Genomic DNA, 144179 nt, shown 5'->3' with positions numbered 1-144179 from the left:
GGGATCTGAATTACTACAGAGAATTCTTTCCTGGGTGCTGGCTGGTGAGTCTTGCCCACATGCTCAGGGTTTAACTGATCACCATATTTGGGGTCGGGAAGGAATTTTCCTCCAGGGCAGATTGGCAGAGGCCCTGGAGGTTTTTCGCCTTCCTCTGCAGCGTAGGGCACGGGTCACTTGCTGGAGGATTCTCTGCACCTTGAGGTCTTTAAACCACGATTTGAGGACTTCAATAACTCGGGCATAGGTTAGGGGTTTGTTACAGGAGTAGGTGGGTGAGAGAGATTCTGTGGCCTGCATTGTGCAGGAGGTCAGACTAGATGATCATAATGGTCCCTTCTGACCTTAAAGTCTATGAAAGTCACAGGATCAATGACAATCTTATCCTTACTTATCATAAAAAGACAGTTTTATAAGCCAGTTTCTGTTCCCCCCGGCATCTAATAAAACACAGCAGCATGCACCGCAAGAGTTTTTTGTATTAAAATTCTGTGCTTGAGCTTAAAAAAATGGTGTTGCCTAAGCGGTAGCCAGGCACTAGAGCAGATTTAGGAAATGCAGCCCTTCAGCCAGCTGTTGTTGGCAACAAGAAAGGCTAAGTTCAATATCCAGGGGTTCCTCTTAAAATTACAAGACAAAACCAGCTAGAGACTCCACCCAGAAACCTGGGACAACGAAATACCTCCCCTGGGCATTAGGCAATACTTCCCCACTTGTAAACACAAAGAAAACTTGTATTAAGGGGAGAGGGAACACAGCACTAATTTGCGGAAATGCAGTAATGATTCAAATGTGTGCAAACAATAAGTAAAACACTGATCGCATACCGGGGACACTGGAATGGGGGGACTAGGGACCATGAGCCCATCACTTTTTACCAACTGTAAGGGTGAGCAGCGGGGGAAAGGGGACGGACAGGAGCAAGCGGGGTCTTGGGGAAGAGACAGCGCGGGAGCAGGGCCTCTGGGAAGAGGCAGTGTGGGGGTGGGGTCCTGGGGGAATGGGTGGTGCGAGGGCGGAGGCTCGGGGAGAAGGCGTGGTGGCAAGGTGGAGGTGGGGAGGGAAGGGGCAGTGTGGGGAGGAGTCTCGGGGGGCGGGGCCACAGTTTGGGCACTAGTGGTCCCCCCACTTTTAGGCAGCTTCCGTCGCTCCTGCCCCATAGTATCTTGAGCAGTAGTCCATTGCCTCAGTTTCCCCGTGTTGTGGTGTGAAAGTCTAATGGACAAATATCCCTTCAACATGCCACTTCCCCCTTCCCTTCACTGCACCGAGTTCACGGTGCTCCCTGGCTGCTCAGAAGAGATGCCTTGTTCCTAGTCTCTCGTGTCACCTCTCCTCCAACGCTTTCCTGCCTCTCACTCAGGGATGACAACAAGGGACAGTGGGTCCCCACCCCTAATATTTCCTGCTGCTGCTCCAGCTATTCCAGCCAATTGGAGAAGTAGAATAGCAGCACTGATGGTTTGTGCGTGAGCTGTGACTGCAGACATGCCAACTCATGAATTATTCACAAGAGAGAGGATTTCTAACTAAAATGAAGCCTGACTCATGACAGAACTCTCAGACATTTGAGAGTTCTAGACCCAGATCATGAGTCAGGATTAATTTTACTTAGAAATCGCTGTGGTGTGCAGGGCTCCTGCTGTCAGACCACCCCCGGGGCTCCTATTGGCAGCCCGCCCTGGGACTGACAGGAGCCTCTCCTCATGGTGGCCACTGTCAGCCCCAGCCCTGGGGCTCCTGCTGTCTGCCCCGGGTGGCCAGGCCTTTCCTGCCAGCCTGGGAAGTGGGAGAGGGGACCCCCACTGCAGCCCCCCTAACCTGGGGAGGGTAAAGAACCCTAAGAGAAGCAGAGGTCAGGCTGGGAGGGCTGAACTATGGCCTGGAGGATTCAGGGGGGCTGAAATGAGAAGGGTGAGGGCTGATGGGTGAGGGGGCTAGATTGATGGTGGGTTCTGAGCAGGTGGGGTGAGCGCTGGGAGGGTGGTGGGGGTCAGTGGGGTAGGGGAACTGAACTGATGGGATGGTGGTGATGATGGGATCTGGGGAACTGAACTGAGGCGGGGCTGAGTTGAGGGGGGGTTGAGTGGGGACAGAACTGATGGGGGCTGTAGGAAAGGATTAATTCCAGGGCAGGAGATGGGAGAGGGTGAGCAGGGGCCAAAAATCACCTTATCCAGTTCAGACATGAGAGTGGGCAATGCTGTGACATGCACACATCCTGCGGCCAGGCAGGGGGAATTCAAAAATCAAGAGACTGACCTACAAAACACAATATAATCTTATATTAAAATCTCATGATTTGGGGGGCCAATCTCATGATTTTTGGTCTCTTGAAGCTGGCAATACTGTGACTGTGGGAGTGATCAGTGAAATACAAGCAGGTAGTTCCTTACCTCAGAGAGCAGGGAGGTTGCTGCTGAAACGCGCAGCCTACAGGACACACACCAGCAGAAGTGAGAGGCAGACTGATGACCATCCTGTGTCCCTGCTTGCATGGGGAATATCTCCAAAGGCTATGTGGCTGCACTTCACAGACAGACACACTCACGCTCTCTCTCTTCCTCTCCTCAACCCAGCAAGCAGGCGCCAGAGAAAGTAGCTGGGAGGGAGGCTGCTTCTGGCCCGGCCAGACCCCCCCAGCTGCCTGGCCAGGGCCAATACCCAGCAAGTCCATAAGCAGGGGGCATGGGCAGTGGGTATAATAGACCAGGAAAGACTCTGCCTGAGCCGCTGCTGCGGGATGCTGAACTGGAGCTGCTCTGGCCCTGGGCCTGCAGGCCCAGCCGGGGCTGCTCAGGCCAGGGTTCGGGTCAGTCAGCTGGCCGGGGCTGGCCCAGGGCTTCTCTGGTAGCAGGGCCAGGGAGGGGCTCAGGGCTCTGGTTGCAGGGGGTGGGACCTCATGCAGAAGGGGGGGGCTCGCCTCCCCAAAGGGGGGTTCACCTGCCGCCCATGGCGGGGTGTGTGTGCAATGCATGGATCCTTTTCTTTTCCAGGTGATCTGCCCCCTCGGCAACTCCTTCCTGCTGCATGGACTTGGTCAGGAAGAGGAAGCTGGCCTAGGAGGTCTGGCCTAGACTAGTCCGATGCAGTAGCCTGCAAAAGGGGGTTGGCCTGGGCCCCTACCTGGGAGCCCCTCTCCGCACCCGTAAAAAAAAGTCAAGCAAATGATCAATAACAATTTCAGATCTTTTCAGCAAAAAGTGCATCAAAGAAAAACAAGTACTCTGAAAATTGCCAAGACTTACCCTCAACTTCAGAAATAGGCTTACTTTTGGAAAAATCAGTCAGCGTGCTCTACCAGTGTGACGTTGTGCAGTCTATATGGTTTTATAAAAACTTGATAATAAGTCAATGTAATGTAACTGAGATAGTTTTAGAGAAAATACGGTAATAAGTGAATGTAAGTAACTGGGATATGCCTCATGCAAAAGGTCTCTTGTAAGGTATCATTACAAAGCTTATAATCTACTGAGTATGATCATCTGATTTGTATAAATGTACCACTCTTGTATCTAAAACTAGAAATATAAAATGTAACTCTGAGGGCCTATTGTAATTGTGTAAAGTGTGGACCATTAATGATGGTTTGGAATCTTGATGACTCCCATTGTCTGCAGATGGCTGTATTTACCTGTGAGTCTTCCTGTATATGTGTGTGCTGCCAAGTGAGTAATGAAGTCTTGCAGTGACATGTGATCATGTCACCTGAACTGGAATTCATCTTTAACCTGGTGCTTTTCCAGTGAGGGGGGGGTGGAAACCCAGAGAGACAAAGAGTTCCCGCCTTATGCAAAAGATATATAGAGGGGGGAAGAGAACAGAGAGTGGAGAGAAGCCATCATGAAGAATCCCCTAGCTACCACCTGAGCTGCAACAAGAGCTGTACCAGGGGAAAGGATTGTGCCCAGGCCTGGAAGATGTCCAGTCTGAGAAAAACTTACTGAAGCATCTCTGAGGGTGAGATTATCTGTATTTAGTTTGATTAGGCATAGATTTGCGCATTTTATTTTATTTTGCTTGGTGACTTACTTTGTTCTGTCTGTTACTACTTTGAACCACTTAAATCCTACTGTCTGTATTTAATAAAATCACTTTTTATTTAGTAATTTACTCAGAGTATGTATTAATACCTGGGGGAGCAAACAACTGTGCATATCTCTCTATCAGTGTTATAGAGGGCGAACAATTTATGAGTTTGCCCTGCATAAGCTTTATGCAGGGTAAAACGGATTTATCTGGGTTTAGACCCCATTGGGAGTTGGGCATCTGAGTGCTAAAGACAAGCACGCTACTGCGAGCTGTTTTCAGGTAAACTTGCAGCTTTGGGACAAGTGATTCAGACCCTGGGTCTGTGTCTGGCTCAGCAAGACAGGGTGCTGGAGTCCTGAGCTGGCAGGGAAAACAGAAGCAGGGGTAGTCTTTGCACATTGGGTGGCAGCTCCCAAGGGGGTTTCTGTGATCCAACCCATCACAGTCAAGCAAATGATCAATAACAATTTCAGATCTTTTCAGCAAAAAGTGCATCAAAGAAAAACAAGTACTCTGAAAATTGCCAAGACTTACCCTCAACTTCAGAAATAGGCTTACTTTTGGAAAAATCAGTCAGCGTGCTCTACCAGTATTACCGCCAAACTTTGTACCTTAGACAATGACAAAGAAGATTGTATCACAGAAGTGGCACATTCGGCATCAGATTCTTCATCAGATGAAGAAGAGATGGTACGATATGACTGGGTGATATGTACCATGAATGGAAACTGGAAGAGAACCCACCTGATAATAAAGTAAGCCCCGGGAGTAAGAGTCGACCAGAACCAAATTGTATCGCATGGCCCAAAACAACCACAGGTAAAATCTTCTCCTTAAACGAAATACAAGAGTGAGTGGAAAAGTTTGAAAAGAGAGTGGTTTGATTTATATCCCTGGGTCAAATATTGCAAAATGAAAGCTATGGCAAAGAATTCAGGATTCTGACCGCATGAAAATAGTCAGAATCACAAGATCTGTCAAGTGTTATAGGCGTTAGTCAAAAATATTGAGTCAAAAGGCAATGGTCTTTCAGTTCAGTCACAAATTACTGATGCATATTTTGCTTTAGTGCATGAGAACCTCATGAAAATCAAAGCGGTGGCCCATGTCCTGCAACTCACTGTAGTCCAGGGGTTTGCTCAAAGAGGAAAAGAAAAGAGTGAAAGCAGCAACAAGGGGACTTCCGGGAGCTCCTGACTCTAATAGCAAAATACAACGATGAGGTACGAAATACAGTTGAAAGTGGACCACACAATGCAAAATACACCCATTTGTCAATACAAAATGAAATCATTCACATGATGTCAGAAATGGTACTTGAATGCATAAGCCAAGATGTGAAAGAGGCGAATATTTTCTCTATAATAGTTGATGAAACTAAAGACATTAGCAAAGTAGAACAAGTGTCAGTTATGTTGAGACATTATTAGCATGAAATTAGTATATGAAAGATTTCTTGGTTTCCATCCTGCCAAGTCACTTAACGCAAAGTCTCCCTTTAAGTACATGAAGACCACAGTGTCACGGTGTGGTATTGATATACAGAACTGTATTGCCCAGACAATGATGGTGCTAGCATTATGAGTGGAAATGTTAATGGTGTTCAAGCTCTCTTACGGGAAGAAGTATCTCAAGCATTGTACGTTTGCTGTTTCAACCACAGGCTCAATTTAGTTATTATTGATATATGCAAAGGAAAAAAAATGCACTGAATTTTTTCACTATCCTAGAGAAACTGTACAGTTTTCGCTCTGGATCAGCTACACATGTTAAAAGTACAATCCAGAAATAAAGTCTTGGAATTGAAGAAGCTCGGTGACTCTTGATGGGCATGCCAAGTTTCTGCTTGTAATGCTGTGAAAAAGACAATTTCATCCATTCTTGTAACACTTTTTGTACTGTCTCAAGATATGCTAAACGGTGACAGGGCAGTGGGTGCATGAGGTCTTAGTTCAGTATTAGACTTTGATTTTATTGTCCTCCTTTGCATGGTCACAAAAATTCAACTTCTTAAAGTTGTATCTGATTATCTGCAAGCAGTTGAGTATGACTTGACTCAGCCAGGCTTATTTGTGGACACTAATCAGCGAATTTCTGAACATGAGAGATTCAGAAGAGGTGTTTGATGAAATATGAAGTGAAGCCATTACCATAACTTCAGAAAATGATTTGAAGTTGCCTGAAGTTTGGGGCGTTCACAGTTGTGTACAAAATTTGCCTAAAAAACTTTAGGAAAGCATTTTGACTGAAGAAGTGAAGAACATCCCCTTTTAGACAAAGGAGACTTCAGGAAACATGCCTTTTTGCTAATGCTTAATCAGATAACTGGAGGACTTTACAGATTTTCTGAAAATAAATCTATTTTTATTAGTCTCAACTGCCTCAACCCAAAGTATAAGAACTTTCTTGACTTTCTAAAATTAAAGCCACTCACAGAACACTATGTCTGCAATATAGACAGTATGGAGACCAAGATAAAACTCTTGCCAGAAATAATTGAACACTAGGAAGAACAGAAGAAATCCAAGACTGACAGTTTGCTGCAGCTGCTAATTTTTTTGGATAAATACAAACTTGCCTTCTATAAACTGCATACATTGTGTGTGATTGGTGTGAGTATTCCTCTGTCAAGTGCTGCATGTGAAAAGAACATTCATATGCTTTCCACAGGTGAAAGAACACCCGAGGAACTGCATGAAAAGTGACCGGTTAAGGGACTTGGCTGTTATGGCTATTGAAACAGAAGTTGTTTAAGTCTCTTGATCTGAAGAGAGTTGTCAACAGATAATTTGCGTCTGCTCACCACAACAGGCACAGCCAGCTTCAATAAGGTCTTCATCACCCCTTCGTTTCCCTGAACTAAATTATTCTAGCATTGCCCCTGCTCTCACTGTGCCACCACCTCAGTTGTGGTGCTACCTCTTGCTGCTGCTACCCACAATGCCTCTGATCATACTGTTGCCTCTTTGGCATCTCTCATCTCACTACTCCAGTCACACAGAGCCAAGACTGCCTGGCCCAGCATAGCTCAAGTCATACCTCTAGGACCGCTGGGTAGGAGGTACCGTGTTGCTGTGTCATTCACGGCTCAGCCTGTCCGGTCCAGTCATGCAGTTTCATGACTATTTAGCCCTGCTCTTAGGGATTACAACTCTAATTCACTGCTGCCACCTCATCTGCTTTGTCTCTCACCACAACACTGTCTTCACCCCAGGTCTAAGGCTCTGCCCTAGACCAGCTATTAGTGACTTCTACTACAGTGATCACTGGGGAGAGAGAAAAGTCTCTCCGCTGAGTCTATTCTGCCCAGTCTTTAAGCTCTAGGGAAAGGAGCATTAAGGTCACTATATATATTATAAACCTCATCCAAGAAAGAGCACTCTCGTGCTGGGTATTGTACACCCACATATTGAGACAATCTCTGTCCCAAAGATGACAATGTAAATAGAGAAGACAGACGAGGGTGGGAGGCGAAACAGAGGCAAAGTGACTTGCCCAAGTTCGGAGAGCAGGTCAGCAGCTGAGCTAGGAACAACCCAGTCCCAGTCTATTGCTCTTCCCCATTAGGCCAGACACCACCATTGCAAGACAGCATTGTGACACGGATATTTGTACATTAGACTGAGACAAAAGCACTTTCACTTGTGACTTAAACCAGTGCTCTGCTGGTGGCAGTTTGTTGCGTTAAGTCAACTTGCTACCAACAAGCCTCACCTATGAATTCCTAAACAAACTTCAGTGTGTTGCTGAAGAAATGCCAAGGTCCCAGAGCTTCCCTGCTGACAGCGGTTTTCAGAACCAGGCTGCTGCAACTAAAAATGCTTTCTTGCAAATTGAAGGAGAGACTTAAGTACCCGCGCTCTGGCCTTTTGGGCCTTCCATGGCTGTGTCTGAGTTCAGAAAACATGAATAAGTTATGACTCACCAGCTAAGAAGTTCTTTTGTCAGAAGCCCCTTTGTGCTACGCAGTCACAGTCTGCATTGTCACTGGAGTGGTAGCATCAACCCAGCCATCCTAATTCCCCTTTAGGGCTATGAGTGCTTTGTCGGTATATGTAATAGCTTCTCTCTTTCAAAAACAGACTGCTTTTATTTCAGGTTAACGCAAAGGTTAGTCTGATGATATTAATGTTTAAAAATAGATAGAGTGGGAGAAGGGAGACTTCCTAATTAGTTCAGCTTTTGTTAGTGACATTTCCTTTTCCCCTCATACCTAAATGAATTCAGCGCTTGTCAATGTATGCAATTAAAAGCCCTGGCCTCAGATCCCGCAGCCCTTGTGGGTCAGATCTTCAAATGGTGTAAACTGGGGTCGCTCCTTTGAAATTAGTATGGCACTAGGGTAAGATTCTGGGCTGTGCCTCTGAGAACTCGCAGCCCAAGGGGAGGGAGGGAAGGCTCAGGTGCCTTTACACCACCTTTGTGCCCTCCCAATCCTGGGCTGCTCTGTGGGGTGGAGAAGCCCCTGGCATGATTTAGACAGACCTGAGGGGCTTGTATATATCACAACAGCCTGCCTGGGCTGCCCTGTGTGCTGCAGCAGGGTCCCAAATCTCCAATGCTGCCTGCTACAACCCTGCCCATGACACACCCACCCTTGCACATCCCCTACATCAGGGCTTGCAAGGGGCTCCTTGGAAGCCAGCCTTATGGGTATTGTGACAGGGTAGTAGCTCACTGCTGTGGCGCCTCCTCCTGGTCGTCTCGGGGAATTAGCTCGAACCAGTAGGGCGCCCCTTCGGGTGGCGTCCCACCTGTCGTTCCACCTGCGTTGGGTGCGCGGACTTGCGTCACCCTCAATGTATGGAGTCCTCTTCCGGAGCACTGTCCTCCGACAGTGTCCCTTTTGTCCCTTCACACTCCCTTGGGGGGGGGGTAAACAACAGCCCCACACCTTCAAGTCCGATCCTCACAGTCCAGGACCTGGCGTGGTTCTGGCCGGCCGCTCCCTGCGGCCTGTGGCTGTGCGTAGGGCAGCACAGCAAACAAAGGGGGGAAAAAGGGGGGGGGACTCAGGCCCGCCCACTACTCTGAGTCCCGGTCCAGAGGCCCTCGGGCGACAGTCTTGCTGTCTTCCTTCTCCTTCCTCCTCTGACTATCCCTCTGGACCGCTTCCCCAACAGCCCTTCGCTATGCTAGGCCTCCTCCTCCCAGGCCTGCCGCCTAGCAAGCTATGGAGTAGGGCCTTCTCCCACTCTCTCAGGCTGGCCTGCACTGCGCTGTCCGTGGTGCTGGCCTCCCAGCTCTGGAGACAGACCTTCCCCTCTGAAGGCCTGGGACAGACTGACTGCTCCCGCTCTGGGCAGTCTTTTATATGGCTAAGCCGGGCCCTGATTGGCTCTCTGTAAGCCCTTCCCTGATTGGCTATGCGTCTGCGCAGGTGCCTAGGCCTGCTGCAGCCCACCCTCTCTGGGCGTGGGGCAATCGCCCCACCACAGGTATCTTCAAACAGTGCCTACACCAGTTCCTCCCTCAGCCAGAAAAGACGGTTACTCACCGTTGTAACTGTTGTTCTTCGAGATGTGTTGCTCATATCCATTCCATTAGGTGTGTGCGCGCCGCGTGCACGATCGTCGGAAGATTTTCTACCCTAGCAACACCGGCGGGTCGGCTGTGGAGCCCCCTAGAGTGGCGCCTTCATGGCGCTGAATATATACCCCAGCCGACCCGGCGCCCCCTCAGTTCCTTCTTGCCGGCTACTCCGACAGTGGGGACGGGGGGCGGGTTTGGAATGGATATGAGCAACACATCTCGAAGAACAACAGTTACAACGGTGAGTAACCGTCTTTTCTTCTTCGAGTGCTTGCTCATATCCATTCCATTAGGTGACTCCCAAGCCCAACTTAGGTGGTGGGGTCGGAGTGAGACATTGCTGTGTGCAAAACCGCAGATCCGAAAGCAGCATCGTCCCTGGACTGCTGCACTAGTGCATAGTGAGCTGCAAACGTGTGGACTGATGACCAAACCGCCGCTCTACAAATGTCCTGGATTGGAACATGTGCCAGGAAAGCAGTCGAGGAGGCTTGGGCCCTCGTGGAGTGAGCGGTGAGGTGCGGTGCTGAGACACCTGCCAGGTCATAGCAAGTCCGGATGCAAGACGTGATCCAGGAGGATAGGCGTTGTGAGGAGACCGGTGAGCCTTTCATTCGGTCGGCCACTGCAACGAAGAGTTGCGTCGTCTTTCTAAAGTGCTTTGTGCGGTCAATATAGAAGGCCAGGGCCCTTCGTACGTCCAGGGAATGCAAACGTTGATCCTGGCGAGTGGCATGTGGTTTGGGATAAAAGACCGGGAGAAATATGTCCTGGTTGATATGAAATGGAGAAACCACCTTAGGGAGAAAGGCAGGATGTGGACGAAGCTGCACTTTATCCTTATGGAAAACTGTATAAGGGGGCTCGGATGTAAGCGCCCTGAGTTCAGAAACTCGCCTTGCTGAGGTGATGGCTATGAGGAAGGCTGTCTTCCAGGATAGGTACAAAAGTGAACAGGTGGCTAGTGGTTCGAATGGAGGACCTGTGAGTTTGGAGAGAACCAGATTAAGGTCCCACGTCGGGACGGGCTGACGCTGTTGTGGGTACGTCCGGTCTAAGCCCTTGAGGAATCTAACGACCATCGGGTTAGAGAATACCGAGGACGCGAGTTCCCCCGGGTGAAAGGCTGATATAGCAGCCAGGTGAACTCTGATTGAAGATATCGCCAACCTTTGCTGTTTTAGGGAGAGGAGATATTCCAATATGAGAGGAATGGGTGCCTGCAACGGGGACGTGGCTCGTTGTTCGCACCAACAGGAGAACCGCTTCCACTTGGCCAAGTATGTGGTTCGTGTTGAGGGCTTCCTACTGCTCAGCAGAATCTGTTGGACAGAGTGCGAGCACTGCTGCTCTGCCTGGGTGAACCATGGAGCAGCCACGCTGTGAGGTGGAGTGATTGCAGGTCGGGGTGACGCAGCCGGCCGTGGTCCTGCGAGATGAGATCCGGACACAACGGAAGCGGGATCGGTGTCTGAACCGAGAGTTCCAACAGTGTGGTGTACCAATGTTGTCTCGGCCACGCTGGAGCGACCAGAATTACCTGTGCCTGGTCTCTGCGCAATTTGAGCAGTACCTTGTGGACCAGAGGAAACGGAGGGAAGGCATAAAACAGGTGGTCTTTCCAGGGAAGGAGAAACGCATCCGAGAGGGAGCCCGGAGCTCGACCTTGTAGGGAGCAGAACACGTGGCACTTCCTGTTGTCTCGGGATGCAAACAGGTCTATCTGGGGAAACTCCCACTTCTGGAAGATGGAATGTATGATGTCCGGACGGATAGACCACTCGTGCGTCTGGAAGGACCTGCTGAGTCGGTCTGCTAGAGTGTTCTGGACTCCAGGGAGGAACGATGCCGTGAGATGGATTGAGTGGGCGATGCAGAAGTCCCACAGGCGAATGGCCTCTTGGCATAGAATTGACGAACGTGCTCCTCCTTGCTTGTTGATGTAAAACATGGCCGTGGTGTTGTCGATGAGCACTAACACACAACGGCCACGTAGGAGATTGAGAAATGCCTGGCATGCCAGGCGCACCGCCATCAGTTCCCGAACATTGATGTGCAGGGCTAACTGGGGTGCAGTCCACAGTCCCTGGGTATGGTGTTCGTTGAGATGGGCGCCCCAACCCAGAGATGACGCGTCTGTGACCAGGTGCAGAGAGGGTTGTGGGGCGTGAAAAGGCATCCCCTCGCAGACCACATTGTGATCTAGCCACCAGGTGAGGGAGGTCAGGACCGAGTTCGGGACCGTGACCACCATGTTCAGGCTGTCCCGATGTGGACGGTATATTGATGACACCCAGGTTTGAAGTGGGCGAAGCCGAAGTCTGGCATGCCTGGTTACGTACGTGCAGGAAGCCATGTGACCCAGCAGGGTGAGGCACGACCTCACCGTGGTAGTTGGGAAGGCCTTGAGCCCTTGAATGAGGTGCGTGATGGTGCCAAAGCGATTGTCTGGCAGGATGGCTTGTGCACGTCTGGAGTCTAGAACTGCGCCGATGAAGTCTATTCTCTGGGTAGGTTCTAGAGTGGATTTGTCCTTGTTGAGTAGGATGCCCAACTCGTTGAATGTGTGCACTATTCTGTGGACGTGAGCTTGAACCTGCTCTTTGGTGCGACCGCGTACCAGCCAGTCGTCTAGGTACGGGAACACCTGTATCCCTTGCCGACGAAGGTACGCTGCCACGACAGCCATACATTTCGTGAACACTCTTGGGGCCGAGGATAGGCCGAAGGGAAGGACTGCAAATTGGTAGTGCACCATGTTTACCACGAATCGCAGGAAGCGTCTGTGAGGTGGGTAAATTGAGATGTGAAAGTATGCGTCTTTCATGTCGAGGGCGGCGAACCAGTCTCCAGGATCGAGGGAAGGGATAATGGCCCCCAAAGAGACCATGCGGAACTTCAACTTTACTACGAATTTGTTGAGTCCGCGCAAGTCCAAGATGGGCCGCAGACCTCCTTTGGACTTGGGGATCAGGAAGTAACGGGAATAAAATCCCCTGCCCCTTAACTCTATCGGAACCTCCTCTATGGCCCCCATGGCCAGGAGCGTAGAAACCTCCTGTATAAGAAGTTGCTCGTGAGAAGGGTCCCTGAAGAGGGACGGGGAAGGGGGGTGGGAGGGGGGGATAGAAGAAAACTGGATAGCGTATCCCCTCTCCACCGTGCGAAGGACCCAACGGTCCGAGGTTATAAGGGACCAAGCATGGTGGAAGTGGGAGAGACGATCCCGAAAGGAGGGGGCTGGATCCTGGGGGATGACTGGTGCGCCGTCCTCGATCGCACCTTCAAAAGTTTTGCCTGGGGCCTGAAGGTGGTCTAGGTGGCCCCTGGTTCTGGCCGGGTTGAGGGCCGATCCACCTTCTCCTACCACCTCGCCCTCGCCTCCGGGCCGAGTCTTGTCTCTGACGAGGCGGGGGGGGGGTAGAAGCGCTGAGGCTGCGGCCTAAATGGTCTGCGCTGAGGGCCCACAACATGCATCCCCAGGGAGCGCATGATGGTTCTCGAGTCCTTGAGGCTCTGCAGGCGAGAGTCCGTCTTGTCCGAGAACAATCCATGTCCCTCAAAGGGCAGATCTTGTAGGGTTTGCTGCAGCTCCGGAGGCAAACCCGAAACTTGAAGCCAGGAGATCCTCCGCATAGCGATACCCGAAGCCAGGGTCCTCGCAGCTGAGTCTGCTATGTCCAAGGAGGCCTGCAAGGAGGTCCGAGCCACCTTCTTACCCTCCTCTACCATGGCTCCAAACTCTTCCCTGGACTCTTGGGGAATTAACTCCTTAAACTTCCCCATAGAGTTCCAGGAGTTAAAATTGTAGCGGCTCAGTAGCGCCTGTTGGTTCGCCGCTCTAAGTTGCAGCCCTCCGGCTGAGTAAACCTTACGGCCAAACAAATCAAGCCGCTTAGCCTCTTTTGATTTAGGCGCTGCAGCCTGCTGGCCGTGGCGCTCTCGTGCGTTCACTGATGCCACCACCAGTGAACACGGTTGGGGGTGGGTATACAAGTACCCGTAGTCCTTAGACGGGACAAAGTATTTCCTTTCCACCCCTCTCGCTGTGGGTGGGATAGAAGCAGGAGTTTGCCATATCGTATCCGCATTCGTTTGAATCGTGCGGATCAGGGGTAACGCCACCCTCGATGGGGCATCCGCTCCGAGGATGTTCACGATAGGGTCCTGCACTTCCACTATCTCCTCCGCCTGCAGGTCCATATTACGGGCCATCCTACGCAGGAGATCCTGGTGAGCCCGAAGATCTATCGGAGGGGGACCTGTACATGAGGTGCCCGCCACTGCCTCATCCTGAGAGGAGGAGGAGGATGCCTCCGGTGGTACTGGATCCAAGGGGGGGTCCTGATCCCCCTGCTCTTGGGCCGGAGCATCACCTGTACTTGGGTCTATGGTGTCAGGTGGCGTGGACACGGAAGCCTCCATGCCCCCTGGCGGAGGCCGAGAGATGGTGGATTCTGGGGCCCTTCTAACCGAGTGACCCGAGCGAGAGGTCGATGGTATTGGAGCCCCTTGCTCCTGGTGGTACGCCCACGGGGTCCAAAACGACCAGTGAGATGGGCCATGAGAGTGGTCCTCTGCCATCTCCTGCCAATGCCCAAGTTCCGTTCCTCGGCTTGCCCTTGAGGGGGGTATGCCGATCTCGACAGGTCCTCCGAGGAGCGAGACACTGATCTTGACGGCCATGGCGGTGCCGAAAGAGACGAAACGATCCCCGTGGGCTGCGGTGCCGCACGGTACCGGTCCGGAGATGATCTATCTCTGCGCGGTGCCGGCGAACGGTGCCGGGACCGCGATCGGTGCCGATGACCCCGTCGGTGCCGGGAGCCGGATCTGGACCTCGACGAGGACCTGGAGTATGCCCGGTGCCGGGAGCGGCCTCTCGACGTCGAGCGTCGACCGTAGCGGTGCCGAGAACTACGTCTCGACGTTGATCGGTGCCGACGATCATAGCGGTGCCGAGACGAAGAACGGTGCCGCGATGAAGATCTTGGCCGCGAGTACGACCGGTGCCGAGGTGATATTCGGTGCCGGGACTGCGAGCGGCGTGGGGACCTGCTTCTGGACCTGGACCGGTGCCGAGGTTCCAGCCCTTGTGATGGAGGGCGCATCAAGGCAGGTTTCCCCCTTGACTGGACTGGGCGAGTCAACGGTGCCGTCGGTGCCAGTGGTTGAGGCGGTGCCGGCTCCATGAGAGCTATCAAGTCTCTCGCCGCCACGAAGGTCTCCGGAGTCGACGGGAGGCACTGTATTACCGCCGGCCTCGGTGGAGACGCTATCGGCACCGGACTCAACGGCCTCGGTGCCGGAGTCGACGGTGCTGGAGGCACCTGTTTCCGGTGCTCCACCGGCGGACGCGGCTCTACCCCCGGCACTGGGGGAGCCGGCGTCTTCGGCACGGAGGTCCCCATCTTATGGGCTTTTTTATGCCCCGGGGATAATGACCGGCGCCGAGGCACTTGCTGTGCTTGCGGTGCCGACGAGGTCCGGTGCCGGGGAGGCTTGTCCGACGCCACTCGCGTGGTCGTCATAGCCGGTGCCGCCGGGGCACTGCGCACCGAGGCGCTAGGTGCCGGGGCCTGACTTGTAGATGGAGCGTCCGGACTAAGTGCCGCCTCCATCAGGAGTTGCCGGAGCCGAAAGTCCCGCTCCTTCTTGGTCCTGGGTCTGAAGGCCTTACAGATCTTGCACTTATCTGTTTGATGGGACTCTCCCAGGCACTTCAGACAGGAGTCATGCAGGTCGCTCGTGGGCATAGGCTTAGCGCAGGAGGCGCACTGCTTGAAGCCGGGAGCGTTGGGCATGAGCCCGGCCCCGCGGCCGGGGGAGAAAGGGGGAGACGACCCCCTTAATCCCCTGAACTACTAGAACAACTAGAACAACTTTTAAAAACTATTTAACTATAAACACTAGAACTATAACTATAACTATAACTGCGAATAACTAAGTAAGCTAGGGAGAGTGGAGAACAGCTAAGCAGCGCTCCACAGTTCCAACGACCGTCAGGGGCGGTAAGAAGGAACTGAGGGGGCGCCGGGTCGGCTGGGGTATATATTCAGCGCCATGAAGGCGCCACTCTAGGGGGCTCCACAGCCGACCCGCCGGTGTTGCTAGGGTAGAAAATCTTCCGACGATCGTGCACGCGGCGCGCACACACCTAATGGAATGGATATGAGCAAGCACTCGAAGAAGAACTGTGATTTGCAGGGCCTCTTTCTGCTTGTAAAGGGCCTGGAGCAAGTGGGAAGGGGGCAGGGTAGGGAATTTCATCACTAGCTCCTGTGATAATGACAGTTCAGTGACCATAACATCACTTGATTGGGATGGGTGGTCAATACCTCTATTGTTCAAAATATCTACTGAGGTATTTACCACCATAGTGTCCCATCTAAAGTGTTAAAAAAGAAGGAACAAAAGTTCAAAACAGTCTGCTTGTCTTCCTTCCCCTGCTGGTAGGATTAAAATGAACAGTTGATAGATTTTTTTAAAATGTTTTTGAATTATGTTAAGCAATGGTTCTCAACCTTTCCAGACTCCTGTACCCCTTTCAGGAGTCTGATTTGTCTTGCGTACCCCCAAGTTTCACCTCACTTAAAAACTACTTGTTGACAAAATCAGACCTAAAAATACAAAAATGTCACCGTATGAAATTTTAGTTGGTACTGACTTTGCTAGAGCTTTTTATGTAGCCTGTTGTAAAACTAGGCCAATATCTAGGTGAGTTGATGTACCCCCTGGAAGACCTCTGCATACCACCAACGGTTGGTTGAGAACCACTGATGTAAAGAAAATCCCAAAGATAAAGCAACTGGCGAGAAAAGGATGAAGCACACATAAGCCTGATCAGCGATGCTGCCCTCCCTCACTTGGTCACCTCTCTCTCTTCCCCCCCCACCCCCACCCCATTGCTTTTGAGTGGTATTTGCAAAATACCCCCCAAAAATTGTCTTCACAAACCATCAAAAAAATAAAGGGGCAGTTGTCCACTCCAACCATTTTAACTCTTCTTTTTGACCCAAACCAACCTAAATCGTCTTGAGAGGAAATCAGTACCTCTATGCATCAGAAAGCCAGAGATCTCCACTTTGGAAACAAACAAAACCCTCACAACTAGAGACAGATGACAAGGGGAGGGCAACGTGTAGAAATAGATACAGCTTCTGCTGTCTTTACTGTACTTGTCCTAGGAACAAACAAAGCCTTTTCACTTCCCTGGCTGTCCAACCTGCAAGTACTACATTCATTTTATTTTGAAGTATTCTGAAAAGTGGCTCTCTGGACAGGATATATTTGCATTCTTTCAATGACTCCAGATCAAATTTGCTCAGTTTATAAGCCAAAAGGTGATTTCCCCCGCCTCCAAACTCTCAGGGCTCCAAACTCCACCTAGGATCTGAAAAATCTAGAGGAGTTCTTTCTGCCTTTTACCCCATCACTGGTAGCAAAGATCCTGCAATCCAGATTTTGGCTAGCATGTTTTGTTGATGATGCACAAGGCAGAGTTGAATCCAGTGTTCTCTTCAGTCCTTCTGGTCAGGAGTATTGTAAGCAAGACACAAGAGATAATTCTTCCACTCAACTCCACGCTGATTATGCCTCAATTGGAGTATTGTGTCCAGTTCTGGGCACCACATTTCAGGAAAGATGTGGACAAATTGAAGAAAGTCCGGAGAAGAGCAACAACAATGATTAAAGGTCTAGAAAACATGACCTATGAGGGAAGATTAAAAAAAAATTGGGTTTGTTTATCAGGAGAAGAGAAGACTGAGAGGGGACATGATAACAGTTTTCAAGTACATAAAAGGTTGTTTCAAGGAGGAGGGAGAAAAATTGTTCTTCTTAACCCTTGAAGATAGAACAAGAAGCAATGGGCTTAAATTGGAGCAGGGTTGTTTTAGGTTGGACATTAGGAAAAACTTCCTGTCTGCGTGGTTAAGCACTGTAATAAATTGTTAGGGAGGTTGTGGAATCTCCATCATTGGGGATTTTTAAGAGCAGGTTGGACAAACACCTGTCAGGGATGGTCTAGATAATACTTGTCTTGAGTGCAGGGGGCTAGACTAGATGAGCTCTCGAGGTCCCTTCCAGTTCTATGATTCTATGATTCTGTAGCTGTATTTACTCTCCAGTGCTAACAGTCATACGCTTTTATAGCTCCCCCAGTAAAAATAGCTTCATTTTGCAGAGCACTTTCATGCGAACAGTATTCCAGAATGTGCTTTATAAAGCTAATAAATAATGTGGTTACATGGCTGAAATAAGAAATGATGGAGCAGTGGGGAGAAATTAAGAGGGGCAGGCAAGGAAGATAAAATGTTTGTTGCTGTTCACGACTAGATGAGCTGCAGAGGAGAAAGCTTTTGCAGGAAAAGTAGGAGAGTTGAGGTGTTGGAAAGTGTGATTTTTAGACCTGTTTCTGGCTAAAGCTAGACTTTACAAAAATTTTTTAGAAGGAAAGTTCCCAAGTGCAATAGTTCTATTCTATACTGGTTTTTAATCACAACCTTATCACCATGGTATCTGAGTGCCTTCCTGCAGAGCATTAAGGGAAGAGATTGACACCTATCACGTGGTTCATCCTCTCCCCAATGGAGTGTTTTGGTAGGGGGTTTTGGGGGGAGCTTTTTTTTTTAAATGTATATGCTCCTTTGGGTTAGAAAAGGCAGGTAAAAGACATGCTCCTTGCATTTGAAAAGGAAAGTGGTGAGGTTTGTTAACTACACAGAGAAAGCCAGTGTTATGACGCATGCACTATTCCTGTTATGCGGCAATATGAAAGGAAATTCAATCCATGATGTCAGGGGGCTTGGGGCTGCTGCTTTTCATCACTGTCCAGTCAGACTCTGTGCTTGCGAGAGGGGAAGTGGGGGCAGAGCTGGGTGGATTCGGAATGTGAGTACCTGCTGGGGAGTGGCTTAGTGAGGAAAAGGGGAACTGTGATGGGAAATGCAGGGCCAAAATATCAAAGCAGCCTCGAAACCTGGGCAGAAACATTCATTCGGAGGCAATGGATCATGTGAGCAAATGCAGCTTTGTCAGCATGAACACATATTTGGAAGCAATATGTCTAATGGTCAGAGCACATGACTGGCAGTCAGGATACATGGTTTCTATTGCCAGCTTGGCCACTAACTTCCTGGGTGGCATTAGGCAAGTAATTTAACCTCCCTGTGATTCAGTTTCCCATCTGTAAAGCAGAGATAATAACAACTATCCACCTTTATAAAACAGTTTGAAATCTTCACATAAAAATAGCACAATGAGAGACTCCTTCCTAAGGCCCTCACTTAGACTAGGTGGCTGCTGCAGGAGTGTGAAGTATTATTATTAATTCCAAGGTCACTTGTGATAGTGTTTGATATTTCTGGGCTGTGCTCAGAGTGTACAAAGCATAGCATCACCCTTTCTGCAAGGAGCTTACAGTTTGAGATATGCATGTGGCCCCATTACCATACTATCTGAGCACCTCCAAATTTTCATTGTACTTAGCTTCACCACACCTCTGCGAGGTACGGCGCTGCTTTTATCCCCATTTACAGATGAGGAATTGAGGCACGGAGAGGCTAAGTGACTTACTGAAGGTCACACAGGAAGTCTAAGGCAGAGAAGGGCTTGAACCATGGTCTCCCAAGACTGAGGCAAGTGCCCTAACCAATGGACTACTCTTTCACCACTCTGGGTGGCTGTCGTCTTCCTTTTGTCATATAATCAATTTAAGCTTCTGTAACCCTTCTGCCAGTCAGAGTTGGCAGCAACCAGGACTGGGTTCAGTATCTAGGGGTTCCCTTTCAACAATACAAAACAAAACCAGCTCGAGCCCCCACAGTGATCTGGGACAATTACACACCACCCCCTGGGCACCTCTAAGAGGCAATACTTCCCCTCTCGCAAGCACAGAATCTGAGTGTAGCAAAAAAACTTTTAATAAAAAGAGGGAAGTAACTCAGCATTAATTTGGGGAAACACCGCAAAAAGGGATCAAACATAAACCATGAGCAAAAGACCCACCCAAGTAAATTGGGCAATGTCCTTTTCCCTTCAGGTTCTTAAGTCCAGCAACCCAAAAGTCCCTTTAACGTGCCCGTCCCTTCTCTGCACCCTAATCACATTCACTATCCTTGGACAGTGCAGACCCAGAGTTCAGAGGTGCACCTGCAGAGTTCATCTCCCACCCTGGGTCGGGTGGGAGAGGTAAGGAGGCACATTACTTGCTCTGCTGCTCAGGCACTCACTCGCCGCCCCGCTCTGCACGGCTCCGCTCTGGCTCTCTCCGCCAGCCGCTCTGCTGGCCACTCCTTTCTACCAGCCACCCTTCTGGCAGCGCCTCTCCACCAGCCGCCCTGCTGGCCACTCGCCGCGCCTTCCGTGCCCACCACTTAACACAGCCCTCAGTCATTTCAGCTGTTAGTGGGGGAGCCTCACTGCTGGTGCACACTGGGCAGTCTCTTGCATCAGAGACACCATCCCAAAGCAGGTCTAATACTTAAACCTAGATATCAGTGATGTCAGCTCTACAGCGTGTAACAAGACTCTCAATTGAGTCTAAATTAGCTCTTCTATTACACAGTGGAGAGAGGAAGAGTCAAATGGTGTCTGGGGCCCTTAGGCAGGGCCCACACCACCAGGTACAAGTACCAGGTACAAGCTCGCTCTCCCTAAACAGCTTATTCTTATACTTGATTAATCTACTGCAGGCCCCTCTGCAGTCTCCAGTATCAGCCTGGATGCCCCAGCTCGCTGCTGCTGCTGCTTTCTCTTAGCTCAGGAGCCTGTTTAAATTTTAATTAGACTGTATACATACACATTGATACACACAAAGCTCTTAGCTGACGTGTTGCCATGGTCTTTCTTCAGCAATATGAAAGACGCACTCTGAAGGTAATTGTTCTATCAGCAGTTCCGCTGCCACCAGCAGGTCTGCTTAAATGTCAGCCCCAAAGCGCCAGCATTTAACTACCATATTATTCACACTCCACAAGGCTGAACAAAAGCACCAGTTAATAGTCCAAAGTCATCAAAGGGAAAAATGGGCATATTTTTTTCATTCATAGGGTTTTAATGACTCAGTGACATTGCTATTCTTCTAATTTATTATCCATTTATCAAGTTGGGAGAGGAAATCCTGGAAAGTGTCTAGTGATTCCTGATTTTACCCAAGAAGGGAAAAGCAAACATGGAGGAACTGAATTGACGTTGAATTGTTGAAAGATGTAGGGAACACATATACGTTGTTACAAACATCTGTGCCACGTGCACTGGATATTTTGCACTCCACCCACCTGCTCTGGAGGCTTAGCACAGATGCTGCAATCTAACCTGCCTGAAGCCATGTGTTCTCATTAGGTGCACAAGGATTTGCGTCATTGCAATAATGATGCTGTCATGCAATACACACAAATTTTGTACTGCAATATTTTCCAATTAATAGGAACGTTAAAATCCAAGTGGTGCTGCTTGTAGGGCTTATGTGGATGAGGTGGTGTAGCACAGAGGCAAAAGGTTGAGGCAGTGCAGTCTACTGGGTAGAACACTGAACTGGGTCTCCGGAGTTCTAGGTTCTATTTCCAGCTTGGCCACTGGGTGACCCTGGGTGAGTCATTTCACCGTTATGTGCCTTAGTTTCCCAGTGTGTTAAATGGAGCCAATGATGCTGACCTCCTTTGTAAAGCACTTTGAGCCCTACTGCTAAAAAATGCTATAAGAGGGATGTATAGTTAACTGTTATTTTATTTGATGGCCACATCAGTCCTGAACACTTCCCAAGAGTGTTGAGATGCCCACATCACTCACCACCGTCATCCCAGAGCACCAATAAAACCATGCCGCGCTGCCCCACATTATAGTCGGTACATGCCACATATTGTACAGAGATTCTATTTTAGAATTATTTAAGAGAGTTTGAAAATATTTTTACTAGGACTATTTTTACATCCCTCCGTCTGAAAAGCCAGTTGTTGTTGTTATATTTCATTAACATAAGTCCAGCTGTACAAAGTTTGTTAAGGGTTAATGCATTCTACAAAGCAGAAACATAGCAACTATCCTGGCATGTAATAACACAACTTTGAAGTCGAGTCACAGTGTCCAAATATTATGCTATTCAATAATGGGAGTGGTGGGGAGTTTACTCCTTAAACCCATTACCCCACAATTACTCAAAGGGAAAAAGGGAGTGGGGCAAGTGGAAGAAAACCATGCTAGAGCGAGAGAGACTAAACATACGACAATAAATATATTTCCAACTTGTAATAGACTCAGCATATTATTTAATTAAAAAAACCCTATTAAGATCACTGCAGTTTCCCAGGGGGGGAAACTATTTAAATTGGTTAAGCAGCTTACACTTTGCAGCAGCTACTATAATCCAACAAACAAGTTCTGTCCCAGGCACTGAGATCAATTGAGAGTAATGATAGGATTAATCTTTCTTTATGATACTCCTCCCATGAAGCCAGCTTAGGGGGTCACCAAGCAATCCAGATCACATTCACAGCATTTAATTATCCTAGCAGACTGAACAATTTCACAGTCTATAGCCTATTTACTCAGAAATGTTTAAATAACTAGCCCCAGCAATACATTTACGGGGGAGGGGGTGGAGAGAGAGAAAATGAAGTATTGCATATTGTAAATCTAGAAAATTGAGTTAGCAAAATTATAAAAACAATTTGATTTTAATTATCTATGACGTTATGTAATGCTAGAATGAAAATATGCATTGTGATTTCATATATGTGGTTAAATTTAATATCTATCCTTATTCATTCTGTTTCTCAAAGATGCATGAGACACATGGGAATGAGTTTATAAAAGCTATGAAGACAAGGTAACTACTCAAGTTTGAATTAAAAACCCCATTGCTTTCCTTTTCTCTTGGTTTCATAACCTGCATTTCTTACCTCGTTATAAGGAAAGGAAAAGCCATCTATTACATAGCACAGATATCTGTGGCTCAGGTTGTCTTGGGTTGATGCTACCTGGAGAGATGTGTGCTTACCTGTGATTGGAACAGATAGTCTAGTGGACTGATCTTGGAGTCAGTAGACCTGTCTTTTCACAACTCTGCCAGTGATTCGCTGTGCCACGGAAAAGCCATCTAGCCTCGCTATACTTTACTCCCTCCCTCTGTACAATGGAGACAATGCATATCAACTTTGTCTTGCACTTTGAGGTCTATGGATGAAGGCTCCATATAAGTGCAAATTATTATTGATCATTGTCAAAAGGTGGTACTTAGAAGTGATCCACATCTTCAGTTTGCTTTGAGTTTCATAGATTCCAAGTCCAGAAGGGGCCACTGTTATAATCCAGTCTGACCTCCTATATAGCACAAGCCATAGAACTTCCCCAAAATAATTCCAAGAGTAGATCTTTTAGAAAAACATCCAGTCTTGATTTAAATCATGCCAGTGATGGAGAATCCACCATGGTGGCCCTTGGTAAGTTGTTCCAATGGTTAATTACTCTCACTGTTAAAAATGTACACCTTATTTCTAGTCTGATTTTATCTAGCTTCATCTTCCAGGCATTGGATTATGTTATAGCTTTTTCTGCTAGGTTGAAGAATCCATTATTAAATATTTGTTCCCTATTTAGATACTCAGAGACTGCGATCAAGTCACTTCTTAGCTTTGGGATGAATAGCACATAACTTTGGGATGAATTTCAAAGGGATTTTGAATAATGTGCATGAACAATAAGTCTACCCTCCGTTTTTGCTATTATCCTGTGATATAAAATTCTGATGGAGGAGAACTGGAAGAGTTTTCCTCCCAATAAATACCCAGGATGCAGGTGCCGATACAGTGTGTTGTAGATAGCTTGCACTGCATTTACCTAGCCTTTCTCCAGGCTAGCCCCCAGCCTACCTCAACACTGACCTGGAGGGACCTCCAGTAGGGGGTAGAAGATATTTTTGAAGCAATCCTGCCATTCAGTCCTGGTCGCTGAGGCTGCCAGCAAGTATTCCAGTTAAAGGTGGTGATCTTAAAATCCTGTTCATTAGCAACTGAATTGAGCTCACAATCTCAGCCACAGGCTGCCCACCAGCACACAAGCTGAGGCTACCAGACAACGTACATAGATCACCAGCCAACCAGCCAGCACTATCATGACTGCAGTGGATTTGATAGACATCTGGGGAAAATGACTGAAATGAAAAGGACATAGTTGAGGACGTCTATTCCAAGTCTCAGTCCTGTCTCTATTCAAATAGTTAGGAGGGGAAAAAATAATACTGTATAGCCATAACCTTTTATACTGGATGCTGCCTCCATGGAGGAGCTAGAGGAGAGGTTTGGGAATGGAAAATCATATTGCTTTCATTTTTGCGTCTGACTTGCTGTACCCAAACAAAAAGTGAGAACTCTGTTATTCTCCGACAATACTTTTTCAAATGGTTATAGAATCAGGGCATCAAACCTTCGATCTATATTCTGCCAGGTTTCTGGAACCTCAAAGTCAATCACATTGCTTCCTGCAGGAAGCAGATTAGTTACCAACTAATGACTCTTAATTCACTATTTGTCTTACAGCTGTATAAACTTCTGAATAATGGTATTTATCACAGCCAAGACACTCACCAACAGGATCCTAGAGAAGGACAGGCAGATGGTAAAGGCTAAAGGGATATCTTCTTTGCTGTCATTTTGGGAGTGCTCTTGAGGTGAAGTGGACGACAACATTTGAAAGTTAATATAACAGCACTAGAAACTGGACATCCACATGCCAGATACAGTCAGACTGAGCTGAGGTAAGGAAGCACTTTCTATTGATTAGAGACTAGGTCGAGAAAAGCAGGAGCTCCGTAGGTTCTAACTGTAACAAAAAAATTCGCAGTCTGAGCACTGAGGAGGTTTAGGTAGTACACTTCGCCCAGCCGTAATTGAAAAGAAAAGCAGATCAGGAATACAAATCAGATGCTCTGTCTATTCTGGGAGTAAGGGAGACATATAGCCACTGATCTATGTGGCAGGAATTTGGATGCAACTTCAGATATAAAATCAATCAAATCTAGCAGAGGCAGCCTAATTCTCCTGCTCCCACCACAACATAAGTAACTCCCTGCTTTTGTAATCAAAGGGAGCCAAATGTATCCTGGGCGTATGGAGAACAGGGCTCCTGGTTGGCGTTTACCAAAAGTTGTTTCAGCTTGATGGCTGCTCAGTAGCCTGGATGAAATGAGTTGGTGTTCTAAATCCATTGTCTAGGGGACACACCACAAAACCACCCCATCAGGCATCCTTACTGGGAGTCTCAGCATAGCTGCAAAGTGCTGTAGGATGCTGTGACGCTTCCTGGGCATACCCAGGGTTGGGAGGCACCTCACTACCACTGCCCTTATCTGTGCCTGCCAGGGGCTAGCTCCCTGATTGCACCAGGTACAGGCAACACAAGCGCTCCCTTATACAGTCTCCACTGTCCCTTTGCAAGTAAGCAATAGGCACTCTCCAACTCCCAAGACACCTGAATGTCCCCCTGGCATGTCCAGTCCCTGATCCATTGGACATTCCTTTGAGAATAGCAGATCTGTGAACAGTACATCTCAGCTTACCTGTTTCCCATCAGGTGACCGCTCCAGTCAGCTCACAGCACTGTGATTTGTTTATAGTGAAAACCATAACAAAGAACAGAGATTCAAATAGTGGCAAGTAGATAGAAGTATTGGAAACAGTTGGTTACATCTGAAACAAAATCATAATATGTCTTCTAGAGCAGGGGTCGGCAACCTTTGGCATGCGACCCATCAGAGTAATCTGCTGGCTGGCCGTGAGACATTTTGTTTATGTTGACCATCCGCAAGCACGGCCCCCTGCAGCTCCCAGTGGCTGCGGTTCGCCATTCCCAGGCAATGGGAGCTGCGGGAAGCGGCGGCCAGCACGTCTCAGCGGGGACGTGCAAGCACCCTCCCCGCCCCACACTGTGTGTTTCCTCCTGTAAATTTTGTGATCTCTTGTCAACTTCACAATCTTCCCTATCTGGTAGCTCTGTATCAAAAGAGACTTCTAGTAAGACACACAGTACACAATAGTCAACCAGGGAGGCAAACATTTCCTACCCCAGCCTGAACAAAATCTGTTTATCACCTTCTGGTGACCTGTCTTAACTTAAATACCTTAAGAACATAGCTTTAGTATAAATTCATCCTTAAATATCATCCGTACATGCATCTTGCACTGATTAGGACAGCCAGTGCATTACTGACTGTTGGTAGAGACCTCACGTCACCCTTTGGTGCACTCTTACGTAGACATCAGACCCAAGGGATTCCACTAAATCCCTATGCACTCCTTATGCCCTCTGCCTGTGGGCACCAAGGGGTCTCTGAGTCACAGACACAGAAATAAAACTCTCCTTTCATGCCTAGCAGTAATCTCTCCAGGTCTCAAGGTACCTTGGCTGAATTGCAGACAGCCTGTCTGGATTTGAACACTCCCTCTTAAGTGTTTGGAACCCAAACATTGCAGCATTGTGCTGGTGCAGGAGAGCCAGAAAATGAAACTCATTTATTTATATTGTCCAGAAATGAGTGTTTACTCTGCTTTCCTTTCAGCATTGGTACTGAAAAGTAAATCAGATTTTTAAAATTTTCTTTTACTGATCTAAGATTATTAGTAACATGGGTAAGGAAATTGGTTTTAAAATCATGCTTAAACATGACAGTGTCCCTTTAAAGTGCCACCGAATATGAAATACCTAGGTCTGTTTCACTAGTACCAGCATCTTAGTGTCATTTCACTCCTTTGAAACTAAAGGCTTTGTAGGATAAAAAAGTCAGTGCATTTCCAAAGGTTAATCTGATTTGCTGAGCCTCAGCTGAACTATTAATGATTAGCACTGTGGTTTCTATTATGGAAATGCACGGCTAGCAACCGCTATGCCAACAAATCTTTTAAACTGGAACAGCTCATGTTTACAAAGCATCCCATCTGACACCTACTTGTTCTGTTTAGACCACAGGGAAATTTAATTATTTAGGTCTCTCAGTTACTGCAAAGATATCAAATATAAAATATTAGTCTGTAATTGTAATGCAGCTGTTCAACACAGTGAGAGAGACTTCACCAGCAATGATGACTCAGACTGAGACAGCCACTGTAAACAGACATGCAGTAATCATGATGTTGCCTTCACTTTTGGGTTGTTAGAGGATTTTGTTCACTACAAAACAAAATTCAACTCGAACATTGATCAACTCCCAGGGAGTTCTACTGAACACATAATAGGTTTCTTCAGGAACTAGCAGGATAGTCTCAATGACCTAAACCCATTCCAGCTTTAAGAGACAAAATAGGCCACAGTGTCCCAACCCTTACTCAAAAGTCATAGAATATCAGAGTTGGAAGGGACCTCAGGAGGTCATCTAGTCCAAACCCCTGCTCAAAGCAGGACCAATCCCCAGATAGATTTTTGCCCCAAATGGCCCCCTCAAGGATTGAGCTCACGACCCTGGGTTTAGCAGGCCAATGCTCAAACCACTGAGCTACCGCTCCCCCAAAAGTCATTGTTTTAGGTCTTCCCTCTTCTCCACAACCCAGAGGACAATTATCTCAACTATCTCAGAATTAGATACTGAGTGAGTCATAGGAGTGACTAAAGCAGGGGCTGCTAAAGCACGCAATGGAAAGGGCCAAATTCTATTTTAATTATGTTCCATGGGCTGCAGTAGAAATTTAGGACTCCGTATCCCCCTCGATCCATAGTACAACTCCCACTGATGTCAAGGGGGGGATTTGCATAAAGATCCAGGGTAGAATCTGGCTTTTACATAGTTACTGAACTTTTAGTTATTACTTATTCCCGTATATGTTCAGTATCCTTGTGACTCTCTGATGCTGTCAGCAGACTGAGGAAGAAATCAAGACATTGGTTTAAATCTGGAAGGTTTTCGATGAAGCCATTAAGGCTATTTGTTATGCAGCACTAACGGCTCAGCACTGCACAAGCAAAATAAAGCACAGGCAGCCTTAGCTCCAAAAGAGCTTAGAGTGGAAAAAGTAGGCTGGGCAAGATAGGACACACTGGAAAACAGAAGAGGAAAAATAGGAAGGCGCTTTTTTTTTTTTTTGGTTATTACGATTAATAGAAGTTCCAGTCTCTGCTATTCAGTCCTCAGTGTGTGACCAGGACATAGGCGATCTAGCCCAGTGGTTGGAGCAGGAGTACGTAGCCAGGAATTGGAGCTGAGGGTCAGGACTGGGTTACCTGGAATGAGGCAAGGCAGGGGTAAGGCTGGAGCTAAGGCAGGAGCAGGGCTAGGAACAAGTAGACACAGGAGCTATCACAATGGTGGGTGAACGCTTTGAGGAACCACTGAATTGCTGCAGAGCTTAAGAAAAGGTCTGGTGACCAGTGTTCCCTCTCATTTTTTATGTCCATGTGCGGAATAAATTTTTTTATGTGCACCAATATGGAAGTGATGTGTGACACGTCACTTCATATTGGAGCACATAACAAAATTCATGTGGTGGGGGTGGTGCTGAGGGATTCAGGGTGCAGGACAGGGTTCAGGGCTGGGGGATAGGAATGAGGGCTCTGCCTGGGGGTGCAGGTTCTGGGGTGGGGCCAGGGATGAGGGGTTCAGGGTGCAGGGGGGGGCAGGGACCTCAGAGCTGGGGCAGTGGGTTGGGGCCAGTGATGAGAGGTTTGGGCTGCAGGCTGCCCAGGGGCTGCGGTGGGGACAAAGGACTCCCCCCAGCCCTCTCTTGCTGCAGCAGCTCAGGGCCAGGGGAGAGGTGCCTCTCCCTGGCTGAGGCAGCTTTGGTGGGGCTGGGCTGAGGGAGGGGCTCTTCTCTCCCAGTCACAGCAGGTCCGTGCTGGGGCGCCTCTCTCCCAGTCGTGGCAGGTCCATGCTGGGGGAGAGGCATCTCTCCCTGCCACAGCCCTGAGCAGGGCTTAATAGGCAGCTGCATGGCCACGCAGCTTAAAGGGAACTTAGCTGCTTACTCTTCCAGCCAATCAGGCAGTGTAGCCAATCAAGCAGACTACTACAGGCCAGCTATGCTCATTAGGTAGCCCAGAGACTGGCTCTGGTGCAGGCCCTGCTTCCAGACTGTCTTTGCTGCAGGCCGATTCCTGACACTTAGTCTCTCAAGAACATCAGCAAGATTGTCAGATAGTGTCAATTTTAGAAGCACATTTTGTGATGTGGGTACTTGTCCTTTGGGTGCTGAGCTGAGATTATCAAACTCGTTTCACATAGTCCACCAAACAGTAGCAAATTTTTGTCACCATTGACCTGAGCTGGATTTGAACTGGTGAGCTAGAGTTAAAAGGCTCTACATACCATTACCAGTCCAAAAGCCATGCGATCCCCTACTGATGGAGCAATGTATTTCTAAACAGTAAGAGCCTGATGAATAATCCAAGCTTCCAGCATTGCTATCCCCTGTGAAAATTACATAGGTGATGGGAATTTAGCAAAAAAAGTCATGTAAACCAAGCAAAAAGATCAATAGTTGGGGAAACCTGGGGATTCTTGAAAGTTAGGGTGAGTGCTGCCAACTGGAAGTGGCCCTCAAGGCAGAATTTATCTTTTTATGGCTGAAGTATTGTAATTTGGTTTAAAAAATAAATAAAAGCATGCACACCTCTTCTGGGAGAGGGGATAAAGGGAAAAAACTGTAGTTGCGCCCCTTTATCCAGCTAACTGAAGGCTTGATCCTGCAAACATTTACACTTACTAACCGGTGTAAGTAGTCCCACGTGAGGTGTTATCTCAGGGCCAATCCTGTAGTCAGCTGCATAGCATGAAGCCCTCTGCATCATTAAAGACTCTACTTCAAGGGTTCACTTGCTTGTTAAAAGTGAGAGCAAAAATCTTTACCCCTAACCCAGAATTTAAATTAATGGAGATATCCTATCTCCTAGAACTGGAAGGGACCTTGAAAGGTCATCGAGTCCAGCCCCCTGCCTTCACTAGCAGGACCAAGTACTGATTTTGCCCCAGATCCCCAAGTGGCCCCCTCAAGGATTGAACTCACAACCCTGGGTTTAGCAGGCCAATGCTCAAACCACTGAGCTATCCCTCCCCCCCGGAAATGGAAAAGGTGGGGATTTCCATTTCTTAGGGTCCCTCATGTAGTCTATCATAGGTTTCTGTATTTATTTATTGGTATTAGTGAGATGGGCTTTATGATAGTCAGTGTTGATGTAAATTAAATACTCGCTTTATTCCCTCCCACTGTCCGCACAAAAACAAACAGGTGCTGTCTACTGTGCAAGTTGCCACATCCCCACAAGCTCCCAAACTAACAGGAGGTTGCATATTGAATGAAATACTTACATGAAAACTTCCAACATTCACCTGCCATCAAAGCCTTCTGTTTAGCCAAAGGCATTTTTACCAGCAACAGAATGGCAAACTGAATAGGATTTTTCTTCTCTTGTTTGACTGGTTCACTTTGTCTCTAAAGTTCTAAGACGTCTGCTTGTGTTATTAACAAAACAAACACTAAAGCCCACCGGAAACATGAGTGTGGGTGTCTGTGCTCTTTTAAACCAATAGTAGCAAGAAGCTGGGTAGATCATTAGAGAGCCATTTATGCACCGCATTTGGGAGAAGCCACCCTTCAGCTTTTGCAAGATTCTGATCCTGAATTTGTCTTGATGCCCATTTATGGCAGACAGGGAATCAAATCTCACACAGGAGTGGGATTAGGTCTTTTGCTTTCTCAAAGAATCCTTTCTTAACAGCAGGAATAGTTTATTTACAGGCTTTTCAAAAGGTATTGATTGCATTATCTGAGAACCTCAAACATTAATTAGGTACCTTATTCTGTATGGCTCAGCCACAAGAAAGCAACATTCCTCTAGTAACAGAGTATAGGGTGTTTTAACCCTTTGTTCTCTCCCCACAGTGCTCCATGTTCTATGAAAGGGTAAAGTGCTATTAAGTAAGTCAGGGTGGGTTGGATGTCACTCAAAAAGGACAGAGGTAAGGTTGTGGAGTTGGGCTAGTGTGTATTGTAACTCTGTTTCCCAGTACAGGGGTTTAAGTTTGTGTTACCTCAACTGTATTATTTCCTGTTTTTCAGAAGTCTAAGTGTCAGTGAACTTGACATTCTGGAAAAACACAAGTTAGCACTAGGCAACCTTAAGTCTGCATTAATGAAATTTTTTGGGCAATGAATTATACTATGCCATCTCACCCATCTGCTAGGATTGCTATACAAAGGTTCTCACTGTAACATTTAATATTGCTGCCAAATGGGTGGAAATAAGAGGAAAGATTTGGTGAGTGCTGACCAATCAAGAAAGGGGTAAATACACGTAAACTGAGAAAAGCTGGGTGTTTGTACTTCAAGAGTGACTCCAGATAACTTACCCCTGTAACACAGTAAGAAGAGTGATTTAAGTGTAGAAACAAGAAATTGTGAGAAGGTGAAGAGACAAGATTGGTGTAATGCATTGGTGTCCCTGATCCAGCCTGCAATTCAGTGTAAACTGCCTACAGAAGAACATTACTATGGTTTTGCCATTGAGTAAAGTGACTATGAAATAGCGGTTATATTTCCTCAAGACAGTAACAGAAAAGTAATCTAAAGCAGTAGCACTGAAGCACTCAACGTCAAGAAAAGGGATTTTAAAATAATGAGGAAATTTGTTAGAATCAGCCTCAGGGAAAATAATTTAGGAAATTAAAAGCCCAGAGTAACAGAATGAAGGCTGCTTACTTTTAATATCCTGTTAATTACAGAAGAAGAGTGTTAAAATGATTAGAGATAGGAAAAAACCTAGTATGGCAAGGTAACCAAGCTTACTCAGTTCAAAACAAATACTAATGTAGCCAAAACGACAATGATTGAACAGAACAAACTTTGTATGCAGTGTTGTTGTAGCCATGCTGGTCAGTATATTAATGACCAAATGGGTGAAGTAATATCTTTTACTGGACCAACTTCTGTTGGTGAGAGAGACAAGATTTCGAGCTTTCTTACCGGAAGAGCTCTGTGCAAGCTCGAAAACTTGTCTCTCTCACTAGCAGAAGCTGGTCCAATAAAACATTATCTCACCTCACCTTGTCTCTCAGAACAAACTTTGGCAGGAATATTAAGAGGTTAAGAAATGTGAATAGGCAAAGATAATGCAACTTGATTTTGTATATTGTCTCCATTAGATCTGCCACCCAAAAGACTTTCTTTGTGAGACCAACAGAAGACTAGCTATAGGTCACAGACTTGGTCTAGACAAGAAAAATGACCTATTGTTGTCAGCAGCAGGTGCAGCTGAATCAATGGTGAACCTGGTCAAGCTGCAAACAGACAAAAAACTGTGCTCAACTCTATTTTAGAAACAGAGGTTAATCTTTGTGTATGCTCCCAGCTAAACCAGTTGTCTTGGTTACAGGACTAGCTGCACCTCTGTCCCCTTTCTGGTCTCTAAGTGCACCCCGCAGCTTTTTCGCCTTGTGCCTTCATCTCTCTGAGGGTGGAATTCCATAATTTACCTGATCCTAGATGAAGCCCTGGGCTACAGCATCCTGTGGATCAACCATGCTTACCAAGCAGGTCTGAATGAGTTTGAGCACCAATGGTTCTTCCTTTTGAAAACCCGTGACCAGTGGAGAATAGAATGACCAGACCTTTTAAAATCAAATTACTGTTTACTTTAACAGTAGGAACAAAGCAGTAAGCGGGACCCTAAATTCCCCGAACAACCCTCCCCTGGAGAAAAAGTATTCCTTTTTAAGCCTGCCCCTGTTCTTTTGATCTCCTGTGTTCCTGGGGATTTTTCCTGCCCTGATGTTGTCTCTTAACAACTCAAGTATTTATTGGGAAGCGGCTTATCTTGAGCCATTCTTTTTCTTTCTTCCTTGTTTTCGTCTACAGCCCCCTGTAAACTAAACCAACCTATTCATACAGTAAACATCCCACTAACCAGGTCAACATACAGTAGTCATAAATTGTTACAGAGCAGCTCCAAATGGATCACATCAGTGGTCAGCTGCAAACACACGCGTTCTCAGCAATATGTGGACTGGTGGGAAGAAGACAGAAGAGAAGTCAATCCAAGACAAGCAGAGGGAGAAGGCAGAATATAAGTCTGCCAGATAGGCTGAAGTGAGTTTATGGAGGGGGATCTTGAAAGTAGAAGGCATGAATGAATGGGGAGCCAGTGGACTTGTATGATGGAGGTGATTTATTTTTATGATAGATTCAGGATATTAAGCTTTTCATCTATCCTCTGAAACACTCCTGAGAATACAAAGGGTATACTGCATGCTCTTCCACTCACCTATTCCTCTGCTACCCCTCAGAGGTACATGCAGGATGTAGGGTAGGAGAGGCTGAAGAGAGCACACAATGACTGCTGGGAGGAAGGAGTTAGCAATCCTAGACTGAAAGTGCTACTGAAAGCTAAGAGCAATGAAGGGCTCTTCCTCCCTCTCCTGCACTGCTCTTCAGACATAGCTGGCCTGTCAGCTCACTCCATTATGAGTCCCTCCCCAACCTTCAACTTTCAATTCCTAAGTCTCTGGGTCCCCCCACTTCTCCCTTCCCTCTGAACAGTACTCAGAGCTATGAACCCTCTGTGTGCCCACTATGTGGTCCTCCATCTTTGTGAGGGTAACTCTGGCATAGATGTGTTTTAGTCTGTAAGCTCCTTAGGGTAGGGCCCAGGATAGAGACTGTGTTCTGCATAGTGCTGTGCACATTGCTTCTGGTCAACAACTAAAGAGCAGGTGGACTTCTAAGGGCTGGGAACTACATGTTAAACATTAATTTAAATTTTAAAAAATCCTTTTGATTATAGGCTTACTTCTAAGGCACTACCCCATCTGTTTGTAGGATTACACTATCGGGTCCGCTGGCATGGACTAAAGTGACTTCTTTAGGCTATTCTAAGCTGTACCAGCTGCCAACAGATCTAGGGCACAAAATAGCCTACCCATGCGCCGTTTTTTAGGCGCACCACCTACACCAGCAGTCACAAGTCAGGGTGATGTAGAAGCCACTATGGTGACCCTTTGATAACCTAGAGAACTATCCCTATACCGGGGAGATTGTCTAGGGAGAAGGCTGTTGGGTTTAGGGCTGCTTTGTGCTCATAGAACAGTGTAAAGCAGATGAGAGCATAGCCTGTGCTGGGGCCCAGTGGACATAGTACTATACAGAAGAAAGAAACAGTCCCTGTTTTATTCTAAACAGGTCGAGCCTACACTAATATTTCCACCATTGCTAGCACCCAAGGAGTTGCACCTGTGCTAGCCAAATAATGTCACAATCACTACAAATTCTCAAGTGCAGAGACTGAAGTTTACCAAAAATTCAGAAGACACTAGAAATTCAGAGAGAAAATCATTAAAGCTTTTGAAAACCAGTAAGAATTAAACCAATGATCTATGAAGCCAGATCTCCCTGGTTCACTTCATGTACACTAAACTTTTAAGAAGACAACAGATGGACCCATTTGACAGCTACTCAAACTGAAATTCAGATTGTGCACTCTTTCCACTTATGGCATTTGTGTTGACCCACACATAACATTCATTCAAGTATTATGCAGAATGGAGACTACAGCTTGGATCTCATCATGTCAGTATCAGAGTCTCAGACAGTAAAAGACTAAAACAAATCCAGCCCTATTGAGCACTTACCCAGCCTTCTTTATTGACCTTTCAATAGTTCAAGGTTCAGTCAGGGTCTTCCGCTCATTAAACTATCTCATTATTAGTGGCAACATACAAAAAATGCTATTTTAGACTAGTTGGTTAGTATAACAGGTACAGACCCAAGGAAGGAAAATAACCTTTGTCAAAACTTTTGTCAAACAAAAACATCTTTAACTGCCTGCAACATTGGAATTTATTGCAAAAACAAAATCTATTCTAAGATTGGTTATATAGAAGCTAGTGGGTAAGCAATGGTCTAGAATAAGAACTCTCAGTGTTAAATATTTTCAAAATAGAAGCCAAAATTTTCAGTTACATTATCATGGTTCTAGTATTTGTTTTGATTAAATGGGTTGGACTGAAGAAGAAATCTGACTGATGAAATGTGAAAAACCAATAGATTATGGAACCATCACCATCAAGTTTGGAAGCATTTATCCACTTCAGAGCTGCATGCCTGGCTCATTTTGGAAACCCTCAAAACAATTTTAGGGTTAGAAGAAAAAGATTGTACAAAAAGTGGAATAATGGAAATCAGTTTGATGCATTAACAAAATGAAATGCATACCCCCAAACAATTATCCATTGTTCAGGACAATCTCCATTTTATAACCAAAAAGCGGTATTACACTGCTGAGAATGCAGTTTTTCAGGCCACCACTTGTACAGTGGCTAAGACATCTACCTGACAACCGCATGAAACCACTGCAACCATTGGGGTGTCAATTACATTCATTTTTACCTTGGATTGGTTATTTATAATGGGAGTAAAGGCCAGTACAAGACACCGGAATCAAACAACAGTAGCCTAACTCAACAATTCAAATCAAAACAACTTTAAATATTTCAAGACCGTTAGATGTTTCTAATCCTGGAGAATGAATGCACATGAAAGCAGACTTATAATAATTCAAAGTAGGGAATTTCTATGTATAGTGTCTTCCGACTTTCTGAAGGCAAACAAATCCCTATGCCTAACAAAATATTTATGCCCTTCATCCTGGGCAAAATCAAGTCCAAAACCATATTAGCAGATAACGTAACGGACGAGTCGTGCACCACGGACTTCCCGCACTCTCTGGCAATGCCGGAGGATGTTCAGAATGCTGTGAAAGCGCTTATCCACCTTCAGTTGTGTGAACTCTTTTATATCAGCCTCCACGATAAAAAATTCACCTGGAAAACAAACATACCACATTGAGATGGAAACAAATATTTTATAGGATTAATTTAACATTTCAAAATGTAACACCCCAATCTTTTTCCACCATCACTTCACCTTGGTGATGAAATATACATTCAGGCAGCTCCCAAGTGGTGCACTGGCATCATACTTTGTCATAAGAGTTCTGTTCCTGACCATTTTCTAAAATTAAATGCTGGAGGTAAACATGATTTTCTGTCACTGAAACTGTACAGCTGCTGCTGTTTGAAATGATTTGTCAAACACTGAACTAGAGATGCACAATGCTATAGATCTTAAAAAATCTGTGGCTACAATTAAGACCATATTGTAAACTATGCAGACATTTTGCTTCATTTTAGTCCTATACTGAACTTAATAGAACAGAAGGGTGTATTTTATAAGGTTCACATGACAGCCCAACCTCTTCCATATAGCCATTGTATTCTAGCCATTGACTTTCCCCAACTGCAGACCCAGATCTGTTTTGTGGTTCAAGCTCACTTCTGTCTTAAATCAGTTTTTTTTACAGATTGAGGCCAGAATTTATATAATGTTACTTTAGTCATAAAAGCTATTTATAGTCACATATTCAAATTCAGTTTATACATCAAATTCTAAATTAAAACTGCAGTATCCAGCAAGACAGTTTATTTCTTTAGCACAACATGAAGATGAAGAATATCTGTTGCTATACCTGTTTGCACTGGAAGCTTTTTATGGGGAAATTGAAATGTGAAACTATCCAGCCAGACCACAAATCCTTTATCCTAAATAATACTTCTAGATATTGCTGGATAAAGAAGTCCACCAGGCAGTGCAAATACAAATAGGATTATGTGGCCTAATCAGAAGAGTTTACAGTCTAAGGCCCCAATTCTGCAACTACAACTACATGGGTGCTGAATGTATTTGCCAGATTGGGCTAAATTTATGTCATGGTGCAACAAAGGAGTAAGACAGGTCAAGGGTTAAAGCAAAGAGATTACATGGTTACTCAGCAAAATCTACTGCACAGCATGTTGGGACTGAAGGTCTATTGTTTGATTAGGTATTTTTAAAAAACAAAATAACCAAACAATACATGTGTCTGAGTCACTGCTGATAGGCACTGCAGCAAACATTCGATCCTTGTCCATTTCTGGACGCCCAGATACTGTATCTGCAGTGACTAGTAGGGCCTGTTTTCATTTAAGGTTATCCAGTGAATGATGCTCGGTCTCCTCAGAAGCAGACTTCACTACTGCCATCTATACCTTTGTCACCTCCAGATAGATTATTGAGGACTCTGGAGATTCTGCTGGTAAAGACTTGAGGGGCTGCTAGGACGACGTGTGACACTTCCCATAAGTACCCACAGCTGTGATGCACCTCACTACCACCTGCCTTTAGCAGAAAAAAGCCCTTTTCTGTGACTGCCAGGAGGTCAGCTCCTCAACTTCACTGGCTACCCAGACAACACAAGCACTCCCCTCTAGGCCTCGCAGGCCCTGCTGTCACTCTACAGGTTAGTGATTGGCACATTCCAACCACCAAGCCCTCTGAGCATCTCCCTGGAGCATCCAGCCCCTGGTTTCTCGACACAGATTTGCTGCTTCCAAAGACCCTAGTTTACCAGTTACACCTCAGATCACCACCTCACTTAACCCACAGAACTTAGATAGGTTTATAGTGAAATCAGGTATAAGTAGAGAACAGAACAAGAAGCAATGGGCCTAAACTGCAGCAAGGGAGTTTTAGGTTAGACATTAGGAAAAAAAACTTCCTAACTGTAAGGATATATGAGCACTGGAACAAATTATCTAGGGAGGCTGCAGAATCTCCATCATTGCAGATTTTGACAAACACCTGTCAGGAATGATCTAGATAATACTTAGCCCTTTCTCAGTGCAGGGGACTGGACTAGATGACCTATCAAGATCCCTTCTAGTCCTACATTTTTATGATTCTAATAGCAAGCAGAAGTATTGGAAACAACCATTTGTTTACATATAAAATAAAATCATAACATGCATTCTAAAGCCCAGACTTTATTAACTAAATCAGTGATACTCAGACCTCACTGGTACAGGAGCCAAATCAGCAATCAACGTTACCCAAAAGAGCCATTTATTGATACACACATATATATTTTTATTTATTTATCATTCTCAAAGCAAATAAAGTAATAACTTAGTGCAAGTTGGTAACTTAAATGGTTAACAACATAGTAAAAGCATCCTGACTGGTTAATAACTTAGATTGGTTAATAATTAACAGACATGTTGTCAGCTTGTCTCCTAGGTGAACAATTCAGTATGTTTCTTTCCCCCCAAGATATACTAGTCCCACCCTTTGTCTTTACTCATAAACTGGACACAACTGTTGTTTGTTTCATCTTGTAGATTTCTTTTCTTGTAGCTTTCACAATCTCTTATTTTGCCTGTGCCTCGGTATGCAGATAGGCATACAGTGAGAGTCATATAATACACAATACTCAAATGACCAGACAAAGAGATAGGTGTCTGTTACCTCCTGCCTGAAAGGAACATTTTCAAGGTATGTCACCTCCTGGTGATCTGCCTTAACTCCAAGAGCTTAAGAACATAATATTAAGGAGTTATGTATCTATACTAAAAATTATCTGTACATACACTTTACAACAATTATGACAACTTCTGACTACGGGCTCTCAGTAGGGACTTTACATGGCACCCTTCAGTAAATTATTATGCATATATCCGACGCAGGGGATCCCTGTAAAACTCTATGCATCCACCGTGCCCTCAGCCCATTGACACCCAGGGGTCCCTTGGTCACATCATGATAACTTGGTTCTATGCTGGCTGCCTATTCTCATAGACTCATGGACTTTAAGATCAGAAGGAACCATCGTGGTCATAGAATGTCAGGGTTGGAAGGGACCTCAGGAGGTCATCTAGTGAATTATTCTAGTCCAATCCCCTGCTCAAAGCAGGACTAATCCCCAGACAGATTTTTGTCCCAGATCCCTAAATGGTCCCCTCAAGGATTGAACTCACAACCCTGGGTTTAGGTCTGACTTCCTGCACATTGCAGCACACAGAATCTGACCCTCCCACTCCTGTAATAGAGCCTAACCTCTGACTGAGTTACTTAAGTCCTCAAATCATGGTTTAAAGACTTCAAGTTACAAAGAATTCACCATTTACACTAGTTTAAACTTGCAAGTGACCCAGGCCCCGGGTCTCTGCCAATCTGACCTGGGAGGAAATTCCTTCCCGACCCCAAATATGGCGATCCGTTAGACCCCGATCATATGGGCAAGACCCAGCAGGCAGATACCTGGGAAAGAATTCTCTGTGGTAATTCAGAGCACTCCCCATCTACTATCCTATTTCTGGCCACTGGGGATTTTTGTTACTGGCAGTCACTGATGGGCCTCATCCCATTGTAGGCAGTCCCATCATACCATCCCCTCCACAAACTTATCAAGCTCAGTCTTGAAGCCAGTTAGGTTTCTGTCCCCATTGTTTCTCCAGCCTAGAAGGCTGTTCCAGAACTTCACTCCTCTGATAATTAGAAACCTTCGCCTAATTTTGAGCCTAAACTTGTTAATGGCCAATTTATATCTATTTGTTATTGTGTCCACATTGGCAATTAACTCCTCTCCCTCCCTGGTATTTATCCCTCTGATGTATTTATAGAGGGCAATCGTACCTCCCCTCAGCCTTCTTTTGATTAGGCAAAACAAACCAAGCTCTTGGAATCTCCTCTCATAAGGAGGGTGTAATATATGCTGATTACAAATTGAGAGTCCTTAATGGTCTGGGACCCAGTTATTTGAGAAATCCCCTTTCTACCCATGTCCCATTGAGGAAGGTAAGATTTGCTGGTCTTCTGCTGTGGATAGTGCCTGAGGGTGCCAACAGAGCATTGTCAGATGAGTTGACCTAAGTCCAAGTATGGTGACTGTGCACAGAATATTAACCATCTTGGCATATCTGCAATTTATTAGTTTAGACACTCACCATCTGAGACTGCTTTATAGCATGTCCAAGAGTCTCAAAAGTGACTAGAGATTTTGAATGCTTCAATTTTGGAGCACCCAAACTGAAAATTCTTAGAAGGGCCTAATTATCAGAACCAATGAGCATCTACCTTCTGAAAATAAGGCCCCTTTAAGGTGTTTCAAGTTGGACCACCAAAAAATGAAGGCACCCAAAAATCACTAGTCACTTAAGAAAACCTTTCCCCTTTTCTTGTACATTTCTGCTACAACATCCAGATGCTCTGATAAAAAACGGGTTACTAATCTTTCATAACTGTTGTTCTTTGAGAGGTGTTGCTCGTGTCCGTTCCATGTTAGGTGTGTGCACACCGTGCGCACCGCTGCTGGATATTTTTCTCTCAGTGGTATCCGTAGGACCGGCTCTAACACCCCCTGGAGCCATACACGTATGCACTGGTATAAGGGGTCCTGCCAGCTCTGCACCCTCTTGGTTCCTTCTTGCCGATAACTCCGATAGAGGAATAGGAGGGAGGGTCATGGAATGAGCAGGAGCAACACATCTCAAAGAACAACAGTTACAAAAAATTAGTAACCGTTTTTTCTTCTTCGAGTGCTTGCTCATGTCCATTCCATGCTAGGTGACTCACAAGCAGCACCATCGAAGGCAGGCTTAGAATTAATGGACGTGCTGACTGCAACACCGCTCTTCTGAAACTGGCATTGTCATGGGCTTGCTGGGTGATGGCGTAGTGGGATGCAAAGGTATGAACCAATGACCAGGTTGTGGCTCTGCAGATGTCCTGGATTGGTATTTGCACGAGGAACGCTGCTGATGAAGCCTGAGCTCTCGTGGAATGAGCAGTCACAATGGCTGGAAGCAGAATCTTTGCCTGCTCGTAGCAAGCCCAGATACATGCGGTTATCCAGAACAAGATTCTTTAGGATGACACCGGCAGCCCTTTCATCCTTTCCGCCACTGCCACAAAAAGTTGAGTAGACTTGTTGAAAGAGTGTAGTCCTTTCGATATAGAAGGCCAGGGCCCACCTAACATCCAACGTATGGAGCTGATGTTCCTCAGCGGTCTTGTGAGGTTTTGGAAAGAATACAGGCAGAAAAATGTCCTGGTTTTGGGGGAATTACACCACCACCTTTGATAGGAAGGTCGGATGAGGGCGCAGCTGGACCTGGTCCTTCAAGAACACCATATAAGGGGGTTCTGATGTCAGGACTTTGATCTCAGAGACCCTTCTGGCTGACGTGATCGCCAAGCAACTGTTACAGGCAGTAAGAAGGAACTGAGAGGGTGTGGAGCTGGCGGCACCCCTCATACCGCTGAGCCAGTACTACAGATACCACTAAGGGAAAAATCTCTGGCAACTGTGCACGTGGCATGCACATACCTAGCATACAATGGATATGAGCAAGCACTCGAAGAAGAATGAAAGTTTTATAAATACATGCATCAATTAAAAAAATAATACCTTTAGTATCCTTGGTTTCTTCTTCCAGGAATCTGTGGTAGAGATTTCTGACAGCAGAGCTCATAGATTTCATTGGCTGATGTAAGATCTTATATTTGCTAACCACTGCTTTATTCAAATCTTGAACAACTCCATTAATTTGATCGTATGTTAAACGACCCCGCATGTACCTGAAAAAAATAATTAAAAACTGGTAACAAGGAAATCACAGACTCGGAGAGCCAAAAGTCTATTTCCCTTTCTTTCTCTCCAATGAGCCCTAATTCCTAAAAGTCACACCCAATTAATAATTTCCTCATGCATTTATAAATACAAAAGCAGACAGTAGTTCATTTTGATAAATTTCTTTGATCCCTTTAATAGCTATGTTGAAAAAACACTTAGCATAACCTGAAAGAGAAAGTCTAAACAAGATGAAAAAATTGTTACATTAAGGAGTGAAAAATATCCAGCGCTTAAAGACTGCCAGAAACATTTTAAAAATAAAATGAAAAGATTGTGATTATTGCACATCCAGCTCTTGCAACTACAGAAGCAAAATCAACCACAGCTTCTTAAGAACAAGGCAAGCAATAATTAAACTAGAATATTTCATTTACTTTAAAAGATAATGGTTTGCAATTTGGAGAACAAAGAGTCTCTTCCTCTAATCTTCTAGGGTTAGTTACTTTACTTGTACTTGTAAGTCATGGTTGTTTTTAATCATGCTGGCTACCTAGCTTTAAAGTTGGATATAGAGTTCTCCCTTCCCAGATTTTAAAATATTTTGTTAAACTGCTATCAACATGATCAGATTTGTTGACAACAGGCTAGAGATATAGGTATCACAGGAAGACAGAAACAAAATAATATTGAGATATTAGAACAATTAATTGCTTGCAACCAGGGGCTATTCAGTATTCATAAAGTCATACATCCAGGGAGAGGAAATAAACAGCTCTGATACAAATTGGGAGACATTTATATAAAAAACAGCGAATTCAAGACAGATTGGGGCTGACTGACAGCCAACTTAATAAAAGGTAAACTTGAAAACCATTGCAATAAAAGCCAATGCTAAACTCAGGAAAAATATATATATAGAATGTATGTGGGTGATTTTTCAGCTGTTATTGCATATTTTGAAATGATGTGTGTTCTGAAACTGCCCTGCCATAACTTTTTCATAAGGCTATTTTGGAAAACTGTCGTTCACTCTCCTTCAGGTCTGAATTACAGTTATAAATAAATCAATTGTGAAAATAAAGCACAAGCCCAGAAAAATGCTGGCCATCAATGTAACTTACCACTCAAACATTAAAAACTGTCATATTTACCTGCTGTTTTGCAAGTTCAGAAAAATAAAGCTACTATTTAACAGCAACACTCATCTCTGCCCTCTTTGTAATTAAAAATTAATTCTCCAAAACTTTGCAAATTGATTCAGCCCCATTCAACTAGACCTAAACTGTGCAATAAAGGCCCAGTCCTGTTACTATTCAATTCAACGAAAGGAGGATTGAGCCCTTAACTTTTCTGCTATTAGGTATGTGGTTCCACTATGCCATCCATCAGCTGGAGTGGAAATCATTTCAAAACTCATATCTCAAAGATAACTCCTTCTCAAGCAACCTACAAACACTATTTTAACCCATTAACCATAAAAACAAAAGAGTGCAATTCCATTTCCAGTCAGTCAACAGAGCCCAAACACTAAGTATTGTGTCCCGCTTGTTTTACATTTTAAAAGCTGGTAACACATTATTCCACATTCACTATCCTTTGTAGTGGACAGCATGATATATGCTATATTTCACTAAATAAGTATGATCCACCATAAACCATTCACAAGTTGTAAAATGCTGAGTAATCAATCTCACAAGTTGAAATGTCATAACACAACTATGCAATACCTGTATTCTCGCTCCCAACCCTCCCAAACACTATTTCGACTACTGTATATATGTTCCCTGCCAATAGATTCATGGACACCGAATACAAAAGTATCCCAACCCGAAGTTATAATTTTCACTAATGGCGGATGTAAATCTATGTTTATAATTTAAAATGCTTGACGTCAACATACTATTAAGATGCTAACGGATGATTCAAAGCTAGTACCAAAAGAAAGGTTCTAAAATTGTTACTGAAATAGCAAAGTTTTGCATATCCGTGCACAGGACCAAGTGAAACTTGTTCTTAGCATCTTGATTGCCTTATGGTCCAGACAGACATTAAAGAAAAGAAGTGAGATTCTGAACTATGCATCTTAGAGGCACAACACAGAACTTACAACCCAGAGGTAGAGGTTCAGGTGGCTTTAAACCAATCTTACACCCTACTGGTTTGGGGCTATCCAGAGCAGCTATGGAGAATCCCCCAACATCATTTAGCGCAGTGGTTCTCAAAATTTTGCATTGGTGACCCCTTTCACACAGCAAGCTTCTGAGTGTGACACCCCTCATATAAATTAAAAACACATTTTTTATATTTAACTCTATTATAAATGTTGGAGGAAAAGCAGGGCTTGGGGATGGAGGCTGATGGCTCGCAACCTCCCATGTAATAACCTCATGACCCCTTGAGGGGTCATGACCCCCAGTTTGAGAACCCCTGATTTAGAGTGTCTAAGTTATGGCAGCCTCCCCAGGATCTCTACAGTACTATCTGCTGTGATCCTAACCCCAACACAGCCTTCCAACCCTCAGTTGCACCCTCAGAGCCTGTCCTTGCAAAAAGAGTCTCCAGAGAACAGCGTGTGGCTGTCTGCTTCAATTTCTGAACCAAGGAATTCTCCCCAGGCCAGGTCTGCAGCTTTTAGAGTTTCTTTATGCTGCTCTGGCCCCTTTACCCTGTGTAAAAGGGGCTGAAGTGGGAGTGAGATTCTCATCCAGTTTTCCAGGCAGATGAAGAGTACTGAATGAGCATGTTCTTTTCATCTGCATTATGTGAGCTGTCAAGCAGAACTACCAGTAGGTAACATCCAAGGCCCTGAAAGCAAAAAGCCTGGAGGAAAAAAAAATTAGGGAAATATAGAATGAGTCCCCACCCTTCTGTTTTAGGCAGTTGAAACATTGACTAGCTTACTATTTTAAACACTTTAATAGCCAAGATTTTTGGCTGCAGAACACTCTAGACTAATCAGAAGGTAGTAAGGCATGCACAGCTAAATAAAAAATGAGATGGGAAGCAACAGACATGCTGTTTTAGCATAGCCACCATTAACTCCATTTCATTAATTATGATGTCCTTATGAGTCATATTTCCTACCACAATGTTTCCCACCCAGAGAACCCTGAAACTTGACTGGATTTAACTTTTAATTCTGTTTAGTACCAGTTTTAGGAGGATGTAGAAAAATATGTATTTGTGAGAAGTGTCTGAGTTACAATCTAGTTTTGAAGAGTTTTATTACTATTAGTGCATTAGCACAGTGAAAACTGTAGCAGATTAAATATGAAACAAATGCTGGAAAAGAAGCTGTACTCCATCAATTTAATCTGGCTACAGAAATTAAATCTTTAGAAGATTAAAAAAGTAGAACATTCTTAAATAGAGCAAGGCAAATCAATCAGCATTTTGAAATTAATGACACAAAAGTGTGAAACAGTATTACCATATATCACACCTTAAAAGTAAGTGACAGCCAACATTAAAGTCAACAGAAAACAAGTTAGAATTATTCTGTTAATGGGATTGATCTATATTAGGTGCCAGGTTTCCAGAATCAGGACAGATATTCTAATTCCAAATTACCTTGTCCCTAAATTATTTGTAGCCAGTTATGTATCAATCAATGGCATTGTGTTTATAGAAAAACAAAAACCAGAAGCAAATCACAAGCCTATGGTGATGAGATAATATGCGAATAAATAAGGAAATACGTAAGTAAAGATAAATTGTGCTCTATAAAAACTACACACAGATTGTATAACTAAAACTACCTATTTTACATGCATACAATTATTTTTCATTGAAAAAACATACCACAACACTTTGAACTATATATACATACACACCACTGAAACGCAACCACATTTGGTGTGGAGGTGTGCAAATAACAGATAGCACAGAGCAGTTGTGGGAGGATTATGTACTCTATATTTAGATGGACTTTTTCTGTTATGTGATTGTAAACAATACCTTGCTTATATTCATTGACTGTATCTTTATTACTATACATCCTATTTGCTTTTTTCTTTACCTGTGAGGGAGAATTTCTCAAGTTACAAGAATAACTCTGTGGTGTTTTTCTCTGCCTGATCCTCCCAACTGTAGGTAGGAACAAGCTATCCCCTAATCCTCTCATGTTCCCATCTGACCCTTGCTAAAATCCAGACACAGCAGGAACCTAAATGAATCAAGGTAACCATTATATTTTTAAAATCAGATTAATTGAAATTCTTCCATTGACTTTAATAAAGTTAAACCTCAGATCTATTAGAAGCCAACAAAAGTGGTTATGTATACAGTATTACATTATACCTAATTAGTTCCCTTTTAACTTCAGGCAAGCATCAGGCTTAAACGTCTCATTTAAAAACAAAAAAGCCATTTATTTATTACAACTGCATTTTTCCTTTAATCCACAATTTATCAAGAACAGAAAAAAAAAAAAAAAAAAAAACCCCACAACACTACTTTCCTCAAAGAAAAGCAATGAATCTACCATTTATATCAGAGGAACAAATTCTTCCAACAGCCAGTCATCAAAAACAAAGTTTGAGAGCGGACAATATTTTTTCTTTGGTTACCAAGCTCTGAAAATGGGGACTTATAATGTATACCAAGAACCTAAAAATGTCACAAACCCTAAGAAGCTTAAGAAAGAAGTCAAAGAACCACTTAAATCTGTCTTGAATTTAAAGTATATTGAGACATTTTACTTTCACTGAAAAAGTGTCCTGACCTAGTGTTGAAGTCTATTCCAGAAGTTTTAACGTTACACGTACATTTCTCATTGAAAGAAGACATTCTAAATGATCCAGATACTTTTAAATCTATGCCCAAATACATCCCATATCTTCGATATCTGCTGTTCTAAAAATATCAAGGTGGTGCAGATTATACTATGACAATTAGCACCCTAAAAATATCTCCTGCATAACAATGCATAACAGGGCTGGAAAAGCAGCCGGATCTTGTCAGCTGATCATTCCCACAGCCTGGGGGAGTTCTCAGCTGTCACAGAACCAGCAATCCTCTACTTGCATAATCTCTGGGGACCATTCCAGTTGGTGTATATTAGAGCAGATACTAAGCTACTCTATCATACAACGGAACTGGGGCAGATGGGCTCAGAGAATCAGGGGCCTCTAACTAGCCCTCTGATTGCTAGCCTCTAGGAACACTTAGGGCTGGTCTTCACTACCCGCCCGGATCGGCGGTAGAAAATCGATCTCTCGGGGATCGATTTATTGCGTCTCGTCGGGACGTGAAAATCGATCCCCGAATTGATGCGCGTACTCCACCAGCCCAGGTAGGAGTAAGCGCCGTCGACGGGAGAGCCGTGGCGGTCCATTTGCCGCCGTCCTCAGAGCGGGGTAAGTCAGATCAGATACGTCGAATTCAGCTACGCTATTCACATAGCTGAATTTGCGTATCTTAAATCGACCCCCCCTGCCCGCCTTAGTGTAGATGTAGCCTCAGTTTGCGGCAACTGTAGATGTAAACCTACCTTGCACTACCCAAACTGTAGGGCTATGTCCACACTGGCCCTCAGTTTGGGCGATGAGGATACGAATAGCAATGCGAACAGTGCTGCACTATAACTCCCCTATGTGGATGCTGTGGGAGCAAACTAAAGGGTTTCTAGTTCGCATTAATGTAGACCAGTTTGACAAGAACTATGTTAACATGAACTAGGAACTTTTAGTTTGCACCTGCAGTGTCCACACAGCGGAGCTACAGCGCAGCACTTTAATGCTCACTATTTATTCACATCCCCATAGTCTGAACTGCAAGGCAGCATAGACGAGCCTGAAGTGTCTGTATGGGCCCTGCTAATGTGCATCGAAAGTTGGCCAGTGTGGTTTGATCTACCTTGCTTTGAAATGGAAGTAGATCAATGCACACTGGGGAACTTTTAGCATGCAGCAGCAAGGCAAACACAGACACGTAGAACACGGCACGCTAATGCAAGGTAGATTTTCACCCCAGCTTGCTCCAAACTAAGTGTTTGTGTAAATATGCCACATCCCCTCACTTCTGTGCTGAGGGTATCTCAGTGCAAGAAAGCATTCGGGCTTTAATTTATTTATTAGAATATATTTCTAAACCTATGTTAGGATATACAGTGTCCCAAAACCAATTCACAGAATTTCACTGTAACAATTTGAGAGTTCAGTTTAAATGGCATTCTGGCTAAGGTGTCTGTCACATGTTTTTTTTAATAATGATGGTTTTCTTCTGAGAGGCCTAAATTGAAAGCAGTCAGACAGCTTTAGAGGAAAGCAATATACAGACATATATTCGTTTTACATTAATTGCAATATAAAGGTTGAAATTTTAACTGCAGAAGAATCATAAACCTGAAGTCTGCCCCCTGTATGTACAACTGGATCTTTCATTCCATGATCCCCCAACATGCAGAATTTTGCAGGTTTATTTAAGGCTGTATAGGAAATATGCAATTTCAACACAACAGTACAAACATTCTATTTAGTTATGTTGTCTTGCTGGAGAAGTGGTACAGTAAAAGGTCAGCTTCTTTCCATTACAGTGAAACTTGTACCAAGGCCCGTCTACAACAGGCAATCCTCTGAGTGGTTGCTTCAAACAGGTTTCACAGTATTTTATTATTTACTTCCCATGTTGTGTGATCTTGTAATGAACACACAGAGAAGAAGAGCAAAGGCTGGTTAAGCCTCCCTTACATTTGAATATCCTGGTGGGTGTGTGTGTGTGTGTGTGTGCGCGCGCACATATACCTATATATATACTTATGCTAAATTCTGAGCCTACATCCACATTGAGCACCCGAATAAGTGGCCTAATTTCAAATGTACTGAGCACTCACAGTGCCCTGACCTCAGCATGTAACCCTTGAAACATCCTACGTTCCTCTAAGACAAAGAGAAGACTATAGGGCTTCAGGGCAGTGTAGAGTGATAGCAAGTATGCTGATGTCAGCAAGATTCAATAAATATTTTGTTTTCCCACAAAATGTATTTTATAAGTATGGCAGCAGTCATACTAAACTCTATGACAGCTGGACAACTCTACAGAGCTGGCCTCTTGGGAGTCCTGGTGCTCGTAAACCTCTGGCACAGTTAAAAATTCCTTATTCAAGGGGTTGGTGTTTTATATATGTCATGTGGTCATTCCTGGCCACTACACAACAGTCAGAAACATGTCCTCTCACTGATAAATGAATGGTTTGGTTTAGCTATAATAGATATTGACAATGGGTTATACTGCATTAAAGTCATGCCTCTTCTCTGTCCAGTTCCTGCCCCGAAAGTATTCTTCATAGCAGGGGTCGGCAACGTTTGGCACACGGCTCGCCAGGGTAAGCACCCTAGCGGGCTGGGCCAGTTTATTTACCTGCTGATGCGGCAGGTTCGGCCGATCGCGGCCCCCACTGGCCGCGGTTCGCCGTCCCGGGCCAATGGGGGCAGCGGGAAGCCACGGCCAGCACATCCCTCGCCCGCGCCACTTCCCGACGCCCCCATTGGCCCGGGACGGGGAACCGCGGCGAGTGGGGGCCGCGATCGGCCGAACCTGCCGCGTCAGCAGGTAAATAAACTGGCCCGGCCCGCCAGGGTGCTTACCCTGGTGAGCCGCGTGCCAAACGTTGCTGACCCCTGCTTTATAGAGAGGTCACTGTATATTTTTATCTGGAAATGAAACACATACCTACATTTAAGTGGCTCATCCTAACACATCTGCCACCAATAAACACATATCCACATATCCACCCCTCTGAGCTAAGGCCAAGCATAATATATTTCAGACCAAGAGCTTAATAGTCTGAGAAAGTTACAATGATCAAATACACATTTGAAATGAAAATACTATCTCAGCCATAACTACTGCATCATTACCATAACACCATCATATTCTTTCCAGATCACTAATTTTCTATAGAGATGATGGAAACTTTATCCCAAGTGAAAGATGTGGTAGGACTTTGAACCCTGAATCACTATGATATCTACTACTATTTAACAGAGAAGTTATTCATTAAAATTCTATAAAGCTGCAGTATCAGATTAGCTTCTATAAATTTCTTACCACGACCACATGGGCAGACTTATCTGCTTAAATTCATCTGAGACATTTAATTTGGACTATTACCCTTTGAAGTACCATTTGAGCGCAATAGGGCTGGACACAGGAAAGCCTGATATGCACGTTGATATTGCAAAGTGTTAAGACAAACTAGGACCCTCCAATTCAAAGGTGACTATGTGTTTTTAAAGTCACATGGGAAGTGGAGTGCTCATTGTATATAGGTCTCATCTGAGATTTCAGTCCAAATCATTAGGTACCAAGTAAAATAGTGAGTTTGGTGGTTTCCCCAGCTTCACATTACAAAACCATCAAACAGAGAAGAATGTTTTTGTATTAATAGGAACTGTTCACAGTGACCCAAATCACCTCCCCATGAACTGTCACACATCCGTTGTGCTATATAAATAGGCTAGGAAGGTTTAGATTTGTATTGGTAAATATCAGTAAACATCGATTTCACCATACACACACAAACTGACCTAAAAATATTTCCAAAGAAAGAAAAATGCTGCTTCAGAACTTACTACAGTTTGATTTAAAGATATTTACTTTATATATTTTGACATGATGTTGAAAATCTGTTTTAATTGTTATAAGCTTTAAGTTTTTGAATCTGTGTCTAGTCATTAAATAATTATCTGCCCCCTCCATAATTTTTCACAACTTTGAAAATTCAAATCAACACACACAAAAATTTAAAAATTCTTAAAACCCATAATTTTGCACAAGTGAAAATTTTAATTGATAAAAATAGAAAAAAAGTTTAAAAACAAACATTGATATTTTCCATCAAACTGATGATAAAAATTGAATACTACCAAGCCTATCAATAAAATATTTCTATTAATATTATCAAACATTTGTATTGGACTATAAATGCATACAGTATTTTAGAAATATACATAAACACTCTCTGCCCTGACCAATGGCGAACAGAACTGCATTTATTCAGCTCCATCTTCAAAACACTTTATAATCATTTTCACCTAATTAATCTTCACCCTGCCCCAATTAGGTGCAGATTTATTAACCCCATTTTATAACCTCAAAGGTTAGTGGTGAGCTGCCAAGGAAAAATATTGGGTCTGTGCTTTTTTTTTTTTTTTAAATAATGTCTAGAAAAAGACCTTTCTTAATAATGTAGCACCCCCACTTCTTCAATTTAGGGTTGAAACAACTCACAACCCATAAATCTGAGGCTCCCCAAAAATCTTGCAGCAAAGGACAGGAACACCAGACTTAACATACCCGAAATTTAAACATAAGAACAAATTAATAAGCTTTCTGGCTTTCTTTATGCATCAGTGTAGTGGGAGGGAAAAAGGCACAAACATAGTATTTTCCCCTCTCTGCAGACTCATTACCTTTAGATCTTTTGCCCTAGGCCACCAAAAGTGTGTGTGTGAGAGAGATGGGCTTGTAATTCAGGAGGTTCTGATTCCCAGTCCTATGCTCAGCCCACATGTCTAGTAACCAGGTATTTCATTACCAAGACCAAAAACCAGAAACAAAAGAACAATGCATCTTAAGCAGAAGCTACATGGGTAATCAAGAGTAATATTTGAAGATTAGGAAAAACAGCAGCCAGTTCTCAGAACACCAGAGGGTGCTACTGCACAGACAGGTTTCAAAGTAGCAGCCGTGTTAGTCTGTATCCGCAAAAAGAACAGGAGTACTTGTGGCACCTTAGCCCACGAAAGCTTATGCTCTAATAAATTTGTTAGTCTCTAAGGTGCCACAAGTACTCCTGTTCTTATTGCACAGACAGTTAATGGGGGGAAATCTCAGCAATAACACTGCATGAATAGCCTTTCTTGCACTTAACAGAAGAACAATGGTTCCAAGTTCAGGACACTAGGTCTTTTGGATGCAGATGAGTGGAAAAAGCCTTCCACAGACTGTTCAGTATGTGGATGGGCTACATTCCAGAGTTCAGATGTGAAAATAACCCTGCAGCTCCCCAGCAGTATCCCTCCATGACAGTAAAGCACCATGCAAAGTTGTGTTATTTTGAAAAATGCTTTAGCAAAATCATGTGGCTTCAGGGAAGCTTTGCAGTCACTGGAACTGAGCCTCATGACCAAAACCAATTTTAATTTGCCAAAGGATTAATAGTGACAGTCAGGTAAAAAAAAAAAAAAATCGTACTACTACAGAAAAGCTTCTATATGCGTATTAAAACACGTTATCATAACTGAATGTTCATCAAATTAATTTCTCTATCTGGAGGGTTTTTTTATTTCTTTCCTCTGGGACAACAAAACCCAAATAGTCAGTTTCCCTTTTATTTTATAATAAATTACCATTAGAAAAAGGATGGAAAATCAGAAAAACTGTTTCACAAAAAATTTCAGAGTTGTTTCTGTTTTGCATGGTTTGAAATGGACCCTTTTCTGCCAAACTGTCATGGAGCTTTTAAATTGAAATTTTTCATTTTCTTAATCATTATTTAAAAATTATTTGCCAAAAACCTTTGGTGCTACTTATATCAGCGCCATAGAACCACTTTAGCAGATGGTTCTTAAAAAATAACTGTACAGAACCCTACCTGACACAGAGGAATCCAGGAACTGCAGTGATGCTTATATTAAGCACAATCAATGGTGCCAAGTCCTCAGCATTGGACTTGGTCAGCTCAGATGGATCTGGAGACCTCAATGCCACTTTGACTGATCTGACCCTCAGCACTTGTCTTGGTTGAATTGGCAGATCCAGGAACGTTCATCTGTTCATGTTGCTCACAAAACCAAGTTGGTTCTCCAGAGATGACAGTGCTGGATCCTTGCTACCAAATTCAGATGGATCCAGGGACCTCTGTACAGCACAAGGTGGACACAGAATCACTTTGGCCAAGCGGTTCTCCAGAGTCCTTGGTGCTAGGGCCTCAATATTGGACTCCCATTAACCCAAATGGATCTGGTTGCTAGGACCACTTTGGCCAGTTGTTCTCTGGAGTCAAGAAGTGCCTTTCTGGCGCAAACTTATCAACCAGGACAGATGCAGGGACTTCATTGCCACCTATGCCAAGCAGAATCTGAATTTACAGTGCTAGAGTCACTTGACTAGGTCTAAAGAGCTTCCCTGGAGAGCAGGGGTGTGAAATGACCTTTCTGCTTTCACAGCATCAAATTATTCCTATGCTGTATGGGCATCTCTCTTGTCTCTGTCAATCAGCTTCTCTGAAGACAATCTAGCGATAAAACAAAAATATCCTCCAATGGACTGAAGGAAAAATGACCATGTAAGAGTTGAGGATACCTAGTGTGATCTACACTCACTGCACCATTGATGCCTAGAAGGAACTGAAAGGCGTTTGGGGCTACTCCCCATTTTATGCCTTTGGCACGATCTGTAAAGGATAAATAAGGAGGAGTGAGTGGCCCCAATTGATGCTGCTCACCAGAAGATTTTGAAAGCTCATAATGCAAGCTCCTTGAAACCACAAGTAGGAGTATGCAGAAGACACTCAAATGTGAACTGAGTTTTCTTACTGAAACCGTGGTTTTTAAGAAACAAAGGGCTTGTCTAGTCAAACAATTAGTGTACAGCAAGCTGGGTTGTAAATCTACAGTGCATTATCATGCCACATACTTGCTGTCCAAGTGGACTCTGCTACTGTGCACTAACAGTTCCCTTGTGCTCACTGACCTACTCCTGTTTCAAAGCAGAGCGGGTCAAAGCACACTAAGAAACTTTTAGTGCACGGTAGCAGGTTCACATGGACAGCTAATACATAGCATGCTAATACACTGTAGATTTACATCCCAGCTTGCAGTGCACTAACTGCTTGACTAAACAAGCCCAAAGAGTTTCTATACTGAATTTAAACACAATTTTGATACAATTTTAGATTAAAAGTGTGATGGAATATTTCACAAAAACAGAATTTTTTATGAAATAGTGTTGACATTACTGTAAGTCTAATTTTTGGAAAAAAGCCTTTTTTAAGCAAAAAAAGAAACTATGTGAAAAGTTTTGACCAATTCTACTTACTAATCAATATCATTTATGATTCTCAAATACTGCAGCATTGTGCTGATTGGGGTAAACACCATTTCCGCTGAAATCTTAAACATTTCATAAAATATTCCTGTCAGCCATTGGTTTTGTAAAAGTTAATTTTTCCAAAACCTAAATTTGGCTCCCATTTGTACCTGACATCATCTAGGAAAACTTTTGCTTACTTACGCAGGAACACCTTCAAATTCCTGTGCCGTTATTAAAGGGGCTTCTTTAATAAATTTTGGCTCTTTTGCGGGTTTCTTTACACATTCAGGTTCTGCAACTTTACTTTGTTCTTCAGACTTCCCAATTAGTCCCACAGTGCTGTAAAATGAATGAAAATTGAATATAAAAATAGCTGATAATCAGTAGTTATGAACATACCAACAAGTTACAAGATCTCTACTCACACAAATCTACAATTCCTTTTCTCCCACTGATTGACAAAAGTACCGCATTTGCAATAATATGTACTTTAATTGACTGTTCATTATACCTCTTCATTTTTCAGTTAGAGAGAGGCTGGTACCAGGCTCAGTTACAAGTTCAACATACCACTGTATTCCACAGAACGTGAGAGGCTTTATTTTTCATCATTTGCTTGTGGCTTGAGCCAGGTTTGCTTGAGCCAGGTTATGCACTTATTGGTCTCGTCATCAGACCCCTATGAAACACAGGTTCAAAACTTGGTAAGACTGACTCACCCGTTTATCCTGTGATGCAAATAAACTGAACCTCATGCAGCCTGCTGCGTAGTTCTCCTAGATGGGATCGGAAAAGCCACAGTCTTTTCTACTCTGAGTGAACTTTACCAAACCCATGGTACTTTTTAAAAAATCTGCCCCACCAAGCTCCTCAGATCAGTATCCTTAGGTAAAATCTGTTTCCCTTCTCCCCAGTGTTGTACTGTATGCCAGTCACTTGGATGCCTCTGTTCTACATATTCTGGGCAGCAATATGAAGAGAAGGATGTATTTCACTGATTTGTGTATTGTTTGCTAAGTGCTATGGTATTCTGTGGGGATGAAAATTGCCATGTAAATGTAAAAAAAAAATCATTAAAATGAAGTTGAAGTGTTACATAATGAAAGACTGACTTGCCATTTTTGTCCCAGGGGCTAACAGTATGAGACAGTGGGCAAGCCACAGCACTCTATAATTATGTCATGATGGTAACATAGGAGTGTAATATCAGTGCAGCTGATGATCTGGGTTTGATGTCTCATTTAAAAGAAGGCATCTCCACCAGTACAGTGCCCCACCACGAAGATAACCTGCTGGAGTATTAGTTCAGATTGTCTGAGGAGGATTAGTGTCACCTGCTGAATTAGCAATTAAACGCTCAAAAACTTTGTTTAGACAGAGTTAAGTTTGCCTAGTTCTGCCTTTTGCCCTTCCAGAATGTAGACAGTGGCTAAACTTAAACCTCTGGAAACCAGGAAACACAAAGTTAAGGCAACACAATCTTAATTCTGCCTCAGAATGGAGCTGGCAATAGCCACTGGGAATGGTTCAATAAGGATGGTGCAAAGGTTAGGTTACCAAGTGAACTGATGGATTCGCCACCTCTTGAGGTCTTCAAATCAAGACTGGATGCTTTTCTGGACTATATGCTTTAACCAAACACAGGCTCAATACAGGAGTAATTGGATGAAATTCTATGGACCATGTTATACCAAAGGTCAGACAGATGATCTAATGGTGCCTTCTGGCCTTAAAATCTATAACAACTTAATAAGTAGACATGATGGACTAAAAGAATATGCCATTGTTTGCACTGTATTCATCAGATTTGAACTGCAACATTTATCTGCATGGACTCCAGCTTCATTGGGTGTAACTTTATTGAGTGGTGGAATGATTGGCTGGAGCAGCTTTGCAGAGCTGTGACCATGATATGATGAGATATGCATGTGCAACTTGTGGAATCAAGTATGCCCCATTTCAGTGCTGGATTTTGTAGGTTGTGTCAGTAGAAGTGCACAAGACTATGTTCTTGTCATGGGGATTGTCAGCAGTATGGTGGCATACATGATAGTGGTCTTTGAAGCTTAGTGAGAGGTAAGTGAAGGCAATGTCTCAGATGGAATCCACTGGGCAAGGCTGAAGGGGTAGAAACATTTAAAAAGTCTGGGGTAGTTTGTGTGGAGCAGGTTCAGGGATTGTACGTAGGTAGCTCCTGTTCACTACATCTGACCTAACCCTGAGTTTTGCCTGAGCAAAGAGAAGATGTTAGACTTTGCCCTACAGTGCTCATATGTGGACCCCTGCGCGGATACAAAATTTGCATCCGCATCCGATCCGCTATCCGCAAACATGGTACGTTGATATCCGCAGATTTGCTGGGCACTACTCATATGCTCTGTCCCCAAAATGTTCTGTAGCATCTGTTAGGGTAGAGTGCTAGTATTTGTGCTACTAGTGTGTTGGGGCATCTCTTAAAAAGGACAGAGTTAAGGTTGCATTGCGGGGGTGATGTGCACCTTAAACTCTTCATTTCCTGGTTTTCAGAGGTTTAAATTTAGCCACTCTCCATGTTCTGAAAGGGCATGAGGCAGTAACTGGGCAACCTTAACTCTGCGGTAACAAAGTTTTAGGTATTTTATTTCCTTGTTTAAAAAAAATTTATCATCAGCATCCCCATGTACCACAGCACAGCTCTTCCCCACCACTGCCTTTGGCTCCTTAGTAATGATTAATCTTGCAACAGAATGTGAACACCTCCACTGTTCCTGTATCATCCTGTCTCCCGTGTCTATGACTGCCCCTCACAGCCCTGTTCTCCCTTTTCAGACTTCCTCTCCATGGAGAGACAGATGTCAGCATAGGACCCAAGGCTGAGGAATTGGAGAGAGGATGCAGGAACAGTGATAAAACCTAAATCAAGTCAGTGCAGACATTTTTAGAAGGGAGGGTCTCTGACCCCTTCCTTACAGCTCCACTTTTCCTTGCACTGCGACAACAATTCCATACATTCCCCACTCCCAACTGCTCAGACTTCCCCACCACTGTTTGGACACTGTTCCACCTCTTGCAACATTCCCTCCATCATGCCCTTTGCTTTGACCACCCCCACAACTCTGCTGCTCTGAGCACTGCACAAATAAAAGTATGTGGTAAGAAGCATTAGCACTCTAGATCTAACAGGAATGCTACTAATATATAGAACTTGACTGAGTCCCAAAGATTTGCAGTTAATATCTAGTACTAGGAGCAGAGATATACAGATTTTTACACTGCCAGTGTCACCAGGAAATCTGCCTATGCGAGTAATACGTACCACTTTGGGATTGCTTTGGGCAGATGGGGAGGAATATTTTCACGGAGGTGCTGTGCTTCATTATAGTCCCTCTTAATAGACTCCTGCATCTCCTGAAATGAAGAATATTGGACTCTTTCAGTAGTTTGAAGTTACCGAAAATGGTGCAATGGAAATGTTTCCATTTACTACCTAGATGATGCGAGAATGACCCTTAATGAATATGTCTTAATGTGATTAATGAACTTTGCTATTTCTCCACTATAGACCCTCACTCCTAACTCCCCAGAAGCAATCAGTGAAGCCTAAAAATTCAACTGCTTTTCAGTCTAAATAACTTGAGCCAGAGAAGCTAAGAGTGATCCAACTACAGAGGGGAAAAAAACTAAAAAGAAGGTGGCCACTGTAATGAATAAAACTCTGCTTGCCACTAACAAGAGGGAGAAGACAGGAAGAATAAAGCTGGCTGCAATTAAGAATCAAGGAAGGAGCTCCAAGGACTTCTCATTAGCATGCAAAGGAAGCGAAACTTCTGAGGTGGGGGCACCAATGAGGTCACACCCCAAGACTGACAGCTCTGAACATTTAGAATCAATTCTGCTTGTTTGTCATAATTTCATTGTTGTTCCTGACTTTTTATTACTAAGGACAGTTTTATGCAAACAGGAGCTTTGTCTCTGGAGCTTTGTCTCTTCCTGCTTTTTATCCCTCAACCTGAAGTTATAATTTTGTGTGACATGATTATTTCCACAGCAACTAATTGCTTTTAGAGAATCATATTCCTACCAACACTGCCAGCAACTCTCTTGTAAATAAGATTTCAGTTTAAATAACTTGATTGACATGACAGGATACCTAAGGGTTGCCAGACGTACTAATGAGGCATAGGGAAGAATGATAGGAAGGTAAAGAAGTTTTACACAATGGATCTATTTTACATTACTATCTGGTGCTGATTTGGTGTCAGGTTGCCATTGTCTCTTCACATCCTAAAGAATTTTCCTCACGTGATTTCACCATTTCCTTGTAATTCTCCTGTAATTATGTTTGACTGTCACCGAAATTTAAGAAAAACAGAATGTGACAGTATTTTCGTAATAGAACTATACTCATTAGAGGAGATATGTAATAAGAGCAATACATTAAAAAGGTCACAGGAGTAATCACATACAAGTGAATACTCATGTATGAATTGTAGGACACAAAGTGTATACAAATCATTTCATTGTCAGAGCCCAGATAACAGTGCTAGAAAATAGTTGTAAAATGAAAGAATATTCTGGGCAATGACATACAAATGAGCACACAACTTGCCCCGTTGGCTTCAGAAATCCTGGCTTCAGAAACAGTTTGAGCAGATAAGATGGACAATCATGGAGACACATTTCAGCTCAGGTGCAGATTTCTTCTGCAGGAGAATAAGACTACATGGGGCTAGCTATGCCAGGAAGAAAGAAGAGTCCATTTCATAGGCAATATTTCCAATCTGATGAGGGGAAAAAGGCCTGATCCAAAGCCCACTGGCTCAGTCCCAAAATGCAAAAACAATGATCAATATTTTGTTGTTCCAATGAATGCATTATACTTCTCTGCTCAACTCACTTACTATAACATTCTCATAACTCAAAGACATACCACCTAACGACCTAGAAAGGAACCATTCCGGACAGGTCTAAGAGATTCCTTTAAAGCTTCTCATTTTTATATTAGAATGCTACAAGCAGAACAAAATAAGATTACCTTGAGCGAATTCTTTAGTTTTTCTTGATGCTCAACTTCTATTTCCATTTTATTCAGGAGACCATTGAGGAGAAACATCTCATGCCCTATTTTACAGAGCACAGATTTCAAGGATGGCTCCTGACCTGTCAGACAGAGAGAGAGAGAGCGCGCACGAGTGCAAAATTAAAAAAACAACAACCCACAAGTGCCTGGTTCATACATCTCCCGTCTCTACCAACGTTTTTCTAAATTCCTTCCCTACTCCCTGAAACTCCACATCATAGTTCCCAACCTTCTGGCAAAGAATGGCACTGTTCTCTTTGAACAGGGGTTATTATTCTGTGGCCTAAAGTGCTCGGTGCCATCCCAGCAAGGGGGATGAGAGCTGGAAATAGAATGAGTTCGATCTCAGCAAAACAGTAAAAAGCACTGCAAATCAACCACAGAGGTTGTTTGTAATTCTGAAATGTTCGTAAATCTAAAAAACCCCAAAACATTGTAGTTGTTCTTTCAAAAGTTTACAACTGAACAGTGACTAAATACAACTTTGAAACTTTACTACGCAGAAAAAAAAAATGCTGCTTTTAACCATCTTAATTTAAATGAAACAAGCACAGAAACAGTTTCCTTACCTTGTCAAATCTTTTTTTATTCGTTTTTTAGTAGTTTACATTTAACACAGTACAATACTGTATTTGTTTTTGTCCCTACTGCTGCCTGATTGTGTACTTCCGGTTCCAAATGAGGTTTGTGGTTGACCAGTCCATTCGTAATTCTGGTGTTCGTAACTCTGAGGTTCTACAGTACTATTTTTTCCACAGGACCCCTGCCTCATTCAGCACTCAGGAAGAACCCACTCTGGGGACCAATCCAGATTGTGTAGTACAAGAATCTTGTCCCTAGTCTCCTTGCCCAGTCAGTTCTCCTGACTCCTCATCCAATCTGCCTCTCCGCTTTCCACTACTGACTCCAAGTCCAAGTCTCCCTAATCAAGATCCTCATCCATTCTCAGTCTCTTTTCCACACCCTCTCCCTAGCTCTTTATCCCCCAGTCTCCTTCCTCTATGGCTCATTGGTCCAATCTCTTTGCCCGGACAGTTGCAGTTCTCCTGCCACATCTCAGCTCCTTGACAGATCTATCTCCCATCCACTCCAATACTGCTTCTTAGTCCCAGTCTCCTTGTCCATCCAGTCCCAGTCTCCCCCAGCTCTTCATACCATCACAGTGTTTCTCCCCCAACCAGCTGGCTCCCAGTTCCCCATCCCTATCGTCTACTCTTCATCTCTGAACTCAGTGAATGTACTGTCTACAACCACTGCCTTGAATTCCTCTCCTCCAACTCCATGCACAACCCTCTTGCCTCTGATGTCTCCACTCTACTGAAACTGCTTTCACTACAGTTTCTAATGATCACTTCATGGCCACATTTCACCTCATCTCTAACATCTAGGATGGTGGAAAAACTAGTTTGACAGAGAGATGTCAGATTTCTATCCAGATATCTGTACTATTTAAGGATGCTGGGGGATTTTGCTTTCTGTAACCATATGCAGTATTAAAATTTTAAATTTTAAAAAACCCCACAGCACTAGAACTGCCCCTTTTGTTTGACACAGAAGCCAAGGACTTATCATGCGCAGACAATAACCTACTCTTTTATGCCTACAGGTGATCTCCTGGGGGTTAGGGTAGATCCATTTTAGGTGGGGTAGTATGGGAAAGCTTACTGTGCCACTGGCCATGCTGTATCTGTTCTGTGGAGAAATCATCAGTCTAAAAGGCTGTCAGACTAGAACCATTCACTTCCCCAGGTTCTGTTTGGTATCCCCTCTAGTTCCCTGTTATTGCTCCTTTGATCCCACACTTTTGTCCCTGCCTTTTTCTGGTTGTCCTCCATGTCTATTAAGCTCCTCTCCTCAGAGAGCCCCAGCTCCTTCAAGTAGGCAAAGTAGACTGGCATGTTACACAAACACTGAATTCTTAGTTGGTTTCCTCAGATTTACACAGTACATTTCCAAAAGAGGACACAGCTATAGCAAGAAGATCAGCATCAACAAAAATTATCCCACAGTTGTACATAAGTAATAGTAAAATAGCATCTTGAGATGAGCATTTAGATCTTTAATACTTGATGGAAAATCCTTTACTAAATATAATCCACATACCCAGATACACTCCCCTGAAAATAAAAACACCTACTGAGCTCTCTTACCCATGTTTCTTAACTGAAGAGTCTTTTTGATAGTTGAAATCTTTGTGTTGATGTGAGAGCATAAATCTTCCAAATCTGAAGAGGCCATATTCCCACTACTGCTCTACAAACAGAAAAAAAACATGGGTACATTTAAGATATCCAACTTACAAGTACAAGCTTTTTTGCTGGACTTTGTGCTGTGTATGGCCCCAAGTGCAACCAGATAACCCCTGTATGCATGACGACAATGGACAGCAATCGACTCTCAAATGACAAAAAGGATATACTTGACCAGTGGACGGAACATTTCAGTTCGCTTTCTAATCACCCTTCCAATATTTCTGAGGAAGCAATTAATGGTCTTCCAGAACATCGACTAAAAGAACTTGCACTAGCCCCTACCTTATATGAGACCATAACAGCAATCAAGCAGATGTCACAAGGAAAAACACCTGGAATGGATGGCATTCCAGCAGAGATCTATAAGCAGAGTAGCTACCATACTACAAGGCACCTCACATTGCTCTTCTGCATTATCTGGGAGCAAAAAGGTCAGTACCAGAAGGATGCCAGCATTGTCTACCTCTATAGTTGTACTTCTCAACCTCTTTACCATTGTAGGCCACATATGCAACTCTTTCTGTGTTGTATGGACCTCATCCACACAATATATATACTACCTGTATGGCCCTGAGGATGTCACATGGGCCACAGCTATGCGCTGATTGGACCACAAGTGGCCCGTGGGCTGAGAACCACTGCTCTATAAAGATAAGATGCTAGGACAACCTGTGATAATCACCGCAACATTTCCCAACTCTCTGTTGCTGGGAAAATTCTTGCACAGGTCATTTTGAATAGACTTAACACCTATCTTGTGGAAACCATCCTCCCAGAGTCTCAATATGGATTTCAGTCTGGAAAGAGCACTATAGACATGATCTTCACAGCCCCTCGGCTTCAGGAAAAATGCTGGAAGCAGAATTGTGGTCTTTATATGGTGTTCATTGACTAAGATCAAGCTTTTGACTCTAAGTTTTGAGAGAGACTGTAAACTTCTGTTCATCTTTGGATATCTTGCAAAGTTTATTTCTGTCAAATGGTGAGATATTAAACCCCTTCTCACTCCCTAATGACACCAAACAAGGTTGCATGCTGGTTCCACATCCTTTCCAGCCTTTTTTTCTCATTATACCTATGGATGTATTTTATGACATTGACAATTATTTATCCAGTTCAACACTGATGGGAAGCTGTCCAATCTGCAATGCTTCCGTGCTCACATGACAACAGCATATTTACTAATTAAGGAGCTTTTATTTGCTGATGCCTGTGCGTTGGTTGCTCACTAGATTGATGACATGCAAGTTATAACTGATCACTTTGCTTGTGCAATCAATCATTTTAGTTTCACAATCAGCCGAAAGAAAACTGAATTACTGTACCAACCTGTGCCAGGGGGATGCTCAGTCCTACCTTATTATTAAGATCAACAAAGTTCCTCTCAAGTTCATGGAGAAGTTTTGCTACCAAGGGAATATGCTGTCACAGAATGTCACAATTGATTATGAGATTACCTATCACATTGTAACCATGCCTTTGTGGGTCACAACGGAGAATACCAAATTCCAGACAAACTGCTGAGAAATAGAGCAGATACACCCCAAAACTGGTGGTTATTCTCCCATAAGATATACCAAACCAGCAACAAAAGTAAACTTCTGTTTCACCACACTGACTAACAAGAAGTCAGAAAAGCAGTTTCCTTAGATATTCCAGTCCTTGTATCACCACCAAAAACACAAGACTTAAAGATGAGTGGTTCTTTAAAATCAATTTCATCAAATAAAAGGTTCTTCTGATCCCAAAGGACCAGCCACACACCCAGGTCAATATATAACTCAAATCTTATGCAATAATCATGCTGTTGCCAATCCTTTAGTATCTAAGAAATAAAGAAAGAAATATAGAAAGAAAGAAAGAAAGAAGAGTTAAAATTGGTTAAAGGAATCAAATACATACAATAATTACAAAGTTCTTGGTTCGGGCTTGTAGCAGTGATGGAATAAACTGCTAGCTTAAGTCAAGTCTCTGGTTGCATCCAAATCATTGGAATGTTCTCAGTCCCTTGGTTAGAATGTTCCCATTAGGGTAAGTTCATAGTCCATAGGTTTGAGCAGGAAAGAGGAAACATTGAGATGTTTCCAGGGCCTTTTATAGCTTCTGCTATGTGGAGGGAAATCCATTGTTTCAAACAAAGCCCTCAGCACAGCTAGTGGAAAATTACAGGTAGCAAGATGGTGTTTGGAGTCACATGGGTAAGTCACATGTCCATGCATGATTTTGCTTAGTCACAGCAGGAAAGTCCATTAAGTGTAGATAGGCGTCTCCCATGGTCCATTGTGAGTTAAGTGTTCCTTGATGAGCCACTTAATTTGATTAGTTCCTTCAAGATGTGCAGGCTAAATACCTTGTGGGTGTTACTCCAGGAGCAAACATATTTGAAATACAGGTATAGAGCCAGTGCTCATAACTTCAAATACAAAAATGATACAAATAGCATAATCATATTGAGCAAATCATAACCTTTCCATAGACATCTTACTTGACATAATTTGTACAAGATTTGTTGCAATTATATAACAGTGGTAGCAACAATGATCTACATGGTCATATTTAATCAATCAGACACATATCCAAGGCCAGCTCCACATCTGGAATGCTGCAACACCACCAAATGAATGACAGGGGTATCAAAATAAGCACAAAGCTAAATTTATATTATTCTTCCAACACTTCTATATGGTTGAGAGATGTGGACAACATATCACAGGTTCATATATGCTGTCTTTGGTCTGTTTGCAGAGTCAAATGGTGGGACAAGATTTCCAATACCAAAATCCTTAGTTGTTGTTGGATGTCTAGCATTCAAAGCAAGCTCATAAAAGTTCAGCTGTGTTGGTCCAGGCATCTTGTTCACATGGTCAATTCGAGCCTATCCAAGGCCAAATTTATGGTCAGCTAAAGCAAGGCACCCATTTCCATGGTGGCCAGTGCAAACAATATAGAGACACACTGAAGTCAAATTTGAAAGCATGTCAGGTTGACCCCAGCAACTGGGAAGCAACAGACCATGACAGGGCAAGGTGGCAGAAGATGTGTCATGTTGCCACTAATTGCTTTGAAGCAAGGCACATTAACACTATGTGAAAAAAATGTGTACAGCACAAAACAAGTGTGCTACAGACAGCAACTGTCATGGACAGTCTTGTCTGTCCCACATATAACCATGTTTCCAGTTCTCACATTGGTCTGACTTCACATATACATGTTCCCCACTGGCACGTGCTGAATCCTCATGTTAACATCAACATGAACTCCATCATCATAAGTACTAGTTATGCAAATAGAATTTAAAATGCACACTGCTTAGACAAAAATGAAGGGGAATTTCACCTAGCTTTTCCTGAAGAAGCAGACATAGTAAATGCTATTTAGTTGAGCAAACTGAAAGCAGGGCAGGGAGCATACTGAGGTAGGTGGTAAACTAGAGAAATCTATGTGCTTGAACTCTACAGATAAAATATTAGTATTGGTCCTTAGATTTATGGGACTGTATTGGCTCCCTCTGGCGGTTAACTAGAACTGAAAACTACGGGTTTTGTTGTGGTTGTTTTTATAACCCACACACTAGTGCATAGGTTGGCGAAATACGCATGATACTTGGCAGAGCTGTATAGCTACTCATGTTATGCACACACATTTAAGAAGTCTTTCACACACTGCCACAGAATTGGTAAAATGTCACACTCGTATAAGAGACAGCTTATTTAGGAAAATTCAGACGGGAAAATCTTAGACCCTAGATTCCCAGTCAAAAAAATTAAAGCGGAGTTAAACTTGTAAATATGTATAAGGGAAAAAAAACTTTAATAAAATCCTTTGGGGTTTAAGAAACACAAATGCTTGAGAACCAGGATTAATTGTGTGAGGTGGGTTCCTAAAGCATAATGGATAGTATGCACACGTTGGAACTCTGCAGTTTTTAAAATGTACATATCAACCACCTTTAATAATTACATAATTCCCCTACTTACCCTACAAGTAGTCAAAGGAACTACTCCTCCTCAAGGATGACAACACACATACACAAATTTGGAGTTTCTAGGCTAAACTATTTTGTATATTACAAGTCAAAAAATAATTTCTCCAAACATGTTCAGGTTTTTAAACCCACATCTCTCAAACGTATTGCCCAATTTATGTCAGACTTTCCCAGGCGGGAGGGGGGAAAATCTATCCTGCCATAACATCAAACGTGAAATTACAGGTAGATTGGCTATGACTAAGCCAAAGAAACAAAGGGAATTGGTGAAAGTGGCAGGAAATCTATAGTGTAGACATGGCCTTTGGATTTACTGACTCTCAGTCTTATGGTCAGTCTATTCAAACAGTGATCTATTCTGACACCACAACACCCTATTTAAAAGGGAGGAAGCAGCTGTCAGAGCATTTACAATGAGGGGCCCTGAGCTTTGGAATTCACATCTCCCCTTGATCCAAAGCACCCCAATTCTGTCAATCTTCAGGGCACACCACTATGCTCACCGTCTCCTTCAGGCTTTTAGGTAGGGAGTGGTGTGCTTAAGACTGGGAAAACTGGTATTGGAGTTGGGTGCTTTTTTTCCCCCTCTTCTGGAGTTGGAGAACATCCTGGGATATATTTTCATTTGTCTTAGTATTTGCACTTTTAATTTATGGCAAAGCACCTAGAGTCATGGCTAGGCAATTTTTTAGTAAATATATTCTATAGATCTAAATAAATAAAAGTACATAGACTGCTGAAAGGATTAAAACTCTGCAAATATATTCAGAACAGAATTAGGAGAGAGACCAACTGATTTATTACAAATATACAGACACTATGCAAATATACAATACACCTCTACCCCGTTATAACGCGACCAGATATAACATGAATTCAGATATAACACAGTAAAGCAGTGCCCCAGAGGGACGGGGCTGCGCACTCCGGTGGATCAAAGCAAGTTCGATATAACGTGGTTTCACCTATAACACGGTAAGATTTTTTGGCTCCCCAGGACAGCGTTATATCGAGGTAGAGGTGTACTTACTCCTATGCAACTAAATCTCTCCCCATGAGTATCTGGAGTGAACTGCTAATTACACCTAATTATTCCTATTGGACTTGTTTCCTGTTTTCTTACGAAACCTTTTACTGTATATTCATTCCTGCCGACACTGAATATTCAATCATTCCTAGAATATGTATTCTTAATGAATGCTGATTTATTCTGCCTCAAACCCTATATGCTCTTCTGAGCCTTTCAAATGCCACATGTCAAAAGGGCCAACTTTTCACACACTAAAGTAATAAGTTGTGTTTGTGAATTAAGATTAGGGTCAAATCACATCATATTTATTCAGGCTAAACTTCCGCTGAAGGCACACTGGGGTCCTAAATAAAAATTACATTTGGGATTGATCCAAGGTTGATTTTCCACACCTAGACTTACTAGGACAATGATCCTAATATGATTCAGAATGCACCTGGCTGCTCTGTCAATGTCCCACACTTTCTCCCAGTTCTAGCAGTGCTGAGCCCTTGGACATCACACTGTGCCAACAGTCATATTTATTAAAAAAAAAAAGTTGTAATTTTAATGTCTACTGTAGTCAAGACAGTTAGGGCTATATCCTATGTTCCCATCCTACCCCAGAGCTCCCAGTTTTAGATTAGTTGAGTAACTCTTAAGTGGACCTTCATACTTAAATAGCTAAATACTTTCCTAAATTAGTACATTTCCTTTGCCAATATACCACTTGTAGGAAAGTAGCATGACTATTTTGGGGTACAGATTTAAGTTTTTGATCTATCTGATGTAAAACTGAACCAAAGCTCATTATAATCTGCCCGTTTGACTCAAACTCTAGTTAGGATATAAAGAAAGTTTTTTCTTAACATCCAGGGTCCATTAAACTTTTTCTTATATGACATTTTAAAGAACTTGAATTACAATAATAATTTTAACACAGATCATTCAGAACAAGAGAAAAACAATGAGTGTTGTAATACAATCTAAAATATAGTTGTACACAAAGAAAATCAGGTTAAATATTCTCTGTTAACAGCTGCCTGGTGCAGCAGGAGATGTATAAAACCAGAACACCACTCCCTAAAGCTTGTTGATAATAATCTTAACATTCTTCCCAGCACCCAGATGCTATTTCCATTACCACTTTGTAATGGGAACAGCCACTGGAGGGAGAGAGCCAAAGGAAAATAAGAGTGAAAGCACAGACCTGAATATAAACAGTTATTAACTCAACACCACTTAGAATTTATGTAATACTTGACACGTTCAAAATACTTTACCAACATTAATTCATCATCACAAACCTCCTGTGAACTAGGCAATATCCGCATTTTTCAGAGAAGCAAGGATGCCCAAAATAACCAAGGTCCAGATTTTGGATCTGCACCAGTGGAATCTTGCGCCCATGCTGAGCTGCACTGACTTCACTGGGGCTCTCTCACATGTAAACAGGTGCAGAATCATGGCCCAGCTCCGTAACAATGCTTGCATTACAACTCAGGAATTGCCAACTCCCAACTCTATGGCTATTTCTTAGCAGGAATGTACACATCTAAAAACAAACGCAGCAATACAAAACAGAACTTGTGCAACATGGTGATTCAGTTTCCTACAGGAAACTCCATTTTCTGACTTGTGAGCATCGTTCTCAACCTTAACATTACATTTGCTTAAATTTTTGTATTTGAATTTAAATTTTCCATGCCCTACAAAAAAAATACAAAACTATTAAAAGGACACCGTCCATACGGAAGTGTAAACTTCAAAACATGAATTTAAAGTGGTTTGAGGTGCCACACCAAACCTTGAGTCTCTGCCAGTTTTTGTAGTTTTAAAACCACATTTTCCTAATACTACCATGGTTTTTTTCCTTTGTGGCTGTGTGAGTGGCCCACACAAACAACAGGGGGAAATCGGCAGATATCTACAAAGTAAAGCTGATTTTGCACAAAGTGCTTTTGAACCTATGAAGTAAAAAAGTGAAAATAGTATTTTTTCCCTCTAGCTTCTTTCACAGGCTCATAGAAATAAAGGGCTGGAAGAGACTTCAAGTGGACTAGATTGGACATCTAGTCCAATCCTCTGTGCAGAGGAGGCAGAATTAAGCAGACCTAGACCATCTCTGACAGATGTTTGTCTTTCAGTTTATAGCAATCATAGGCCAGGTCTAAACTACAAACTTTGGTTCACACAAGTTATGTTGGCATACAGCTACCGAAGTTTGTTTATGCTCATGCGTACATGGCTACTTGTATCGGCACTGTGCATACTCTTGAGGAGTACTTGAGTCAATGCAAAGTATGGTGCACAACGGGTAAGTATCTCAGTGTGCCACATGCTGCCATCCAGTGTGATGCCTTTTGGAAAATGTTTGCAATGTGTTGTGGGATAGAAATGATTCACTTAAAGATCTACAGAGAAGCTAGGAGTCAAGTTCCAAGCATGCACCTTTCTCCATCCCATAATCCCATCCATATACCATAATATTTATGCCTTTTTCAAAAATTCCACAAACCCATGTGGCATTTTTTAGCATCTGCCATCTCTGACAGAAGCATGGAGCCTGCAGAGCTTTACATTATTCTCATGACCATCGAAAATACAGAACGCACAATTCTCCTGTACATGCAGACATGCAGGAAACACCGTAACAATGGGGGACACAATGTTGTCTTTGAGGACAGTTTACTGAAAATAATTCAAGGCTGTTGTTGGTGTCCATAGAGCTACAGCAGACTGCAAAGCACTGTTTCTGATCCTGAGAAACAAACACTGACTGGTGGGATTGCATAGTAACGCAGCTTTGCGACAACGAGCAGTGGCTGTAGAACTTTCAGCTGCAGAATGAGAGCTGCACTGACAGTGGAGAAGCAATTGACACACTCTGGAAGCTTGCAACACCAGTTTGCTCACCGTCAGTGTAATATCATTTTAGAGCTGAAAATACAGCAGGGGGCCATTAATCATTTCCTGCTATGGCAGGACTGTGATCCTTGGCAGCATGCAGGACATAGTGGATGGATTTGCAGAAATGGGGTTCCTGAACTGCAGTGGGGCACATCCCTATTTTGGCACCAGGCCACCTTGCCCCAGGGTACATCAACAAAGGACTACTTTTCTATGGTCGTACAAACGTTGGTGGATCACCTGGGACACGTTGTTGACCTCAGTGTGGGCTAGTCACAGTTATCTTTAAGATAACAAAAATTGTTCAAAGCAACAGAGGGTCCTGTGGCACCTTTAAAACTAACAGAAGTATTGGAGCATAAGCATAAGCGTCTGATGAAGTGGGCATTCACCCATGAAAGCTTATGCTCCAATACTTCTGTTAGTCTTAAAGGTGCCACAGGACCCTCTGTTGCTTTTTACAGATCCAGACTAACACGGCTACCCCTCTGATACTTGACAAAAACTGTTCAGAAAGCTGCAAGCACAATGTTTTTTCCCCACTGGCAGATTATCACTAGTGATATGGAAATTCACCCAGTAATTCTGAGGGACCCAACCTAACCCTTGCTCTCCTGGCTCATAGAACCATACGCCAGCCACCTTAACACACCAAGGAAAGATTCAGCTACCTGCTCAGCAGGTGCAGAATGACTGTTGAATGTGCTTTGGGTAAACGGAAAAGATTTGGATCTCAGTGAGAAAAATATCCCAATTGCTGTAGCTGCCTGTTGTGAATGCATAACGTGTGTGAGGCAAAGGGGGAAAAAAGCTTCCCCCAGAGTAGAGGTGGAGCAGCTGTCTGCTGACTGTGAACAGCCAGACACAAGGGCCATTAAAAGAGCTCAGTATGGAATTACGTGATTGACAGAAGCTTTGAAAGAGCAATGGAATGGTCAGGCACAGTCGTGTTCTGTGCTGGACTGTTCTCTGGGCCTAGAGCTTTGGGTGCTGCTAGGAATTGTTTAGCATTTGCGGAATTTATAAAATGCAACTGTGTGTGTTCCTGAACCTATGAGTTATGTGGTGCTTTCTGTGCATTTACAAGTACTGTGTCAGCACTGCTATGCCTTCTGCAATATCCATTGTGAACTAAACAGTTTTATTCTCCGAAAACAGATGTGTACTGAATGGCAAAAATAGTGCAAAAGAAATGTGCAGAAAACAAGAGACAATGCAATACAAATGTGTAACAAATTAACAGAATGAGACTATGAAATAGGAGAGGCAGCAAACATTTCTGTCCATTTCAGTGCAAAAAATGTAATCCATTGCGGCTATGCATACACCCTCCGTAGTTCTCATAGGTGAGTGTATGAGAAGCTGTGATTTTCCTTGTTGTCCCACAGTGTGAACTGATGGGGTAGTGATGCACCCCATGATGCCATATGGGAGGGGGGGAGGGAGGTGGTGCATGGGTAGGGAGCAGTAACATGGAGTTCTCCAAAGAGTGGGGAGTCTGGGATGTTTGGACCTATAGATCAGCTAGGGTCTGCAACATTTGTGTTTGCTGCCTGAGAAAATCCATTATGTCCTGGTGCATCATCTCCTTTTTCTGTGCCTTCCTCCTGTCTGTTCTTTTCTTCTCCATGTCTGCCATTTTGGCACTCTAGGCCCTTTGTTCATGGTCTGATGCAGCACTTGCTTGCAGGCTCTCACTGAACATGTCCTCCCTACTCCTCTTCTTTCTCCTCCTCATCAGGGTCAGGTATTCTGCAGGTGTAGAGGGAGCACCCCTCAAGGCTGCAATAGTAGCAGCTGCTGATAAAAACCAGACAGATGTATCACTGGATTTAGTCACAATGGAAAGGGAAGTTTCAAAACTCCCTTATCTAATTCCCACAAAAACTCTTAATAAGACATACTGACTCCATTCAGCTTTGGAGCACTTCTGCACAGCAGTGCTCTCCAGCCCCAGCTATAGTGAGTATGGCTGGCCAGGGGCAAGGAATTTCAGTTGCATGAAACAATAAAAGTTTGGTCCCTTTTCCATGGGCACTAGTATAGGGCAATGACACTGAATACTGGTACCATTTTCCACAGGCTGTGGTATTTTTAGCTGATATGTCATTCCCGAGGGTAACAAAGGTACACATAACATAGCTGCTACTGGGGTCCCAAACCCACCCAGAGCCATATGCTGCTAGCCTGTTTACTGCAATGGTGCCAGGTGAACTCATTGCAGAGTGGCATGGGAAAGCATCCTACCACAAAGGAAGAAATAAGACAGCCTTCGCTAGAAACCTTAGAGTATGAACTGCAGAGCAACACCATGAAAGTTGCATCGAGATAGCCCAGGAGGATTCAAGAGACATCTCTATGTTCATAAACAAACTGCTCTGAACCCCTGTCCCCTGCTTAATCCAACAGGGGAATGAAAAGCAGATGCCATTTGTTGGCATCTACCTCTGTTTTTGTTGTACCACTACCTCCTCTTGTAGGAGTAATACTGTGACAAGTCCATACCTGTGTCTGGTTAAATTTGGGATAGGATGGGCACCATCTTTAAATTTAAACACTGTAAGGAAAAATGCATGCATACACTTACCCATGGTCCCTTCCCCTCCAACGGGGTTATCCATGCTTGGCTAGGGAAACTCGGTAGACTGTGGCAAAGTCTCAAACAGATCCCGACTTGAACTCCCTGCCACATCTTGCCCCCTCATCCTCTTCCTCCTTGCTGTTCACAGCAGCGAGTCTGTTGTCTTATCCATGGTGGTCTGCAGTGTGCTGGTTGGGTCTCCACCAAGTATGACATGCAAGTCACTGTAAAAGTGGCAAGTCTGTGGCTCAGCCCCAGCTCGATTTTGCACTCACTGCCTTTGTGGTATGCCTGGCATAGTTCCTTTACTTTCATGCTGCAATGCTGCTGATACCTGTCATATCCTTTTCCTGCATTTCCTGTGCAATCTGTTAGTAGATATCCACGTTTCTACGCTGATCCATACCTGTGATTGCACAGCTTCTTCTCCCCACAGGGCCATGAGATCCAATACTTCTTGCCTGCTCCAGCCAGGAGTGTCTCTAGTACATGGCATCGTTGCACATAACAAGAGAGCACTGCTAGGTGTGCTTGCCAAGCTGGGCAATCAGGAAAAGGCATTTCAAAAATGTGTGGTGGGGTGTCTTTCGGTCTCTGGGACCACTGGGCAGTAGAGTTCACAATTGTGACCAGAGAGGTCACTGTCGCAGGGAATGGGGCATTGTAGGACAGGCACTGGAGGACCGTTCAAGTCGACACAGGTCATACAGTGTCTACACACTTGTACTACGTCAACCTCAGTAGGCTGACTTCAGCTCTATGCCGCTTGGGGAGGTGGTTTTACTGCATCGCCGTAACAGGTCACTTATGTTAGGTAGAGACAAATTTAAGTATATAGACATGTACAAATAGGTTGACACAAGGCAATTTATATTGACTTAACTTTGCAGCATATACCAGGCCTAAGGCTTTGATCCGGCAAGAACTTATACATGTGAGGAAGCCTCACCAGGTTCAGTGGGACTATTCAGATGCATAGTGTTTGGAGGACCAGGGCTTTAGATGTTACTTTTAACAGCAGTGGGGGGGGGGGCAGGGGAGTCACATTTGCGTCTGAAATATAAATTGATGGGTGCTTTAAGCATAAAGGAACTTGCAAGCTTTACCAGCTTTACTAGAGGACTTTAGATGCTCTTTGAACCTCACCTATTGGGGTTGTATAGTTTACAAGTTCCCCTGGGTTTTGCTGGTAGAACTTGGAGGCCTAACAATTTCCTCTTACATCAATTAGCAGCTCTGCAGGAACACAAAAATTTCAATACAGAATCTGTTTCTACATTAAAATCCCTCTACTAATATTTCCTACATTGAAAACCTCCGTTATAGATATCAGCTCAGACTCTGATCCTACAAACAGACATGCAGGCAGACTCCTCAATGGTGCTTCTTCACATATGTAAAGTTAAATATGTGCATGTTTGTGAGATCATGGCCTCAGATATTAATTTATGCCCAATCCTGTAATTAGTGGAGTTCTCTGTGGATCTAATGACAAGAGACTTCCCCACACCTGTGGATCTGACTGCTGAATGAGATCTAAGAACCCAAACCTGAAATGCCATCAGCGAGCACAGAAATAAACGGCACTGCAGGAAGGTCGATGTCATGAGCAAAATTTTAAAGGGAAAGTCATCACTGCCACAGCTTCCAGCCTGAGGGAGACGGGGGGACGACACTGTTCCCACACCAGTTTTCAGCCCTCACGTGGAAGAAAGGAAGCAGCATGAAGGAGGAGGAAACAGTTTGAGGATGCTTAGTGCAGCAGAGCTCAGCACTTCCCACTCCTCACCCAGCTGATTGGACTTGGGGTGAGGGGAGCTACAGAGGACCAGAGGTTGGGGGCATACACAGGCTCAGTGGTGGAGCCTTGTGGAAGAGATATAAGGGGTGTTTGGGGGCGGTCCGGCGGAGGAAGGAGGAGGATATTTTGGAGCTGGACAAAACTCAGCAGCTAGGGGGCCAGTAGGCTAGGGGATTAGTGATACTATAATGGTCAGTGCCCCCCCCCCCAAAAAAAAAACCCAAAACTTTACTAACAGGGCTTCACACTAACAGTTCATCTCTGATTAACTCAAAAACTGCCGGAAGGCTTTTGCTCAAACTTTCACAGCTCCAAACGAAAAAAAAATAAATTCCTCAGGTTGATACCCATTATGGATAACTTCATCCTCAAAAGAGACTGTTTTCCAGAAAGCTATGGACATACAGAAATAGAGGAATAAAACAATAGTCCTGGTGAAGTATTTCTTCACACAACACACCATCAACCTGTGGAACTCCTTACCAGAGGATGTTGTGAAGGCCAAGACACTAACAGGGTTCAAAAAAAACAAGGAGTCCGGTGGCACCTTAAAGACTAACAGATTTATTTGGGCATAAGCTTTCGTAGATAAAAAACCTCACTTCTTCAGATGCATAGAGACTTAAGGTGCCACCGGACTCCTTGTTTTTTTGTGTGGATACAGACTGACACGGCTACCCCCTGATACTTGACAGGATTCAAAAAGAACTAGATAAATTCATGGAGAATAGGTCAATCAATGGCTATTAGCCAAGATGGGCAGAGATGGTGTCCCAAGCCTGTTTGCCAGAAGCTGAGAATGGGCGACGGGGAAAGGATCACTTTTACCTGTTCTGTTCATTCCCTTTGAAGCACCTGGCATTGACCACTGTTGGAAGACAGGATACAGGGCTAGATGGACCATTGCTCTGACCCAGTATGGCCACTCTTATGTGTAACTTCAGTTACAACACATACTGCCAAGCTCCTACTATAATATACATCATATGGGTATATGGTATTCCACATACATAAGACATGGCTCCTGACAAGCATATTACCATCTTATATCTGTCTGATGTGCAAGTTACAACTCAGTGAGTGAGCAGAAGGCAGAAGGGATTAAACCAGAGGGGCCACAAGTGCAGCTTGAATGGCAGGGAAAGCAACAAGGGAGACAGGGGGAGGACAGTGTAAAACTGTGAGCACCCCCTTCTCCCTCTTTACATTACACCTTCTCCAACCCCTTGGCATGTGATGTACACCAATGTCGACACCTGTGCGTGACATAACCCTTCTGAACCGGGTCCTATATCGCAGCTGCTGCTAGCCAGGCCCACCCCCTCCTCCTCACCCTGTCCAGAGCTGGCTTACGAGACAGGCTGGCACAGAGCCCATGGGAAGGACCTTCCCTGGGTCGGCAGGAAGGTCCACAATGTGCAGCAGGGCAAGGAGGGGGGGGGGCGAGGGGGTGCCTGGCAGAGGGGAGGGAGCCGTTGGGTCCCTTCCCTAGGCAGGTGGGGAGTAGAGATAGGCGCCTCCACCCAGAGCCGTGCCCCTAGGGACCCCTCTTCCCCCACCAGGCCCCTCTCGCCCCTCACCAAGGCCGCCCCCAGCCATACCGGGGACCACCCTTGTTCCCTGCCTGCTCACCAGGCCCCTCTCAGCGCCCCAAGCCTCCCCTCAGACTCACCGCGGGAGGCTGGTGCCCGTATGAACCGGGGGCAGTGCGCGCGCTGTAGCCATTCAAACCACCCGCGCTCGGCAGCGGCAACTAACGCGAGAAGTCAAGAGACCCCCCCCCCCCCCCCCCCCCCGGTCCTTTCGGGAGCGGCTTCACGGGCATGCGCGGGAAATCTAAGCATGCGCACTACTAGCCGCAGTGAAGCTAGTTGCCGCCCCGCACTGGTAGCAGTCCCGGCCCTACCTGAGACTGCTGCTCTGGGAGCGGGAGCAATGAGTCTGGGGACTTGAGTTAGGGGGAAGCGGGTCGGTACCCAGTGGGGGGTAAGGGCAGGCGGAGCCCTTTAGGGGACAGAAATCCCCCGAGCTGGATTGTAGGCGGCGGGGGAAGAGCAGGAAGGGTCCCCGGATCTGGGTTGTGGGGTCGAGGGGTAGGAAGTGGAAGGGTCCCTGGTGGGCCAGGAGAAGGAAGAGGAAGGATCTCCAGATTGGGGGCAGGAGGGATCCCAGGGGCTGGGCTGGGTTGGGTTGCGGGGGGGGGAGGAACATGAAGGGACCCTGGTGCTGGGTTTGGGGGTGGGGGAGGTGCAAGAGGTGTTCATGGAGCTGGGTTTTGGGGAGCAACAGGAAGGGTTCCCAGAGCTGGATTGGGGGGGGTGGAAGAGCAAGGGCCCTGAGGCTGGGCTTAGAGGAGGAAGGGCTGTGAAGAGAGCAGAGGGGCTTCAAGGGCTGGATCCATATGCAAATGAGTGGTTTCTCTCAGACTTCCTAATCAACCTCCTCCCAAAGTCCCAGCACTGGCCCTGTTGGCCATACATCACTTCAGGACGGGGAAGCTGGATGGAAGGGTTCTTTGCAAAGGTGGGGCCTTTTTCCAGTTCCTTGTCTGAGCACACATTTAGGCAAAGTACCTCTGGGTGGTATCTGGCGTCTGCTGAATTCTTAGACACCTCAGAGCAGTAGGCATCATGTTCAGTTCGCTGTGACCTGCAGTGGTCCTATGTGATGCCAGTCAATTAGTTTAAACCAGACTTTTCAGAAGTAGTCACTAATTGTGTCTGTTATTTTCTGGGCATCCAATGTGAGACAGAAGCCTGATTTACAGGAGTAAATTCACAGTAGCAACTAAAATTCACAGGAGCTGAGCATTCACAGTAGCAACTAAAATCACTGAAGGGTATTCTTTGAGCATATAAAATGCTACAAAATCTGTGTATTCTGAGAAAATCCGGTTCTACATGTTTCGAAGAGGGTACCCAAAATAAATGGATACTTTAAAAACTTAATTCCATTGTGCCTGAGCTCCCTATCTGTAAAAGGTGGATAATAGCACTCCCTCACTTTAATAAATTTATTTTCTGATGTTTGTGAAGCATTCAGGCCCAGATCCTCAAAGGTTTATAGGCACCTAACTCCCACTGATCTCATGGCTTTAGATAGTACAGCCATGAACATCATAAATCAGCCCATGAAAAAATGAATTATTCTGTCTTCAGAGTAGGGTTTGAATACTGTGCAGTATAAATAAGGCCTAGGGGAAACATTGCATGATAATAAAATAGTGACTAACGGTTCATTCAGGAAGCACAAGCCATTCTATGCTTGGAATGAGGTGGGTGACCTGTGGGGGGAAAAATAGCACAGTGCCATGCAATAAAAGATGGCATCATACTGCTGGTACCCAAAGAGGGTGAATTAAGCTTGCAGGTTCAGAAAACAGCAGCCAATTAAGGACCCCATTTTTATTTATTTTAAACAATTTTGTTTTTAAAGCCAGTCCCTGACTCTGGAGGCAGCCTGATCCATGATTTTCAAATGCCTCAGCAATGCAGCTTGGTGCCACCTAAAATTCCCCTTATGTTGGGGGACACATGCCAACAAACACCCTCAGTGTATGTAGGCTAGTCCCTCTTCCTCATAGCCATGATCTGTGGGGAGTGCCCTCCCAACCACCCCCTCTGTGGGGGGATGGGGAGTCCCTCTCAGCCCCCCTCAATGGGGCAATCCCCTTGGGGTTGCCCCCATCACAGCTGGGGCGGGGGAGGGGAGGCACTACTTGTGCTCAGGGTCCCAGGCCTGGTGGGGATAAAATCCCTCTCGCTGTCTGTGAGGGGTTCCCGCAAACTCCTTCTGCCACTAAGGCCCTGCCCTCTTATCTATCTCTTGCACTCCCAGGTGGTCTCACTTCCCCCTTAAGGAGCCTTTCCGGATTGGCCCATGTCTCTCTGACACTGCCCCATTCAGCTAGTTTATTCCTCGGATTGGCTCCTGAGGCCTGGCCCTATCCTGTTCCCTCCGCTGTAGTCCCTTTGCAACTTGGTCACAGCCCAGCCTGGGGAGCTCCCATTGGCTTCTGGCACAGCCATTCAGGCTGCACTCACCACTCATCACCCATCCCCTAGAGAGAGCATTGCGGAGCTCCTCCGCCCTTTGTCAGTGTGCGCCAGACCAGCCTTGATTTCCCTCTTGACCCGTCTGATTGCACCCATGTTCTGTCCAGACTCCAGTCTAGGACCACCCTCTCGGCCTGAGCCAGTCTAGCATCCTCCCGCCCGCTGCCAGGGACCCTAGTGACCTTCACTCCTCCTGACCCTGTTATTCATTAGTTGTCCCCCATTTTCAGTTGGTTCCCGGGTCCAGTGGTCCCTCCCTCAAGGCTGAGGGAGAGGCCTTTAGATGTGGGTGGGCTTGCACCCACCCACCTCCCAGGATTTCCAATAAGGCCAGGGACCCGAGCGCCGAGCCTAGGCAATGCCCCCTGGCTAGCACTCCCCTCCTCCTAGCAAGGCCCCCAGCCCTGGGTTGAACCTAGCATTCCCTTCCCACTGCTATCAGGAACCCCAATCCTCTCAGTCAGACACACCTGTGCACACTACTCCCTCCTCCCCCAGCCAGGCACGTCTGTACCGCCAGCCAGATACACCACCATTCATACCCACACATTACATCTATCGGGGCCAGACACAGCTGCAGCCCCCCACACACACTCCAGCCAAGCACACCTGCAGCCCCTGCACACACTACGTGTATCCCGCCTCTCTTACCTTCACACTACCCCCCCATCACAGCCTATTATCCTCTCCCCCTAGCCTGTCATATATATACACACACAGCCTGTCACATCCACACGCACCCCAGCCAGTCACAAACACTGCTTTGCAAGGCACTAGTAGGCTTCTTTCACTGAGCAGAGCATAAGACAGGACTCTTTCATTGCCCTAGCCCAGGTACATTTGGAAAGGAAATGTTTTCTCTCATTGAGGATGGCCTGGCTTACATCTTTCTCATAAATAATTTTTAAGATGGAATGAAATACAGTAATGAGTGGCATTTCTTAATTGATTAAAATATATTCCAGAAGGGTTTTTTGTTTTGGCATTAAGAGAAGACAAAGCACACAATACCCAAATGCTTAAATAAAAAAAACAAGAACCATTCCTAACACACACATCTACAGAGGAATAAACTTAAGTCAGCAGTTCCTCTTTCCATCTCTTGAGAAAAAGATAACAGACTAAAAGCTCACATTCAGCCCATACTCCTTTTTAAGATAGCTTTAGAGAAACACACACTATTCTATTCCTATAGCAAATGTTTGCCTGTCTCAAGAGGATTTCTGCTGTTTCTTTTCTAACAGTCTGTATCAGCCAGACTAATCCCTCACCCTGGTTTAAAAAGAAAAGAAACACAAGGAACGGAATAATTTCAAGGTTGACATTTAAAGCTGTTAAGAGGGATTTTTGTTGCTCTATGTGACCCAAAAGGTGATCACATTCAGCAGACCTTCAAAAAAACAAAACAACAAAAAATCCTAATGACTCAAAAAGAGTACTATACAGCATTGTTTGCCATAATGTAATAGGTTCTTGAAATTGTTCAGTCACCCAGAGAAGCGTGAAGAAAACGTGTAATCTAACAGTAAGAAATCCTCTGTGCAGCCACTTCCATTAGGCCACCACTTTAAATGAGAACTCTAACAAATCCCCAAACCTCATATTTCCAGTGGGACCAATCCTGCAGCCTTCATGTAAATAGTCCCACTGACTTCAAAATTAATTGTAAGAGAGACAAATATAAAAACATCAGTACAGATAACATTTTAGAACTTGGTATCAAAATGGGAAAAATTAAGTGCCTTGCCTCAGAAATTCTTGATTTTAAATTAAAAGAACCAGAGATTGGCCAAAGTGATAAACTTCTAATTCAGACTTCCCCAGAGTTTGGAGATACTCAGATCTGAGGGGTCGATTCATCCCATTGGTAGACAAAAGAGACAGCTGCAAACCTCAGATCTGGATTTTAAATTTGCCCAAAGTTCAGGGGTGTCTTGGTCTGAGGATATGATTCATGCTCGTCTTTAAAGCAAACTGAATTACAGCAGTTACAAATTGGAGAGAAAAAAACATGTCAGCAACAGTGAAATGTACCCTTGAATAATAATGCTTATAAACAGGAATATTCAAACCTTCTGTTTACAGATTTCTTTTGCTGCTTGAACATTTGTCATGGGACTGATTTCTTGTTGGAAATATTGAAGAGAGTCTAGAATGCACCATGGCTGCATTATCAGTTTAATTGATTAAAAACAATGTCTTCTATGAGTTTCAGGTTACAAATAGGTCTGACAAATGCAAAACTTGCAAGAAGTAGGGTTTCTTTTTGGAGTCTATCACACCATCTGCTGTCGTTTTAGGGAATGTCACACATGTGAGTGTGAAACAGCCCTAAAGAAAGTTAAGGTACATGAAATCAGGTTGTTACCAAGGGACACTGCACACTGAAGCTGTCATTTCACAGGATACACTTAAAACCTTTCCAAATCTTAACAGTGTTCTTTCTGCTCAAGTAAATAAAATACAGTATTTAACAAAGGGGTAATACATTGTCCATTTGGGGCATCTATACAAATCCGTTTTATCACGAAGAAGCAGATGAAAAATTATCTTTCCATCGTCTTATCAAGCAAATACCCCTGAGTACAGGGGTTGGTAGCCATTGTCTTCCCTCTTGCATGTGAGCACACAGACACTCAGCATTCCAAAGAACTGAAAAGGAAAAAAGGGATCTTTAGCTTTACTATTTCTTTTGGAGGTTGAATTTATCGTATGTTTTATCTATGCTTGAATTAAATTTAACCTCTCTGTGGCAGGGACGTTGCCTTCTACATATTTGTAAAGTGCATTGTAACAGCGCTCTAAACAACATAATACTGAGAAAATAAATGTATCGATTTTCTAAAGGTGTCTTTAAAGGTTACTTTTAAATAGTGATATGGACTCTGGGTTTTCTCCCACTGTTTTTCCCATAAATTTATTTCAGAAACATTAATTCCTAGGCAGCATCTGCTATGAATAAGGCTGTGCTGGGTTTAGAATATAGATCTGTAATATGTTTAAGCATATACAGGTATGCAATAAAAGACAAAAACATACTATGCTACAACAATTAGAAGAGAGCAGAAATGGTGATTGATGGAAGAACTGACTACAGTCAATTACAAAGAAATAATAGTGATGAGAAGATAAAATTTATTGGACTGTGGAGTAATCAGAAGGAAGTGGTGGAAGCCCCTTCACTGAAGTAATTTAACACTACACTAGAAAAAATGCTAAAAAATATACTCTAGATGCCAATCTTGCCCTGACAGTGAACTAGGAAAAGGAAACTTTTGACTTTATCACCAAATCAGGCCCTCCTCCTACATTCAGATCTGCATCAGTGGACCCTAGCTCCCACATTAATGCAAGTGTAGGACTTGGGCATTAAATAGTAACAACAGTTACTTTGATACAACTCTTTTATAGCATGTATATAATTTAAGGGAACATTTTGCCATTGGCTTTGACATGTCCTCCCAGTCAATGGGGAAGAGGATAGGAATCTCTGGAAAAATGATAAAAGGGACAATGATAAAGGAGAAATTATTAGATTAAAACTCAGGGACCAAAACTTCTTAAGTATGGAAAGTTTAATGCCCGGGTTTTAAAAAATCTAATTTTTACTCTATGCAATTTGATTCTTTTTTTCCATTTCCCTCAGTTTGAATGATAAAAACAAGCTAGTCAGTTTCATGCTTGCTTGTATTTAATTTGCAGTCAATTTCATTCTCGGGTTCCCACACAAAGGACTATTTATTTGTTTTTTTAAAAACAAAACCTTAGCTTTTTAAAAAAAAATTCCATGGAGACATTGGGTCTTAAGTTTGGAAAATCATGTATTTTAAAAAGCTACATCTGGGCCATAGCATCCATTTTAAAAATGTAAAAAAAAAAAAAAAAAAAAAAAAAAAGCATCTCTTAGCAAATGACTAATACAATTCAGCCTTTCACTCAGTCCCATCAAATCTTTTTCTAGTTTTGGGCAGGATCGTCCCATCCCCGAATGCAGGCAGAAAAGAGAAAACTGGTGCAAAACTGAGACACGAAGTTAGAAGTAGGGATACAGCAGCTCCTTGGCATGCTCCCTCTTCCTCTCCCTCAGCCTGTCAAAGCCCCTCCATTCAAAGACCACGCAGCGGGAATGCAGTGGATTTGGTTAGTGTGTTCTTGCAGCCTCCTCTCTGACCCAAACAATTTCCAAGCAGAAATCCCTGGGAAAATTGCTGTAGAAACAGTCTTATCCCTCCCCACTTCTCCACCCAGCTTTTGCTCCCCTGGAAATGGTTGTCATGCAAAGCCATGGAAAGAGCAGCAAATTGCAGCAAAGTTACGTAAGGGATTGGGCGGGTAGGAAAATGGCACTGTTTTCTGTGGGGGAAGAAATGTACGTCGTTACAATTAAATACCTTTATGATGGCAAATCCTAGGATCACAAGCATAGCATAGCTCAATACAGCCTGTAGCCCATTTTCCACTTTCTCCGCACAGCCCTGTAGAGATGTAGAAAAGGAAGATTTAGATGCCATTTGATTAGCCAATTAAACTGAGAACAAACCAACAAATCCAATACAATGGGGCAGGTTTTGCACACAATCTCACAGGGGCAGGACCAGGGCCGCTTCCGCTGCTTCATTCTTCGGCGGCAATTCAGCGGTGGGTCCTTCCCTCCGAGAGGGACTGAGGGACCCGCCGCTGAACTGCCACCGAAGACCCAGACGTGCCGCCCCTTTCCGTTGGCCACCCCAGGCTCCTGCTTGCTGCACTGGTGCCTGGAGCCGGCTCTGGGCAGGACCTTGTGCTGCTCTGCTATGTGGTCAATGGCAGCAACCTTGGCCTTGAAACAAGCTACTGCTCTTGCACTGCTCAGGAGATGCACTCGACAATCTAATAACTCTGCCATCTATAGTTTCTATGAGTCTTATATGGCTCCGTTCAGTTACTGTATAAAGGAAGTAGCCACATACAGAGGCAGGCGGCTTGTGGTGGTGTCCACAAGGTAAAATGAGGGTTTGTGGGGTCCCATAGTGGGGAAGATGGGTGCAATTTTTTTCTAAATTAAACCCTATGAATACTGAATGAATGTCATAATTTATTCCAGAATTTGATGTAAAATCTAGGGTTGGTAGCATAATCCTTCTCCCGAGCTGAAGGATCGATTCGTTAGTGAGGTAGCAGGGTCATCTACCAAATCCCCAGCACTCTTCCCACAGCAGCTGGGTTTTCCTCGGTTGTCTCCTATCCAGTACTGACCAGGCATAGATTATGAAAATATTATTACTCATATTCTGATGGTGCCTAAGGGCCAACCAAGAATGAGGCCCCATTGTGCTAGACACAGTAAAAACATAATGAGAGACAGTCCCTGCCCCATAAAGCTTACAATCTAAACAGTCAAGACAGACAAAGATTAGGGGAAAGGGATATAACATACAGAGTGAACATAAGGACAGCCATACTGGGTCAGACCAATAGTCCATCTAGCTCAGTATCCTGTCTTCCAATAGTGGCCACTGCCAGGATGCTTCAGAGGGAATGAACAGAACAGGGCAATTCTGAGTGATCCACCCCGTCATCCAGTCCTAGCTTCTGGCAAGTTACCTTGGAGATGAAAATGTGAGAACAATGTGATGGCTACAAATGTCGCCTTCTGTGATTTTTAGTGCTTTTAATATTTAAATCCTTTCAGTGGGGTTATGTAAGGCCAAGTCTACACTACAAGCTTTTGTTGACACAAGTTATGTCAGCATACAGCTGCCCCAGTTAGTATACTGCTTGTGCGCATGCATACTTGGTTCCTTGTGCTGGCGCTGTGCAAAGTCACCAGGAGTGCTTGTACAGATGCATAGTGCAATGCACCATGGACAGGTATCCCAGTGTGCAACCCACCACTATCCAGTCTTTTAGGAAGTGTTGGCATTGCACAGTGGGGCAGAAATGAGTTGTGCAGGAAAGAGTGGGAGCAAGGGGTCAGCTTCCCAGCATGGAACCGTCTCCGTCCCACAAAAGTCATCTATATCCCATAATTTTCAGGCCTTTTTTAAAAATCCCATGAACCCTCATGGCCTTCCTCACTCTCCGCACAGCTCTGGACTATTGTCATAAGTGTTGCAAGCACAGGATGCATGATCATCCGGTATTTGCAGAGCTACAAGAAGAACTGAATCAGCGGTTTTGTCAAGGTCAGTTTGCTGTGAGACATAGCAAAAACCAATTCAAGGTGGTTGGTGGCATTCACTGAGCAGCTGCAGACAGGGAAGCACCGCTGCTGGGCCTGACAAATGAGCACTGACTGGTGGGATCAGATCATAATGCAGGCTTGGGGTGATGAACAGGGTCTGCAGAACTTTCGGATGCACAAGACCACATTCCTGCATCTGTGTGCCAAGCTCACTTCAGCCCTCCAGCACAAAGACACCAGACACTGACAGTGGAGAAGCAGAGAAATGGAGTGGAGATCGCACTGTGGAAACTTGCAACACCAGATTGCTACCAGTCAGTGGGAAATAATTTTGTAGTTGGAAAATCCACTGTGGGGGGCCATTGTAGTGCAAGTGTGCAGGACCATTCATCATTTCCTGCTACTCAGGACTGTGACTCTAGGCAATGTTCAGAACACAGTAGATGGATTTGCAGCAATGGGGTTCCCAAAGCTGTGGTGGAGCAATAGACGGCATGCATATCCCTATTTTGGCGCCAGCCCACCTTGCCTTGGAGTACATCAACAGAAAGGGCTACTTTTCTATGGTTATGCAAGCGTTGTTGGCTCACCAGGGATGTTTCACCAACATCACTGCTGGCTGGTCAGGGAAGGTGTATGACGCTTGCATCTTTAAGAGCTCAGGACTGTTCAGGAACTTTCCTTCCTGACCAGCAGATTACCATTGGCAATGTTGAAATGCCAATAGTAATCCTAAGGGACCCAGCCTACCCCTTGCTTCCCTGGCTCAAGACGACATACTTCAGCCTCCTTGACAGCACCAAGGAAAGATTCAACTACTGGCTCAGCAGGTGCAGAATGACTGCTGAATGTGCTTTTGGTAGACTGAAGGGACACTGGGATACTGGTTTGTTCGCAAGGTTGGATCTCAGTGAAAAAACATCCCAATGGTAACAGCTGACTGCTGGGTCCTGCATAATATCTGTGAAACAAAGGGGGGAAAGTTGCTGCCGGGATGGAGGTGGAGCAGCTGTCTGTTGGGTTTGAACAGCCAGACACAAGGGCTGTTAGAAGCAGGGCCGGCTCCAGGCACCAGCTTCTCAAGCAGGTGCTTGGGGCGGCCAGTCGGGAGAGGGGCGGCAGGTCCAGGTATTCGGCGGACGGTCCCTCACTCCGGCTCGGAGTGAAGGACCTCCTGCCGAATTGCCGCCGCAGATCGCGATCGCGGCCACGGCTTTTTTTTTTTTTTTTTTGGTTTTGGCTGCTTGGGGCGGCCAAAACCCTGGAGCCGGCCCTGGTTAGAAGAGCTTAACATGGAGCTATACGGCCCAGGGAGGTTTTGAAAGAGCACTTTAAAAGTAAGCCACAGTAGGTCGTTGTGATGTGCTGTGCTCTATCTGGCCCTGCTGTTTTGGGGCCAGTCAGGAATTGTGTGACGCTTGGTGTATATCTATGAATATAACACTGTCAATGCAGCTATTAATTTTGCGGTGCTTGCTGTCCATTTATGATATTACACTGTGTTTGTCACTGGTTCGATGAGTTGTGTCAACCTGTACAATAACACATAAGTGGGTGCTTTCAATACCACTGGGCACTCTGCAGCATTTAAAAACAAGTTGCACAAGCACCTGTCAGAGACAGTCTAGTTATACTTGGTTCTGCCACAGAGCAATAGGCTGGACTTGATGACTTCTTGAGGTCCCTTCCAGCCCTACATTTCTATGATTTTGTGGTATGCTGTGACTTAATAAAGATGAATTACTTTCCAAAGAATAGAATTTTTTGAGAAACAAAACCAGGCCAAAGAAAAATCTGTGCGATTTAAACACAAACACATTAAAAACTTAATAAATTAATGGAACAGAACTTTAACAAGGGGAAAGAACATTCACGTCCATTTTAGCTACATATACAGGAACCGTGGCTTTCACAGATCAGCATATGTGAAGCTGTGGTTGTCCCAACTGTCCCCTGGGGCAGAGTGACAGGAGAGGGATGCAGCCCCTGATGCCACGTGGAATGCTGAGGAGGTGTACGGAGGTGTGTAATGGAGTTTTCGACAGACTACAAAGGGAGGTGAGCCCATGACTGTTGACCCTGTAGATTCACAAGAGTCTGAAGTATCTGTGTTTGCTGCTGGAGAAGCCCCGTTATGTCCTCATGCATTTCTCACTCCTTTTCCTGATGGTGCTCCTGGGCCTTTCTACTGTCGGCTCTTTCCTTCTCCATACAGTGTGCAACATTCATCCTCTAGGCCCCCTGCTCACAGTTCGAGGCAGCACTGGCTTGCAGGATCTCACTGAATATGTCATCCTGAGTCCTCTTCTTTGCCCTCCTTATCTTGCTCAGGCGTTGCACAGGTGTGGAAGGGGAACCCTTCAAGGCTGCAATGGCAGCAGCTACAGACAAAACACACAGAGGTGCCATTGTCAGTATAGTCACAATGGAAAGCAAAAGTTAAGATTCAAAACTCCCTTATAAATAATAATAATAAAAACTTGCTTCCTTCAAGTTTTAAACAATACAGGCTTATTGACACTTCTGCTTTGGCGTGCTTGTGCATGACACCACTCAGAGCTCGAGCCATGGTGAGAACGGCCCAGCAGGGTAAGGGAAATGAGGAAGGAATCGCTTGGTTGCATGAAAATGAATATAGGGCAATGGCTCTGAATACTGGCACCATTTTCCACAGGAAGTGGTGATTTTAACTGATATCTCACTCCTGAGGGTGACAAGAGCACAGCTGCTGCTGCTGTTGTCCCAAAGCCACCCAGATCCGTATGCTGCTAGCCTGTGTACTGCTGACAGACATGGGAAAGTGTCCTACTGCAGAGGAAGAAATAAGGCTGTCAGCCCTTGAATCCTTCAGGAGAAGACTGCATAATATCTCCATGTAAGTTTCATCGAGATCTCTCTGGAAGATTCAAGGGACATCCCTGTGTACATAAACAAACTGTGCCACAAGCCCTGCCTGCCTAACTCTAGAGGGGAATGAAAAGCAGATAACAATGCTACCTCTGTGTTGTGCCAGTGTGTACCCCCAACACACTATTGAAATAATCGTTGTACAAGGTAAGACTGTTGAGAGCATGTGGTGAGAGAAACTTTGCTTTGAATTTAACATAGTTTGTTAAGTTAGGCATGAGTTGCATTTTATCTTTATTTCTCTTGTAACCATTTCTAGCTTTTTTATCTCATGACTTGTATTCACGTAAAATCTCTCTCTTTGTGGTTAATAAACTTGTTTTATGTAATGCAGTGTATTTGAACTGAAGTGTTTGGGAAACTCCATTTGGGATAACAGGATTTGTGCATATAAAATGCCCGGACTTTATATGAGCTTGTATTGTCCAGGAGAGGACTGGGCAGTACAAGACGGTCATTTCTGGGGGAAAGTCTGGACTAGGAGTGTGCTGGGGTCACCCTGCAGTATAACTCAAGCAGATAAAAGCCCGAGTGTGGCCGTCAGGTTGCAAGTGCACACAGACATAGCTGGGAGTGATTTACATACTAGAGGCTGTTTGTGAGCAGTCCAGCAGTGGAGGCAATAACAGCAAAGGCACCCCAAGTTAGAGGGCCGGGGTGACACAGCTACTCACTAGTCTAGATTGTACCCTGGGTATGTCACATTGTGCTGCTACCTCTTCTAGTACGAGTAAATTAATTAAAGTCAACAGCTGTGTCCTGTTAAGTTGGGGGCACCATCATTACATCATTATAATGGAAACTACAATTACACACTTACCCGAGGTTCCATTCCCCGCACTGGGCTCGCCCATGCTCAACTGCCGGACTGAGTGGACTGCAGTGGAGCCTCAAACAGGTCCTGGCTCACGGCATAGCTGGACACCCTCACTCACAAATCCCCCATCCTCCTCATCCTCGCTGTTCATGGCCGGGGTCAGTGGTTGGGCTCCTCGGAGGTATCCACAGTGGTCTGCGGGGGAGGGGGTGTCTCCACCAGCTCTTTGTAAAAGCAGCAGGTCTGTGGTTCAGCCCCAAATCGACTGTATGCCTCCATGGCCTTCTGATATGCCTGATGCAGTTCCTTCGCTGTCACACAGCACTGCTGCTAGCCCCTGTCGTGCTCCTTTTCCTGCATCCCCTGTGCAATCTGCTCATGGATGTCCACGTTTCTATGGCTGGTCCATAGCTGTGTTACACAGCCTCTTCTCCCCGCAGGCCCAGGAGATCCAATATCTCCCGTCTATTCCAAGTCAGGAGCATGTAGCTACCGTGGTCAGCAGCACAGTTACACACAACAATGGAGAGCTGCTAGATGTGCTTACCAAGCTGGACAATCAGGAAAAAGGCATTTCAAAATTTGCGGGGCTTTAAAGGAGGAAGGGCCTTCTGGTCTCTGTGACCCCTAGGCAGTGGAGTTCACAACTTTGCCCAGAGTGGTCAGTGCTCTACATTGTGGACAGCCATTGGAGACTGTTAGGGTCAACATAGGTGCTGCTTCAACCGCAGTACATCGTCCATGGCTCAACACTGCTCAGGGAGGCGTGTTAGTGATTTGCTGTTACAAGGCGCTTACATCAGAGGGAGACAAATTTAAGTGTAGAGACATACCCAGCTAGGTCAATGCAAGGCAATGCAACCTAACTTCGTAGTGCAGAGCAGGCCTAAGGAGGGGATTAGCTAGATGGAAAGACAAAGGAAGGGAGAGGGCAGAACAGGTTGGAGCAAAGAGCCAATCAGCACAGGAAAAAGAATGTTTAGAGTAAAAACTATAGAAAATAGTCTGGTGAGATCCTCAGTGTCTGTGAGTCTCTGTTTGGACTGCTTTTTGCAGCTGCTCTGTCAGCTTCAGCCTCTGGCTGGCTCAGAGGAATCTAATGATATCACAGCCCATGGTGGCACTTTCCAGTTTCAGGGTCATTTATCCTCACCTTTGTATTGAGATCCTGTGGCTCATTCAGATGTCCTGTGCAGTTCTTAATGTCTTGTTTGCAGCAGCTCAGAGGAACACTGTTATTGCCAGTGGTATTAAACCACTGGGTGGCTGTCCAGTCGGTATAGTTAGTTACTCCACAACATCGAAGCTGTGAAACAACAAGTAACTAAATTAATGCAAACAGAGTTAAGTTGTACCATTCTTAGGAATGTCATGCAGGTAAGTCTCTGCAAGATGCTGACTAATAAAAAAGTTACAGTATTCTAAAGTAATCTATCAAAACACCGCAGTCACACTGTTGTAAGGTGTAGTGACTTAGACCACTACAGTAGTGGGGTTTGTTTGTTTTTGTTTTTTAAACCCTCCAGTCCCATTGAAATCCGAATTCAGAGCTCTCAGCCCTGCACAGGATTTGGCAAATACAGCACTTTTCTTCTTGAGATACTGTACGCAGTCTAAAAATAATGGAAGGAGGAAAAGGGAAGTTGCTTCATCAGCACGTGAACTACAGATAGAGCAAAAACAAGATCAGAAATACATCCTTTTCTTTTGTTAGTAATGTTATTTGTGTGGCTACAATCACAATGGAGGACGGATTTATACAAAAAAATTCAGTACGTCAAGAAACTACATAAGAACATAAGAATGGCCATACGGGTCAGACCAAAGGTCCATCCAGCCCAGTATCCTGTCTACCGACAGTGGCCAATGCCAGGAGCCCCAGAGGGAGTGAACCTAACAGGTAATGATCAAGTGATCTCTCTCCTGCCATCCATCTCCACCCTCTGACAAACAGGCTAGGGACACCATTCCTTACTCATCCTGGCTAATAGCCATTAATGGAATTAACCTCCATGAATTAATCTAGTTCTCTTTTAAACCCTCTTATAGTCCTAGTCTTCACAACCTCCTCAGGCAAGGAGTTCCACAGGTTGATGTGCGCTATGTGAAGAAGAACTTCCTTTTATTTGTTTTAAACCTGCTGCCCCTTAATTTCATTTGGCGGTCCCTAATTCTTATATTATGGGAACCAGTAAATAACTTTTCCTTATTCATTTTCTCCACACCACTCATGATTTTATATATCTCTATCATATCCTCCCTTAGTCTCCTCTTTTCCAAGCTGAAAAGTCCTAGTTTCTTTAATCTCTCCTCATATGGGACCCGTTCCAAACCCCTAATCATTTTAGTTGCCGTTCTCTGAACCTTTTCTAATGCCAGTATATCTTTTTTGAGATAAGGAGACCACATCTGTACGCAGTATTCAAGATGTGGGCGTACCATGGATTTATATAAGGGCAATAAGATATTCTCCATCTTATTCTCTATTCCTTTTTGAATGATTCCGAACATCCTGTTTGCTTTTTTGACTGCCGCTGCACACTGCGTGGACATCTTCAGAGAACTATCCACGATGACTCCAAGATCTCTTTCTTGATTAGTTGTAGCTAAATTAGCCCCTATCATATTGTATGTGTAGTTGGGGTTATTTTTTTCCAATGTGTATTACTTTACATTTATCCACATTAAATTTCATTTGCCATTTTGTTGCCCAATCACTTAGTTTTGTGAGATCTTTTTGAAGTTCTTCACAGTCTGCTTTGGTCTTAACTATCTTGAGCAGTTTAGTATCGTCTGCGAACTTTGCCACCTCACTGTTTACCCCTTTCTCCAGATCATTTATGAATAAGTTGAAGAGGATTGGTCCTAGGACTGACCCTTGGGGAACACCACTAGTTACCCCTCTCCATTCTGAAAATTTACCATTTATTCCTACCCTTTGTTCCCTGTCTTTTAACCAGTTCTCAAGCCATGAAAGGATCTTCCCTCTTATCCCATGACAACTTAATTTATGTAAGAGCCTTTGGTGAGGGACCTTGTCAAAGGCTTTCTGGAAATCTAAGTACACTATGTCCACTGGATCCCCCTTGTCCACATGTTTGTTGACCCCTTCAAAGAATTCTAATAGATTAGTAAGACATGATTTCCCTTTACAGAAACCATGTTGACTTTTGCCCAACAATTTATGTTCTTCTATGTGTCTGACAATTTTATTCTTTACTATTGTTTCAACTAATTTGCCTGGTACTGACATTAGACTTACCAGTCTGTAATTGCCAGGATCACCTCTAGAGCCCTTTTTAAATATTGGCGTTACATTAGCTATCTTCCAGTCACTGGGTACAGAAGCTGATTTAAAGGACAGGTTACAAACCATAGTTAATAGTTCCGCAATTTCACCTTTGAGTTCTTTCAGAACTCTTGGGTGAATGCCATCTGGTCCCGGTGACTTGTTACTGTTAAGTTTATCAATTAATTCCAAAACCTCCTCTAGTGATACTTCAATCTGTAACAGTTCCTCAGATTTGTCACCTACAAAGAACGGCTCAGATTTGGGAATCTCCCTATCAGCCTCAGCCATAAAGACTGAAGCAAAGAATTCATTTAGTTTCTCCACAATGACTTTATCGTCTTTAAGTGCTCCTTTTGTATCTTGATTGTCCAGGGGCCCCACTGGTTGTTTAGCAGGCTTCCTGCTTCTGATGTACTTAAAAACATTTTGTTATTACCTTTTGAGTTTTTGGCTAGCTGTTCTTCAAACTCCTTTTTGGCTTTTCTTATTAGATTTTTACACTTAATTTGGCAGTGTTTATGCTCCTTTCTATTTACTTCACTAGGATTTGACTTCCACTTTTTAAAAGATGCCTTTTTTTCCCCTCACTGCTTCTTTTACATGGTAGTTAAGTCATGGTGGCTCATTTTTAGTTCTTCTACTGTGTTTTTTAATTTGGGCTATACATTTAAGTTGGGCCTCTATTATGTTGTCTTTGAAAAGTGTCCCGGCAGCGTGCAGGGATTTCACTCTAGTCACTGTACCTTTTAATTTCTGTTTAACTAATCTTCTCATTTTTGCATAGTTCCCCTTTCTGAAATTAAATGCCACAGTGTTGGGCTGCTGAGGTGTTCTTCCCACCAAAGAAATGTTAAATGTTATTATATTATGGCCACTATTTCCAAGCGGTCTTGTTACAGTTACCTCTTGTACCAGATCCTGCGCTCCACTCAGGACTAAATCAAGAAATGCCTCTCCCCTTGTGGGTTCCTGTACCAGTTGCTCCAAGAAGCAGTCATTTAAAGTATCGAGAAATTTTGTCTCTGCATTTCGTCCTGAGGTGACATGTAGCCAGTCAATATGGGGATAATTGAAATCCACCACTATTACTGAGTTCTTTATTTTGATAGCCTCTCTAATCTTCCTTAGCATTTCGTCACTATCACCGTCCTGGTCAGGTGGTCGATAATAGATCCCTACTGTTATATTCTTATTAGACCATGGAATTACTATCCATAGAGATTCTATGGAACATGTGCATTCATTGAAGATTTTTACTTCATTTGATTCTACTTTTTCTTTCACATATAGTGCCACCTCTTCCTCCCCTCCTCCCCCGGCATGACCTGTTCTGTCCTTCGATATATTTTGTACCCCAGTGATTGTGTCTCATTCATTGTCCTCACTCCACCAGGTTTCTGTGATGCCTATTATATCAATATTCTCCTTTAACATGAGGCACTCTAGTTCACCCATCTTATTATTTAGACTTCTAGCATTTGTGTACAAGCACTTTAAAAACCTGTCACTGTTTATTTGTCTGTCCTTTTCTGATGTGTCAGATTCTTTTTTATGTGAATGTTTCTCGTCTGATCTGGCCCATACTTTATCCTCTTCCATCTCTCCTCCTCACTAAAACCTAGAGAATCTCTATCAATAGACTCTCCTCTAAGAGAAATCTCTGTCCGATCCACATACTCCTCTCCTCTCCTACCAGTAGATAAAACAGACTAAATTTCCACAGTACAATAAAAATTCTTAATATTTATTCATTATGAAAGTTCAGATACTATGGTGATACGTAGCAGCATAGGACCTAAGGCAAAATAAATTCCTGTGGATGACCATTTAAGCACACTCATTTAGGGCCTGATCTATAGCCCATTTAAGTCAGTAGGAGCCTTTCTTAAGTCCATTAACTTAAATGGACTTTGGATCAGGGCCCTGTGGTCCAAACCTGCAAGGAGCTGAGTACTCTCAATTGCCACTGAAGTGAATAAGAACTGACAGTGCTGAGCATTTTGCAGAACCGGTTTTAGAAAGCAGCAAACTGATTTTCCCCCTAAGGACTGCACGCATGGTTTAATGTCAACTGGATATTTTTAAATAATTCTCAGCAGCAGATCAGAAGGTTTCCTACCTGTTCTTGCAAGTAATCCACAACACCAGACTCCGGACTTTTCCCGTCATATTTCTGGAAGACTGTATGCATTGTGCCTTGCACATCTGTTTTTACCTGAAATGAGAATACACAGTGCATATTCTGTATAAGGATAGCAGCTCAGAAGCTTCTAAAATGGAAACTTTAGAAGATACCTAGACCCAGCAAAATTGAGTGCAATGAAAAGTGAAATAATGCTTTTGGTAAAATACTGTTGCCACTTAACCCTGCTGGCATTGTTGGACATAAATAATTCTCCTATTGACTTTAAGAACCCTCTTCTGTGAACATTCATGACAGCGCAAGCTGATCAGAAGGTTGCTCTGATACCTACTAAGCTAAGTACTACCTGTCTCCATCTTCTTCCAGAAAAATCCACACATTATTTAGGATTTTGTTCTACACAGCACATGTGTGGGTACAACCCTATTCTGCACTCACACTCCACCCTTGTATCCCGAAGAATTGAGAATAAAGGATCAGATGTGAGAAGATGGGTGGGAGAAAAGGAATTCACAGGAGATTGTGACGTTCTGCTCAGGACACTTAGAGCTGTAAGCCACTGTGTTACCTCTCTGCCTCATGAAGAGTGAGCTTTATTGGAATTTAAACTGTGTCAGCTCCCTGCCACACCAGTCTGTTTACCTCAGCAGCAAATTCCTCAAGACTCTTCCAGTCTAAACCTTGCTTTGCAGGTAACAATGAGTGAACCCCAGTTCCTGAGTTCCCCCACAGACATCTCTTCTGCAGTGTCTAGTCCCTGTCACTGTGACACTCACAGAAATTAAGTTTGCTGCCTCCAAAGAGACAGGGTACACACCAGCCTGTTAGTTTAATTGAGGACTCACACTTACTTCACTACAATAGCACTGAGATGGTTTACAGTAAAACTAAGAATCAGTTTATTAGGAAGATAAAAAGAGAGAGGTATGATTACAAACAAAACAAAACACAACACACTTTCTAGTATCTAAAACTTAATTTTAGCAAGTTACAATCTTTGGCTAGCAGCTTTCTTACTTACATCAAGTTACCAGCATCTCTAGCCCTCCAGGCTAGGAGATCCAACTTCCACAGGATCAGAGGGTGCTTAAGTGACGGATAAATAAAATCTCTTTTTGCTCCCATTATATTACCCAAAGTCCATTGTCTCTGCCTCAAGAGCCGGGAGGGCTTCCTGAGATGCAGACCCTGACAACCGGTGAGTTCACGAAGCTCCTTCCGCCATTGCTTGTTAGTTTTTTTGCTTTGTTTACCTTATATATAAATGTACTTTCATTGTCCTCTGCCTGTAATCAAGCTACTCAGGCAGGGGAATCCACATTCCTTTGTCTAGGACAGGCTCAATGTATGCCTCCCAAACACATTTTAAGAATATATTTCAAGCACACATACATAATTCTTTACACATCATGCATACATATATCACATAATGATATTCATGAGCAGTGTGTCACCAGCTTTTATATGATACCTTACTCAATATACTTTTATAGTACAAAAAATTGGATACAATCAGTTGATTCAACTGCTTTTTCTTTGGGGTCCAGAACCCCATTTCTCACTCTGAAGTGTCTGGACCCTGATTGTCCCAGAGAGCCCTTCTTTTTCTTCAGTATTAGAATAGATGTACTAATTTTTTGCTTACCTTTTCTCTGTAAATGAATCCCATAACAAAAGCTGTCACTTCTGCAATAAAGATAATCAGGATAATGACCAGGAACTGAAATCAGAAGAAAGATACGGTAAGAAGAATGGCCAGAGTGTTTGGATCAACATGCAAATTTAGTGCTAAACAAGTCAGGCAAAGTGTGTTGTTATTATCCAGTGTGGTCTCTCCAAACAGAAAGAGCTCCAGAAATTTCTGTGAAACAGCAGCAGAATATAACACCTGAACGGTTTAATAATCAGGGCTCCATGGGATCTCAAAGGCTTATTTCAAAGAATAAGTGCACCACAAAAAGTCTATTTACACTAGGAACATGTATCAGCCATCGGTTACTGTGAAAGGATGCATCAATTTCACAGTGGCCAGTAAGAAGTTAACTAGTGCCTCACATCTCTAGTAGCCCCACCCTGCCGGACAGTGTGTCAAGCCCAGGGAGGAATAAAAGGAAGGAGCCCAATGCAGCTGGGAGAGGGAGCTCTAGGAGAGAGATGGTCCGGAGCCCCCATCCCTTCCCCCCCGTGGAAAGTCCCTGATAAGAACCATGCAGAGGGAGAACTGTGAGAAAAGCTACAAGAGCAGAGAGAGGCAGAGTTGCTGAAATGTTGTGTCATGCACAACACAAGGGGGTCCTCAAGGACAGTGACAGTGCCGTTGGCTCTTCCTGGAGTTGAAAACAGTTTGGTCAACAGGGTAGACAGAACTAAACTGTCTTCAGCACCCATTTGAAAAAGCATGCGCCACCCATGGTGGGACGATTCTGGTCTCTGACCACCCAAGACTTTGGAAAGAGGAGTCTGGCATACTTTCTGCAAAGGATTCATTCCTGGTTATACTATGCAAGACCAGGAGGGGCCTGTGGTTAACATCTGTTGACAACACAGGTCACTCTCCTCCTGCAGATGTTGCCAAATTGTTCTTGATTTTCAAAACCAAGGACCAAATCCTCAGCTGGCGAAAACTGGTATAGTTCCATTGAAATCAATGGAGCTGTGATTATTTGCACCAGCTGGGGAGCTGGTCCTGACTGTGCAAAGCTCCTTTTGGACAGAAGAGCAGTAAAGTTAATTGAAAATGGCTGATTGGCAGTTACCTTTCCAGTTACCAGGTACAAGACAGAGCTGTCTGAGAAAACACAGCAGCTGTATTGCTGCTGTTTATTTTGTACCATAGAACAGCAGATCTGACTGATAAAGTGTGGGTCAGGAAACTACCTTTTTGTTATTTACAGGCAGCGGTAGCTTGATGCAAAGAGCCATTTGCAATGGCCTGAGGAGGAGCAAGACAACAGACCAGGGTAGGATGGCTTGTCTACCCGTAGCTACTGACAGGTTCACCTTCCTCTCAATCAACAAGAATTGGTCACTGCCAGAGGTGAGACACAGGATCGGACCAATGGTTCATTACATCCAATGTGCCAAATCCTCTGGTGCTAGTATATAAGACTTGTCAGTTTTGCAAGAACACTGTACTTGTTACTGAGGAACTGAAAACTAAGTAACCATTACTATTTCCTCTGTAAATGTACAGGCAGTTCTGTGTACCTTTCAAGCTAATCCTACATCACAGCTCATTTTCCCTAACCTTACTGAGAGAACTGCCCATGTTCTTAAACTGACACAGTTTTCTTTTCATTAATACAGGAAAAGCTTTTCAATAAAGAAACCACGGGGCAAAAAAGAAACTTGGCACTTCTTGATGATCAGATCCTCTGCCTTGTGACATGACTGCTGGAATGGTCCAGTGATCAGGGCACTGAGGGGTCGCAAGACATACATCATATGTTTGGCTCTGCTAATGATTTGCTGTGTCACTTTGGGAAAGTCACTTCACTGCTCTGGGTTTCCATCTCCCCTTTGCAAAATGGGGACAACAATACGTACACACCTTTGCAAAGTGCTTTGGGATCTACTGAAGAAAAGTGGTAAGTACCATTACTAGTGCACCCTACACAACATCATGAGCAGAGTGGCAGGCCAGTGGAAAGATTGTGAACTAAAGCAATCCATTTTACCACAACGGTTAGTCATAAGATGAGGCTCAATTTGTTCCTACTCCTGGAATGAGGCATGGAATTGAAGGTGGAGAGACCACCTTCACGAAACAGGTTACCTCTAGGCCCTACCTATAGCCAAGAACCAAGGCCACCATGAAAGTTTGTGTGCTGACCCAGTTTTGAAAGCTAATAACAGAGTTGCCTATCAGACCCAAGTCTTCAAGACAGTCCCAAATTCTGTGGGTCTGTCCCATATCTTCCATACCAAGTTTATTGAGTGCTTAATGAGCCTGAGATTTGTTATATTAGACAGAATATCAATCCTTTGTCATGCATTAATGTTGCAAGATGATACAGACGTTTTACTGCGCTGTGATGTCACAGAGATTGGGCTACCCAGCTGGGTTAGAGGCCTATACCTTAGAATTTGAATACTCAAAGCTCATGCAAACCAGAGGTTCAGATCCTAGTAGGGTTCTTTCAACCCTTCATTTCTTCTGAAATAGAACCATATTCCACAAAATTTACTCTGAGGATCTCTCTGATGATTCGTTTAAAAAAAACCACAAGGTCTTCCTCTGTGCTCTGTGGACGAGGATGCCATTGCACTTTTTACAAGAACAGGGGTTTGCTCTGTTTGCCTTTGGCCAAAATTAACCAATTCCTCATCCCTGATATTGTGCATCCCTGATATTCCTCTATCCCAGAAGGGTCTTTAGTGATGCAGCAGGTATTTACAACTTCAGATTGGTCCTTAGCTTCAGAAATTTGCACTAGATTTGTGGAAACTGTTTACACAGAAACTCCAAACCACCTAAAACATGCTTGGTTCCAGGTTTTATTACAAGCTCAAAACAAAGTCTACACTAAAAAGGTTTGCTGATATAGTTATCCCAACAAACTATTACTACCCTACCCTACCCAAAGACAGCATTTGCCAGTATAGCTCATATCAGTTCTTCAGTCAAAATAAGTGATACTGGCAAACAGACTCCTGCTGGTATAACAATATCTATGCTAAGATTTTTGCTGATGTAAAAATGTCACTAAAAATGACACCCCTGACCAATATCATAAACCAGCATAAGTTTTAAGTGTAGACCTGGCCAAAAATTAGGTTCTTTAAAGCCGCTTTGCTGAAGCAGAGCTAATGGACTGACACCAAATATTTGTGAAATAAAAGAGCTATATTCTACGCAGCACTGCTCCGGGCACCCCCGACTTATCATGTTCCAAGTTTTCTTTCTGTGCCTGAAAAGTGGCTGTCAATCTATTTAGGTTTTACACAGTCCCGTCATTGTAGTACCAATCTAAGGCTGCTTGATGAAGGGCTGCGTCATCTGCAGTAGAACCAATGCATTGCAGTGGAGCTTGACTCTGCCCAGCACCTCATCTAGCCAGCTTTAGAGATATAGTATGAAACGGATTATGGCGGAATGTGCAATACTTACAAGTCCCAGCCCAACACGTGACTCCCGGATAGTGGCACAGCAGCCGATCAGCCCAATGATAAACATCACTACAGCAACACAAATGATGATCACTGCTGGCAGCATGGTGTACTTGTCCTGCACGAAGCTGTCATAATTCTTGTAGGTGTTAATAACATATCCCCCAACGTAGCCAAGACCAGCTGCTGCAGCCTGAAATGCAAAAATAAAATACCCAGGGGTTATTTGTTAAATGTCTTCCTGGGATCATAAATGGAGAAAATATTGGCCTTTTCATTGCAGTCACTATGCGATGAAAAGACCTGGAAAAACACAGGGGTCTGAAAGAAGCAACTAAACCAAAGTCTCAAACATAGATTAAATTCAGTTCTGGCGTCAGCGGATGCAACAACTAGTATCATTATATATGGAGCCGTACCTGCTTATATCAGTGCTGAATTTGCCCTAGAGATATTAGATTTAATTTTCAGGAGGATCGTTGAAGAGTAGCACAATAAACAATTACAAAAAGTCCTATGTATCTTTCATAGGGACTCACCTATTTCAATTGTCTGTATTATGAAAAAAACCCTAATTTATAATAATAAATAATAACTTCTTACCTCAGCTGAGCTCTCTGGAACCCACAAAATCAGTTGGGATGTGTAGATGTGCTAAATCTTGGAAATATGTAAGAATTTCTAAAAGTTTTTGTTTATTAACTATGTTTGTGGTCTTGCTGTGATGGAGTGGGGGATTTTCTTATTTTCTTAATGGTTTGCATGAAGAGTGTGGGTGACTCTATTTTCCTGTGTATTGCTGGTTTAACGAGGTGGTGGAAGAGGGTGTTTGTTGTTGCAGAGGGCCAGGTGTGACATCGCCTAGCAGGCTGGACCCTGGACAATGGCCTGGACACGGTGACCCAGAGGCTGCCACGTTTTGGCAACCAACCCAGTGGGAGGACAAAGGAACTGAGGAGAGAGGGCCCTGGTGATCTGAAAGGCAGCCGCAGCCATAGGTGCTGGAACTAGGAGGGCTGGGAGTGTTGCAGCACCCCCTGGTTTGCAGTGGTTTCCATCATATACAGGGTTTACAGTTTGGTCCAATGTCTCTCAGCACCCCCACTATACAAATTGTTCCAGCACCCCTGGCCACAACCAGTTCTGACCAGTGGGGCAGAAAGGATGGAAGAGAGAGGGCCCAAGTGATCTGTTAAGTCCAGGAAAGAGGACAAAGGTCAGAAGAGGGGTTTAGGTGGGGAAGTGATAAAGGGTGGTTGGCTGGAAGGAGGGGGCTTCTGGACTGGGGACAAAGAGCAGCCAGAGCCCATCAGGACTGGGGTCAGGACCAGTTGGGCTGTACTGAGACTTGCCAGGCTCGAGGGACCTGAGAACTTTCTGTGCTGAGTTCGGACCTTCAACAAACCCTTCTGTCTTATGCTGGTTGAGAGTCACTGCAGTTTAGAGATCGGGCTTGCCTTGTTCCCTCTGGGTGTGGAGGCCCCAGGAGTCCGGAGCACATGGACTCCCTGAGGAGGCTCATAGTGAGAGACACGCGTGCTGAAGGCTCAGAGAGGTGCAGTTCCAGGAGATGCTGGAGCACAGGGCTTAACCCCAAAGAGAGTGTGACCCCCAAGAAGGGCTGTCACACTGAAGGGGGTTCCTCCCAAGGTGAGGCGAGGCGAGGGAGCCTGGGGCCTGTGAGTCCATGACACCTGTGTCATAGCATTTTCATGGTTTAGCATTATTGTTCGGTTGTATCAGAGTTCAAGGCATTCCAGAGGTTTAGCTATCATATTAAGTAAAGAAAAAACCAACAACACTACATAGACACACAGAACAATTTTAAGATAATTAACAAGCACCTCAAGGAGCCTCAGGTCTAGATTCAATGAAAAACATGACAAAGAGGACACCTCTCATTCTCAAGCTGGTTTCTTGTATTTTTATCTATGAAAAAGCACCTTGAGAATTGCATGTGTCATCTTTGTCATGTGTTTGCTTTAATCTAGCCCTTAAGCTCCCCGAGGCACTTATTATTTACTTGATAATTGCTATGCCGACCTAGGACCCAGTCAGGCAGGGTGTTGCACTTTCTCCGCTTCCATTGATTTTAATAGATCAATCCTCTGTATGTATATGTATAATGCTATAGGCGTATGATCCATTAATGTCAATGGGGGTTGCGGGTGCTCAGCACCACCAAGAATTGTTCAGCACCTCACATGATGGGGTCCTACATCGACATGGTGACTTTCAGGTAAATAGTTGATGCCTGGAGGAGCTTAAGGGCTAGAATAAATAAAAAAGATGAGGTTTCCTCATTCTTAACCACAGCTGACTCCAATGATCATGGGGATATTTCTCCATGGCTTGTTGCATCAAGATTCTTGCCTAGTTCAGTGAATCCTTTATAAGCTTAAAGAGCCCTCGTGTTGTGTCTCTGGTCCCATCTGAAACAGCTCTTCTACTGTGCTAAAGTTTATCAATGGTGTTAGTGATCTTAAATCTATGTAGTGCTTCCCTCATCACAGATTATTCCAAAGCCCTTCCCAGAAGCTGGGCCTGTTCATGACCGTGCTGAGTGCCCACAACTTCGACTGGACACGATGCTGCCCACGTAAAAGTCAATGAGCATTTTACCATTGATCTCAATGGGAACAGGACTGGGCCCACGGAGTTCAATGGGAGTGGATCGTGCTCAGCGCCTTGTACAAAGTACTCATCACCTCACAGAACTGGGCCTTTTGGCTTAATGCTGCTCTCACTGAAGTCCCAGCCAGAGCTTTGCTACTAATTTCACTAGGAGCAACCCTGGGTCTGTAGTGAGCTTATAGTCAACCTAAACCCAGGGATCACTCACCTCCCAGTCAAAGGCAGCCTCAGCTGGGGTGATATATAAGTTTAACAGAGCACCAGCAGCTCAGCTCAGCTGTTACCAGGCCCTTCCTACTCTTGATGACAGACATTCATTTTAATTGCACTCAGAGGAATTCACTTTTAAAGGAGACAATCACAATCGCTGGGATGCTGTTGTCTAAGAAACAAGAACCTGGTTCCTTCCACACCCTCACCAATATTCCACTTTGCTGTGGGAGAGTTCTGAAAGCCTGTGGGGTGTTTACTGCCACTATGGAGTTGTGCATTATTTTTAAAGATGATTTTCTTCGGGAATTGCTCTATTATTTATCCTGTAGGAGCTTCACAGATCATTTCATTCTTTTTCTGAAAAGGGACAAGCCAATGCTCACACAAGTTTTCAAACATCTGAAGAAATCCTGCTGGAGAGTAATCCCCCGCTAGGAAATTTGCACCAGTTAAAGTCAATATAAGAACCATTCATCAGAAGAGCTCAGCTGTCTTTAAAAGCCATCATCACCCTCACTCACAAACATGAACAACGGACTCTCAGCCCAGAGAAATATGGTATTTGCCATTCAGGAGGAAGCAGATTAGTGCATCTGTCCACATACAATTGTGTTTGTAAAGAGTAAATGAAATAAATGTATGTGATTTTATTACTGATGAAAGATATCAGATTATCAGCCTTGGAGATTGAACTCCTTTAACCAAAGGGTTGCAACAGCATGGGCATAACACAAAAGCTTCCCCGCAGTGTCCTGTCAATGTCTCAGAATTGATGTGGAGAGACCATCTCTCCGGTTAAGGTGAGAGTTCATTCTCCATGCCTCCGTTCAATCATTGGCCTCCCTGCTGAGACTACTAATACGGTGCCAATGATTTCTGTGTTGCTGGCACCTATGCACTGGACACTGGATCAAAGCCACCATGTTCATATCACATAGGCCGCACTTGGATTTGACGGTGCAACCTAGAGGTGCAAGACTATCCCATGGTCCATTAGGTTTGCCAGTTTAAAGTAATTTAAAGTAATGTCCTTGATACTAAACCATGTTGATAGTTTCCACCATGTGTTAACCTCCTTTCCCCAAGTCTGCTGCATGTCCCTCCTTTATTTTCAAGTGCAAGGTGCATCACTCATTTTAGACCTAAAGCAACTTTCGTCCCACACAACTCTGGTGTTATAGCTCATTGCTCATACCTATACATTACTGGGCTCAGATAAATTGAGTCATTAAACTGGGGTTAAACTAAACCTTATGAGTATTAAAGACATTGCTCCCATGCCCTTCCAAGACCCCTGCTCCATTGGGGCTGAATTCTGGCAGTCCCTTCTAATAGTATGATGGTGAAGGAACTGGGAGAGGAACCACAGATTCACTGCTGTTTCACCTCCATCCTGGTTCCTCCAGAATCCTATGAGTTGAGATCTGCAGCCCCTCCATGCACTAAGCCACAAGGCAGTATTTGAGGATCCAGGGTCAACGGAGGATGTCTGCAATTCTAGCACATGCCTCCAGCTCTATTTGTGGCAATTACCTATTCTCCGTTCTTGGAATAATTGGTCCCGGCATGAGAAACTTGCACAGGAAGCCATGAAGGGAACTGTGCAGATTCACTTGGGCTAATACAAAATATAGGATGAGCAGAGCACTCATTTTGTAGAGAGGAAGTGAAGAGAGTCAGAATTTGATGGCTGGTGTTTTCCTTTGAATCTTTAGCATACATTTTTTAGGACTAATATTTTCTGGGACTATCAGGTAACACCCAAGGTCCAAAAAGCCAGTGCTACACATTTATGGCTTTGCGGGGTAAGCAGTGAAGGCTTGGTCCAAAATCCACTGACATCAATGTAAATACTCTCATTAACTTCAAGGGCTTTTGGATCAGGCCCTAAACACTGGCAGTATATCTGGCCAAGATTGAATATAAAACTTGTTGTATATTAGACAGTTGTTTTTAAAAAAATCCAATTTCAGGTGTATTTAAATGTTCCTAGTCAGGGAGACAGAAAAACTTCATTCTCTGATTGTTATACTAGAACTAGTATAACATTGGAGAAGCGTGTCAAAAGCTCACTGTGCAGGAAAGTTAAAGGCCGCCCGGGCAGTAGGTCATCCAAGTGAAATAATTCCTTTAAGAATATCCAGCATTGTGTGTTCTTGAACATGTCAGATTTAGTAAAGTTTCTGCTTTTCTAATTCACTTTTAGGTAAGTGAAGGATGCAAAGAAAATTGAAGATTCAGAAACTGAAAAACCTTCAGGGAAACTGTACTTTTCCACTGTCTTCATTATAAGTTTTGCAGCAATAGATATGACAAACTACAACCACATTGGTAACAGCAACATACTGAGACACTGCTTAAGTGATGGAGACCACCCTCGCTAGGGTGAGTTAGGGCAAAAAGGCCTGGGGTATTTTTTGGGGAGGAAGGGGAGGAGGGAAGTGGCACATGGAAGATTTTAATTCATCCTCTGCCTAATTTCTCTTTAAAAAAATACAAAACCACAACAACTGTGTGTGAATTTGGTGTTTGCTGTTTTATAGTTCTTGTACAATATTATAATCCAGAATTTAAATATTATACCTATTTCATTCTGAACTGCCTCAATCAATAGGCAGGAGTCAGGCGAGAAGGTGCAGCACTTTTTGTTAACTACACAATCACTTATCTCAGTCTGACTCTAAACATGGAGGTTGGGATTTTCAAATGCGCTCAGAATTGGCCTCTCTCTGCTCCCATGGGAGTCATGGTGAAATTCCCATCCACTTCCACAGGAGCAAAACTAGGCCAGGGCAGAGCACTCTCGAAAATCTTCTCACACACCCGACCCCAGTTCATGCAGGGCATAGTCAGAGGCATAACACAGGTATTGGCATAGTTTCTCCCACACTGGTAACTTGGTACCTCTCCTTTTGAATGTAGCACATTTACTTGCTGTATATTTCTATTGGTCAGAAGTAACTCATAACAGGCTGAAGGTGCAACGCTATGAGAAATTGTGCTCTGCAGCGTACTGTAATTAAATCTGGGTGTGCCTGCAAAGCAACAGGATGCTGGCTTCTGAGTTGTCTGGGAACTGGTAAAAGAGGTTTGTTTGCTCTCTAAAACTCCTTGAGATTGTGTATTTAAGTATTTCTGGGAAAGTCCAAGGAGGTATGTTGTGATTTATCAGTATATGTCAACTGAAAAAAGGTGCTTAGTTAATAGTCCTAAAGAGGGAAATCTTCTAGAAACAACAGGTACAGTCTGGCCAGTGGGAGTGGTACTTGAGATTTTTGTTCCACCCAAGGAGCTCAGCACCTAAAAATGAATCCTATTGTGAGTAGCACTGAGTAAACCACTATTCAAATCACATACTGGAACTTCTATGTCTTGCTTCTGGTCATGCTGGAAATACAGGGAGCTGGGTTGTTCTCATGGAATTTCTGCAATTCTGCTTCCAGGCAAAAATGGGAAGTGTAGTGACACTTGAAAATGAAAGAATGGGTAAATACATGGTTTTGAAGTCATTAAGTGAATATTCTGGAGCCCCAGAGAAAAGGGTGACAAGGTTGAAAGCAAAGTTAAACCACAATGGTCCAAATTCCAAGTATAGCAGCTTCATCTGTCCACACTGTGGTGCAGTTACACCAGCAACTGGCCACTGATGGCTGAACTCCCCAGTCTAGACAAGACTTAGGAATGAAGTGAGACTGGATGTAGCTGGTAAAAGAGAACTTCTCACTGAGCAAACATGATTATTTTGTTACTTCATTTTGTTGTTGTTCTGATCTACGTAAAGCCATTGTAGCTATATGAAGAGGCATTACTGGCTGACTGGATTTTGGAAGACATGACAACCTCACACTCCCCCAATCCCCCCCAAAAAACTCCCTAGTCTGATTTTTATTCCCTTGATTGCCTGCTAGGGCTCCCCAATTAAACAAAGAATCATAGAACCATAGAATCATAAGGAATCGCAAGGGTCATCTAGTCTAGCCTCCTGCCAAGATGCAGGATTTGTTGTGTCTCCCTAGGCAGTCTCTTTCATTGTCCTACTGTTCTTACAGTTTTTCCTGAGATTTAATCTCAATCTTTTATGCTGCAGTTAGAACCCATTGCCTTTTGTCCTGCCCTCTCTGGCAAGAGAGAACTACTTTTCTCCATCTTTCTTATGGCAGACTTTCAACTATCTGAAGACCGCCATCATGTCCCCCCTTATTCGCCTCTTTTCCAAACTAAACATACCCATACGGCTTGCATTCCATCCCTTTGATCATTTCTGTCACTCACCTCTGGATCCTTTCAAGTTTCTCTACATCCTTTCTATACATTGGTGACCAAAACTGGACACAGTACTCCAGCTGAGGTCTAACCAGTGCCGAGATAAAACGGTACTATCATCTCCTGTGACTTGCATGCTATGCCTCTGTTAATGCAACCCAAAATTGCATTTGCTTGTTTTGCAATAATGTTGCATTGCTGACTCATGTTGAGGTTGTGATCCACCACAACTCCCAGGTCCTTCTCATCTGTGCTGCCGCCACACCAGTTATCCCCCAATTTGTATTTGTACATTTGTTTTTTCTTCCCTAAGTGTAATGCCTTACTTTTGTCTTTGTTGAATTTCATTTTGTTGTCTGTAGCCCAGTTCTCCAATTTATCGAGATCCCTTTGAATTTTAGCTCTATCCTCCAAAATGTTTGCAAACCCTCCCCAGCTTCCTGTCATCTGAAAATTTGATCAGTATGCTCTCTACTCCTACCTCCAGGTCACTAATAAAGATGTTAAATAAAACTGGACCCAGAACAGATCTCTGTGGAACCCCACCTGAGACCTCCCTCCAACCCACATCATTCCATAAATAGTTAAGTCTTTGTTTGTGGTTGTTTAACCAATTATGTATCCACTGAATGGTAGTTCCACCGAGTTCTCCAGCTTACTTATCAGAATGTCATGTCGGACTGTGTCAGAAGCCATGCTGATGTCCAAGTATATTATGTCCATCACATTCCCCCTATCCACCAAATCAGTTACCCTGTCAAAGGAGGAAATCAAGCTGGTTTGACATGATTTGTTCTTGGTAAATCCATGCTGGCTGCTAGTGATCACTCCTTCATCCTTCAGGTATTTGCAAACTGAATGTTTTATACATTGCTCAAGTAGCTTCCCAGGTATCAAAGTCAGGCTGACTGGTCTATAGTTCCCCGGCTCCTCCGTTCCCCCGTTTTTAAAGATGGGCACTATATTAGCCCTTCTCTAGTATTCCAGGACCTCTCTTGTCATTCATGAGCTTGGAAATATTGTTGCCAGTGGCTCTAAAATTTCTTCAGCTAATTCCTTCATACTTCTTTCAAACCTGAAGAGCACATCCCTGAATGACCATTCCCACAAAAGAAGCTAAAGAGATGGAAGAATGAAATCTCTATGTCAGAAGACTTCTTTCACAGCTGATCTGAGAGACAACAAAGCTGTGATTATTGCTGCTTCCCCAGTCATAATGGCTTGGATTGTTCACACAGCTAAAGCCAGAAGGATTTGTTTTTCTTACCCCATGCCTGCATTAGTCTGATTGAAAGGAGAGATTGTAAATTATTTGAGAACCAAAAAACGCTACTTGGAGTGAAGAACATGGAGCTAAGAGAGGGTGAAGCAATGGTAACCTAATCTTCCTAAATGGATCATCAGTGAGGCAGAGTGCAATCTGATTAATTGGGGCTGATACTCCAGTGCCCTACACCTGGTGTAGTCAGACAGTCATTTGCACTAATGTAAAGTGGGGGTAAAACACTGCCATTCTGATATGGCATAAATGACCACAAAAGGTGCAGGACAATGATGAATTGGAACCATTATCTGCTCCCTCCAAAACAGTATGACCAGAGTCCCTCTCTAACCCCATAATACACACAGTAGAATCATAGAATACCAGCGTTGGAAGAGACCTCAGGAGGTCATCTAGTCAACCCCCTGCCTTCTTGGCAACAAGGGCACACTGTTGGCTCATATCCAGCGTCCCATCCACTGTAATCCCTAGGTCCTTTTCCGCAGAACTGCCACTTAGCCAGTTAGTCCCCAGCCAGTAGCGGTGCATGGGATTCTTCCGTCCTAAGTGCAGGACTCTGCACTTGTCCTTGTTGAATCTCATCAGATTTCTTATGGCCCAATCCTCCAATTTGTCTAAGTCACTCTGGACCCTATCCCTACCCTCCAGCATATCTACCTCTCCCCCAAGCTTAGTATCAGCCACGAACTTGCTGAGGGTGCAATCCATCCCATCATCCAGATCATTAATGAAGATTTTGAACAAAACCAGCCCCAGGACCGACCCTTGGGGCAGTCTGCTTGATACCAGCTGCCAACTAGACATCGAGCCATTGATCACTACCTGTTGAGCCTGATGATCTAGCCAGCTTTCTATCCACCTTATAGTCCATTCATGCAACATACTTTTTAAACTTGCTGGCAAGAATACTGTGGGAGACTGTATCAAAAGCTTTGCTAAAGTCAAGATATATCACATCCACCGCTTTCCCCATATCCACAGAGCCAGTTATCTCATCATAGAAGGCAATCGGGCTGGTCAGGCATGACTTGCCCTTGGTGAATCCATGTTGACTGTTCCTCATCACCTTCCTCTGAATCCTTGAGGACCTGCTCCATGATTTTTCAAGGGACTGAGGTGAGGCTGACCGGTCTGTAGTTTCCTGGATTCTCCTTCTTCCCCTTTTTAAAGATGGGCACTATATTTGCCTTTTTACAGTTGTCCGGGACCTCCCCCGATCGCCGTGAGTTTTCAAAGATAATGGCCTATGGCTCTGCAATCATATCAGCCAACTCCCTCAGCACCATTGGATGCATTAGATCCAGACCCATGAACTTGTGCATGTCCAGCTTTTCTAAATAGTACTGAACCTGTTCTTTCACCACTGAGGGCTGTTCACCTCCTCCCCAATCTGGGAGCTGACCTTGTCTGTGAAGACCGAGACAAAAAAAGCATTGATTACTTCAGCTTTTTCCACATCTTCTGTCACTAGGTTGCCTCCCCCATTTAGTAAGGGTCCTACACTTCCCCTGACTTTCTTCTTGTCGCTAACATACCTGTAGAAACCCTTCTTGTTACCCTTCACATCCCTCGCTAGTTGCAACTCCAATTGTGCTTTCGCCTTCCTGATTACACCCCTGCATGCTAGAGCAATATTTGTATACTTCTCCCTAGTCGTCTGTCCAAGTTTCCACTTCTTGTAAGTTTCCTTTTTGTGTTTAAGCTCCCTGAAGAGTTCTCTGTTAAGCCAAGCTGGTTGCCTGCCATATTTGCTATTCTTTCTGCACATCAGGATGGTTTGTTCCTGTACCCTCAATAAGACTTCGTTAAAGTACAGCCAGCTCTCCTGGACTCCTTTCCACCTTATATTAGCCTCCCAGGGGATCCTGCCCATCAGTTCCCTGAGGGAGTCAAAGTCTGCTTTTCTGAAGTCCAGGGTCCGTATTCTGCTGCTCTCTTTTCTTCCTTGTGACAGGATCCTGAACTCAATCATCTCATGGTCACTGCTGCCCAGGCTGCCACCCACTTCTACTTCCCCTACCAGTTCTTCCCTGTTTGTGAGCAGCAGGTCAAGAGGAGCACGGCCCCTAGTTAGTTCCTCCAGCACTTGTACCAGGAAGTTGTCCCCAACACTCTCCAAAAACTTCCTGGATTGTCTGTGCACTGCTGTATCGCTCTCCCAGCAGATGTCAGGGTGATGGAAGTCCCACATGAGAACCAGGGCCTGTGATCTGGAAACTTCTGTTAGTTGTCTGAAGAAAGCCTCGTCTACCTCATCCTCCTGGTCTGGTGGTCTATAGCAGACACCCACTACAACAACACCCTTGTTGCTCTCGCCTCTAAACTTAACCCAAAGACTCTCAACAGGCTTTTCTCCAGTTTCATACTGGGGCTCCGAGCAATCACATTTTCAATGACTCTTACATACAGTGCAACTCCTCCACCTTTTCTCCCCTGCCTGTTCTATGACTGGCATCAATAAATCTGTTGACAAGCAGTGGATTGGAGACAGCCCAATAGTGCCAAAGAGGTATTTTACTATTACCAGACTTTGACGGGTTGGACCCCCCTTCTGGGGTGCCACCTGATATACTGGCATTTCACTGAGCCTCTCTTGCTCAACCAGCCAGGTTTCCCTCTCTCTGCTTTGCTGAATTAGGCTCTCCGGCCTCTTGCAGCACACACACACACACAAGCACACACACACACACACAGGTAGGGCCACACCCCACTGCAATCACAGAAGGAAATCAGCTCTGTGTGAGAGGACTCCCCCAGGCACTCACATGCATGCCCCTTTTGGGAGATAAACCCAAAATAATACTGTCTTGCCCTATATAGAAAAATCTGCTCAGCGGAAGCTCATAAAAATCCACCCTTTTACTCAATGTGAAGAGAGATGTGCACAACTTCTTGCCCCTCCTCCCCCGTTAGAAATTACATAAACTGGGTTTTATTATAAACAAGAAATAACTACAAAAGGTGAATTTTAAGTAGTTAAAGAGATAGCAAACAGAACAAAGTAGATTACCTTAGTAAATAAACAAAAGCCACGGACTGAGTTTAACACACTAGATAGGTAAAAATACAAATTAACAAATTCTCACCCTGAGTGATAAACAGACTGGCAGATTCTTAAGGCACAAGTTGCCTTGGCTTTCCCAGGTTTTCTTACACAGGCTAATGATCTTAGCCTGGGACCATCATTTCTCACAGTTTGTTCCTCAGGTGTTTTCAGGTGTGTTGTTGTATGGAGAGTGAGGACTCCTCATGTTGTCATTGTCCCTCTTATCTCTTTCCCCCCCAACTTGCTGGAAAGCTCTTTTTGCTGTGACCTGGGTCAAACAGTTCCCATTGTATAGAGCTATCTCTGAGAGGTTTCTATTGCACACTGTTCCTGGCGTAATCCTTATGCTTGTGTGCATTTCTTCAATCAGCCAATAACATTGTTTGGCCTCATCCAACATAGCATATTTGAAATACAGAGACACGGTCAATATTACCAGCTTCAGATGCAAAAATGATATGTGCATACAAATTGGATAAACACATTCAGTAAATTATAACCTTTCCAATGATATCTTACAAGACCATATTGCATAAAGTATATCTTAGTTATACCATATTCATATCATAACCATATTTCCATAAAGAATATGGAGTGTAACGTCACACAGACTTCTTGGTTATTGGCAGTTTCATGCAACATTTTCCTCCATAAAGAATTTGTTTTCCTTTTTGTTACCTCTCCGTGACCCACAGCGGAAGGCAGGATGCATTGGTCTTCCTGGTTCTGTTTGTGCGCTGTTGTACTGTCAATACACACATGCTCCAGCTGCAGTTTTGTTGTTCCTTAGACTGTTTCCCACCAGATTTTTGATTGCACTCCCAGGACTTGATTCACAGAACTTCAGTGATGGCCTAGTTCTGCTCCCATTGCAGTCAAAGGGAGCGGTACCGCGGGAGTCAATGGAACTGAGCTAGTCCAACATTCTGTACTTTTGAAAAATCTCACTCTGATTCTCTGCCTGCCTTAACATCTTTTTACTCGTGTTTAAAAATCCATCCATTTTTTCCTGTGCCGTCTTGAGCTTCTTCCTCAAGCACTTCCTTTGCAGTCTATGGCTGCCTGAAGTACTGATTCTGTTGTGTCACAATGCCTTCCGGTTTCTTAATTTTCGGCTGCCAATTCCTTCTTAGCAGCATCACTTTTTGGGCATTGTTTTCACCCATGCATATTCCCCTGGAGTCTGCAGGCATATCTTCATAAACCTCTCTGTTTTCCTCTTCCACAGTATGCCATTCCTGATAAGCTCCCCCCACAACAGGTAGCTTTGTGTGAGTCAGTGTTACCCTCTCCAATAGCTATTGCAGGACCATTTGGCGTTCTCACATCTTGGCTGTACATCCCCCTTGTACATAGCAGATTGCTTTCCCTTTTCCTGTCTTGAATTTGAATTCTGCCATCTGGGATGGGCATGGTGCCATAAAGTGCTTGTCCTTGACACATCTAGGGCATTCCTTCCCAAATGCTGAACTCGGCATTCTCCAGGGTGGGGTGTGACCCACTGTACTCCATGCAAGTGATCTGAGTTCTGACCTGCTGGAAGTACAAGCTTGTGTGCCTTCAGTGTGCCAATCAAATAGACATGCAGGATTACTGCCATTTAGAGCAGAGCAGTTTTAACTCCCCGCCATGGCTTTGGACCCCCTTGGATAGACAGGTGATGCATAGCTGCAGGGTGGACGCAGCAGCTAATGACAGCGCAACCTTCAAGGCAAGGGGAGCTTCAGAGAGCAGCATGGGGAAGGCCATCCCAGGGGTTTGCCCAGGAGGCACATGGCTTTGTTCTGCTTTCTCTGCAGCTCCTTAGCCTGCAAACCTTGTGAATCCTATCAGAAGCACATGCTCCAGCTTTTTTTCAGTCAACTTTCCTACGGTTTTTCCACAAGATGGGATCATCAGGGCCTAAGAATCGAATTTAGTTTCCCCACAACTATCAGTATGCGGGAGGGGACACCCACGGGAGCGGGGGAAGAAATTAGGGTGTGTAGAATGAGTGATATTAAGCTCAGACATTTAGCAATGGTTGGTTTGGGGTTATAGGGTCCTAATCAGCACTCCTGACTTTGCACTGGCAGTTTCAGTGGAGATTTACCTTTGACGTCATGCAAATAACCAACCAAGATCAAACACTGCCGAAACCTTCATTAAACCTCAGTCCCCTCATTTAAAATGTACAGTAGGAAGGTAACTGAAAAAAAAAATCTTATTGAGCCTATTTGTACAAAAGCATGAAGGACTCTTCAGACCTTCAAAGCACATTTCTCAATTTATCAGTCATTCTGTGCAAACAAGGCACAGGTTTCAATTGGCCTGGGAAATATGCCCTTCCGCAACTGACCAGGTGCAGTAGGTGGCTGTTTTTCTTTTCCCTTGCCTGCCTCAAAAGCAACAAGTCATGGCCAAAGGGTTGTGGGAAATCCAGGTTGATTTTCAGGAACAAACCCAGGTGTTTTCATTATTTTGTAACTTCTGTGTCAGATATTTACATCACTGGAAACCTGTTTTGAGACTAGAAACACTAGGCTCTAAATTCACTAAAAGCCATTAACTATTTTCAAAGGTTAAAAGTGAGGCTGCGAGAGCTTCAGAGGTCTTGTTACACCTCTTAGGAGACAATGAACTACAGGACTGGCCCTAACACTGACGGGCTAGCCCCGGCAAGGATGGCTTGTTGGTCTAGGGGTCTGATTCTTGATTAGGGTGTGAGAGCGTGGATTCACATCCCAGGGGGTTAACAGGAAAAAAATCTCTGCCAAACACACTTATGGGTAGAAGCAACCTATCTATCTTAGGTAGAGCAAACACAGAGCATCTGAGTGCTGTAAATGACTGCATTTATAAAGTGACTGTACTTCAGTTAGGGCCTGGTCCAAAGCCCATTGACTCAATGGGAGCCTTTCCATTGACGTCAAAGATCTCTGGATCAGGATTTTGGTGGCTGGTTGGACAAAGAGTGTTCTGCAGGAACACGCTGGAGAGAACTAAGGATATCAAGCTGCCTCAGTAACACCATCAACACAACCCCTCCTTATCTGATTATATCATAAGGGCAGTTTGCTAGTTGTGAAATCAGTAGCTATATAATAAACATTACATGCCCCACCATTCGGTCCTGCTACACGTGCTTCCCTGAAAGTCAGTTATGTTCTGCTTCTTGTTTATTTCCAATTCTAAATTTCCCACAAAGCAAAGCACAAACTTTGGTGTACACGTTTGGGTCAAGGAGCTCAAGGCACTTTACAAAGGTATCCTCAACTTCATTTTATTGATAAAGGAAATAAAGCACAGAGGAGCCTGGAGCAAACTATGCAAAAGTGCCCACAAATTTTTGGGAGCTTCCATTTCTTGGATGGCCAGCTTGAGGTATCTGGGGTCTCATTTTCATAGAATATCAGGGTTGGAAGGGACCTCAGGAGGTCATCTAGTCCAATCCCCTGCTCAAAGCAGGACCAATCCCCAGACAGACTTTTGCCCCAGATCCCTAAATGGCCCCTGCAAGGATTGAACTCACAACCCTGGGTTTAGTAATGCGCAAACCACTGAGCTATCCCTAAACTCCTACATCAATTTTTACTTCAGGTGGAGCTGCAGATACTCACCATTTCAGAAATAAGGCCCCCAGGTGTCTCAAGTCTGACATCCAAACAAAGCTAGTGGCACTCAAATTCAGTAGCCACCCTGAGTTTAAGTGGCTTGCTGAGAGCCATATAGTGATTCTATGGCAGAACTGGCAATAAAATCCAGGTTTTTAGACTTCTAGTCCAATGCCCTTCACACTAGAGTGAACTATCCACCAGACCACTGCCCCACTAGCTTTAGCAGCCTCCTGGCTAAGCCACAGAGCAAACCCTGGAGTTCTATATTCAAATTATGTATAAAATGGAGTACAATCAACCGCACTTGTGCGGTTAAAGATTGCACCCTTAGTTAAAGATGGCCACCCCAAGTCAAGATTTTAAGATGTTTCACAGGAACAGTTTGCATATCCCTACAGAATATTTACCCAACCTCGCCTGGTCCTAAAGTACACAAAAACGTTTTGTTCTCAGGCAGACATGAATGAAAGGAATATTGTTACTGCACAAGGAAAAAAAAAACCCTTATCACTGTTTTATTCATAGTTTTTTTAGATAAAGGTCTCACGTGTTTCATGTACTAACCCTGAAAAGGTTAATGGGGTATTTAATGGAGACAACTCTATTAGCAAGTGTTGAAATCAGGACAGCAAAGAATCAACATCACTCCCACTGTCACAAGGAGCTTGTCACATTTCCATCCACAGTTTGCTCCAAATTTTCTTCTTACTCTTTTGATCTACTGGTATGTATAAGGACAGGAGAAGGGCAAACAAAGTACCTATCTTTAAAAAGAGGAACAAAGAGGACACAAGGAATTATAGACCAATCAGCCTAACTTCAATACCTGGAAAGATACAGGAATAAAATATAAACAATCAATTTGTAAGCACCTAAGGGATAACAGGATTATAAGGAATAGTCATGATGGATTTGTCAAGAACAAATCATGCCAAGTCAACCTAATTTCCTTCTTTGAGAGTGTTACTGGCCTAGTAGATAGACGGGAAGCAACAGATGTGATATATCTTAATTTTAGAAAGGCTTTTGACATAGGCTTACATGCCATTCTCATAAACCAAATAGGGAAATGTGGTCTCGATGAAATTACTATAAGGTGGGTGCACAAGACCGTACTCAAGGAGTAGTTATCAGTGGTTCACTGTCCAACCAGGAGTGCATATCTACTGGGGTCCTGCAGGAGTCAGTCCTGGGTCCGATACCATTCAATATTTTCATTAATGACTTGGATAATGGAGTGGAGAGTATGCTTATACAATTTCCACATGACATCAGACTGGGAGGGGCTTCAATAATTTTAAATGATTTTGACAACTTGGAGAACTGGTTTGAAATAAATATGATGAAACTGAATAAAGACAAGCGCAAAGGAAGGAAAAATCAAATGCACACCTATAAAATGAGGAATAATTAGCTAGGTGGTAATACTGCTGAAAAAGATCTGGGGGGTTATAGTAGATCACAAATTGAATGAATCAACAATGTGATGCAGTTGCGAAAAAGGCTAATTTCAATCAGGGGTATATTAACAGAACTGTTGTATGTAAGACACAGGAGGTAATTGTCCTGCTCTACTCAGCACTGGTGAGGTCTTAGCTGGAGTACTGTGTACAATTCTGGGCACCACACTTTAAGAGAAATGTGGATAAATTGGAGAGAGATCAGAGAAGAGCAACAAAAATGAGAAAACATTTGGAAAACCTGACTTATAGGGAAAGGTACCAAAAAAACCCCGAAAACCTGGACATGTTTAGTCTTGAGAAAAGAAGACTGAGGGGGGGCTTGATAACAGTCTTCCACTATATTAAGGGCTGTTATAAAGAGGACAGTAATCAATTGTTTTCCATTTCCCCTGAAGATAGGACAAGAAGTAATGGGCTTAATCTACAGCAAGGGAGATTTAGGTAAGATATTAGGAAAAACTTTCTAGCTATAAGAGTAGTTAAGCACTGGAATAGGCTTCCAAGGGAAGTTGTGGAATCCCCATCTTTGAAGGTTTTTAAAAATGTGTTAGAGAAACAACTGTTAGGGATAGTCTTGGTCCTGCCTGAGCACAGGGCACTGGACTGGATGACTTCTTGAGGTCTCTTCAGTTTCTATAATTCTATGTTTAAGAACTGCATCCCTTATTAAGCAAGCAGTATTTCCTCTGCTGTTGACTTCAACGGGAGTAAGGCAGGACTTGTAATTGGTTAGCATTATTTCTATGAGACCAAGTGTACTTTTTGTATCGTAACATTTAGTACTATTTTACACATCTATTGTGCTTTTTAGCCAAGGATCTCAAAAAGGCAAGAAAATCACTCATCCCCATTCTTAGAGATGAAGAAAGAGAGGCAGGAAGAAATAAGGATTTTCTTAAAGACAGACTCTAAATCAGCCAGGGCTAAGCTGGGAACAGAACCCATGTCTCCTGATATCTTGACCCATCCCCCAGACCACACAGTCTCACTTAACAAAAGCAAATTCAATTGCCATTGTCAAAAGTCTCCTGCATGGTCCTTACTGTTCACTCAATTTTTAATCTGAAGCTTTTCTGGAGGATTTTTTTCAGAATCTCTCTGGTGTCTCGGAGTGAGGCGTTAGAGTAAGCTTTAGTTGAGCCTGCATTGCTCACACATCCAAACCTCTTCTGGATTTTGGTGGATGTTTTGGGGTATACAAAGAATGCAAGGTCAGACCCTAAAGAGACGCAGGACACAAATCCTCTTAGCAAAAATAGCTCAGCTCCTCCATGCGGAAATATATTGAATTTATCAAGTGTAAAACGCAAAGCACTTTCTCAGCTCTGGTTTGAAATTCAGTAATGTCAAGATGCCAGAAGGGTTGTGAGGCATTTTAACATTTCCCAGAACTAGTCATGTGGGAAGGGAAGCTGTTCACAAATGAAGCTCCCCCATCCTACCATTACTAAAAACTATCTGTGACTCAGTATATGCTCTCATAGCCTTTCACAGGGCACTGACCAGCCTGCCAGCAAACATCTTAGAGTAGGCTACGAGTGAAAAACAAACAGCCTGCCACTTCCTAAAGTCTTGGAACTACAAAGAGCAAAGAGCAATGGAGTAAGCCAGAATTGAGCAGATAAAACTATTCTGGGACCTCCTGTGCACTCCAAATGCCTGAAAAGTGACTGTGAAAATGACACTCTTACTGACCTGCAAGATTTGCTCTGGAAATTGAGCTGTGTTCTTTCTGCCTCTTGAAATGAAATGAAATGAAATGGAATTAATGGAGATATCCCATCTCCGAGAACTGGAAGGAACCTTGAAAGGTCATTGAGTCCAGCCCCCTGCCTTCACTAGCAGGACCAAGTACTGATTTTGCCCCAGATCCTCAAGTGGCCCCCTCAAGGATTGAACTCATAACCCTGGGTTTAGCAGGCCAATGCTCAAACCACTGAGCTATCCCTCCCCCACATTTTGCAGCACCACTAATAATAAGGAGCCAAATTCTGGCCCAGGAATTCTGCAGTTGGGTTTTAGTGAACAGCTTTGGTGATGAATGAGGCAGAACAGAGCCCACTTTGCTCTCCCATTGGCTCCTCGGTGCTGAGAAGAGCGAAAACATGTTTTTGCCATTAAAGAGGGCAGCTCTGACTCAAACTCCCAGGGCAGCTCCACACAAAGAGCCGACCCATTCAAAATCTACCCCGCAGGATAGATCTACCCACCTTCAAAGTCAAACAGGCTAAAGTGTCCACACAAAACGCAGCACACAAAGGTGGAACTTTTGCAGTCAGACGTCTGACTCTACTAGTACTTTAATCAGCCTTAAGAAGAACCAACTTTTTGGAAGTTTTTCTTATTATCCCAAATAATTAGAAGGGACTCGTCAAGCAAATTAGGCTTTGCCTCTGCCCTCACCCCTAGGGAGCCCCAGAGGATTAGGACTCTTTCATCACACCCGCTCTCCATGTTTGGGAGAAGGGCTGGAGCTACATGGACTTAGGGGCAGGAGAAGCTATGCCAACCTCTACCCATACTCCCAGGAAGGGCCAGAGGAGGAAGGAACCTACCAACTCTTCCCACTACTTTCTCTTGGCTTGTGAACTCTTTGGGGCAAGTAAGGGCTCTAAGGGTACAGGTGTGACTGCAGCACGTGAAGTCATATCCAATCTAGCTTTATTCTAGGTAGCAGGACTACCAACAGTAGTGAAGCCACAGCAGCACTGTCTGTACACGCCCATAGGGACCCTGGGTATGCACTCGGGGAGGCTAGCCTACACTGAAACCCGTGCTGCCATAGCTTCACTGCTGTTGGCACCCCAACTAGCGCAGGTACGTCTATAAGTGCTTCAATCACACACCCCAACCACACCGTAGACATAATGCTAAGCGCATGCGTATTCAGAGCAATAGTGCCTCAATCTTGTTCGGGGCCTTCAGAGGATACAGGAATATAAAGAAAACTGTGATCTTCTTTGCAACTGCTTTAAAGTAGTGTAAAATGTCCTCTGGATACAAAATATTGATTTCTTAAAATTAGGGCTGTCAAGCGATTAAAGCATGCTGTTAAACAATAATAGAATATCATTTATTTAAATATTTTTGGATGTTTTCCACATTTTCAAATATATTGATTTTAATTACAACACAGAATACAATGCTCACTTTATATTTATTTTTATGATAAATATTTGCACTGTAAAAAGAAAAGAAATAGTATTTTTCGATTCATTTAATATAAGTACCGTAGTGCAATCTCTTTACCATGAAAGTTGAACTTACAAATGTAGAATTACCCAGTCTCCCTTGTCCCCTAAATCTAGAGGTGCTTCCCATAGCATGGTGGTGGGGAGACTGTCAGGAGTAATTAATCCCAAAGCCAGAGTGAAAAACTGCATTCAAAAATGAAACAATGTAAAACTTTAGAGCCTACAAGTCCACTCAGTCCTACTTCTTGCTCAGCCAATCGCTCAGACAAACAAGTTTGTTTATATTTGCAGGAAATAATGCTGCCTGCTTCTCCTTTACAATGTCATGTGAAAATGAGAACAGGTGTTCGCATGGCAATGTTGTAGCTGGCACTGCAAGATATTTACGTGCCAGATGTGCTAAAGATTCATATGTCCCTTCATGCTTCAACCACCATTCCAGAGGACATGCATCCATGCTGATGATGGGTTCTGCTCGATAACTATCCAAATTAGTGCAGATGGAAGCATGTTCATTTTCATCATCTGAGTCAGATGCTGCCAGCAGAAGGTTGATTTTCTTTTTTGGTGATTTGTGTTCTGTAGTTTCCACATTGGAATGTTGCTCCACACCCCGTCCTGATCAAATTTTGGAAGGCAATTCAGATTCTTAAATCTTGGGTTGAGTGCTGTAGCTATCTTTAGAAATCTCACATTGGTAGCTTCTTTGTGTTCTGTCAAATCTTCAGTGAAAGCGTTCTTAAAACAAACCACATGCTGGGCTAGGTTCCCTCTAAGCTGTCCAAGCCCGCCGGAGCTGCTGGCAAGAGGAGCCCCTCCCTCGCCCCCCCCCCCCTCAGCCCCACTGGAGCTGCCGCAGCCAGGGAGAGGCACCTCTTCCCCGGCCCGGAGCTGCTGTGGCGAGAGAGGGCTGGGGGGTATCCTCTCTCCCAACCACAGCCCCGGGGCAGCCTGCACCCAAACCCCTCATCCCCAGCCCCACTCTAGAGCCCACACCCCCCTTGCTCCCCAACCCTTTGCCCCAGCCCTGAGCCCCCTCCCGCACCCCAAACCTCTCATCCCTGGCCCAACCCCAGAGCCCGCAGCACCCCACACCCCAATCCTCTTCCTGAGCCCCCTCCCGCACCCCGAACCCCTCATCCTCAGCTCCACCCCAGAGCCCGCACCCCCAGCCAGAGCCCTCATCCCCCCACACCCCAATCTTCTGCCCCAGCCCTGTGTCCTCTCCCAGACTCTGAACCTCTCAGCTCCACCCCCACCACATGAATTTTGTTATGTGCACCAATATGAAGGTGATGTATCACACATCATCTCCATATTGGTGCACATAACAAAATTCATTCTGCACATGGATGTAAAAAATTAGAGGGAACACTGATGCTGGGTCATCATCCGAGATGGCTATAACATGAAATATATGGCAGAATGCGGGAAAAACACAGAGCAGGAGACATACAATTCTCTCCCAAGGAGTTCAGTCACAAATTTAATTAACAAATTATTTTTTTAACGAGTGTCATCAGCATGGATGCATGTCCTCTGGAATGGTGGCCAAAGCATGAAGGGGCATACGAATGTTTAGCATATCTGGCACGTAAATATCTTGCAGTGCCAGCTACAAAAGTGTCTTGCAAACACTGGTTCTCACTTTCAGGTGACATTGTAAACAAGAAGCAGGCAGCACTATCACCTGTAAATGTAAACAAACTTGCTTCTCTTAGCAATTGGCTGAACAAGAAGTAGGACTGAGTAGACTTGTAGGCTCTAAAGTTTAAAATTGTTTTGTTTTTTGAATGCAGTTATGTAACAAAAAAAAATCTACATTTGTAAGTTGCGCTTTCACAATAAATAGATTGCACTATAGTACTTGTATGAGGTGAACTGAAAAATACTATTTCTTTTATCATTTTTACAGTGCAAAGATTTGTAATAAAAATACAAAGTGAGTACTGTACACTTTGTATTCTGTGTTGTAATTGAACTCAATATATTTGAAAATGTAGAAAAACATCCAAAATATTTAATAAATTTCAATTGGTATTCTATTGTTTAACAGTGTGATTAAAACTGCAATTAATTGCGATTAATTTTTTTGAGTTAACTGCGATTAATCGAAAGCCCTACTTAAAATCCACCTCTCTGCCATGGAGCAAAAATGACCAATATTTTTCAGGGCCAACAAAATAATTCAAAATCCCTTGCAGCAGCACTTAAACACTGTCCACAAAGTTATATTGATATAATTGCATATGCTGGTGTAGAAACAAGGAAATAAATGTAAAGAGCTATTGTCATTATGACCAAGTTGGTTAGGACACTAGAAATGGATTATTTCCTTCTTGGGAAAGACATACTTTAATACCAACACAGGTTATTGTAATCAACTCCATTTTAGCCTGAACAGTCAAAGTTATAAACAAGTGAAAATAGCATCTTATAAGGGAAAGTGTTGTGCAACCTTAATAACAGGCTATGCTAGCAGCCTAATGAATAATGCAAACACGGGGACAGTGATATTAGCTGTCCAAAGCAAAGTGTAGCTTGTAACTCACAAGTAGAGTGCACCACTTCCAGAAAACACCTCAGTGTTCATACCCTCAACCAAAGTTTCTTCCCTGCTGTGAAAAGTCCCATTACAGTCAATGGATCAAATTCAGCCCTGAGTAATGTCACTGAAGTGTGAGTTGCACTCACTGCCCCCAGGGCTGAAAATGAGTTTACGTGAGAGTGAGTATAGGCTACAAGATCAGATTGAAATTATGTTCAGGGACCAGGTTGTCTGTAATGTAATATCTCTTCTTAAAGAAACAAAGCAAAGCCCTCCACTCAACTCAATCGCATTTCTCTGTCCGTTTCCCTGTATATAATAGGATGACCAACTGCGATTTTCAAAAGTTAATTCCAAATTTTCAGGGAATATTCTATGAAACAATATTGATTTTGGTGAAAAAAAGTCAGAAAACCAGAAAAGCCTGATTTCCACGAAAACCAGGCCCATAGAGTGTTCATTTGGTGCTGTGGGCTACTTCACTGCTCATGAAGTTCTGTGTGTTATCCAACATTTCTACTGCAAAGAAAGGCAGGGCGGAGGGAAGAGAACTTGTCAGAGTGGGAAGTCAAGGGGCCCAGCTGTTTTGTGGGGACAGGCTGGAGTGAGGCCTGGCTGTGGGGATAGGTGGGGAAGGGAGGCGGTCCAAGAAGGAGCTTGAGGATCAAGTGTGACCCTCTAGGAATAAAACTGAGAATAATTTGACCCCCATGTGCTGGTGATGTGTTAAATAAAGTGACTAATTAAGAGATGAGCAAAATTTTTCATTGAAAACTTTTCTGGGGGGAAAATACAAATTGAGTGACAACAAAACATTTTGCAAATTCATGTCAGTTTCACCAAATTGTTTGTGTGGAACCCGCCCTCCCCCCACCCCAAATCCTGAGAAAGCTAATATTTTGTTTTGACATTTTTGAAACAAAACGTTTCAATGTTTCAAGTCAAAAACAACATTTTGTTTTAAAATTTCCTTCAGTTTTATACATTAAAAAAGAAAACTTACAAACTTTTAAAAATGCTCAAAATCTAAACAAAACATTTAATTTTTGGTCAAACAAAATGTTTTGCTCAACTGAAATCAAAATTCTTTTTTTTTACTTTTTGGTTTACTGAAAATTTTGAAAAAAAATTCATTTCAGGTCAACCCAAAATGAATTTGTTTTTTGATTTTACAGACCACCAGTAAACTGAAAAATCAGTTCTTCGCACAGCTGTACTCCTAATAATCTATTACTGGAAGGTCAGACGTAGTCATAACAATAATTTGCCTTGCCCTCCTACAGCAGTTTTCATGAGAAGATCTCAAAGTGTTTTAAAGACAGTGAAGCTCACCAGACCCCATGTGAGGTAGATCAACATTATCATTTCTGTTCACAAATGTGCATCTGAAGCAGAGAGAATTAAGATTAACATTTTAAAATTTGGAACTATGTTCACAGGTGTTGGAACTAGAGGTGCTGGGGGTGCTGCTGCACCCCCTGGATTGCAGTCGTTTCCATCCTATACAGGGTTTACAATTTGGTTCAACAGCTCTCAGCACCCGCACTATACAAATTGTCCCAGCACCCCTGATTATGTTGGCTACTAACGTAAGACATTTCAGTCTATGGTTAGGCCCTTAAATAAGTGACCTGCTTTTCAGAGGTGCTGAGCACACACAACTCCCAATAAACTCCCCCTTCACAGTAGCAATACCTGTATGTGTTTTGACACCAGCATCTCCTGCAGGGGAGTCACTTAATGCTGTATTTTTGGCAGGTAAGTAAAAGAGAAACTGATCTGTAATCTCTTTATTTGTAATAGTCACATGCAGACAGGCATTACGATAATGATCTGCGATCTCATACAGGGCTTACTGCATTTATTAAAACAGCATTTCAGTTCACGTCTAAGCAATAATTCCTACCAAGGCATTGTACCTGCAGCCTCTGTTATGTAGGCGTAAGGTGAATTATTTCCCACAATCATTTTCAAGCTGGGAAAGATGTGCAGTTTTTCAGTGCTTGGGCAAGAGAGGTATTGCTTACAGGTGAATTGAAATGCTGTTTATAAATCTCAGTAAATCCTGTAGGAGTTCTTAGATGATTATCAGAGATACATGTAAAGACCAAACTACCACAAATTAACATATTCTAAAAGATGAAAAATCAGTTCCTCCTTCACCTATCTGCCAAAACCTGAATTCAAGGTTCTGCATTTCCCCTGCAGGAGCTGAACTGACTAACATATAATGGTAATCGTTAACAAGCTATCATGTTAACCAAGTTATCCCACCCTCTTATCCAAATAAAACAAGTTGTCATGTTCTAAGGCTGTGCCTAGGAATGGAGGGCTTCTCTGCGGCACTGTAAGCTCACATGCTAGAAACCTGGAAGGAAACCCTAAGAATAGCCAAAACTAGACTGAAGTTTATGCTTCTGGTGGTTATCTGAGTTCCAATAAAGACAAACACCAGTGAAGGAGTAAATTTGAGCTATGTATAGTGTGTAGTTCCTTTCAAAGCAGGGATAATTTCCATCTGCTTACAATGAAGTACTGCAGCATTTCCCTATGCTTCAAACAGGAAACAGCACACAGCAGTCATCAGTAACTGCATAGCACAGGGATCGGCAACCTTTCAGAAGTGGTGTGCCGAATCTTCATTTTTTCACTCTAATTTAAGGTTTCGCGTGCCAGTAATACATTTTAATGTTTTTAGAAGGTCTCTTTCTATAAGTCTATAATATATAACTAAACTATTGTTGTATGTAAAGTAAATAGGTTTTTAAAATGTTTAAGAAGCTTCATTTAAAATTAAATTAAAATGCAGAGCCCCCTGGACTGGTGGCCAGGACCCACGCAGTGTGAGTGCCACTGAAAATCAGCGCGTGTGCCGCCTTTGGCACGCGTGCCATAGGTTGCCTACCCCTGGCATAGCAAATCAGTAAATGTTAACACTTCAAAGGTGCCTACTTTATGCACTGTATAAAAACAGGACTGTAAAACTAGACACCGGGTTTCGTGGCTCTTGATCTCCTTTCTTTCAAGTGCTGAACTGCTTGTTGGATCAGTAAACAATTGATATTTCAAGAGTGTCAGTCTCATTTGCACACATCATGCTTAACTCTGCCCTTTCTCTGATATCTGCACACCAATCCCACTGCCAGGGCCGGCCCACAACATTTTGGCACCTGAGGCGGGGAACTCAAATGATGCCCCCATGTCCCCTCGCTTGGGCCTAAACTTTGAAAGGTCTCAATTCTGCCTTCTTCCTGTTCTACTCCTCTCATGGTACTGCTCTGCAACCTACCCCAATAAAGGAGAACTGTGACGAAGTGGGACTGTTCTTAATGTTTCCTCTGAAAACTATGTGGGTGCCTCAGTTTCCCCTATGCATTTCTTAAGTCTCCAGTGTGCATAAATGGCCGACACTCTGTATCCTGGCAACAAATGGCCAGGGCCCTTTTCCCCTGCAAGGGAATATCTAAATGTAAACAAAGAGATCAGGTGACCTCCTGGCCCGGGAAAGAGACAAAGGCCAGAAAGGAGGGGCTGGAGGAGGTTTCAGTTGGGAGCTGGCTGGGGACGGGAAGTGAGTGCAGACGGGGTTGTCTGGCTCGCTGGGCCCCAGAATGGACCCGGCTGAGGGGTCCCATTCTCTGTACCTACAAGCTCTGTTTTAGACCGTGTTCCTGTCATCTAATAAACCTCTGTTTTACTGGTTGGCTAAGAGTCACGTATGACTGTGAAGTGGGGGTGCGTGCAGGACCCTCTGGCTTCCCCAGGACCCCGCCTAGGCGGACTCGCTGTGGGAAGCACATGGAGGGGCAGAGGATGCTGAATGCTCCAAGGTCAGACCGAGGAAGGTGAAGCCGTGAGCTTCTTGCCCTGAAGACAGTCTGCTCCGAGGGAGAGGAGGCTTCCCAAAGTCCTGACTGTCTTTGTGGGGAGCAGTTCCAGAGCATCACCCGGGGACTCCGTGACAAGAACTAACAACTTAAAATGCCTTGTTCAAAAATGTTAAGTAACACTTAACTTTCAAACACCTGAACAGCAAATGTAACTTTTCTTGTCTGCATAGTAAACACCGGCATTTTTATCTGTTTGAATAATCAAAGTGGTGGTTTCCGTACCTTCTTGGTTGCAAAGATCTGAACTGCTTCCTGAAGGTCCACAGTCTGGGCCAGCTCATGCTCTATTGAGATGGTTGCAAGGCCAACCAGCCTCTCCTGTGTCATTGTGGAGCGTAGATGTGTTTTTATTAACTTCAGCTTGGAGAAGCTGCGTTCTCCATTGGCAACTGTTACAGGAAATGTTAGAAGTATGCGCAGAGCAACAAAAGCATTTGGAAAGAGGGTGGTTATCTTACTTGTGCACATATATTCCAGAACAACCTTTGGAGTTGAGCCTGCTGAAATGTATCTTGAAAGGGCTTCCAGTTCATCACCTAAATCACTCGCATCAATATCGCGTATGTCATCATGTGTCAATACTGTCTCTAGTGCCCTGCATTGCTGGTGTAGGTCTTCTTCAAGTATAGTGAGGAGTTTTGGAATATCATACAACATCCCAAATATACTGCTGTGTTCCTTGAGCTGCATGAAACGTTCCTCAACTGACGATATTGCACAATCTAGCACCTGGTTAAAGAATTCAACTTTGAATTGTTGTTTGGGGTCTCTTATGGGATTATCTCATGCCTCGTAATCAAAATGTCTTCTTCGGTGACTCTTGTATTCTTGAATGGGTGGGAAGATAGCTTCAGTGTGAAGTTCCTCTGCCAACTTCTGTCCACTCTTCAGAACGTTTTGAAATCCTTCATCTGAACAGTAAGACTGTACGTATGACTTTGCTTTGTCCAGTTGTTCCATTGCTCCAGATATATCAAGGTCAACACCTTGGAGTCTCTTGCTTACAACATTTATTTCAAACAGTATGTCATGCCACAACACTAAGCCACACAGAAATTTGAAGTTATGTATGTTTCTGGTGATTCCATTTCCCTCTGCCACTGTTCTCCCACAAACAGTTCCTGTCATAGCATTATCCTACATAATGGCAACTGTGACATCATCTATCTTCCCAGTTTGGTGTCTGAGAGGCTTTATCGCCTCCACTCGACTTTCCCATCATGTGGCACTCAGTGGTTTCAGTGTAAGAGAGGATGTTCCCAGATGTTGCTTCAAATTTTGCCATCGATAAGTTGATGCAGAGAAAAATACATAGATACTTTGAATTGCTTTAAAAAATTCAGTAGCCTCACTAGAAGCTGATGCTGCATCACTGACCACCAAGTTCAATGAATGAGAACTGCATGGGACAAAAAAAGCACGAGGGTTTAACTCTCAGATCCGTGTCTGCACTCCTCTGTTCTTTCCTTTCATGTTGGCACCATTATCGTAGCCCTGACCTCTCATGTCAGCTGCCGCAATTCCCGTATCTTCCAGCTTTTTAAGAAGTACATTTGTCATAGCAGCTCCTGTAGTATCATCAATGTCAATAAATTCTAGAAAATGCTCTCTGACAGTCACCATGGCAGGGACATTTTCACTAGTGAAACTCTGTTGTTGTTACAAAACGCACCATTAAACTCATTTGTTCCGTATGGCTGATGTCAGGTGTGCAGTCCAGAATAACAGAGTAATATCTTGCTGACTTCAGATCTGCCACAATCTTCTGTTTGACTTTTGTTGCCAGTAACTGTATGATCTAATTTTGAATTGTTTTTCCAAGGTAGTGGTGTGTGTACATTTCTTGGGTGGTGACTCTTTTTAGATGCTCTTGGAATACAGCATCAAACTCAGCCATCAGCTCCACAATTTTAAGGAAGTTTTCATTGTTTGGCACATACAGCTGATCTGAAGTGCCACGCAGTGCTATGTTTTGGGTAGCAAGCATTCTCACAATGGCAATGAGCCTTTTCAGAACATTTTGCAATCTTCTCTTGATGCTGATCATCTATGGTGGCCTTTAACCTTAGTCTCATCTCAAGCTCTTTCCACCTATGGAATGCTCTCTGGTGATTTGCTGCCTTCTCATGGCATGCCAGATTTCTAGCCAGATTTTTCCAGTCCTTTGTTCCTGTAGAACCCAATGTGGCTGGAACATTAGACTGAAAGAGTTTGCAACAAAAACAGTATGCAGCATTCTGGGTTTTTGAGTACATAAGCCATGGCCTCTCCACTTTGTCACCATTGGGGATTTCAGGCAGTAATGTGTTGGATGGAAACTTCTATTTTCATTGTCTTTGGGGAACATGAAGTTTTTCACTTGCTGTCGCCCATGCAGTACAAGGAAGTCCCTCAGGCTACTGCTCAAGTGGGTCCACAGTCCTGGATCATCTAGACTTAAGGAACTAAACTCAGCAGAAGCTTTTTCTTGCGCCTCCACCACACTCTTCTCTGATCTACACTTTTCTTCAGGAATGTGCATGGTTACATCCATCTGAGATGGAGATATGGATGCTGCAGTAGCTGCCAGGTCACCTGCACTCTGACTAACTGGAAGATCAGGCATCTCCTCACCACTCACATCCTCACTGGGGCTGGAAGGCTCACCGTGAACATTTGTGTCTATGTATCTCAGGAGAGCTCCTTCCTGCTTAGACAGAAAAGATTCCTTTGCTTGCTTGCTTTTCTGAATGTTGCCCCAGCACGGCGTTTTCTTCTTTCACTCACGACTGCTGTTCTGTGCCAGCTTTAGTTGCTCTCAACACTCAATTGAAGGGGACAAATAAGCAGGCTGATAGCAGGGCCTGAGTGAGGGAAGATATCAGCGTCTTAAGGGCCTAACTGGCTCCTACTACTTCAGTTGACTGCCTGTTCTCCTCAAGTGGGTTCAGGGAAGCAGCAGGAAACAGGAAGCTCCCTGAGAAGCTGGTGTTAATCAGTCCAGGCTTCTGGGGATGCTAGAGAGGTACATAAGATGCTCCTCCTCCTCTCTTCCCTGCAGCTCCTGCTGCTTTCTGTTATTCCCTCTCACCTTTTCTCCTGCCTGCCTGTTATGTCTCTTGTGCCCTCCTTCCTCCAGCACAGCACTCCACCATCTCTGTGCATCTAGAGCAGAGAGAATACATATGCACCAGCAGTAGACACAATTTTCTGCACTCTGGGTCCTAGTGGCACCCCCCCACAGTCTGGCACCTGAGGCGGCTGCCTCAGTTTGCCTCACGGTAAGGCCAGCCTTGCCCACTGCTGACAATGCAGAAATATCTGTAGAAGAATCCAAGAGGAAGAAAAGTGCTTCACATTAGAAATGCTGATGACTTGAAGTCAGCCAATGGGAGTTTCATGCATGCCTCTGGGGGACACACTTTGGCCTGTGAAATCCAAGCTTTGGTTTCCAGTGATGATCTCACAATGAAGGTATGAATGTTAAGAACTCAACAAGGGGAATTCTCCATCTCGTCTGTCCTCCCCTAATGTACATTCATCAACAGATTATTTCATTTTAACAAGGGGAGTTGAGTTCCTTCTGGTTTTGCCACATTTCAAGCCCTGAGCACAGCTCACCACAAAGGGGTTTATTTCTGGAAAGCTCACTTCTGCAAATGAAGTGATCTATCCGGTTCATTTCTTTCAGTCTATTGCTGAATTACTCAAACTTTCCCACTTGGCAGGGAAGTCCCAAAATACTAACTGGAATCTTTATTGCCATTAAAATTATATTACTACAGTCAAACTCACATGAGTTTTATCCCTAAAAATAGCAGAGAATCATGGCTGAAAGCTGTAGCTTCAATGTGGGATCTGAAAAGGGGGTGGAGGGGCAGTTACCTGTCACAAATTTTACACCAAGGTCTTCTTGACTCACATGCATACAACTTGAACCATTTCTCTCCACCAACCTGTTATTTTCCTACTAATACTTTCAAAAAGATGTCATGTACTGTTTGTAAGGCAAACATTGGCAGCTGTACTCTGGCTATTCAAATATCTTTGTACATGATGAGAAAATTATAAGCCTGAAAATTCTTATAGAACATGAGGGCTGAAGTGCCCCTGGAACTGATATACCCATAGAGGAGTCATTAGACCAACTGTATAACAAATCCAGCTATACTTTTACTTCTTAGTTTTTAACAGCACTTTTACCTTCAGAAACACTAAAGACAAACTACTATATGGTTCTAAAAGTAAACATAATTTTTTACTCACACACTTAGCAGATATATAACTAAATCATACTACTCTATGAAACCACTTCAGCAAGGAATTTGTACACAAGTACAGCATATTTAACCACACTCTGGTTAACCATAAGTTTCTTTAACTGGTTGGCTGAAAGTCCTGGTTAACCAAAACGTGGTCATGTCCCCTAACACAGTGTGCACGATTCATTGCTCCCTCATTCAGCCAACCCCCCATTTAGTCAAATGGTTTTGATGTTGCAACCTGAGCAGTTCATTTACATGTGTCCATTAACCATTTAGGAGCTGCAAGACTAAGGAAGCTGCCAATGCACTGTTTCTACTTGAGCATGTTCACACACTTCAGAAACGTAAACACTTAATTGGATTCTCTTAATATCATGCATTTGTCTGGGGTTCAGGAACTAAATGTTCTCCATACAAAGTCAAAAAAAAAAAAAAAAACCACCTGGTAATATGCCTGGGATGTAACATTTGGATCTAGATCTGAACTGTGTGTCCAGATGTGGGCTTTTGGTTCAGGTCTGCCTGTCTCCAGAAAATAACCATTCAATTAATTTCATTCATATGAAATGATCAAGTGTGCTACACTCAAACTTCTAAGTTTCATATTGAAACTAATTTAAGAAAGCCCAAAATCAATGTATACAGCTATGTGTCAGCTATGGTGCTCAGCAGAGTCCAAAAATAAATGCTGAAAGAACAGTGAAACTTGCATTTTTACATGAAAGTGCTTCCAGCACTAACTCATCTGAATTGCTTCATTGCTGGAGAAGAAATGAAGTGCAGCAGCCAAAACCACAAAGTAGCATATGAAGATTTTTGTCTGCTTTTCCTAGGTTGTAGAGTATGCTGCAGGGGCTCGCCAGCCATTTCATTCCATTCACCATTTCATAAGAATGAAATCCTCTCGTGGACCTGCTTTCCCTTCCATCATCCCATTCTGTTTATTGCTTGACTCTCAGACCCCCAGAAAGGAGTTCATCAACCAGAGTTTGAGAACTGTGTATACTTTGGGTCTAATTCTCCTAGTAATCTCCATTAACTTTTAGTGTTATATGGTCTATGGCACAGCAAATCAGTTCTCATTCCAGCCAGCAGAGAAGAGCGAAATGAAATGGCCAGCGTGTATGGATACCAATATCACTGCAGTAATCATGGATAAAATGATGTATGCAATGTTATAATAGCCCCACCGTTTAAATGTTTCTTCTTTAAAACTAATCAGTCAAAATCTTTCTTTGAGTTTAGAATGAATTAAAACTCAGTTATATTGATCTGAATTTCATAAATGAGCACAGGGTTTTGTTTTCTATTAAAAACAATTTTACAAATTCCCATGAATCAAAAGTTCATTTTAAAGAAAAACTTTGTGATAACATTTAAAGCAAGAGATTAATAAATGTGTTAACTACAGTTCAGATAAAGTCATGAACAACAAACATAATTTTTCAAAGACTGAAACTCATTACTTACCTGAAGATTTTAAGAGAATAAGAAACGTTGTGCCCAGTTCTGATCTCCCTTACACTGAAATAAATAGAGTGTAGCTAACACTAATGGAGTTCACCATAGTGCAACAAGCTTTAATTGGAGAAAGCCCTATCTATAGTCAACATCCCAGGGAGGAAAGTCTGCTTCCCACCTGGCAGTTCACCTCCAGCCTCTAATATCACAGAATATTCAGCTGGAGCTACGCTGCTTTATACCAGATGGATATGTGCCCCCCTAACTCTCTGGTGTCCTCACTTTGTCTGTCATAAAATTTCACTTCATTACCTACAACTCTGATATGGAATCTCTAGCTTACTACCCTGGGGTGACCAGTTCTGGGCAGAGGCAGAAATCATCTGCCTTTAGTTAGCATTTTTCATTGTCTTTACATAGCCTCTTACGCTTGGTTTCACTAATAAAACTACTTTTAAAAGTTTAGTTGGAAAAAAAAAACAGTTATGTGTACAAAATTACATTAGTAGGTTTGCTTCCTTGCTGTGAGAAAAAAATAGATCAATGGAGTTAAATGTGTATTTCCATACCAAATCCCCCTTCAGTTCCTCTTTAAGGCACATCTGCTTTGTACTGCCGATCACTCATTGCTCTCCCCTCTTTCCTTAATTTGCCCAGTAAAAACGGACAGTTGATCATATTAGTGTTCACACTCTCAAGGGAGTAATAAGAAGTAATAATTCATAACAATTAACGTTGTTTCTAGAGCAACTAGCATACTAAGTTCTTTACAGTAAAAGAAGTACAGATACTGACCCCAATCCTACAGTTCGGACTCAGACAAATCTCCCCATCAGCTTCAGTAGGGAGTTTTGCCTGAGTAAGAACTGCAGGATCAGCCCCAGAATATCTGAAAACATCTGCAGTTAAATCAGTCCCGTGAAAAGAGAAAGAGGTGAGAGGACTGTTACAGGAAGCTAGTAGTGGCCGCAGCCAAAGGACGGCCAGGGAAAGTTAGCAAACTAAAGGTTCTTCTATCAAATTACCCAAAAGATGAGGCTGAGCAGCAGCAGCACTGTCTTGGAGGTGATCACGCCACAGTCCATGTTTCCTGCTGGCCTGGCAGTCGAGCTTTGTGTAGAAAGATCTGGTGGCTTCTGCTGCCTATTCAGCCGAGTCTGTGTGTGGCAGATTTCTGTGCGCTTCCCTCCCACGCCTCTCAGCTTCTTGTCTGAGCCAGGCCTGCTCAGCTATCACATGATTTGCAACTCGCTGGACCGGTCACATGCTCCTTAGTGTACAGAGCAAAACAACATCTTACTGTAGTGTTCTCTTTATTACTGTATGTAGTCTGTCTGTCTAAAAGAGATTACCGTAAACTCGCTAAACTAGCTCTGCAACTACAACTAAGTAGCTTACCATATAAACACTAAAAGCAGTGCCACCACAACATAACCCTTGCCAGCATTACCACACTTGCAGGGGTGGATCAAGACCCGGGGTCGGCAACGTTTGGCACACGGCTCGCCAGGGTAAGCACCCTAGCAGGCCGGGACAGTTTATTTACCTGCTGATGCAACAGGTCCGGCCGATCGTGGCCCCCACTGGCCACGGTTCGCCGTCCCGGGCCAATGGGGGCGGCGGGAAGCCGCGGCCAGCACATCCCTCGCCCACGCCGCTTCTCGCCGCCCCCATTGGCCCGGGATGGCGAACTGTGGCGAGTGGGGGCCGCGATTGGCCAAACCTGCCGCGTCAGCAGGTAAATAAACTGGCCCGGCCCGCTAGGGTGCTTACCCTGGCGAGCCGCGTGCCAAACGTTGCCGACCCCTGATCAAGACTAAACAAGGCTCAAATGTAACAGAACTTTTAAGGCCACCCAGAAAGCTTCGCCCTCTGAGCCAAGTCTCCGCTTACATACAGCCAGCCATATGGATTCTTGTCCTTCACCCACTCTTGAGTCTGTGATCTTCCTGAGTGAGGCTCAGGTGGAACTGGACCTCTTACCTCCTAAAGGGGCCAGTCACCCTGTCACAGGTAATAACCCTTTAAATAGTTTGTGATTCCTGTAGTGATGCGCACTGCATTAGATGTTTTACAAGTTGCCAGAAACCAGTCAGAGTAGCAGTATCTATGAAGTAGGGCTTGCATGTTTGTTTATAGCAGCCACAGTTCTTTGGGATCCAGATATATTTGGGAGCAATATTACCTCTTTTAGCCTTTTCCCTCTGTGCATCCCTCCTTCATCCTATGTGTTTATTTCTCACACCTTTGTTAGGGGTTTCTCTCTCTCTCTCTCTCTCTCTCTCTCTCTCTCTCTCAGTTCTTGCCTAATTTATCCATCTCCTTCATTTTCTCTTTCCATCTTTTTCCCTCACCTTCTCTCTCTCCTTATTTTATAGCACTTCTTTCTTTTCCATCCATTCCACTCCGATCTCTCAATCAAAGTCTTGAGAGGGTCAAAAACCTCTTTCCATATAGAATCACAGAAACATAGGGCTGGAAGAGACTTCAAGAGACCATCAAGTTCAGCCTTCTGAGCTGAGGCAGGACCACGTAAACCTAGATCATATCTGATAGGTGTTTGTCCACCCGGTTCTTAAAAACCTCTAGAAGCCTATTCCAGAATTTAACTACCTTTATAGTTAGAAAGTTTTTCCTAACACCTAACCTAAATCTCCCTTGCTGCAGATTAAGCCCATTACTTCTTGTTCTACCTTCTGTGGGCATGGAGGACACTTGAGCACAATCCTCTTTTTAAGGGCCCTTAAACATATTTGGAGGTTGTTATAAGATTTCCCCTTTGCCCCCAGTCTCCTTTTCTTAAGACTAAATATGCTCAGTTTTTTTTAACCTTTCTTCAAAAGGTCAGATTTTCTAAACCTTTTATCATTTTTGTTGCTGTCCCCTGGACTTTCTCCAATTTAATCACATCTTTCCTAAAGTGTGATGCCCAGAACTGGACACCGTACTCCAGCTGAGGCTTCACCAATGCCACGTAGAGCAGGACAATCACCTCCCATGTCTGATATACTCCTGTTAATACACCCCAGAATGACAATGACTGCTTAGGAAGGAGTACTGTAGAAAGGGATCTGGGGGTCATAGTGGACCACAAGCTAAATATGAGTCAACAGTGTGATGCTGCTGCAAAAAAAGGGAATATCATTCTGGAATGTATTAGCAGGAGTGTTGTAAGCAAAACACGAGAAGTAATTCTTCTGCTCTACTCCATGTTGATTACGCCTCATCTGGAGTATTCTGTCCAGTTCTGGGCACTGCATTTCAGGAAATATGTGGACAAATTGGAGAGAGTCCAGAGAAGAGCGACAAAAATTATTAAAGGCCTAGAAAACATGACCCATGAAGGAAAATCGAAAAAATTGGGTTTGTTTAGTCTGGAAAAGAGAAGACTGAGAGGGGACATGATAACAGTTTTCAAGTATGTAAAAGATTGTTACAAGGAGGAGGAAGAAAAATTGTTTTTCTTAACCTCTGAGGATCGGTCAAGAAGCAATGGGCTTAAACTGCAACAAGGGCGGTCTGGGTTGGACATTAGGAAAAACTTCATAACTGTCAGGATGGTTAAGCACTGGAATAAATTGCCTAGGGAGGTTGTGGAGTCTCCATCACTGGAGATTTTTTAAGAGCAGCTTAGACAAACACCTGTCAGGGATTGTCTAGATAATACTTAGTCCTGCCATGAGTGCAGGGGACTGGACTGGATGACCTCTCCAGGTCCCTTCCAGTTCGATGATTCTATGATTAGCCTTTTTCACAACTGCATCACATTGTGAATTCGTTTTCAATTTGTGATCCATTGTAACCCCCATATCCTTTTCAGCAGTACTACCACCTAGCCAGTTATTCACTTCATTTTACAATTATTGAATTTCATCGTCTTGATTTTTCTCCAATTTTTCAAAGTCATTTTGAATTCTAAGCCTGTCCTCCAAATTGCTTTCAAGCCCTTCCTGCTTGATGTCATCCACAAATTTTATAAGCATATTCTCCAAATCATTAATGAAAATATTGAAGGGTATCAGACCCAAGACTGACTCCTGCGAGACCCCACTAGATACACCCACCCTCCCAGTTGGACAGTGAACCATTGATAACCAGGGCCAGCTCTGGCTTTTTGGCCTCCCCAAGCAAAAAAAAAAAAAAAAAAACGGGGCAGCCAGAACAGCAAAGGGGGAAAAAAAAACCTGCGGCGCGGCCGGAGTGTGGGTGCAGGGGGACCGGCTGGGAGGGGGGGAAGGGGAAGGGAGTGGGCGGGAGAGAGGGGGGGGGCGGCCAGGGCTACAGCAGGGGCGCTGCCACGCGGCCCCTCCCGCTGCGCCGCCTCCTGCCGCCTGCCATGAGGGCTCCACTCCGGTCGGCGGGGAGGGAAGGAAGAGGACTGCCCTGCAGGGCGCTCTGGTTCTCCATGCCGCCCCCCCTACAGGGCGGCCGGAGCGGAACAAGAACAAAACAACAACAACAACAAAAGCGGCCGTGCCGCCCTAGGATTGGGCAGAATGCTGCCTCGAACAGTCTGCCGCCCCAAGCACCAGCTTGCTCAGCTGGTGCCTGGAGCCGGCCCTGTTGATAACTACTCTTTGAGTATGGTCTATGCACCAGTTGTGCACCTTATAATAATTTTATTTAGCCCACATTTCTCTAGTTTGCTTATGAGAATGTCATGTGGGACTGTGTGAAAAGGCTTATTGAAATCAAGATATAGCACATCTACTGCCTCCCTCCTATCCTCTAGGCTAGTAACCCTGCCAAAGAAGGAAATTAGGTTAGTTTTGCGTGATTTGTTCTTGACAAATCCATGTTGGCTCTTCCTCATAATAACCCTATTATCCTCTAAGTGCTTGCAAACTGATTGTTTAATAATTAGTTTCAATATATTTCCAGGTATTGAAGTTGTATGAATGGTCTATAATTCCCCTGGTCCTCTTTGTTCTTTTTAAAGATAGGCACTATGCTTGCCCTATTCTAGTCCTCTGGGACCTCACCCCATCCTCCATGAGTTCTCTAAGATAATTGCTAACGGTTCTGAGATTGCTTCAGCTAGTTCCTTAACTACCCTAGGATTAATTTTATCCAGGATCAGAGTGAACAAATCAGAGCCGTAGCTACTTTCAATCAAAGAAGCCCTCTTCTGCAGCCAGCACCGTGTGCCAGTCTAAGAAGCCCCCTTCCATGACAAAAGACTTGGATGTCCCCAGCCAGGACTGTTCCAATTTAAGATTGCCCCCCTTGTCATATCAGTTGACTTCAACATTGCTTTGATTGAGAGGATATATTTCACCATATCCTGCTCTTTCTGTTAGGACATTTTCATTGCACTCCATTGTGGTGGATCCTCCATCTTAAATCAAGATTGGATCTTTTTCTAAAAGATATGGTCTAGTTCAAACAGAAATTATTTAAATGGCCTGTGTTATGCAGGCAGTCAGAGTAGTGGTCCCTTCTGGCTTTATAATCCGTTAATTATGAATCACTGATCTTCACTGTAACTAGGTGTAATTACCTCATCATGCTGATTATCCAATGTCCACCCAGTAACTTTTTGTGTATAGTTGCAGACATCTCCAAGGCGTCAGGAAGCTGGACTTCAATGGTGTGAACTGCGATGGAGAATCAGTCATATCCAGTTGTGACGGATTTGGCATTGCTCTGTAATAAATGTATAAATACTGTATGTTGACCTGGCTACTGATATGTTTACTATAGAAATATATTGGTTTAGTTCAATGGGGGGTTGTCAGGAAAAACAAGTAGGAAGGGAAAGAGTGGCTCAAGATTAACCACTTCTCAACAAACACATGAGACTTAAGAGACAATGTCAAGACAGGAAAAGGCCTGCGAGCACAGGAGATCACAAGAACTCTATCAGGTTTATGACATGCACTCTCTCAAGAGAGGAGACTAGTTACTGGACAGATCCAGGCTGAGACACAGGGACCTACTGTGACATCTGAAGAAGTTAGGCCTGCCTAGGTTACCATCAGGAGATGCTAAGACTTTAAGTAAGATAGACATTGTGTGCAGACTGTTTGTTGTTTTAAAATCCTTTTTTTCTAAATTTTTGTTCCTACTATTAAAATTAACAATGCTTGGGTTTAAGAAAGCCATCTGGTCACTCTATTCATCACTGGTCACTGATTCAAGAAAGGAAGAACCACAGATGCTCAAACTCACATGGATCTGCTGGGCTACACGGTTGATACACAGAGTACTGTAGCCTAGAGTCTGGTCTAAGAGTGGGAGAATTGCAGAATTCCACCCAAGATAGGTAAAGGCATGATGCCTGACACCCGTGAGGGTGCACTCAGAGAAACCAGAAAAGGGCAGAGATACATCTAGCCCTGCAATCACGACACCAGTCACCATGACATTGGATGTAATACACACTCTATGGATTGGGCACCTCTTCTCTATCTGGCTTTTAAAGTAACTTCTGAAGAAATGAAGCCTGGATATTTTACTTAGAACTGGATGTTGTCCATAACGAAATCTGACCATAATAATGTGACATGTGCCTCTGGGTACCTAGCACGCCTATCCCAGGCTCCCTTGGGGCACGCAGATCCCTCCACTTGACTGCTTTCTCATGCTAGGCAAATCAGCTTTTGCAGGAGAATTAAAGAGACATGAATAACCCTAGAAAGGAGGTCAGGAATAAGGCTGATTCCAGAAAAGAAACTCTTTGCTGCAAATAGGGGTAAACCCAAGCAACCAAACTCAGACCTGGGTACCAATATTTCCAAAGTTCATTGTTGTTCAGATTCTGAGTCTTGGCTCAGGCTGTCGCTGTCTGGAATCCATAGCTACTGAAGTGATTATTATTAATAATTTATATAGTCATGATTACTTTAATAGTAAGAAAAACCATTGCAACAATTTCACTTTTCCCTGAAATGCAGCAGGTTGAAATATTGGAAAAGAAAGGAAATAATAGAGCTGTTCGGGAACCAGAATTTCTCTTTCATGGAAAATTCCATGATTTTGAAAAGAAAAAAAAAAAAGGTATACCAAACAGGAAAAAAAAAGTCAATTTTTGAAAATTCCTAAGACATTTTTTTGAAAAAAAAATTCATTTTAGGTCCATTAAAATGTTTAAATTTTGATTTTTTTTGTTTTATTTGTGTTTTATTTTATATAAAATTTTAATTTACATTATTTTTATTTTATTTTATTTTATAAAATATGTAAATATAAAATAAAAGAGAAAATACATTTCTAAAAGACATTTAATCAAAATTGACATGTTCCTGTGGAACATTTCAGTTTCAATTAATCACTGTTTTCCAAAGGAAAAACATTCCGGTTGAAAATTTTCCACCAGGTCAACACATGAACACAGGCCAAAACACAAGTTACAATTATATAACACTGTAACCTAAAGGTGGTTTTACAAGGTGAAGCTCCTATTTAAATAGGTTGCCAAGTGTCCACTTCAAAAAGGGTCAAAAAGAGACCCAGACAGCTCCAGTCAGCACAACTGACTGGGCCATTAAGTTGGTGCGGGGCTGGTAGGCTCCCTACCCGGCTCTGTGCAGCTCCTGGGAAGCAGCCAGCAGCTCCCTCTGGGTCCTAGGCATAGGGGCGTCCACGGGGGCTCCGCACGCTGCCCCCACCCCAAGTGCCGGCTCTGCAGCTCCCATTGGCCAGGAATCACGGCCAATGGCAGCTGCAGGGGTAGCGCCTGCAGTGGGGGCAGTGGCAGTGCGCAGAGCCCCTTGGCTGCCCATATACCTAGGAGTGGGAGGGACATGTTGCCGCTTCCCAGTAGCTGTCTCAGGTAAGCATCACCTGGAGCCTACACCCCTCACTCCCTCCCGTACCTCTGCTCCAGCCCTAAACCTCCTCCTGCACTCCAAACCCTGGCCCTATCCCAGAGCCCGCACCCCTAACCGGAGCCCTCACCACCCCCACACCCTGCACTCCAAACCTCTCGGCCCCAGCCCAGAGCCCCCTCCTGCACCCCAAACTCCTCATCCCCGGCGCCACCCCAGAGTCCACACCCCTGCCCCAGCCCAAAACCCCCTCCCACACTCCAAACCCCTTGGCCCCCTCCTGTAACCCAAATCCCTCATCCCCATCCCCACCCCTGAGCCTGCACCCCCCAGCCAGAGCCCAAGCCCCCTCCCGCACTCTGAACCACTGATTTCTGACCCCACCTGAGAGTCTGCACCCCCAGCCAGAGCCCTCACCCCCACCCCAACCCCCTGCACCAGCCTGGTGAAAATGAGAAAGTGAGGGGGGGGAGCGAGCGACGGAGGGAGGGGGGATGGAGTGAGTGGGGGGCAGGGGCTCAGAGAAGGGATGGGACAGGGCAAAGGTGTTCCGTTTTCTGCTATTAGAAAGTTGGCAACCCTATATTTAAATCCGATCAGGTGATATTCAAGTCATTCATATAAAGGTCTATGGCTGAAATAGCAACTAGTCACAGCACCCCTGCACCGTTTACATGGAGTGCTAGGACTACTGAATTGATTCTTAACGTTAATCCCAAGGCCTACCTTCTTTCCAGCCCTCCTTTACTGTTGACTGGATTTAGAATGGCCGGAGACAAGTCGAGAGATTCGTCTCCCTACCCACCTCTATCATCAGGGTTTAAGATTGCCCCAAATAAAAACTAACAACGAAGTGCAGGAGTAAAACTCAGGTACGATTATTAAACTAACAACAGTTCAACAAGGTAAGTAAACCGGGTATACTATAAAGAACTCCCAACACAGATAAGTAAAGCAAACAGGTAAAGGTGATATTATAAGTACACTGACTGTGACCAAAAGGGTTTACTCCCGCCCCAACACGGGTCCCAGGTATGGGGTATGGAGAACTTAAAAGGTCTCTACCATCTCTTGCAGCTTGTCTGGAGCCTCCTGACCTCATGGTGTGAATCGGGTCCGGAACTGACCAGATGACTCGGCAGGGTGAGAAGTGGACCTCAGATGACAGGTAGGTGGTAACTCTGTGGTTTTATTTCCTTCCTCCCTGCAGCGTCGTGGGTGCAAGTAAGATCCAGATGAGAGGGTGGCAGCTAGCAGCTCACCCTGGTGTGCAAGTATGTTAAACCCTCCCACAACCCTAAGGTGTGATGCTCTGGCATACACACCTGAGTACAGCACTCTGCCACTCAGATGGGCAGCCCTCTCTCAGACTTGCTAGCCCTTATATGCCCTGCGGTTACTGGGCAGATTGCATGTCACATGGTTGCCTGGTTTCCTGCCTTTTGGCAAAAAGGGCAGGAAACTATCCCTAAGGAGGGGGAAGATGGGCAGCCAGGATGGATTCCCAGTTGTTGTTGTTAGGAATTCAAGATGACGTGTGGGTATTAACAACTAGAACAGAAATACAAAAATTCTTCCCCTGAAGCCTCACTTCAGTACCAGGCAAATTGGTTGAAACTATCATAAAGAACAAAATTGTCAGACACATAGATGAACATAAATTGTTGGGAAATAGTCAACATGGTTTTTGTAAAGGGAAATCATGCCTCACCAATCTACTAGAATTCTTTGAGGGGGGTCGACAAGCATGCAGACAAAGGAGATACAGTGGATGTAGTGAATTTAGATTTTCAGAAAGCCTTTGACAAGGTCCCTCACCAAAGGCTCTTAAGCAAAATAAGCAGTCATGGGATAAGAGAGAAGGTTCTCTCATGGATTGGTAACTGGTTAAAAGATAGGAAACAAAGGGTAGGAATAAATGGTCAGTTTTCAGAATGGAGAAAGGTAAATAGTGGTATACCCGAGGGATCTGTATTGGGCCCAGTCCTATTTAACATATTCATAAACGATCTTGAAAAAGGGGTAAACAGTGAGGTGGCAACATTTGCAGATGATACAAAACTACTCAAGATAGTTAAGTCCCAGGCAGAATGCAAAGAGCTACAAAAAGATCTCACAAAACTGGGTGACTGAGCAACAAAATGGCAGATGAAATTTAGTGTTGATAAATGCAAAGTAATGCACATTGGAAAACATAATCCTAACTATACATATACAATGTTGGGGTCTAAATTAGCTGTTACCACTCAAGAAAGAGATCTTGGAGTCATTGTAGATAGTTGTCTGAAATCATCCACCCAATGTGCAAGCGGCAGTCAAAAAAAGTCACCTATCAGGCTGAAATTTTTCAGGTCTGCTCTCTGCCTTAAAGTGTGCTTGTGTTTTAAGTTTGAAGAGTTCATCTGTTTTGAGGAAAAGGTGAGTGTGTGTGTGTGTGGGAGATACACTTTTACCATTATTTAAAAAAAATGTTTCCAACCTTTTATTTTAATAGCTCTAGTGAGTCAGCAGTTTTGGACACAAACTTGAAAATTGGGAGGAAGCTTAATACAACAGAGATTTATAATTCATTCTCAGGCCAAAACTTAACATACAAGCCACAGCCCAAATGTACTGGGCCAAATGTATTCCTGGTGCAACTTCACTGAAGTAAATAATGCCTTATATCGGGGCGGCCAACCTGTGGCTCCGGAGCCACCTACGGCTCTTCAGAAGTCAATATGCGGCTCCTTGTATAGGCATCGACTCCGGGGCTGGAGCTACAGGCGCCAACTTTCCAATCTGCTGGGGGGTGCTCACTGCTCAACCACTGGCTCTGCCACAGGCCCTGCCCCCACTCCACCCCTTCCCGCCTCCTCCTCTGAGTCTGCCGTGCCCTTGCTCCTCTCCCCTTCCCCTCAGAGCCTCCTGCACACCACAAAACAGCTGATCAGGAGGTGCGGGGAGGGAGGGGAAGATGCTGATTGGTGGGGCTGCCAGTGGGTGGGAGGTGCTGGGAGCCGGGGGGAGCTCATGGGGGGCTGCTGACGTATTACTGTGGCTCTTTGGCAATGTACATTGGTAAATTCTGGCTGCTTCTCAGGCTAAGGTTGGCCACCCCTGCCCTACATCCTTTCTGTGGTGGAAACTTTGGAAAAAAAACCTCTAATTTAGAACATAGGAATGGCCACACTGGGCCAGACCAATAGTCCATCTAGCCCAGTTTCCTGTCTTCTGACAGTAGTCAATGCCTGATGCTTCGGAGGCAGGGCCAGCTCCAGGGTTTTGGCCGCCCCAAGCAGCCAAAAAAAAAAGCCGCGATCGCGATCTGCGGCGGCAATTCGGCGGGAGGTCCTTTGCTCCAAGCGGGAGTGAGGGACTGTCCGCCGAATTGCTGCTGAATACCTGGACATGCAGCCCCTCTCCAGAGCGGCCGCCCCAAGCACCTGCTTGCCAGGCTGGTGCCTGGAGCCGGCCTTGTTCAGAGGGAATGAAGAGAACAGGGCTATCAGCAAGTGACTTATTCCTTGTCGTCCAGTCCCAGCATCCGGCAGCAAAATGCTTAGGGACATGACCTGACTAATAGCCATTGATAGACTTATCGTCCAGGAACTTATTTAATTCTTTTTTTAACTCAATTATACTTTTGGCCTTCACAACATCCGCTGGCAACCAGTTCCCCTTGTGGTTTCCAGGACTAGCTGCTCCAAGAAGCAGTCATTAATGGTGTCTAGAAACTTTATCTCTACATCCCATCCCAAGGTGACATGTACCCAGTCCATGTGGGGATAGTTGAAGTCCCTCACTAATGTTGAGTTTTCTGTTTTAATAGCCTTTCTAATTTCCCTGAGCACTTCACAATCAACATCACCATCCTGGTCAGGTGGTCAGTAGTATATTCCTACTGCTATACTCTTATTATTCAAGCATGGAATTTCTATGTATAGAGATTCTGAGGTACCGTTCGATTCATTTCAGATTTTTAGTATATTTGACTCTATGGTTTCTTTCACATTTGGTGCCACTCCCCAACCAGCACAACCTACTCTGTCATTCCTATATATTTTGTACCTGGTATTACTATGTCCCATTGATTATCATCATTCCAACAAGTTTCTGTGATGCCTATTATATCAATATCCTCATTTAATACTAGGTATTGTAGTTCACCCATCTTTGTATTTAGACTTCTACCATTTGTATAGAAGCACTTATACAATTTGTCACTTTTTAGTTGTCTGCTTTCATTTAATGTAATTGGATGGAACTCTTTTTAATTTGATTGTTTCTATTCAGTTTGTACTTGTATTTTGTCAGCTTCTATTCTCTCATCTTTACTAGGATATAGAGAATCCCCGTTAATAGATCCACCCCTAACAAATATCTCTTTCCAAACCACGTGCTCCTCCGCACCTGTCATATTTCCCCCAGTCCTTCATTTAAAAAATCCTCTATGACCTTTTTAATTTTACATGTCAGCAATCTGGTTCCCTTTTGGGTTAGGTGGAGCCCATACTTCCTGTATAGGCTCCTCCTTTCCCAAAAGGTTCCCCAGTTCCTAATAAACCTAAATTCCTCCTCCCTGCACCATCATCTCATCCATGCATTGGGCCCTGCAGTTCAGCCTAACTGGCCCTGTGCGTGGAACTGGAACCATTTCAGAAAATGCTGCCATGGGAGTCCTGAACTTTAATCTCTTACCTAGCAGCCTAAATTTGACCTCCAGGACCTCTCTCCTACCTTTCCCTATGTCACTGGTTCCTAAGTGTACCACAACCACCAGCTCCTCCCCAGCACTGCACATAAGTCTGTCTAGAGGTCTCAAGAGATCTTCAACCTTTGCTCTTGGCAGGCAATTCACCATGTTGTTCTCCTGGTCATACAAACCCAGCTATATATATGTCTAATGATCAAATTCCCCATTACTATTACCTGTCTCTTCCTAATAACTGGGATTTCCTCCCCTGGAGAGGTATGCTCAATGTGAGAGGATACCATGATATCATCTGGAAGGAGGGTCCCAACTATAGGACTGTTTCCCTCCACTCCAGTTTGATGTTCTCCTTCCCCAAGATTTTCATCGTCCCCAAAAGCACAGAAGCTGTCAGACTGGGGGTGGGACTGCTCTAGTGCGTCCTGGAAAATCTCATCTATGTACCTCTCTGTCTTCCAGTTCAGACACTCTGGTCTCAGGAGCCTATACTGAGTCTCTGAGGACCATGACCTCTTTGCACGGAATGCACACATACGCCACCTGCCCACATGGCAGGTAATCATTTGTGCTGCATTCAGTGCAGTAAACTGGATAGCCCATCTTTGAGCTATTGGTGTGTTATAAATAAAGTCTAACTTGGATTAGCTGCACCTAGGATTGTTAACTGTGTGCACCGTACTATTTGTTAAACCAAGAACCACACTCTTCATTGGACAAATGACCCATCCAGTGTGAGCTTTTCAGTTGTACATTACTGGAGCTTTAGCTAGGAAAGTGCTACATGGATTTGTAGAGCTGTACAAAAGAAGAGTTAACAGAAAATATGTAAACAGGATTGTTCCACAGATTCATAGATTTTAAGGCCAGAAGGTACTATTGTGATCATCTAGACTGAGCTCCTATAGAGGCCATAGAACTTCCTCAAAATAATTCCTAGACTATATCTTTTAGAAAAACATCTCATCTGGATATTAAAAACTGCCAGTGTTGGAAAATCCACCACGATCCTTGGCAAATTGTTCCAGTGGTTAATTACTCTTAGCATTAAAAAATTATGCCTTATTTCCAGTCTGAATTTGTCTAGCTTCAACTTCCAGCCATTGGATCATGTTATAACTTTCTCTGCTAGACTGGAGAGCCCATTACCAAATATTTGTTCCTCACATAGGTACTTCTAAACTGGAATCAACTCACCCCTTAACCTTCTCTTTGTTAAACTAAATAAATTGAGTTCCTTGAGTCTCACTATAAGGCATGTTTTCTGATCCTTTAATCATTCTTGGGGCTCTTCTCTGAACCCTCTCCAATTTATCAACCTCTTTCTTGAATTGTGGGCAGCAGAACTAGACACAGTATTCCAGCAGCAGTCACACCAATATCAAAGACAGAGGTAAAATAACCTCTCTACTTCTACTCAAGATTTGTATGCATCCCAGGATCACATTAGCTCTTGTGGCACAGCATCACATTGGGAGCTTATGTTCAGCTGATTAGCTACTACAACCCCCAAATCTTTTTCAGAGTCACTGCTTCCCAGGATAGATTCCCCTGTCCTGTAAGTATGGCCTACCTTCTTTGTTCCCAGATGTATACATTTACATTTTGCTGTATTAAAATGTATATTGTTTGCTTGCGCCCAGTTTACCAAGCAATGCAGATCGCTCTGAATCAGTGACCTTCCTCTTCATTATTTACCATTCCCCCGATTTTTTGTAATCTACAAATTTTATCAATGATGATTTTAGGTTTTCTTCCGGGTTATTAACAAAAATGTTAAATATCATAGAGCCAATCCCTGCAGGGCTCCACTGGAAACTGACTAGTTCAATGATGATTCCCAGTCTACATTCTCATTTAGAGACCTATTAGTTAGTCAGCTTTTAATCCATTTAAGATGTGTCATGTTAATTTTATAGAATTCTAGTTTTTTAGTCAGAATGTGGTGTGGTACCAAGGCAAACACTTTAAAAAGTCTATTACATCAACAGTATGACCTTTATCAACCAAATGTGTAATCTCATAAAAAATATCAAGTTAGTTTGACAGGATCTATTTTCCATAAACACAGGTTGATTTGAATTAATTACATTACCCTTCTTTAGTTCTTTATCAATCAAGTCTCATGCCAGTTGCTCTATTATCTTACCCGGGATCCATCTCAGACTGACAGGCCTATAATTACCCATGTGATCCAGTTTACTTTTTTAAACACTGGCACATAAGCTTTCTTCCAGTCTTCTGGAACTTCGCCCATATTATTGAAAATTAACATTAATGGTCCAGCAAGATCCTCAGCCAGCTCTTTTAAAACTCTTGGACAAAACTTATCTGATCTGAGGATTTAAAATATCTAATTTTAGTAGCTATTGTTTAACATCCTCCAGAGATACTAGTGGAATGGAAAGAATGTTATCACAATATTATGTGATTGTATCATCTGTTTTTTCTCCAAATACAGAATAGAAATATTTATTGAACACTTCTATCTTTCCTACACTATTAATGATAATTCTATCATATCCATCTAGTAGCAGACCAATATGATTGTCGGGATTCTTTTTGTTCCTAATGTATTTTAAAAACTCCTTCGTGTTGTCCTTAACTCCGATAGCCATAAATTTCTCCCCGAGTCACTTGGCTTCCCTTATCAATTTTCAACTTCTGATTTATATTCATTAATATCAACTTCCCCTTTCTTCTACTGGTTATATTTTATTTTTTATAACTGCTTTCATTTCTCCTCTTTTTAACCAGCATAGCTTTCTTGATGATGGCTTTTTGGCATCT

General features: G+C 43.9%; 2 protein-coding genes across 4 annotated transcripts; both read right to left on the bottom strand.

The window, feature by feature from the left end:
* Nucleotides 1-34150: 34150 nt before the first annotated feature.
* On the bottom strand, nucleotides 34151-74361 carry SKA1 (spindle and kinetochore associated complex subunit 1). 3 transcript variants are annotated; one of them, XM_034774707.1, is made up of 7 exons: nucleotides 74283-74361; nucleotides 60223-60320; nucleotides 58028-58152; nucleotides 56309-56400; nucleotides 53215-53352; nucleotides 40813-40982; nucleotides 34151-35353 (listed from the first exon to the last, which is right to left on the bottom strand). In XM_034774707.1, the coding sequence occupies exons 1-7, from the start codon at nucleotides 74333-74335 to the stop codon at nucleotides 35205-35207; spliced, it is 825 nt and encodes a 274-aa protein (XP_034630598.1). In that variant the 5' UTR covers nucleotides 74336-74361; the 3' UTR covers nucleotides 34151-35204. The 3 variants fall into 3 exon arrangements, with proteins under 3 accessions (XP_034630598.1, XP_034630599.1, XP_034630600.1); XM_034774708.1 differs by having other exon boundaries at nucleotides 60223-60325; nucleotides 74283-74358; XM_034774709.1 differs by lacking the exon at nucleotides 74283-74361 and adding an exon at nucleotides 70816-70883.
* A 3302-nt stretch (nucleotides 74362-77663) lies between these two features.
* On the bottom strand, nucleotides 77664-130261 carry LOC117879208 (tetraspanin-36-like). Its single transcript, XM_034774234.1, has 7 exons — nucleotides 129956-130261; nucleotides 97098-97289; nucleotides 93633-93707; nucleotides 91964-92059; nucleotides 87706-87858; nucleotides 81057-81140; nucleotides 77664-79317 (listed from the first exon to the last, which is right to left on the bottom strand). Exons 1-7 carry the CDS (start codon nucleotides 130013-130015, stop codon nucleotides 79231-79233), a joined length of 747 nt encoding a protein of 248 aa, XP_034630125.1. The 5' UTR covers nucleotides 130016-130261; the 3' UTR covers nucleotides 77664-79230.
* Nucleotides 130262-144179: the final 13918 nt, after the last annotated feature.

The sequence above is a fragment of the Trachemys scripta genome, chromosome 6 (assembly GCF_013100865.1).
Source record: "Trachemys scripta elegans isolate TJP31775 chromosome 6, CAS_Tse_1.0, whole genome shotgun sequence".
Taxonomy (NCBI): Eukaryota; Metazoa; Chordata; order Testudines; family Emydidae; genus Trachemys; species Trachemys scripta.
This window is presented reverse-complemented; position numbering and strand designations above follow the sequence as displayed.

Bases quoted from the DNA above. Each gene is read 5' to 3' on its own strand.
- SKA1 (XM_034774707.1), bottom strand. From the start codon at position 74,335: ATGGCTACAGCGCGCGCACTGCCCCCGGTTCATACGGGCACCAGCCTC. The intron at 60,321-74,282 runs GTGAGTCTGAGG...TTTGTAGAGCAG, and splicing joins ACGGGCACCAGCCTCCCGCG to TAGTGGGAATATGGCCTCTT. The intron at 35,354-40,812 runs GTATTATTTTTT...TTTGTTTTCCAG, and splicing joins AGAAACCAAGGATACTAAAG to GTGAATTTTTTATCGTGGAG.
- LOC117879208 (XM_034774234.1), bottom strand. From the start codon at position 130,015: ATGGACTGTGGCGTGATCACCTCCAAGACAGTGCTGCTGCTGCTCAGC. The intron at 92,060-93,632 runs GTAAGCAAAAAA...TTCTCATTTCAG, and splicing joins GATTCATTTACAGAGAAAAG to GTAAAAACAGATGTGCAAGG. The intron at 79,318-81,056 runs GTATTTAATTGT...TTTCCTTTTCAG, and splicing joins TAGGATTTGCCATCATAAAG to TTCTTTGGAATGCTGAGTGT.